The sequence below is a fragment of the Panthera tigris genome, chromosome C1 (assembly GCF_018350195.1).
Source record: "Panthera tigris isolate Pti1 chromosome C1, P.tigris_Pti1_mat1.1, whole genome shotgun sequence".
NCBI classification, from domain to species: domain Eukaryota; kingdom Metazoa; phylum Chordata; class Mammalia; order Carnivora; family Felidae; genus Panthera; species Panthera tigris.
In genome coordinates this window covers 18,696,991-18,825,605 of record NC_056667.1, presented here as the reverse complement: position 1 = coordinate 18,825,605, position 128,615 = coordinate 18,696,991, and the positions used below count along the sequence as shown (strand labels likewise).

The window sequence follows — 128,615 nt, the reverse complement described above, 5'->3', positions numbered from 1 at the left end:
TTTGCGGCATGTGCCGTTTCTGCGCTGACATGTGCTCCAGTCAGTCGCGTCATTATGTAAGGGGCTCGCAGCATCCTCCCCCTCGAGGAGCCTCCGGGGTCAGCGCCAGGGGCCCTTTCTGCGGATCCTGGAGCGTTCGGCCAGGCCCGCCGCGTCAGCGCGCGACAGGGGTACGAATGACAAAGCAAACCCCACACACACGGACACACACACACACACCCTGCCAGCTCCCCGCGACGTGGTGACAGCGCGGCGGCCAATCGGAGGAGGCGTGGGGCGGGGCCGCTGCGGTCCCGCCCCCTGGGCGCGCGTCACAGGGGGCGGGGCCGTGGGTGCGCGCGACGTCGCGCTGGGCTGCCGGGGGTGTGTGAGGCGGTGCGACCCCCTCTCCACGTCCACAGGGTTGGCTGGGCGGCTGGCCCCGTGGTCACCGCGCCTGCTGGACTGGGGGAGCGTCGGCGACATGTCTGTCGGGGACTTGTCTGCCCGGGCGAGGGGCCGGGGCCGCGGGGACTGAGGGCCAGGCGAGAGGCTGCTCAGAGGTTGGGACGCCGGGCCAGTGACCCGTCTCACCCAACCCTCCTAGAACCCCGATGTTGTGCCAGGCACAAAATTTGTGCCGAGTGCTTTGCGTCGATTTGTTCATATACTCATTACTCCCTTGCAACGTAGGTAGGGCAAAATCACTATGAGAAATGACAGCAGAGATTCTTTTGAAAAAGAATGTCACTAAAGAAAACTGGGAAGCTGTCGAAAAGTAGCTGGAGGGAGAAGAAATACGCATGGATCTCATCACCTTCACACGATCACTGTTAGCATTCTAAATTTTTTCGCCCTATTTCCCCCCATGGCTGATATTATTATTACTATTACTGTTACTATTATTGAACAGAGTAATGATCATACTAGATAATTCAGCTTTGTATTCTGTTTTCCCATGTTATTATGCATCCTTCCTAAGTATTTTTGATGGCTGCCAAAGCTCCTATCAAGGGGCTGTACCAGCTTAACCACACAGTAACAGTGGGACTGTGAGGTGGTCTTCAGCACATTTCAAAAACTTCCAGGAAGTAGATGGCCTCTGGTTTTGTCCTGAGTTGGGTGGACCTCTTCCTGCTCTATATAATCACCCCCTTAATCAACACCCACCCCAAGGAGGAACTTCAATTTATATCAAATTCATCATGCTTATCTGCTCTGTGTTACTTTATCCTGCGCACAAATCTTTAAAAGATCCTCTGATGCCTGAAAAAGAAAACTCATTCTCTTTATTATGGCATCCAGAGCCGTCACACCAGGGACCCAGTCTCCTCTTCCAAGCCTGCCCAGGCCAGCAAGCCTCGACCCACTGCAACCTCCTCTTCCCTCCTTCCTGCCTTTGCTCCCTCACAGAGCATCTCGAGCAGTGCTGCTCCTAATTTCACGGTTTCTTGGGTGAGGCTTGTTCACCCACCAAGGATGAAAGCTTCTTCAGAAAGCTGCTTTTTTTTTTTTTTTTTAAGAAAAATGGCAGGAGTACCTGCTTTTTCAGAGTGGGATTGAAATTCCAGCTTGGCCACTTACTAGCTTGGGCAAGTTACAGAGCCTCTGTTTCCACTCAGGTATGTTTTAAGGCTTACAGGATAATGAACTTTCAGGGCCAGGCATGCAGCAGGTAGCAGCAAGCAATTACTGTTAATAGTATACTTGTTTTTCATCCCTTACCTCTCTCCAGCATGTTGATAAAGCGGCACTGGTGGCCAAGGATAACACACTTCTGTGAGCTCAAACTTTCACCACGGCTGCCCATCATTGTGAAAGGGTCTGAATGGAATGCTCTGTTTGGAGCGGCAGAAGAAGGCCTCGGCTGCCAAGGTGAATTGTTTCACGGAAGTGGATACGAGCAGGCCTAAATCAATACACTGGAGGCTTGAATGCATTAGGAAGGACAGTTACTTGGTGAGATCCTGGTTCCAGGATCCACGAGTTCAAGGTTCCAGATTACCTGGGCCAGAGACAAACAACCCACTTGGAAGGTGATAACAGGGCCATATCCGTGGTCTTTTCCACTCCTCCTTATGTCCCTGTTATCCAGGACAGTGCCAAGGCACACCGTGGAACCAATAGGTGAGTAATCCAGGGAAAAGATGACAGAGGCACTAGGAGAGTCGTGCCATTGTTCTGAAACTCATTGCCTAGCCTACCATCCCGACAAGGGCATTCCATGCTGTGGCAAACGTGTGGAGTGCCTGGAAGTTACTGTTGGGCATAGGGCTACGTGGGAGAAAGAAAAAGGACAGAGATCTCAGGGAGATGGTCTGAGAAGAAGCAATCTGGAGGTCTGGGTTCCAGTCTCAACTCGCTGGTGTTGAGTTCCTGCACGTCCTGTGCCAAGATCCCCTCCGGAGACTCTTCAAGCCCTATGTTTAAAGGCAGGTCATGTTAGCTCCATTTTACAGATGAGAAAACTGAGGCTCAGAGAAAATAAAGTTATGCAATTGGCTTGGTAGAACAGTTTAGCTCAAGGAACAGCCGAATGAGAGCAAGCTTTGATGCTAGAGGCACGTACTCTGGTGCTTGTAGATAGTTATTGATGATGAGGGTTGTTGATCTGGCGATTACCTGCAGAGGGATGATGGGAATGGTCCTCTTGCCAAGAGCCCAAGCACAGGCCATCAGAAGACTGTCCTTCTCCATTCTCTTCTCTTTTACTCCTCCTGCCTCAGCCAGACGATCTCTTTTTCTGGCCCACCTTAGCCCAAGCCCCTTTGGGCTTTAGTCAAGTGCCAGCCTTTCCCCTCCGAGCCATCAAATGGCTCTTTGGGACCCTAAGGGCACAGACCTGGGCAGAGATGAGGCAGGCCGTCTGCCTACCACAGAGCCCCCAGCTCCCCATGCCTCCACCACCAGTCAGGAACCAGGGGACATCAGCAGTGGCCATTTTACAGATGAGTAAGACAGGGAAGGGAAATCATTTGCTCTCATTAAAAGTTTGTTTATTGAGAGTGAGAGAGAGAGAGAGAGAGAGAGAGAGAGAATCCCAAGCAGGCTTCTCACTGTCAGCACAGAGCCAGATGTGGGGCTTGAACTCACAAGCCATAAGATCATGACCTGAGCCGAAACCGAGAGACGGACGCTTAACTGACTGAGCCACCCAGGCACCTCACATTTGGTCTCATTCAAAAGACCAAGGCCCAAACAAGAATTCAGGTCTGTCCCTCCTCTTCTCCTGGGACTCTTGATGGGCAAGGGATTGGGATTTGCACTTGAGCTTCACCTGAGCTCAGAGTAGCTCAGAATAGCCTGGAGAGTAACCATCACACCCTGATTCACAAATAAGAAAATGACATTCCCACCTCTTTCAATAGCATTGATCTTCTCAAGTCCACCGGGCAGGCCTGGCCCAGCTGCCTTTAATGTTTTTCCTGTCCCACAGGAGTCACAGAAAAGTCCAGACGTTGGTATGGCCACCTCTTTTTTTTTTTTTTTGAAGTTTATTCGTTTCTTAGAGAGAGAGGGAGAGAGAGAGAGAGCACAAGCAGGGGAGGGGCAGAGAGAGGGAGACAGAGAATCCAAAGCAGGCTCCAGGCTCTGAGCCGTCAGCACAAAGTCCGATGCAGGGCTCGAACCCACAAACCTTGAGCTATGACCTGAGCTGAAGTCAGTAGCTCAACTGACTGAGCCACCCAGGCGCCCCGGGATGGTCACCTCTTATACATGTATCTGTGTCCCCCAGAGAACCCTGTTAATGGAGGATATTCATTGTGGTGTTTAGAATAACCCAGAAAATCCCACAAATGGGACTGGCCAAACAAATGATCACACATCCTTACCATGGAAGTCAGTGTGGCCTGGAGAATGGTGACACACAGCACTTACCATGTACATATGCACTGGGTACCATATGCACTCTGATCTAATCCTTGCAGCAACCCTATGAAGTAGAGATTATTACTGGAGTCATATTACAAATGAGAAAACTGTGGCACAGAGCAATTCAGTTCTTTGCCTAAGGTCACACAGTAAGTGATAGAGCCCGGATTCAAACTCAGAAATTCTGGTATCAGAGCCTGAGTTCTTAGCCACTGTGATTTAGTGTTATAGAAAGATGTTCCTGGCTTGGAAATTACTTATGATACACTCTTTGTGAAAAGAGCGAGTTAGCACACAGTATGTGCTATATAATCCCACTTTTGTAGGGGAAAAAAAACAAGGCATACGTTCACATGAATAGAAAAAAAAATCAGACAATTATACAAAAAGAAGGAGAGCTGGTTTTAGGAGATATTAAAAATCGCGGGTGCTTTATGTAAACTTTGTGCATGTCTGCATTTTCAAAGTTTTCTATGATAAATCTGCCCACCCCATGCAATAATAATAATTACTAACATTTATGGAGCATTTTCTATGCTTCTGACACTTACATGAACTTCACTCACTCACTTACATGTCACTTACATGACACTTACACTCACTCAATCCTCACAACCGCCCTGTGAGGTTGACACTGATTCTCCCTGCTTTACCGATGAGGAAACAGACTCAGAGATACCCATCATCCTACCCAAGTTCGCACAGCCGATCATTTGCAGAGCCAGGATTTGAACCCAGCTTGGCCGACTCCGGAGCTCACGTTTGTGGAATGAATGAATGATGGACTTAGCCACCCTTTAAACGGGCATGGCCAGAGCAGGATCACACCCTTGGCGTGGACAAACTTCCAGAGAGGGAACGGAGGACCCACCTACTTCCTCGGTCACTGCCGGTGACTGAGCTTTACAATGCTTCACTCAGATGAGGACGGCATGGTGAGTCTTCCCACGGAGTCCTGTTTTTCAGAAAACGCATGATTACGTGGGAACTCTGCAGTCTCTCTGCCTTGATTCATTGCACCTAGAGGGAGGCTGGTCGCTCGGATCAGATTGCCGCAGGCATGGCCTCCCTTGCCCACCTTCATTTCAATAACCCGGTTGCCGCTCATGCTTACGTAGCTTCACATTTGTAATCACCCCGTGAGGAAAGCAGAGCAGCTCGTCTTCTTTGACTCATAAGGAAATTGAGACTGTGAGTGGGTTACTAAATGGAAAGCAGAATTGCAAAGGAGTCACCAGCATAAGCCGTGGCGTCACACGGCCGTGGGTTGAGTCCCAACCCTACCATTTATTGGCTGTGTGACTTTGAGCACTCCCAAGCCTTTTCTGAGCAACAGTTCCTTCATCCATAAGAGACGGTGCCTGTACTCAGAGGCTTGAGGGGAAAAGAAAACGAGATGACGTATGCGGAATGCTGGGTCCAGTGCTTGGCATTCTGGAAATGGCAGCTGTTATTTATTCAACAAATATTTATGGATCACCTACTACGGACCGGACACTAGGTGCTGAGCTGCAATAGTCAAAAGTCCCTGTTCTCACGTTGCTCAGATCTGAGCTGCTGAGAGCGGGAGGGGTTATCTGGCAGGAAGAGGGTTTCAGGCAGGAGGAGCAGCAGGTGCGCACCGTGCTTTTTCCCCAACATTTTCTTAGGGAAAATTTCTAACGTACGCCAAAAAGGTTTGAAAGAATTCTACGACGGAAAGCCATTTACAACCCGCCTAGATTTGGCAAGTAACATTGAACTGTGTTGGGGTTTTTAAATTTTGTTTTATTATTTACTTATTTTTGAGAGTGCGTGTGCCTGCATGAGCAAGTGGGGGAGGGGCAGAGGGCGAGGGAGAGAGAGAATCTTAACCAGGCTCCACACCCAGGATCGTGAGATCATGACCTGAGCCAAAATCAAGAGTCGGACACTTAGCCGACTGAGCCACCCACTGTATTTGTTTTAGGACATAGCTGCCCTCGAATCCCTGTGCTTTCTTGTACCAGGTGAACTGCCTTGGTGATTTGGAGACAGAGTGTCTGGAACAGTAGTCAGAAAACAGGGACCTTTTGCAAGCGTTAGAGGGGCAGAAAGAAAGAAAATGGTGCTTTTGACAAATCTGCTGGGAGAGGTCCAGGGTGGGGGACACCTCCCTTCATTAAAGAAAGCCTGTTTGGCAAGGAGCTTGGTCCTCTCGTGGAGCAGCCAGTCCCTCACTGGGGCAGGGGCAGGACCCACAGGGGTTTCAGGTGCTGTGGAACCGGCTTCTGCCCACATTGAGTCTGCCAGCCCGTAAACAACCATCAGGGGGGCTCCAGGCACAGGGGCTGGCAGTGACTGAAAATCTTTAGTGTTCATCTGGCTGACATTTGGTGCCCCTGGGCAGGTGGGTCCAGCTGCCTGGTTTACAAGCTGCTGGTACAGGACCCAGGCCAGCCAGGGCCTTATTTATCCCCCACACGGGGGAGTTCCTCCTTAAGGAAGGCCAGAAATCAGAACCAGGGGGTGATCATGAGGGAATGCAGACTTCTGTCCCTGATCTCTAGGGGTCAGGGCACCTTCTCTCTGTTGCTACTGTTCAGGTGGCAGGGGGCTGGGAAGCCTCCTTTCCTAGACTTCTAGAATTGGAAGAGGGCTTAGCTAAAGCAAAAGAAACCAGTGTCCGTGGTTTACAGGCTGAATTCATTAATATATTGTTGGTTTTTTTTTTAACAAAAATGAGAACATACCTTACATACTGTATTATTACTTGCTTTTTCTACCAAATAGTGTATCCTCTGTGTCACTTTTGATACACCTTAAAAGCAATTCTTCTCGACGTTTCCACATATGTTCAGAACCACGGCTTTAGTGGCAAGATGTGTGGCCCGTAGTTTATTTACCTGTCCCTTACTATTAGACATTCGGCTTATTTTTGATTTTTTTCTTCTACAAATAAGCCGCACTGAGCAAGAATGAACTGATTTCCACTGCCTGTACGACCTTGGGTATGGCCTTCTGGGTGTGAGTCTATGCATCGAAAAACAAAATGACAAGATTCTACTGGGTGATTCAAATCCCCTGCAAATCACATATGAGTCACTTCTGAGACCTCACTGCCAAATAACCGTCAGCTTCTGTTTACATTCCTCTAGTGACAGGGTGTTTACTACCTCATGAGCAGCCTGTTTCACTGGACAGCTGTAATGGTCAATACAGGATCCATTCATGTTGGGCCCAAATGTGCCTCCCTGCAACTCCTAGTCTAGTTTTATTATCTGAGGCTTCACAAATTCAGTCTATACTCAGTGGCCAGTGGCTGGGGCCAGTGTCCAAAGCAAGAAAACTTCAATCCCTCCCTCCCTCCCTGCCTCCCTCCCTCTCTTTCTTTATGCTTGTTATACGTCCGACCTTCTGCTAGCCACAGGGATGTGAGCCTACCAAATTAGCTGCAGGGTCAGAACTGGATCCCAGGCGCTCTAAATCCCATTTCAAGGGACTGTCGAAGGCTGTGGGACAGGGGTGCTGAGGCTGGTGGCCTGCCTCCAATGAGCTACAACCACTCATGCCCCAGGCAGGATCCTGGGTTGCTCTGTGAGGAGGTGAGTAGGACTGGAGACAACCACAGCCTAGGGCTGGGGCAGGACCCTGCCAGGTTTTTACTAGAGCTGGACCCAAGTCTCCTTTTTATTCCCCCATCTACCCCTTAAAAGATTTACAAACAAGTAGATTTAAATACAGATTCAAATATAAATAATTTCAACTGTGTAACTCTGAGAAGTTAGTTCCCCTTGGGCCCTGTCTGTATCGTCCTCAGGGCTTAGTATTGTGCTTTGCTTCCATTCATTCATTCATTCATTCATTCCTTCTTGTTCAATATGTCCTTGTGAAGCACTCACTGGGTGCCCTTTCTGAGGTGGTAAGGTATTAAAGAGAAATTTTGTGAATCCAAATCCCCCTCTGAGCCTTAGTTTCCCCATCTATAAAAGAGGAGTGTTGACCTGTTCTCTACCTGTCTGGTGAGGGAAACTGAAGTAACGAGCAAAGGAGGGTTCTTATGTTTGGGTGCTGAGTGAATGAATGCCCTCTCTCTCTCTCTTTTTTTTTTTTTAACATTTATTTATTTGTGAGAGACAGTGAGAGACGGGGCACAAGCAGAGGAGGGGGGGCAGAGAGAGGGGGAGACACAGAATCCGACGCAGGCTCCCGGCTCTGAGCTGTCAGCACAGAACCCGACGCGGGGCTCGAACTCACGGACCGCGAGATCATGACCTGAGCCGAAGTCAGACGCCCAACCGACTGAGCCACCCAGGCGCCCCATGAATGGCGTCTTCTAAACTGAGCACAGTGCCTGCCGTAGAGTAGGAGCGCAGCAACTACTTGTGGAATGAATAAATAAATAGCGAATGAATGAGTTCATGTTGGAATAAGTGCATTTCTTCCCCCTCCCTGTCCTAGTCCCTCTGCTCCTGTGTTAACTCCATAGACAGGCCAGCAGAGCCAGGCTTGCAGCCTGAGATAAGGCTGTTGGCGGGTGTCTCCCCTATGACTCCCTTGAGGGGGGGACGAGGGCAGACGGCTGATGCCTGGAGCTGGTGTAAGTGCCGGACCCAGAATGGGCTCTAAGTACCCACCATCCATGCAGTGTTTCCTGCCCCTGTGGACCCTCGTGCTGGAGGTGGCTCTCATTGTCATCTTCTTCTTTTTCACCTCCTATGACACTTCCTCACAGGATCCGAAGAAGCTCATGGAGACCTATCGAGGTGAGTGTCCAGAGGGGAGGTGGTCACAGAGGCAAGTAGCAGGGACAAGGGAAGAGGAGGTCCGTGATCCTCCGGGGGCCTAGAGGTTCCTTTCCACAAAGTCGTTGAGTAAATAGGTTCCCACACCTTCTTCCGTGGGTTGTGCAAAGACCCAGCCAACAACGTAGGCTCTCCTTTAGGACCAGCGTGGACACCCCCTCTTGATGAAGCCTTCCTGGATGTGTCAGGGCAGTCCGGGGCCTCCTAGTCTGTATTTACAGAATTCCCTTTGCCAAATGGTCTTCGTAAGTCTCTGCTTCTCTGTCCCCTCCTCCCCTGTCTCCTTAACAGCAAGGAATTTCACGCTGTTCGGCTTTTAGTTTTTGTTTCCTGTTTGGGGGTCTCTCTTGTTCATTTCTGTGCCACCCGCCTTTCCGGGGCTTTGGTCTGTTGCCCCTCCTCCACCCCCAGCCTTCTCCTCACTTATTGGCCGGAAGTCTACATTCTGTCTGCAAACCCAGAGCCATAAGGTATGGCTGAAGAGGAGTGTAGAATGGTCGTTATTCTACATGCAGCTAAAAATAGTCACAGACTGTGACGAGGACAACTGTCAACGAGACGGGGGTGTCGCTTTTGCTTTTTTAATTTTTTAAAAATTATTATTATTTTTTAAATGTTGTTATTTTTGAGAGAGAGAGCATGAGCAGGGGAGGGGCAGAGAGCGAGGGGGCAGAAGATCCTAAGCGGCTCCGCACTGACAGCAGCGAGCCCGATGCGGGGCTGGAACTCACAAACTGTGAGATCATGACCTGACCCGAAGTCAGACACTCAACTGACTGAGTCAGCCAGGTGCCCCCTGGCTTTTTGCTTTTTTTAAAAAAAAATTGAGATGAGTTTCAAGTGATCTCAGGGGGACGATATCTTATCTATGATAATGGATGGGCCTCCTTGAGTGACCTCCCTGAGACAAAGCTGAACCTGGAGACTGGTTGAGTGCCTGCTTCTTCCTAAGAGATGTGAACTGGCTAGTTAGTTAAAGCAAAGGTAAGGCATCCCGGGGCCTCAGCAGCAGGAGTGGGACAAAGAGATGGGGGGGCGGGCGGGAGGGGGCAGGCAGGGAGGTAGGTGGGGGGAGGGAAGCATCTACACTTCAGGGGCTACCTAGGGAGGGGCCCTAGGCTTGTTGTACCTAACAAGCAAGGCCTAGGCACAATTTAAATTCATTTCAGTTTACCTTAATTCTTTTCAATCCAATACAGTGTAATTCAATGCATGCATGCATTCATTCATTCAACCCTGTTATCATATCCCTAAATGTGGGATTTAGACACATGCCAATCAGAGCTTATATTTCTTGAACTCCCACTATGTACCAGGCACTATTTAAATGCTTTATGTTGAACCCTCACAACAACCCCATGAGGTAGGTATGATTATGATCTGTTTTTCATACAAGGAAATTAGGCACATAGATGTTGAAGAGAGGTCACTCAGTAGCGACAGCATAGCAAATTTAAATTTACACAGCCTGGTTTTAGTTTCCACGCACTTAACCATTAGGCTTCACTGCCCCATTTTACAACGAGGTTGAGTCACTTGTCGTATAACCATTGGGTATAGGAGCCAGTATTTAAACTCTCTAGAGTGGCTCCAGGGTCCATGTTCAGCCTCGTGCTGTGCTGCTAGCATAAAGTGTCCTCAGACACTCACTTTCCATAGGAGCACAGAGAAGAGCCCATAACCTGGGCAAGGGAGTGGACAGTGTCAGGGAAGGCTTCTGGAAGGAAGTGACTGCCCAGCCAGGTCTTGGAGGCTCAGTAGGAGCCAACCATGTGAAAATGGATCATCATCCAGAGTGAGAGGACAGCAAGAGCCATTGTGTGTGTACTCATTGGAGTGGACCAGGTGAAGGCTTAACATTGCAACACTGGAGCACCAAGATGGGGGTAGGACATGGTAGACCGACTGGATTGAGTCTAGAGTTTGACCCTCATGCTGCTGACCTAATAGGACGAGTTTGGGTTCAGGTTATGGCGACATGCACCATATTTACATGTTACAGGCCAAGTACTGCTACATTAATATCTTTTATACATGATAATAACACACACACACAAATTAGAAAATCTGAAAGAGGTCAAATGAAATACATAATATTTTCAAATTACGGGTTGTGAGGGTACCAGGACCAGTCAATCTCGAGGCAAGGCCCATTGTTCCCATTACCGAGAAAGAATGTAAATCCATTCCTAGAGTCTTCTTGATAATTTCAAATTCTCTTGGTTGACTTCCTGTCAGATCTAATTAGACTGACTTCTTTTCAACTTTGTGACCAGTAAAGAGTTTGCACAACTCTTTGCCCTTTTTTTTTTTTTCATACACTTGGCTGCCATTACGGTTTTGCCTCATTCGGTGGTTTCAGGCAGGTGTCCGTTCCGTGAAGGTTAGTTGAACTAGAACTGGGTAACCTAATCTGTCAACTCACTTAATCTAATCCAGTCCAGGGGAACAACAATGTTATTCAAACCTGCCAATTCCAAAAAGACATTTTTGAGACAATCAGCAAGAATCCTGTACAATACCGAGGAATTGTTGTTAGTTTTGTTAAGTCTGAGAGCAGCACGCTGGGTTTTTTTTTAAAGGCCCTATCTGCTAGAGAGATATACTGAAATGAGGCAATGTCTGGGGCTTGCTTTATGCCAAAAAAAAAAAAAAAAAAGAAAGAAAAAGAAAAAAAAGAAAAAGAAAAGAAAGAAAGAAAAAGAAAACAGTGGAAAAGGATAATAAAATAAGATTGGCCCCGTGTGACAGTCATCAAAACTGGGAATGGGCACAGGACATTCATCAAGTGACTCTCTGCTCTTGCATATGCTTAAACTTTTCCATAATCCATAATCAAATTTAAAACAAAAACAAAACGAAATCCTGCCATCCGTTGCAACGATGAATACAGAGAAACAGATGTCCCCTCTTCCCTGTGGCCCAATACTCCCCTCAGGCCACCTTCCAAAGCTAGGAGACTAGAAGCTGTCTGACATCCCGAACAGGCAGAGGAGGCTCCTGGGGTAACGTGGATCTTAAATACTCTCAGAAATGCAAACTTCACCCAGGGCCTTTGGAGGAAGAGGCGCCTGGATCAGTGGTTCTCAAAGTGTGGTCCCCAGAGCAGCCACCTCAGCCACGGGCACCTCAGGAATTTGTTAGAAATGCAGATTCCCAAGCCCAGTCCATACCTATCCATCAGAAATGTTCAGGGTAGGGCCCAGCAACCTGAATTTTCCCAAGCAAGCCCTCAAAGTGACTCTTATGCATGTGAAAAGTTTGACAAACGTCGGAGCCAGACAGATTCAAACCCCGCCTCTGCCTCTCCTTAGCTGTGAGACCTTGGGCAAATTATTCACCGTCTCTCTGCTTCATTGCTATCACAAGACAATAGCACTTTCTCCATACGTTGTTGAAAGGATTGGAAGAACAAACACATATAAAGACTGATTAAACGTATTTGCTTTTATTATTAATAGACTTTAATTTCTTTTATTTTTTAAATACCATTTTTTAATGTTTACTTATTTTTGAGAGAGAGAGAGAGAGAGAGAGAGAGAGAGATTGACCAAGCATGAGTGGGGGAGGGACAGAGAGAGAGGGGGACACAGAGTCCGAAGCAGGCTCCAGGCTCTGGCTGTCAGCACAGAGCCCGACATGGGGCTCGAACTCATGAACTGTGAGATCATGACCTGAGCCGAAGTCAGACGCTTAACCGACTGAGCCACCCAGGCGCCCCAGTTCCTTATACTTTTATAAAAACAAACAAAACTGGAAGGGCTAATATGTTCCTCCGGGAGCCCCTGTGGATCTTCTGGAGCATCTTCTGAGGTGTGCGTTCCCTACGTTGGCGACCACCGTCCACACGGCCAGCGATGAGACCAAATGGGCAGGGACCATGAGGGAGAAGCAAAGAGTCCCAACATTCAAGCGATAGCTAGGAGATCAAATGAGCTGTACCCGGTGAAAGTGAAAGGAGCTCAGGATGGCTTTAGACGTGTGGTTGGGTATATGGACGTGCCAATTCCTGAGGTGAGAAGCAGGTTCGTGAAATGAACAATGATATATTCACTCTAGGATTGGGGATGAGGTGCCTCTGAGATGCTTAGGGGAAGCAGAGTGTATCAGCTATCCATTGCTGCATAACAGACCGCCCCCAAACGTAGTGACTTCAAATGGCCATTTTGATTTGTTAATGGCCATTCGATTTGTTCCCGATTGTGATTAAGTGGTTCAGCGATACGGGTGGGGCCCAGCCAGGTGGTTCTTCTGTCGGTTTCCTAGGCTCCCTCGTGCATGTGCAGCCTGGAGGTTTGACTGGGGTGGGACGGCCTCATTCACATGTTTGGCGGGTGATGCTGGCTGGTAGTGAATGTGATGTGGCTCCATCACCCTAGCCCAGACTTCTTCACATGGTAGCGGAATAGTTACTGCTGCAAAAGAGGGTAAGCCCCAATGGGTGGGTGCTTTTCAAACCTCTGCTCCTATCGTGTTTACTCATGTCTCATTGGCCAAAGCAAATCACAAGGCCCAACCCCAGGGGGGAGGGGCCTATACTGGAAGGCATGATTCCTTCATTGGAACCCATTACCGTAATGATCTATACACAGAGCCTCTTCCAGGACTGCCAGACTGGGGGAACATCCTGGGCTCTGCACTGTGGATACTACCCAACTCCCCTTACTCCCCAAAGGGAGGAGAGCTACTAAAATACATGAAGGGCTTTCCCACTGACCTATAAATATGGTACCCCCAAATCCTAGAACGTCCCATATCTTAGCCTTGGCTGTCCCCTTTGATTGGGAAATCTCTTTTTCTATTCCCAGAATGCTGTAGGGGTGAAGGTAGGGTGGGAGTAGAGGCTATTGGGGAGCAGAAATCAGCATGGGGCACTATGGGTGGTCCCAGTCTGGGGCTGCCGAGATCTTCCCAGTCAGCAGTGGGGAGAATAGTGCGGAAGTCGAGCCTCCTAAGGGACAGAAGCTGGGTCTGGCTTCAGAGCTCTTGGTGCTGGCGTGCCTGCAGGCCAGAGGAAGGAGCAAAGGCGGGTGGGAACACAGAGCTAGGATCACAGGGGCAGCCAGGCCAGAGGAGGGGGGGGAAGAGTCTTGCCCAAAGTCACACAGCTAATGAGTGGTAGGCACAGGATACGTGATTTGCGCGAACCGGCGAAAATGTTCGTGACAATCCTCTGAGCAGGCACCATTGTTTCACACCCATTTTACAGATTAGGCAGCTGGGACACAGAGGTAGAGGCAGCCTCTGGACCCTGACAACCTGACTCAGTCCATACTCTTCACCATTATACTATGTGTGCTATACGGAGAGGCACGATGTGTGGTGGTTAAACCCAGATGGTCCAGATTCAGATTGCTCACCGTTTGCTAGCTGTGTGACCTGGGCTAGTTACAGCACCTCTCTGTGCCTCCCTTTCCCTATATGTAAAATGTGGGTAGCAAATAGGACGTACTGCGCGAAGTTGCTGTCGGTTAAAGCTGTCAGGCACTTAGAAGGGGGCCTGGGGGAGGGGGGCGCACCACATACGTGGTTGCTGTTACAATGCTGGTAACAAGGGCCTTGTCTCAACACTGGCCTCTCAGGCTAGACCCTTTCTGCAAGCCATGGGGCTTTCATAAAATTCTCCGGAGGCCTGTCTTAGACTGTAAAATTCCCCTCTGGGGCCCAGTCACAGGGGCCCCTGTCGCACATCCACTCCTTATCACCCCTGAACACCTTAGAGGCCATTAGCCTATCAGCCCAGCAGCCGACGTGGGGTGCAGCGCAGGCTCTGAGAGGTGGAGGCTGGCACCACTGGGGATGCTCTGAGCTGGGACCTGGCCCTGAAGTGGGGGTCCGGATAATGAGACCTAGGAAGAATCAGAGAGGGGCCTGGGAGACCAGGAGAAGAAGCAGGAGAGTGCAGGGAGCGGAAAGGCCTGAATTCTAACGTCATGGACTGATTCATTTAGGGTGAATGGGCTCTGTCGACAGCTCCCAGAAACTGCCACCCTAACTTTATCCCGCTGGGTGGAGTACAGCTCCTCCCTTAGGGACAGTGTGGGGCCTTGGGGAGGAAGGCCCCGAGCTCCTACACCGGGCAGCGGTGGGGATGGTAGCTGTGCCTGATAAAGCCCCCCCACCCGAGATCCTCTGACTTCCTCCTCCTTAGGGCCCCCGCCTCTGCCCTATCCCGGTCACCCTCCTCTCCCCACCCATTGATCCTCTCCTCAGAATATGCCAGAGTTGGGGCGCCTGGGTGGCTCAGTCGGTTAAGCGTCCGACTTCGGCTCAGGTCGTGATCTCACGGCTCGTGGGTTCGAGCCCCTCGTCGGGCTCTGTGTTGACAGCTCAGAGCCTGGAGCTTGCTTCGGGTTCTTGTGTCCCTCTCTCGCTCTGCCCCTCCCCCACTCATGCTCTCTCTCTCTCTCTCTCTCTCTCTCTCTCTCTGTCTCTCAAAAATAAATAAACATTAAATATTAAAAAAAAAAAAAGAATATGCCAGAGTTATAAGGGCCTTAGAGAGTACCAAGTCCAACACCTACATGTTTACAGAGAGAGAAATTGAGGCCCAAAAGAGGACAAGGACCTTGCCTGAGGTCCCTTAGTGAGGTGGGGGCGGACAAGAGCAAGAAACAGCCCAGCCCGGTTAAAGAGCACCATACCTGGGGGTCAGAGTTCGGTTCTGCTGCCAGCATGCTCTGTGGCCTTGAGGAGGTCACAGGCTCTCTCTGGTCTGCTTCTATACAACGGGAGGAAAATGAAAGGGTCTCCCGACTCATGGAATCTTCAGTAAGTCTGGACCCTATGCATTTAGAGTTGCTGCTAAATGGCACACGGGTTGGGCTTAACAGCAGTCTTTAAGACAAGATTGAATTTGAATGCTGAAAGCGGGGTGTCTGATCTCTAGTTGGCCACAGGCCCTTTCATCCATACGGTTTCCTGCTTGGGTCCTGAAGGCATTTGAGCGCTCCCAAGAGGAATGCCCTGTACAACATGTGCCCTGTCACCTCCATTCCCAAGAGGGTGTCAACAGGAGACTGAAATGTTGCCTGCACCTTTCTCTCCCCCCATGTCAGGGGAGAAGGGGCAAAAAGTTGAATCAATGCCCTTTCTCACCTACTCCCCAAGTTCCCAGACCCTTTGGGGTCCCCAGGGGTCTCCAACATCCTGGTGTGATCAGATTGTTTGGGGACACGTTAACACCCACCCAAGTTTGATGTGTACGACCCTAGGTCTATGCATTTCTCAATGAAAGTGGGTTTAAATGTAACTTGAAGGGGCTTTCTGAGACTTTGGAGAGTTCTGGAAACGAGTGCTTCCTCGTTGTCATCAGGGCCAAGGCTCGAGGCCCGCGGAGAGCAGGCGGGTTCTGGTAACCGTGACGGTGAAGAGAATGACGGCGGTGCTGGTGAATCGTCACCACTTACGGAGTGCCAAGCACTTGAACAAAATATCACTTCCTTCAGCTCTCCAGTCCCCTCGGGGGTGGGTATAATTGCCCTTATTTAGCTGACGAGGAAGGTACGGCACCTCCGAGGGCACACAGCTATGAGGTTGAAGCATATATAAAATGCCATTTTTGGGGGCTCCTGGGTGGCTCAGTCGGTTAAGCGGCCGACTTCGGCTCAGGTCACGATCTTGCGGTCCATGAGTTCGAGCCCTGCATTGGGCTCTGTGCTGACCGCTCAGAGCCTGGAGCCTGTTTCAGATTCTGTGTCTCCCTCTCTCTGACCCTCCCCCGTTCATGCTCTGTCTCTCTCTGTCTCAAAAATAAATAAACGTTAAAAAAAATTAAAAAAAATAAATAAATAAAATGCCATTTTTATAGGTCAAAAATGGCCAAATGTTGGCAATTTTAATACGGTTTAACCTAATGGGGAATGACAGAACTGGGACCAAACAGAAGTGTCTAAACTTGAAGGCTGTGCTTTCTTTGGTGCGTGTGTGTGTGTGCGTGTTCTTTTGTTTGTTTTTGTTCACTGTCTAAGTGCTGGTTGTAGAAAATTTAAACACAGAAAAAGAAAAGGAGAAAAAAAAGTAAAACTCTCCCCAAACCAGAGGATAATATTCATCGGGGGAAAAATTCTTGCAAGTTCTCTCCCTGGGTATTTATACATGTGAAATAGTCGGTGTTTGTTGATCAGTCTTTCTGTCCTGAGTGATGGTGGGCTATTATAGCATCAGACTCTGGGGACCCGACAAAGGGTGTGATCGTTTTTCCCATTGAGCGGGTGAGAAAACTGAGAGCAGATAGTGTGGTGGGTGAAGGCACAGGCTTCGGGGCAGACCATCTAGGTTTAAATCTGGCTGTATGAGCTGGGGTGAGTTACTTCACTCCTCTGTGGCTCAGCCTTCACATCTGTGACATGGTGATAAGAACAGCACCCGCCTTGGAAGGTGGCTGTACGAAATAAGTGAGATGGTCTGTGTGAGGTGATTAAAATCCTGGCTGGCTCAGTCCGGAGAGCGTGGGATTCTTGATCTCAGGGTCATGAGTTCGAGCCCCGCGTTGGGCAGAGAGATTACTTCGAAAAAGTAAATAAAAGAGTGTTGCCGTATGGGAAACACTTAATACATGTAGGCTGCTACTAAAGTTCAGAGATATCACACAACTACCTTAAGCCGCACAGCTGGAAACTGCTAGAGCCCTGATTTGAACCCACGTTTGTCAAGCTGCGAACCATTTTTCAAGCTTGGAAGTAAATACAAGGGTCCACCCTTTTCCTTTTGCTGGACCTCTCCCTGCCATTAGGCAAGTCTCTGGCGCTCACCTGCCACAGCAGCCCTTGAGCAGGGTCCAAGGCTGGAAAAAGGTGAGGGTCACTCAGAAGGCCCTGGTGCTTTCTGCCTGAACCCTGGGTCCCTCCCAGCAAGGGACAAAGGGAGAGAGCTGTTTTCTGCAAGGATAATCTGGTTCTTATCAACAGAACTTCGGGACCTGCTTCTGCCCCTCTTTTCTGGGCCAAGTCACTGGCTTCTGTGGCCTTATTTTCTTTCTTTTTAAAAAAAATTTTTTTAATGTTTATTTATTTTTGAGAGAGAGAGAAAGAGACACAGAGCACAACTGGGGGAGCGGCAGAGAGAGAAGGGGAAACACAGAATCCGAAGCAGATTCCAGGCTCTGAGCTGTCAGCGGATGAGCTGTCAGAGCCCAATGCAGGGCTGGAACCCATGAACCGTGAGATCATGACCTGAGCCAAAGTCAGATGCTTAACCAACTGAGCCACCCAGGTGCCCCATGTGGCCTTATTTTCTCACGTACATGATCAGGAGGTTGAATCTGATCCTCCACAGCAGCGGTAATTACCTTCATTGAATGTCACCTGTGTGCCAAGCATCGATCCAGATGTTTTACACATGTTCATTCCATCGAGTTTAGTAATAATAATTGCTACATTTACTGAGCACTTACTATGGGCCAGGCCCTGCCTTTGTGCCTACCCAGCATTAGCTCATCGAATCTTTGCCTCAGCCCTGCCTGCTATGTATTTTCCCCATGATTCAGATGAGAAGACTGAGGCTCAAAGAGGCAAAGCAACTTGCCCAATGATCCTTAATGATCCCTTCCAGCTGCCACCCCACAAATTCACGCGGAATGTAGGTACATTCTAATTCTGTAAGTTCTATAAATTCCAATTTCATACAACTTTCCATCTCGTCTGCCTCCCTTTCCCCTTCTCCATATCTGCTCCTGGGCAGTCCTGCAGGATGTTACCATCATGGTGGCCCTTGGCTTTGGCTTCATCAACTCGTCTTTGCGGAGATACGGCTGGAGCAGCGTGGCCTTCAACCTCTTCTTGCTGGCCCTGGTGGTGCAGTGGGCAGTCCTACTGGATGGGTTCCTAGAGCAGCTCTCCCCTAAGAAGGTGGTCATCAAACTGTCCAGGTAACCAGACAGTGGCTGGATCGTTTTGTGGATCCTTGAGGTATGGGGCCCAAGAGGGCTGGTTCTAGAATAGCTGGGATGTCCCCTTGAAGCCATGCGATATTGGGATATACCCTCACAAATTATCCACTCTTTATCTAAAATTCAAATTGGGGGCGCCCGGGTGGCTCAGTCGGTTGAGCGTCCGACTTCGGCTCAGGTCACGATCTCACGGTCCGTGAGTTCGAGCCCCACGTCGGGCTCTGGGCTGATGGCTCAGAGCCTGGAGCCTGCTTCCGATTCTGTGTCTCCCTCTCTCTCTGCCCCTCCCCCGTTCATGCTCTGTCTCTCTCTGTCTCAAAAATAAATAAACGTTAAAAAAAAATTTAAAAAAAAATTCAAATTGAACTGGGAATCCTGTATTTTCTCTGACAACCCCGGGCTCAGATCTACAGCCCTCCCCAAGTCCTTTCTTTATTATTGACTGTGATTTTGTAAAGTTACACGAGCAGCATGGGTTCAAAGAAAAATGAATAGAGATTGCAGAAAAAAAAAAAAAAAGAACTATCACAGTCTCTTGAAAATAAAAAAGTATTGCTAGTCCTCAAATGTTGGTGAGCAAGAAATAGCCACGCCTTTCAATTCAGGTTGATCCATTTGGCTGTGTTTATATGAAACTCTTAGAAGTAGCAAAATGACCCATGTTGCTAGGAGTCAGAATAATGGTTACATGGGGAATGTGATGATTACTGAATAGGAAGGAGCAGTCCATAGAGCATGCAAACCTTCATCTCGGCGGCATGAGTTCAAGGTCCACGTTGGGCATGGGGCCGAGCCCCCCGCCAAAAAAAAAGACAAAAAATTTTTTAAAATTAAAAAAGCCGTTAGCCCATGACAGGAGAAACTAGGTAGAATTTACCTTGAAAATTGGTTTTTGGTTTTCTCCACCTCTGAATCTCTGTCCTGCCCGGATGATGATGGTAAATCCCATCTTGGGGGACCTGTCAGCTCTCCAGGCCACTCCATCCTCCCCTCTGAAGCCCTGCATCTCTGAGCACCGCTGTTGAACATCTCCCTGTGAGCCAAACACTGTACCAGGCAGTGCACAAACATGGCTTCGTTTAACCCTTCCAGCAGCGGGCTAACTGGTGTCCAGGCTCCGAGAGCATAAGGCACTTACCAAGGGGCACACGGTTAAGGGGTGGAAAATGGCTTTAGCCTTTAACTATCCGTATGCAGCCCTTCCCACACACTCCAGGGTGGTCAGAACACGAAACATACAGAGCCCGGTCGGTTCTCTACTGACCCTGATGAAAACCTCCACATTTTTTTCTTCTAACAAGTTTTAGGCTAATCCCCACGGGGATTCAATCTGTCCCCGCCCCATCCCCCCAAGAAACACCTGGGAAGAGGCAAAGGGCACTCTCCGGAGGAGCTCTGACAGCGGTGGCCCTGGTCTGGCATTGCTGCTGCCTTGGCTTAAGGTCACACAAACTTTCAGCCTCCTGCACCTACTGTCCAGGCATCTCTGGGCTGCTCCTTCTAAGGTCCCCCGCCCACAGGGACCAACTTGTTCTTGACTCAATCCAGGAAGACAAGAAGAGGCCCTTTGCAGCCTGAGTGAACTCCCCTGCCCCGCCTCTGACTGCTTGGATCCTCCCAGCTGTGACGCCCCCCCCCCGCCCCCCCCAGACTGGCTTCCCAGATTGGAACAGAGAGCTTCTTCCCGACCTTTCCAGGGGCTGGGCTGGTGCAGGGGACGGGGCCAGGCTTGCCTCCGGTACAGCGCCCTCCCCTTCCCCCTCGGCCTCCCCTGAGCTGTGCAGCCTGACTTGGCACTGAGTTGCTTTGAGTCACCGATGACCAGTCCCTTCAGGGCAGGGGCCTGTCCCACTCAGCTTTGTCCTTTGTTTTCCTCCCGTAGTGAAGACTTAGTAAATGGTTACTGGAACAAAATGAAAATCAAAAGAACCCTGAAAGTTGTGATATTTTTAATGCTGTATTTTGAAAGGTTCAGGAGGCCTCCCCAGAAGATAGTGGCGATAACCAACCATTGTGCTTGAAATATATCAACTCAGTTTACCCTTAGCATAGCCTCATAGGCCTTGCCTCCACCTTATAGGCGAGGACACAGAAGCACAGAGTGGTTCAGTGATTTGCCCAAGGTCACACAGCCAGGATTCCAACCTAAGCTGGCTGGACTGGAGACAGCACTCCTAAACACTACACTTCCCAGTCTCGACACCTCCCCAGTGCCAACTGGCTCCTGGGGTCTGGAATCCCACTACTGGCACATGTCCTCTTGAATCAGGCCCTTGCCAGTTAAATGAGTGCTCACCCAAAAGACATAACACGGCCAGTCGTGGTGAAACTTTGAGTAACTCCGGTTCTAAATAATTCCTGATCCCTGTGAGACTCCTTCCCAGGCCCTTGGTCCTCTCCTGATCTTCCCTCTGAAGTCCTTGAGCCTTAAGCAAGACACTATGTTGGCAGCAAATGCCGAGGAGGCTGCGTCCAGACTTCAGAGCACAGGCTTTGGATCCAGGCCAGCTGGGTTTGAGCCTCAACTTTTGTTGTTAACTAGCTTTGTGGCCCAAAGAGTCACCTCTTTTAGTCTCAGTGTCCTGTTCTGTAATGTGAAGGTACTGACTGGTACCCTAGCATTGTTTACTGAAGGCCACTTAGAAGATTAAAACTTATTTACTTATTTATTTTAAAGGTTTATTTGAGAGCGAGTGAGTAGGGGAGGGGCAGAGAGAGGGAGAGAGAGAATCCCAAGTAGGCTCCGCACTGCCAGCACAGATCATGACCTGAGTTGAAATAAAAAATTGGACGCTTACCTGACTGAGCCATCAGGTGCGCCAGAAGATTAAAATTTAAACGAGGGGGTGTAGTCGCAAGGCTGTTATACATAATGCTTGACAAATTATGTTCTTTTGTACTGACGGTGGTTGGTGGTAGCATTAGGGAGGGGAGGGAGTCTCTGAGCAAGGTGCCCAGAGGAGGGTGGGTTGGTTTAACCACCATGGATTGTTTTGCTTAGTGCCGCCTCCCCCCGGAAGCCCTCCCTGATGAACCCAGTCCACACTGCTCCCTCCAGTGAGCCACCCCCCTCGCCACATGATATCATGGATAGTCTTAGTGGACAGACTCACAGTGTCAGCCCCATCTCCTCAGCTGGATCATAAGTACCTTGAAAACAAGTTGTTTTCTCCTCTTGAATCCCCACACTGAGCTTGCTCATTTGTCAAGGCAAGGAAGGAATCAGCAATAGTGCTAACAATGCAGGCTTCTACTCCCGAGTTAGTCCTTTGTGCCAATCGCGGTGCTAGACACACATGCACAAATTTTCCTTCTAATCCCCACAGCACTACCATGAGATAAATATCATCATCGGTCGTATTTTACAGAGGAAGGAACAGGCTCAGTGAGATTAAAGAGCTGCTCAAGTGGAAAAGCTGGGACTGGAAGCCAGGCTTGTCCTACTTCTAAACCCAGGCTCCACTACCAAGGAGAGGGTGGCAGGTGCTTGAATGACAGGCAGGCCAACAGGTGAAGAGCGCCCTCTATTGAGCATCTTTGCGAGATGAAGGCAGAAGAGAAGCTGGGGGAGCAGCGCCCCAGTTGTCAGACCCCAGAAGGGGGCCCTGAGGGAACAGTCAGCCTCTGTAACTCCCGATGACATTCCTGCAAGAAATTCCTACACCGTGAATCGGAGTGTCCTCAGCAGGGATGAGTATGTGTGGATCAATTTCCCAGATATTGATGCCCCCCTGATGGGGGAAGGAGCCCAAGGAGACCCTAGATGGGGCATCATCAGTCCCCGTGTGGGTGGAATCTTGTCTTCTTGTTCTCCTATTGCGTCCTCAGCTTCTTAAACAGCACCAGGCTGGTTGAACGAGGGAATAAGTGAATGCATGAATGAGAGCATTCTTTTCAGTCATCTCTCTCTCTCTCGCCCCCAGTATTAAGCTGGCCACCATGAGCGCCATGTCCGTGCTCATTTCAGCGGGTGCCGTTCTAGGCAAGACCAACCTGGTGCAGCTGGTGCTGATGGCACTGGTGGAGGTGACAGCCTTTGATGTCATGAGGATGATCCAAAGGAAGTACTTCCTTGTGAGTAACAGCGCTGCAAGGAGGGGACTTCGGGGAGGAGGGGTCAGGAGGTGTGGGGGGTGCGGAACACCACCTCCATTTGGTGGGTTTTCTGGGATTAAAAAAATGTACAAGCCCAGACGGGGGTCCAAAGCGTGGTCTATGCTAAACGTTTAAACATAGCAACCTAATGGCTTTAACCAGAGGTGGTACAGTTGCTGGTGATGACAGGTCTAAGGTTTGACAGGGGATGTGGGTGACGGAAGTGTAATGCAGGAGAAAGATATTAGAAGAAAAAGGATCAAGGAAGATAGAGGGAGTTGGATGGACCAAGATGATGACCTGGGGGAGTGATGGAGAGAAAGACTGTAAGGCAGGTGCTGAAATCCTCAGCGACCAAGAGGCAGGTAGATAATCAGCAAGGAGCATAGTGTCCGCTGGCAGGTCTTTTCAAGGGAGCTGGAGACATTTGGGGAGGGAAAAGGAACAGTTTAGATTGGAAATTTAGATAGGAAGTTCTTACCATTTATTAATTTTTGGTTCTCCCCATCTGTCTATAGGACTTCATTTTAACCCCTACTTCAGTGTATATTTCCTATAAATAAGGGCATTCTATTACATAACGTTTGTTCAATTAACAACCTTTGGAAATTTACATTAACACAATATTATCTTATTCAAATTTCACCAATTTTCCCAATAACATCCTGTTACAGCAAAGTTTTAAAAAATATATATATATATATAAAGTTTACATATATATAAAGTTTACATATATATAAAGTTTAAAGTTTATATAAATATAAATATATAGTTTACATATATAAAGTTTAATATATATATAAAATATATATAAAGTTTAGTTTATATAAATATAAATATATAAATATATATATATTATATATAAAGTTTGAAAAGTTTATATACATGAAGTTAAAAATATATAAATATAAATATTATATTTTTTTCTTTTTGGTCCATGATCACACTTTCCATTCATTTCTCATGTCTCCTTAAACTTCTTTGATCTGAAACAGCTTCTCAGTCTTTATCTCTCATGAACTGGACATATTTCGAGGTTATAAGCCATTTATTTTGGAAGGCAGCTATGTTCACCACTATATCACCAATACTGCACCTAAGCCAGTTATTTTGTCGAATGTGGCTTTGTGTAGTGTTTCCTCATGATTAGTTGAAGAATATGCATTTTTGGCAGAAATTACACGGAAGTGATGTTATGTCCTACTCAGTGCAAAGAATCAAGAGACACATGCTGTCAATTTGTCCCATTACTGAGGATGTTAACTCTGATCACCTGTTAAGATGATGTCTGCCGGGCTCTTCCACTGCAAAGTTACTGTTTTCCCCTTTATAATTAATAAACATCTTGTGGGAAGATAATATCCTGTTTCTTATCATGTTTTTCACACACTGATGTTAGCATGTTGATTTTTTTTTTTTTTTTGCCTGAAACAGTACTACGATGATTGCCAGTATTTTTTTTCTTTTTTTAAAAGACTTTATTTTTAAGTAATCTGTTTACTTAAATTATGTATTACTTAAATAATCTCTATTTAGAGATCTCTAATCTCTAAACCCCAAGGTGGGGCTCATACTTATAACCCCAAGATCAAGAATCACATACTCTACCAACTGAGCCAGCCAGGCGTCCCCCCCCCCATATTGTTTTTTCTGATTCCATCTTCCCTTCCACATTCATTAGTTACCGTTCTGCTGTAAGAAAGAACTTTCTCTTCTTCCCCATTCATGCTTTTATTTATTTGCTTGTTTATTTATTTAGATCACTATGGGCTCAGGGATTCACCCAGGCATACTTCCATTTTCTGCCGCTTCTCTCTGCTTACTACAAGGATTAATTCCCACCCCTTACTTTCAAGGAAGAAAATTGCACTGGAGCTTTTTTACACAAAACGAAGGGAATTTAACATAAGGACCACCAAGGGCAAGGGGTGGCAGCCAATCTCAGGACTGGAACTGGATCTGAGGAGTCTTTAAGACCCCAGGCAGTTCACGCTCTCCATCTCTGGGTTCTGTTCCTCCCTGTACATCCAACTTCTGTGCACATCAGCTTTCTCTTTGGTGGAGACCACGTACCTCTCCTACCGCTCTTGTTCATGCGCCTCTAAGGCCCAGATCCTACAGGAAACAGCTCTCTTTGCTCTCAGCTAGTCCCAGGTCTATGGTCCAGTAAGATAGAATCTGATTGGCTCCCGCGGCCACATGTCTACTCTGGGCCAATCAGCTGCAGCCAGCGTAGGCGGTCACAGAGTAAACACGTGGCTAGTCAAGAGAAGGGGTAAATTCCCAGAGCTGCAACGCGCCGTTGTGTGCCGTTCTTTGTAAACCTGTGCCTGCTTTGCCAGGGTCCTCGTAATGATTGTTTTAAAAGGCCGCAGTTATTCAAAGCCATCTCCTCTCCTCTCTTCTCTGCGGCTTTGAATCGCTAGTTGCGATGGTGCACAGGGGGATTTAGTACTGATTTTGAGAGGTGGCCGCTTCACCTCGGAACTTCAGTTCAGCCTGGGTTCTTGAGTGGAAAGACTCAGGAGGAAACCAGAGGCAGCAACCAGAGCTGTTTCAGTGCAGGCAACTCGAGAAATGGGTACAGTATTCCACGCCAACAATCCCCACTTGTGGTTCCTGGATTCCTGGGGGACCTCACACAGTTTTTACAAGGGACTATCACAGACTTTCGTTTTCTTGTGTAAGTGAAATGTGTGAAGGTATCCTTCCCGTTCACTCGTTCGTTTCACATGTCTATTCCATGTCTATTATGTACCGGGCGTCTTTTAGGCAATGCAACTGTTGGGGACCTTCCATTCCAGAGGGAAAGGCTGCCAATAAACCATCAAATAGGCAAACGGTATCGCGTGTTAGCGTTAAGTACTACAGAGAAAAAATAAAATGGGAAAGGAGATACGAAGAGTTGAAAGAGGGATAAAATGTTAACAAGGTGGCCAGGGAAAGCCTCCCTGAGTAAAAAAAAAAAAAAAAAAAAATTGAGTAGAGACGTGAAGGCAGCAAGTGTACAAGCCACGTGGGTGTCTGCCTATAAGGGCAGGTCAAGGGCAGGGCGGTGGGAGTGGCCTGCCTCTTCCAGGAGTATTTTATTGCCCACGCTGTTTAGAATTGTTGGCACGTGGTGATAATAAAAAGACAGGCTTTTAATTGCTTTTATTATTGTTTTAAATTGTCTGCGGACAATGCACCCCCATGGCGGCTCACTCCTTTCACCTGCCATTCCAGGCATTGGAAAAGCCAGTGTGAAGTGGGACTGACACGGGAGCATATCTGTGGGTTTGAGAAAGAGTGAGAGTGTGTCAGGAGTGGAGAGGGAGGTGAAGCCGGGGAGGTTAGGGAGTGAGCAAGTCACAGAGGGTTCTATAGGTCAGAGCAAGAACGTGGACGTGGACATGGAGCGAGACAGGAACCGTTGGAAGATTCTGAACAGAGATGGCCATGCGCTGACTGAGATGTTCACAGGGTCGCTCTGGCTGCCATGTGGAGAGGAGTCAGTAGGGGGACGGTGATTATTGCAATAGTTTGGGGTAGCGGTGATGGTGGGGCTTAAATCAAGGTGGGGCCAGTGAGGCATGGTGGTAAAAACTCTGCCAGTTCTGGATATTTCTTTGAAGGCACAGTTGACAGGACTTACGAGTGGTGCACTAAGTGAGTTATTCAGGATGACTAACTTGGATGTTCATAAAGCAAACTTAGCATATGTCTAGCATTTACTAAAGACTTTTAGTTCAGCATTATAAAGTCTGGCCGCTTTATGCTGCAAAATTTATATTGCTCACCTCTCCATCAATTCTGCCAAAAGTAGGAAGCAGTGGGGGCGCATGTCCATGTGGCTTTTTGCCTCACCTAAGTGGCTCCCAGCCCAAAGCATGTAAGAGCTACTGATGAGGCCAACCAGCAATTTCCCTGGAATAAGTACATGGTTACTCCCAGGTCTCCTCTGAGAGGGGAACTGCTGGCCTGGCTAAGCACCAAACGCTGGTCTCATGACTCCCAAGTCACACCTCTAAGGTGAAGCTCAGAACCGTCTCCCGGGGATGGGCCCATGGGCGGAGGCTGTGGGCATTCACTGCCTTTGTTGCAGAAGGACAACCACGTCAACATGATGCACATCCACGTGTTTGCAGCCTATTTTGGGCTGATGGTGGCCTGGAGGTTCCGGAGGCCTCTGCATGAGAGAGTGATGGAGAAAGATCAGACAGCAAAGAGCTCCAGTTTGTTTGGCATGCTGGGTGAGGACAAGGTGGGGTGGGGTGGGGTGTGGGTGGGTGGGTGGGGGTCTCACCCCTGGAGTGAGCCAGAGGTTCCCAGATGGCTCTGGGGAAAAATCTCTCTCTCCTTTACCAACCCACTCAGGGTCCTTGGAGCCCCTCCATGATGACTCATTTTCCTGAGTGGTGTTGAATGGGTTCACAATCCCTTCTAGGGCAACGCCCTTCATTAATATCCAGAGGAGAGGGAAGACTCATGTACTTGAGTTTAAATCAGTTTGCCCAATCCTTTTGTCCTCAAGTTAAGGGAGGGAGGTGGATTAGTGGAGAAAGTGGAGGCCAGCAGTGGAGAGAGGGACAGGGAGGGGAAGAGGATGGTCATACTGGTGTATCCTGCAAAGCTGCAGCGGAAATGCTGAACCCTGACTCCCAGGAGAGGCTGGGAGGAAATCAGGCAGTGAGCTGGGCAGCAGGTGACCCAACAGCCAGCTATGAGGCCAAATGAAATTGGCACATTACGTTCTCAAAATAAGCATTGGGCCATCACAGGTCACACTCAGGAGGCCTGGGGGTTGGTGATCTCAACTCTCTGGGCCTTAGGTTTTTTGCCTGTAAAGTGTGTTAGTTGAGCCCTATCAACCTGAGAATTCAGAGGAGACATGACTTGCCCAAAGTCACATAGCTAGAAAGTGACCAGGCTGAGACTTGCCCACTCCAGGAAGCGCCTGCAGGCTCAGGCTTTGGAGTAGGAGTGCTGGTTCTGGGAAGTGACCCTTTCTGGCCCCCAGGAACCCTCTTCTTATGGATATTCTGGCCGAGTTTCAACTCTGCTCTGCTGCTGGACTCTCCAAACGAAAGGAAGAATGCCATGTTCAACACCTACTATGCTCTTGCGGTCAGCGCGGTGACAGCCATCTCGGTGTCGTCCTTGGCTCACCCCCAAGGGAAGATCAACATGGTGAGGAGGGGGCTGTCCCTTGGGGAGCACTTGGGTCTTGCAGGCTGGAGACATCTTCACGCTTCCTGTCCCAGAGCTAGCCCCACTGGGTGACAGAGTCTTATCTGCAGTGTCACGGAGCATCGGAGCATCGGGGAAGGGCACTGGCTTATCAAAATGGGAACTACAGTGTAGAGACCATGAAATGATCAAAGGCTGTCTTCAGGGAGTGATTAAATCTGTCAGTGTTGACATCAAACAGACATAAGTTTGAAACCTGTTTCTGCTAGTTACTAAAGCCAGCCACCATGAGGAAGAGTCAGCAAAGAAGAGCTAGAATAGAATCAGTCAGTCTCTCCCCTTCCCCTAAGAAATTTCTAGAATGGAATGAATAGAATCAGAGGTAAAGGAGTATGTTACTTTAGCCATGTGATCTTGGCTAAGCCACTTAAACCTTTGGAGCTACACTGGCTCATATGTGAAGAGGGACTTACAAGAACATGCTCATAAAGTGCTCCATGGCAAACATCACTGGCTATTACCAATGCGGCCAGGGAGTCTGTGTGTGTGAGTTTGGGGGGTGGGGGGAAGAGACGTGTGAAAAGGTAGAGCTAAAGACAAAACGGTTTCCCATGAAGATCGGGTATGTCCCCAACCAGCCAGGGGACATGGGAAAAAGTCTAGAGAGACAGCAAGGCCTGGAGTGGACAGAATGTGGCCATCCATGACAGGTTAAACACTAAGAGGCATGAGTGTCCTTCTGGGGGAGCCCCATGGTGACAGGGAGTCTAGGCTCAGACAAGGGGGGGACATCTAGGGAGGCAAGTGTGGCCAGAAGGTCAGAGAAGCCAGAAGCTGGTCCCAGGGCCCAGATCTCCCAAGACCTGGTTTGAGTGGAGGGGAGCAGAGGGAAGTAGCAAGAACCGCCCCCCTGTTCTAGAGGAACAAAGGACATAGCCGAAATGTGACCCAGGAACAAGGGCTAGCTTATTTTATTTATTTATTTTATTTTATTTATTTATTTTATTTATTTATTTATTTTATTTATTTATTTATTTATTTATTTATTTATTTATTTATTTATTTATTTATTTTGAGAGAGAGAGTGCGTGCGTGGGGGACAGAGAGGGAAAGAGAGAATCCCTAGCAGGCTCCACACCAGCAGCGTGGAGCCCAACATGGGATTCGTACTCGTGAACCGTAAGGTCATGACCTGAGCCAAAATCGAGAGTCGGAATTTTAACTGAGCCACCCAGGCGCCCCACAAGGGCGAGCTTACTGACGTAGGTCCAGTGGTACAGAGTGGCAGAATCACTAAATAGCCAATAATAATGATAAAAATAGTAAAAGCAATAATGATGGGGTATGTTTCTTGAGCCTTTACTCACGATCCCTGCTAGCTAGGCCCTGGGCTCAGAGTTGTACATGTGGTAACTCATTTAATCTTACCGTAACCGTATTAAGTAGGTACTGCTAAAACTCCATTCTTCTGGCGGAAAAGCTGAAGCACGAGTGCTCAGGTGGCCAGAGACACATCACTAACAAGCGCAAGGGTGACTGGGATGCACTTTGAAGTTCAGTGCCTCCCAGTCGGGTTGCCTGCCCCCTGAGCCTGAGAAGTGGAGTAAGATTAAGACAATTGCTGAAGGTCATGGACTCTCAATGGAGAGGAGGGGGTGTGGAGCAGGGAAGATATTACGGTGTTGCTTGCTACCAGCTTACCAAGCAACCCTGGGCGAGATGTTGTCCTCTCTGTGCCTCGCTTCACTCGCCCACGAGCTGTTTCTTTGCAGAATCATATCCACAATGCGGTACTGGCCGGAGGTGTGGCTGTGGGTGCCTCGTGTTATCTGATCAGCTCTCCTTGGCTTGCCATGGTGCTGGGCCTGACGGCTGGACTGATCTCCACCGGAGGAGCCCTGTGCCTGCCGGTAAGAACTGGGCAACCAACACCCTGATGTGCCTTAGGCCAGCAGGGCCCCGGGAGCATGGTGGGGCCATGCAGTGCCATGGGCTGCATTAGGCAGGCACTGGCACCTTCTCAGGCTGGCTTCAAAGCTTGGGTGCGATACCCACCCGGGTGGGATGGTACATTTGTTAGGATCTGGGGAGCAACTAACAGAATGCACTCAAGTTTGCTCAGGCATGGGGGGGAATATTAGAATATGCTGCTGGGAACCCAAGAATGGCTGACACCAGGGACAGGAGTGTTGTAAGGAGCCCAAGAAGTCCCAGCTCTTCTTCTTTCTTTGCTTCTCCTGAATATCCGCTCTAACCTCACTCTGTAGACTTCCTTCCCCCTCTTCTTCTTCTACCCACATAGTGGAATGTAGTCTTGCTCTTCAGGAAAGCAGCCAGGTAGAATCTCTCGGCCCTATACCCAAGTGTTCTGGAGAAGGGACTCCTTGGTTTAGCTTGGACAGCGTGCTTATCTCGGGCTGGGGTGTAGGAGGGCCTGGAGCATAACATACATACGTGGCCGCTGCCCATGAGCCACGTGAATGAGGGGGGGAGGGCAGCAGCCAGAAGAGGGACGCTGGGCCAATCCAGGCCATGTCCACTTCTGATTGTTTAGTTCTTCTAAGCAGATGGACTTTTCTTCCTTCCATACTCAGCAGTTACTAATAATGCCCGGATACCCCATAATAGCCACTTTGTTCTAATACGCTTCTAAGAGAAATATTTAGGAGCAACAACCCTTCATGGGTTTGAAGGCTTGGGAGGAGAAAAAGGAGTAGATTTTTAAGAAGCTGAACTTGGATGAACAGTGGATATTCCGGGAGGCAGTTTCAATCCAAGATAGGGGAAAATGTACCGACAATTTGATCTGACCAGCCGTGAGTAGTCTGCTCTTCACCTTTGGAACTGGAATAAATGTCTTGTAGCTCTTCTGCTCTGAGGCCCGATTCTGAGAGGAGGAGCATACAGCCAAAAACTGCGTAACGAGTTCTCATCAGGCTGGGTGTCCATTGCTTCCTCTGTGCCTGTTTCCTTGACTCTGTCACTGGGGGAATGATTCAGAGATGATTCACTCCTTCGTTCGTTCGTTTGTTTGTTCATTCATTCATTCAGCATGTATGTTTTCACATTGATCCTGCTTCCCGGGCTGTAGGGTAGTGAGGGAAATGGACAAATGAACACACAACCACGTGGCAGCTGCTGCGAAGCCCATCTAAGCCAGTCTGGGACGGATCAGGAAATGCCTCCTGGAGCAGAGGGTGTCTCAGCCACATGTTGACAGATGACTGATATTAGCCAGGCAAAGCGAGGGGCAACGTATTCCAGACAGAAGGCACAGTGTGTTTAAAGGCTCAATGGTGAGAAGAGACACCAAAGCATTGAGCTCACCTGGGAGTGTGGTGGCACCACAGTCTTGAGAGGCGAGAGATACTCAGGTATATCCCCTGGGCAGGTTGAGGAGTCTGGGTTTTTATTCTGACGGCAAAGGGGATCCTCAGGAGGGAACTGGCCTGTCTAATTTGCATTTGTATCCACGTATGTTGGCTCATGGCCCCCTGGAAGGCTTCAGCGGCAGAGGGGAAGGAGCGGTGAGGATAAGTCTGGAGGGGTGGTCACATTCTTTTCTTCTCATTAGCCATGCTGTCTTTGGGGTGGCAGTTAAGTTTGGACTAGACCAGTGGGTCTCAGTCACCCACCATCGTCCCCTCCAGGGACGCTTGACAGTATGTGCGGACATTTTTTGGTTGACACACTGTGCGGGGATGCTCCTGGCATCTAGAGGGAGAGCCCAGGGATGCTGCTAAACGTGCTACGACACGCAGGACGGACTTTTCACAACACAGGGTCATCAGGCCTGCGCTAGACCCTTGCTTCCCAGAGGCTGGTCAGTGGGCCCGTAGCCTTGGCATCACCCGCAACTTTGTTAGAAATGCAGAATCTCGGGCCCCAGCCTCACCGTATCTACCTCTGCGGTCTAACAAGCTCCCCGCGTGATGCCCGGGCACGTGCAGGTCCGAGACGTGCTTCCGTAGGGGAGCCCCAATGCCTACCCCCTTTGGGTGGCCCTGGAGGCCAAGGATCTGCGGAAAACCCCGGGTGGAGAGTCCCAGTCCTGCACGTACATCTGCTTATGTGACGCTTGTTCTAGATGTATTTTAACCACGTGCTGGGGATCCACGACACCGGTGGCGTGTACTACACCTTCGGCCTGCCGGGGCTCCTCGGAGAGATCGCCCACATCGTGCTGATCACGTATCAAGTCGACCAGACCAAGACTGCCATGTGAGTCACTTGGCTCGTCCCCTTCACGCCCCCATTCAGCTCGGGGTGAAAGGGCCCCGCCAGCGCCCTTTGCTGAGGCACACGTGTTCAGAGCCGGGCACTCAGCAGGCCTTAGCAAATATTTGTCGGCAGATGGATTAGTAAACCCTGCAGAGCCCCTACCTCTCCAGGCCGCGGCTGCTTTCCAGGAAGGACAGCTTAGGGGCGGGGCAAAGGCAGACGGGTGTGAGGCTCCCCCAGATGACCTGACAGAGCAGGTCAATCAGGCCAAGCCAGCCGAGTCTGTTTCACAGCCGCTGGTGGTTTGGGTCTCGGGGAAGAGTGTTGTGCAGTCGGACTTGTTCTGACCTTGTAGCAGCAGGCACGCTACCTGATCTCTCTAAGCCCGATTATGAATGCAGACACTGATGGCGCATTCCCTCCTAGGGTTGTTGGAGGCGACTTGAGGCCAGGCACCTTGTGGTTAAAAGGATTTAATACTTTTTTTCTTAAACATTTTTTTAATGTTGATTATTTTTGAGAGAGAGAGAGACGCGCACGAGCGGGGGTGGGGCAGAGAGAGGGGTAGATACAGAATCCAAAGCAGACTCCAGGCTCTGAGCTGTGAGCACAGAGCCCGACGCGGGGCTCAAACCCATGAACCGCGAGATCATGAGCTGAAGTCGGCCGCTCGACCGACTGAGCCACCCAGGCGCCCCAGGATGTAATACTTTCATGTAAGAAAACACTAAGCACAACCCTCCCTGAGGCCTGGGGAGAGGAGGAGCTTGGCCAAAGTCTCACTGTGAGGCAGGAACGTGGGCCTCCGGACTCGGCTCAGATCCTATGTCCTCCAGACAACGGATGGCGGCGACTGGTTTCACGTACCCGAGCCCTGGCCATCACCTCCCGGGGCTTGCGTGAGTAGCTTCCAGGCGTGGCGCACATAAAATGAAAAAGTGACTTGGGCATGATACGGGGATAGGTTTTTCCGGATGAACTGATACAGTGATCGCAGTAATAGTACTGATAACAATCGCCGCTGTTGATTGACAGCTTTCTAGATGCCAGGCACTCACTACGCGAAAATCATCGTATGCATCATCTCACGGAATCCTCACGACCACCCTGTGAGGTATTAATCATATTCCAAGAAATGATACGTGTGGGGTAGTGATCTGCCCTAAGTCACTTGGCTGGAGCCCATCTCCAGGTGGGGAGACACCTCAGTGGGGCTCCGATGGTGTGTCTGCCACTGTTTTAACAGCTGTGCAACTCAGCAAATCCTTTCCCCTCTCTGGGCCCCTGAGTCCCCTCTGTAAAGCTCAGGTGCCTGCTGGGGCCGGGCCGGTAAGGTCAAAAAATGGGAGCAGCGAGGGGAGGCTGGAAAACAGTGGGAAGTTGCTCCTCAGCACCAGGCGACCATAACTGCGCGGGGACCAAGGCTCAGTGTCCCCAGATGTGACTTTTCAAGAGAAGCCAAAACTCCAGAGCTATGCACCTACACTCCCAAGCATCGGCAAAAGATTCAAAATCGTCAAGACATCGTGTGGGCCAAATTCTGCTCCGGGGCGGCCAATCTGTGACTTCAGAGCCACCGGCCCTTCTAGCTTCCTAAGTCTGTGATTCTGTGGCTCTCTTAGAGCAGTAAATCCTACCCTACCCCAGATCTGCATGGTTAGAAATTTGGTGATGAGGTAGGCGCCTGGGTGGCTGTTGCTTTTAAGTGCTCAACTCCTGATTTCGGCTCAGGTCATGATCCCGGGGTCATGGGATCCAGCCCGGCGTGGGGCTCCCCGCTCAGCACAGAGCCGGCTTCAGATTCTCTCCCCCGCCCCCCTCTCTCTTCACCCCGCAAAATTTAAAGAGATCTGGCGATGGGAGCCCAGCAATCTGTCTTCCACCTAGCCCTCTAGGTGATTCTCCCATAAACCAGTTGGAGACCGCTGGCCTATAGCAAAGAACAGGAAAACAAAGGCCAGTTGACCAATGGGGTGCTGCTAAAGGATTAACAAACAAAGCCCTGACTGCAGTGGTGCAAATACTCCCTTCTGTGGCCAATTGCAAGCCATCAAGGGGCTGTCACTGAGCGGGTACACTTAGGAAGGGTTGAGAACACGGCCCGTGCACCCACCCTGTGAGCGGGCTCTAGCACATCTCTGTGAGTCAACTCTGACTGCAAAACCTTATCACACGCAGGGACCGGGCAGCAGAGAGAGAGAGAGAGGGAGAGAGGGTCTGGAACTGAGACTATGTCTTTGGGTTTGTAGTGGTGGGGTAATGAGTGGGGGGAGGTCTCCGGCTGGGCAGGAAGAGAAAGCATATATTAGAGTTTGTGCCTGGGCGCGTTATAATATGAATTTTGCACTCCCGTGAAAGCTGACTGGTGGAGAGAGAGGAGTAAACAATTTCGGCTGTTAGTTGGGCCCAGTGATAAATGAGTGCCAAGTAGACAAATACTGAATCCCAGAAACACAGTTAAAATCAGTGTTCTATTGTATGAACGCAGCACAATTTATGTATCCACTACTGATGAGCATTTGGGTTCTTTCCAGTTTGGAGCTATTATGAATATTCTAGTGTTGCGGCCATGAACATTCTAGCACTTTTTTTTTTTTTTTTTAGAACATACAAATGCACTTCTGTTGAGCAAATGCCTAGAAGCAGAATTGTTGGATCACAGTATTCCCATGATCCCTTTTAGAGGAAACTTCCAGTTTTCCACCATAGTCTGTGCCGGTTTCTTCACCTGTGGCACCCGAGAGTTCCCCTTACCGTATATATTCTCTAACACCTCATGTTTTTCTTCTTTTTAATTTTCTCCATTTAGGCATCAAACTTATCTCTTTTTCTTTTAAAGTAGGCTCCACACATGGTGTGGAGCCCGACGTAGGGCTTGAGCTCACAACCCTGAGATCAAGACCTGAGCTGACATCAAGAGTCAAACGTTTAACCAGCTGAGCCACCCAGGTGTTCCTAGGCATCAAACTTTCTCATTTTATTATTATTATTTTAAAAATGTTTTTAATTTTTAAATGTTTATTTATTTTTGAGAGAGAGAGAGAGAGAGACAGAGCACACATGGGGGAAGGGCAGAGATAAAGGGAGACACAGAATCCAAAGCAGGTTCCAGGCTCTGAGCTGTCAGCACAGAGCCTGATGTGGGGCTTGAACCCATGAACGAAGAGATCATGACATGAGCCAAAGTCGGGCACTCAACAGACTGAGCCACCCAGGCACCCCATTTATTATTATTACTTTTTTTTTTAATGTTTATTTTTGAGAGAGAGACAGAGAACGTGAGCAGGGGAGGGGCAGAGAGAGAGGGAGACACAGGATCCGAAGCAGGCTCCAGGCTCCGAGCTGTCAGCACAGAGCCCGACGCGGGGCTCGAACCCATGAAGTGTGAGATCATGACCTGGGCCGAAGTCAGATGCTCAACCGACAGCCACCCAGGCGCCCCTATTATTATTACTTTTTAATGTTTATTTATTTTTGAGAGAAGGAGACAGAGTGTGAGTGGGGGAGGGGCAGAGAGAGGGAGACACAGAATCGGAAGCAGGCTCCAGGCTCCGAGCTGTCAGCACAGAGCCCAACACGGGGCCTGAACCCATGAACTGTGAGATCATGACCTGAGCCGAAGTCAGCTGCTCAGCCGACTGAGCCCCCTGGGTGCTCCTAGGCATCAAATTTATCATTTTCTTATTATTTTCTTAACGTTTATTTTTCAGAAAGAGAGATCACACGTGTGTGAGCACTAGTGGGTGAGGGACAGAGAGAGGAGACAGAGGATCCAAAGCAGGCTCTGTGCTGACAACAGACAACCCTATGTTGGGCTCGAACTCAAGAGCCGTGAGATTGTGACCTGAGCTGAAGTTGGATGCTTAATTGAGCCACCCACGCAAACTTATCATTTTAATTTTAATTTCCCTGATAACTGATTAAACAGAGCACGTTTCATATGCTTTTTGGACATTTGATTATCTTTTTTTGTGAAATGTCTCTCCAAGTTCTTTAGTTCTTTTGCCCATTTTTTTTGTTGTGTTGTTCTTTTTCTTATAGATTTGTAGGAATTCTGGTTATAGAAGCCTTTGTCACATACATGTGTCATGAATATCTTCTCGCATTTTGTAGGTTATCTTTTGCCTTCTTCTTTTTTTTTTTTTTTAATTTTTTTTTTTAACGTTTATTTATTTTTGAGACAGAGAGAGACAGAGTATGAACAGGGGAGGAGCAGAGAGAGAGGGAATCACAGAATCCGAAACAGGCTCCAGGCTCCGAGCTGTCAGCACAGAGCCCGACACGGGGCTGGAACTCACAGACCGTGAGATCATGACCTGAGCCGAAGTCGGACGCTCAACCGACCAAGCCAGCCAGGCGCCCCTCTTTTGCCTTCTTACTGGTGTCTTTTGATGAACAGAAGTTCTCCATTTTAATACAATTCAATTTATTGTTCCCTTTACATTTGCATGTTCTGTTTAAGAAATGTTTCTCTACAGGAAACCATCAAAACCTTAGAGGAGAAAGCAGGAAAAGACCTCTCTGACCTCAGCCGTAGCAATCTCTTACTCGGCACATCCCCAAAGGCAAGGGAATTAAAAGCGAAAGTGAATTACTGGGACCTTATGAAGATAAAAAGCTTCTGCACAGCAAAGGAAACAACCAACAAAACTAAAACTAAAAGGCAACCAACGGAATGGGAAAAGATATTTGCAAATGACATATCGGACAAAGGGCTAGTATCCAAAATCTATAAAGAGCTCATCAAACTCCACACCCGAAAAACAAATAACCCAGTGAAGAAATGGGCAGAAAACATGAATAGACACTTCTCTAAAGAAGACATCCGGATGGCCCACAGGCACATGAAAAGATGCTCAACGTCGCTCCTTATCAGGGAAATACAAATCAAAACCACACTCAGATATCACCTCACGCCAGTCAGAGTGGCCAAAATGAACAAATCAGGAGACTATAGATGCTGGAGAGGATGTGGAGAAACCGGAACCCTCTTGCACTGTTGGTGGGAATGCAAATTGGTGCAGCCGCTCTGGAAAGCAGTGTGGAGGTTCCTCAGAAAATTAAAAATAGACCTACCCTATGACCCAGCAATAGCACTGCTAGGAATTTATCCAAGGGATACAGGAGTACTGATGCATAGGGGCACTTGTACCCCAATGTTTATAGCAGCACTCTCAACAATAGCCAAATTATGGAAAGAGCCTAAATGTCCATCAACTGATGAATGGATAAAGAAATTGTGGTTTATATACACAATGGAATACTACGTGGCAATGAGAAAAAATGAAATATGGCCTTTTGTAGCAACGTGGATGGAACTGGAGAGTGTGATGCTAAGTGAAGTAAGCCATACAGAGAAAGACAGATACCATATGGTTTCACTCTTATGTGGATCCTGAGAAACGTAACAGAAACCCATGGAGGAGGGGAAGGAAAAAAAAAAAAGAGGTTAGAGTGGGAAAAGAGCCAAAGCATAAGAGACTGTTAAAAACTGAGAACAAACTGAGGGTTGATGGGGGGTGGGAGGGAGGGCAGGGTGGGTGATGGGTATTGAGGAGGGCACCTTTTGGGATGAGCACTGGGTGTTTTATGGAAACCAATTTGACAGTAAATTTCATATATTAAAAAACAAAAAACAAAAAACAAAAAAACTCTTAACACAGAAAAAAAAAAAAAAAGAAATGTTTCTCTATTGTAAGGTCATATGGATGTCCTGCTAGGCCACTTAGTAGTTTAAAGTGAAGTCTCGGGGTTGTCTTGAAGGAGGGAGGACAGGGAAGTATGTTCAACAGGGGTGGGCAGGGGAGATGAGCCTTATAGCCAAGCTATGCTCCGCGTTGCCCTGATGGAGAGAGAACTCATCTTTAATTGCCTATGAGGAAACTTGGGGCTCAGAAAGGTTAAGTGACTTGCTTAGGATTATGCAGCTAGTGACAGTCCTTGAACATGAACCTGGGCTTTCTGCCTCCTGATCAAGTTCATCACCCATGGGTTCTGAGAATTGAAGTAAGCCAATTGATCTTAGACTCCCCCCTTCCCTTCTTACATGTCTGTGTGGCTTTGCGGGAATGTGACAAGGGAATGTGTTGCCAGGGGAGAGGACGTTTGTTCTTCTGGTAGCCCTTCCTGACAGCATCATTACTGATGCAGACAGTCCTTTTTGATCTCTGCAGTCAGATGCCTGAATGTGACTATATTCTGCTTTGTCATTTCTAGGATTAACCACCAGTTGCTCTTGGACATTGGGGCACTGAGCTTGGCCATGGCTATGGGTCTGATAATTGGTCTTCTGACAGGTAAGTATGAGACCACCCTGCTTCCCCATGGTGCAGGGCACAGGCCTCAGGGCCAGAGTGCACCTGCCCCATGGCTGGATGCGTATACCCATCCCCTTCTCTGTGAACCCCCTCAGCTCCGGCCAAATGAGGCAAAGCACTCAGACCTTGATTAACAACAACAAGAGAATCACATCATTTCAGCATGGGAAAGGCCCTCAGAGGCCGCTTGCTGTAGGTGTGGACTCTGAGGGCCAGAGAAAGTTAAGAGACTTTCCTGAGGTTGTAAGTAGGGGTGAGTGGCGACACTGCAACCTTGTGAACCCAGGGCTGGTGGCTTCACCCAATTTTGTGCATAAAGCCAAGGAAACCCTTAGGCCAAAAAGCTTACCTTTATTCCCTGAGAATACTCAAAGTATTATTTCGTTCAGCAAATATTTATTCAGTATCTACTATGAGCCAGACACTATTCTTAGGCACTAGGGACACAACAGTGAACAAAACAAGTTCCCTCATCCCATGGGGTTGATATTCTAGTGGAGGGGGTGGCAATAAATAAACGAAGACGTAGAGTATTTGCTATGTTGGAGACTCAGGGTAGAGGAGCACAGAGTCAGTGTGAGGGTGGGGTACTCTTTTAGAAGGGGAGGAAGGGTGAGGCCCCTGGGTGGCTCAGTGGGTTAAGTGTCTGACTCTTGATATCTGCTCAGGTCCTGATTTCATGGTTGTAGGATCCAGCCCTGGGTCAGGCTCTGTGCTAAACGTGGAGCCCGCTTGGGGATTCCCTCTTTTCCCCTTTCTCTCTCTGCCCCTCTCCTGCTCGCACTCTCTCTCTTTCTCAAAATAAATAAACATAAAAAAAAAAAAAAAGCATGGGAAGGAAAGGTCTATCTAATAAGTTGACCTTTAAGCAGAAACCTGAACAGAGAGAGGGAACAAGACCTACCGCCCACGTGTTTATTTGGCAGAAGAGCATTCCATGAAAAGGGATAGCAAGTGCAAAGGCCCTGAGGCAGGAGCAAAGAATGCTCGGGGTGGCTGATATGGATATAGTGAAAGGGAGAGTGGCAGGGGTTGAGAACAGAGTGGTAATAAGGAGCGAGATAATTCTGAGATGGGAAGCCATTAGAAATCTTTAAACAGAGGATTGAAGTATGCTTTTGCTCCTGCAATATGACAGAATAGCGAAGAACCTCAGGGAGTTACTAATTTGCCAGTCTTGTTTATATGCTAGGTGAAAAGATGCTTTCTGTCCAGAACTGCTCACCTTTATTCAACAAGCAAACAGCTTTATTGGTTGGACATTCATATATTGTTTCCCTAAGCAGGGAATGAATGCCAAATAAGAGAGAAAATAGCATTAACAGACGTAAAAGAGTTGTATGGCCTTGGGCATATCGGTTTACTCTCTCTGAGCCTGGGCCTTGGGAGGCTTTTCTGTAAAATGAAAGGACCGTGGTAGCTAATCATTGGGCTTCTTTTATGCTCCAAAACAAATATGAAGGTACTTTTTGGAATTGCCTGGGTGATTTTAGACAGCAAGACTGACTAGAATCACTTTAATATACCAACTGGCCTCAACTTTCATCAGAGTCGAGGAGATTAAATACAGATGAGAAAAATGCCTCCCTCTGTAAGTCTGCGTTCCATCTGTGGTGGCAGTCCAATCCTGAGTAGGGTTACCAGATTTAGCGAGTGAAAATACAAGGCACCTGTTTTTTAAATTCAAAATTAACTGAGCATCCTAGATTACTTTATCTGGCAACCTTCACCCAGACTATGACACCATTCACCATCGTCACTAGTATTCACAAAATGACACTGATGTGCACTGTCTTGTAAAACCCCTGGGAGGGCCTTTTTTTAATGCTTCACTGGAGTCAAAAAAGAAAATGGAGGAAAAGACACAGTGTTCCTTTAGGAGTCAAGACCAATGAGCGTCCCTCTTTTCATGCAGCTTTGAACATAAGAAAGCTGGTGAATAAGAAAAATGTGAACAATGGAAGGGAAAGAGGCCACTAAGCAGCCAAGATAGCACCTGACTCCCTAAAGCCAAGCATTTTACTTGTCAAGAGGCCCCTGATTTGGGGCCTGTCTACATTTACTTAAGAAACAATCCTATGGGGGCACCTGGGTGGCTCAGTTGGTTAAGTGTCCAACTTCGGCTCAGGCCATGATCTCACCATTCATGAGTTCAAGCCCCGCATTGGTCTCTGTGCTGACAGCTCAGAGCCTGGAGCCTGCTTTGGATTCTGTGTCTCCCTCTCTCTCTGCCTCTTCCCTGCTTATACTCTCTCTCTCTCGCTCTCAAAAATAAATAAACAGTAAAAATTTTTTTTAATAATAATAAAAAAAAGAAACGATCCTATCAAGCATGGTTATTGGGTTTCTGAATTCAGGCAGATTAGAAATGGCAGGTTAGAGGTGGGATAGTTTTCTCGAACTAAGGCACACTGGTAGAAGTTAGAGGTCAAAGTAGACAGCCTAACAGAAGAAAAATTCTTTAAGCCAGACACTAGAACATGTAAAGCTTGGGCTGCTGAGAGAAGAAGCCAACAACCCCAACAGCTATATACTTTCTCTGCATTATATAGTGCATTTCATAAATGGATGTTCCTAGCAATATTTCCGATTAAAAAAAAAAGCCTAAATGTGTTTAGTGTTGTCTCATAAGACACGAAAATATAGCATATTTTGAATGGATTTTCATCAGCTATCTGGAAAGTTCATGTAGGTGTTAGAGATCGTTTCTGAGTAATTCTAGCTAAATGAAGGGTGCTGGTTGCCTCCTACATGCCAATATCAGTTAAAGGTGTGCCCTACAAAAGGAAAATGTGACTAAGTACATGCCTACTCTTGTTAATCTTAATATTTAATGCATGAGGGCCGATCATCATTAAAAATACACAGATAAGGGGCGCCTGGGTGGCTCAGACAGTTAAGCATCTGACTTCGGCTCAGGTCATGATCTCACAGTTCGTGAGTTTGAGCCCTGTGTCAGGCTCTGTGCTGACAGCCTGGAGCCTGCTTCAGGTTCTGTGTCTCCCTCTCTCTCTCTGCCCCTCCCCCGCTCATATTCTGTCTGTCTCTCAAAAATAAATAAACATTAAAAAAAAAGAAAAAAGGTGAGCAGTCACTTCATGTATCCTGGGAAATTCGGCCAACTTTGTGCAGCTGGAGGAAGGCACAGGGCCAAGCTCTCTGGGCAGGGGCGGGATGGGCGGAGAGACGAGCAGGCACAAAAGCAAGTTGGTATAAACTACTTTCCTCACTAACAAGTGGAATCTTGAGCTGAGGTCATGGAGAGTTTATTGGAGCTGGTGACGCAGGACCTACAGGGCCACCTAATTGGAGTTGCTGTCCATGGTAGTTCCTGTGTTCTAAATGGATCCACTTTTAGGTAGGGGCACCATGTTCTATTCCATCTTGGGAAGCATGTCAGATCCGTGGCTATTGCATACCTCTCACTGTCATCTTAATCCTTTGGAGATATAATTGCACTTGCCAGTTTCCTTTAAAAGGTGTTTATAGAATTAACTAAGCTGGTCCAGGAAGGACAGCACTCCAATTTGTCTGTCTCCTGGTTGTAGAAGAAAAAGGGATTTTTGTGGAGATAACCATACCTGGCATAGGATATTTTTATTAATTTTGAGATAACAAATGCTGTGCCCTAAAGGTTTAACATGTAATTTTGAATTTTAACAGGTTTGGTCTTAAACCTCAAAATATGGAGAGGACCTCATGTATCTAAATATTTTGATGACCAAGCTTTCTGGGAGGTAAGATTTTTAACCTAATGTCATAGATTTTGAGTGAATGAACTCAAAAAGATACCTGGTATATCTGTTTATAGGTTGACTCGGTGTTTGGAGAACAAAATAAAAACCAAATGTGCGTGCGTGTGTGTATACATGTGCTGGGGAGGTGGTAAAGGTTACCATTTCCCTGATGCCTCAAGGTCACCGAAGGTCAGAGATGTGAGAATGGCCGCTGGCCACCCTTCTCCCATCTGGAGTCATCAAAGTGGGCAAGTAGTTTGACAGGAAGGTGATAGGATCCTGCAAGGCAAGGGCCAGAAGGCCTGCAGGGGCCAACAAATCTATTCCCCTCGTTTGACAGACACACTGAGTGGAACCATGGCTGTTCAGGTTCTCGAGTGAGTGTGTGGCACAGCTTGATCTAGAACACAACTCTTGATGAATTATAGCCAGTGGACACAAGAAAACATACTATAGGAGTCTGAGATCATTCAGCCAAAGAACAGAGAGCTCAAACAATGCAGCCGCTGCTGTGGGTCTCTGTGTTCCGTGTCGCATCTGTTCTCATGACTAGGCTAGAAAGAGGGTCAGGGCTCATTTCCCGTCATCCTTCCTTTGACCTACACTCTCACATTTCACTAAGAACTCTGATATGTGTAGGACGCCTGGGTGGCTCGGTTGGTTAAGAACTCTGATATGTGTCACCTTAGGTAACTTCCATTTGATGCTGAGGTTGAGTGGGCAAACTTGCAAAACTATAAATGGGAGGTTGGGGCCGACAGAGGTCAGGCTAACGCCCAACATCATACCATTGTGAGTGGCAGAGACAGGAACCAGGCTTCCTGAGTCCCAGGCCGATCCTTTCTCCACCTGGCATGCCAAGATACTGATCACGAAAGGGACAGAGAACCAGCCTTATTATGGATGGGCCTTGGCATTAGCATTTGTAGAGGCAAAAAGGAGAACCGGCCTCTTGTCCTTTTCCTCCCTTCTTCATCGCTTCTCTTTCCTTCTCTTCCTCTTCAAACAGCTTTATGGAGGTGTAACTGACAGCAAACACATATTTAAAGTAATATAATTTGATACATTTAAACATATTTATATGCCCATAAAACCGTCACCACCATGTTTCCTCATGCCTCTTTGAAACTACTCCCTCCCCACTCCACCCCATTCCGTCCCCAGGCAAACACCTAACTGCCTTCTGTCCAATAGATTGGTTTACATTTTCTACAGTTTTATAAAAACGAATCACACGGAACATTCTTTGGCATCTTTTCGCCAGCGTAATTATTCTGAGAGTCACCCATTACGTGGGTGCTTGTAAAGCGTCTCATCTCGTACCAGCTTTTCCCTCCAGCTGGTCTCTCCCAGTCCCTGCAAGGGTTCCTGCCCCTCTGGCGGCAGCAGGGTGATCTAGTGAAAGAGTTACTCAGAAAACTGGTTTAATCCAGCCATTCATTGGGCAAGTATTTATTGAGCAACTACTATACGCCAAGCATTCTGCTGATTAACCAGATATGCCGCAAACAGGACAAATGTCCAGCTCAATTATTTGAGTTGCAATCAACATTTGCTAACTAAATGGAGGAAATCTGAGGAACCCCGCCTCACACTGGCCACTGCGGCAGTGGGCGAGATGGAACAATGAATGGAGACCAGTTCTGCAGGGTGTCACATAGGCCAGTTTCTCAACTTCTCTTATTGGTAAAATAAGGATGGTAATCTTTGTTCTACCTCACCGGGTTGTTTGGGAGACCAAACGAGAGGTCATAATGTCCGTAACTACATTCTGTAAAATGCAAAGCAGCACATGAATGTGAAACGGGGGGTTAACCAACCACAAAGGAATGCGTAAGCCTAATACTTATCGTTTATTGTAAGCCTCCGGTGTCCGATTTTGCGCTAGATGCTTTTCAACATTATCTGACTTTTATCCTCGCAATAACCGTGCCCAAGAGTAAGGATCCCAGTCTCGAAGATGGGGAGTAACTTGTCCAAAATGATAGAGCTAGTAAGTAAATGGAAAAGGAGGAACTGAACTGGTGTCTGGCTCCGAAGACACAGCACGTGTGTGTGTGTGTGTGTGTGTGTGTGTGTGTGTGTGTGTGTTGTGGACAGTTGCTGGAGGACAGTCACTTCTCGCCCCGCTATTCTGATTTAGTTTCTTACAGCTGAGTAGAGCCATTTACTCAGCGGTATAACACAGCTTTCATTTGAAAAGCCTCCATTAAAGAGGCAAGAATTCAAACTTCCAAAGCTGATAAATCCAGGGGTGATTTTTTTTTTTTTTTTTTTTTTTTGTAAACCATCCAAAAAGGATTTTAAACATTATTGAATCTCCTAATGCACTTCAGGGAACCAGACTCCTGGGGGTTGGAAGGGACATTCCTCTGCTGGTTGCCCAGACCATGCCTGGAGGTTTGGGGGTTGGGGTACTCGCTATTCCCCAGAGGTCCCCCATCTCATCCTCGGATGGTTCTATTACTAATTGATCATTTATTCACTAATTAATTCCATTTAAAGTATTACCTGATCTATGACAGAGCTCTTGGGTGGAGAGCCAGGGAGACGAATCTAAACAAAATACAGTTCTAGGTCTCAAGAAACTGCATATACTAATCCCCTGTCTTCCTGTAGATGACAATAATCCTAACTCAGATGCTGATTTACAAAAATTCAGTTCATAACACAAGATTTCATTGGCTTGTGCCTTCACTAAGAGAGTAAATTCCTTCCTTCAACTTTTAATTTCAATAACCCATGGATTTTATTTTGTGCTTTCCAAAGCACAAGGACTCACTGACATCCACTTATTCAAATTAATCCCACAGTTAACCTTTCTGCAGAAAATAGCTTTGTTGTGAGTCTGCCGCAGGCAAGCCCCTGTTCTGGGTACTGTGGGGGAGGAGGGCATCTCAGAGAAACTAGGGCTTTCAGCCCTTGGAGGGACTGGATCTTTCTAGGTGCACAGCTCTGTTCAGAACGGAGTTCGTGATCCTGGCAGTAGCTGCTGGAAGAAGGAGAGGAGGGTAGGATCCTGAGTCTGGGGAGGTCAGGGAAAATGGAGCTTGGAGTTGTGTTGGATTTGGGTAAGTGACAGGAAGTGAAAGACATTGCAAGCAAGGGGAACAGGAGAAGCATGAGGCCATCTGGCTCGGCAGAGAGTCGGTGAAGGGAAGGATGAAAGGTAGGCTAGAGCCACTTGACTTACCCTTCAGGCAGCTGGAAGCTCCCAGAAGTTTCAGTGGGGAAATGGTACAGATAATGTTTGAGAGTCGAGTAAAGTCAAGTTTAAGCTTGTAGAATGGATTCTGAAACGAGTGCAAGTATGCCGAAGATCATCCACTGGCTTCTGAACAAGTATTTGCAGCTTATTTTTAACATGATTTCATTGCCAAGAAATACAAACACCACCACTGATTTAGCATGAAAATACCTCAGAATGTGTTACGAGTTCCTCCTGCTGTTTTGTAAAATTCTCGAAACCTAGCCTTGTCGCACGGGTATCACCCCAGCTTCCGATTAAAATAAATGTTCTAGACACACAGTAAGGATCCAACAAATGCTTGTTCAACAAAAATGAGGAGAGGCGGTTTTTAGAGCAAAGTAGGAAAACAGATTAGGAGCCTGCCAACTGACTTCTCTCCTGGAGAGGCCCCTGAAAAAGAGCATTGTTCTGGAACGTGGATCTGAATTCAAGTCCTAGCTCCCTCAGTGGCAGGCTAGTGCCTTCAGGCAAGTCACTTTCCTTTTCTGGGGCGGTTTCTTCGTTTGTAAAATGGGCTCAAATTCCACATTCTGGAGGCAGATCTGGGTTCCACCACCTCTTGTCCTGGGGTCTCTCCGAGCTTCAGTGCCCCCATCTCTGAAATGGAGAGAGTGATAGCAGTATCTCACTAGATTGTTGTAGGATTTAAAGGAGATACCGTGTGGGAAACGACGGCACACGGATCCATAAAAAAAACGCCCCATAAATGTTAGCTCCTCGGATTTCCAGTTCTAGAATTCTGTGATCCAGGTTACTCAACACGCAGTGATGTCTGGTGGGTGTGACACGGCACAACCAAACAACTTGGTATTTTCAGCTTGCAGAAGAGAACACCCAAAGGGGACCTAAAGACAATCTTCAAATACTTCAAAGACTGTCATGTCATGGAGAAAAAGAAAACGATGTTTTTCTATGCTTCTCCAAAGAATTTAAGTAGGCCCAGTGGGCAATGCTGTGTAAATGCCGAACAAGTTGAACTTGTCTGCAAAACGGAATGAATTGCTTTGTACGGTAGTGTGTCCTCCGTCACTGGAGACATTCAAACAAAAGCCGATCACCGTGTATCCACGACTTGTGCAAAGAGCTCTGAGAATGAAGGTCTGTCGAAGAGCTCTTCCAATTCAGATTTTATGAAAGACCTTCTAAGATCTTTGTGATGAGACAGCATTTTGGTCCAAATAGAAGTTTCCAAAGACCAGACTCAATATGTGTCCACATTTCAAAAGTCTAAGGGCTCATCTGTTTGCTTTGCTTTTACAGTTTCCTCATTTGGCTGTTGGATTTTAAGCAAAAGCATCCAAGAAGCAGAAGTCCTGTCTGAAATCGAGACCACCTCCTTTCATTGTTATTCACCCTTTTTGTGTGTACAACAGACACTCTTTACAGTGAAGTCTCCCTAATTACATACAATGAGACAAGGTCAGAGATAAATGCGATATTTAAAAAAAGATTAAACATTTGTTTAAATGGTCATTTCATAATAGCTTAAAATAAATGTTTGGTTTCCTTTTTTTTTTTAATTTAACGTTTATTTATTTTTGAGAGAGAGAGTGAGAGTGGGGGGAGGGCCAGAGAGAGGGAGACACAGAATCGGAAGCAGGCTCCAGGCTCCGAGCTGTCCGCACAGAGCCCGACGCGGGGCTCGAACTCATGGACCACAAGATCACGACCTGAGCTGAAGTCGGACGCCCAACCGACTGAGCCACCCAGGCGCCCCTAAATGTTTGGTTTCCTTAAAGATGATGCTATCAATATTTTCTTGGGTGCAGACACATAATTAAGATATTGGTTCAACTTCTTGTTTTAAACATACACATTTAACTTTATTTCATTGGTTGAATTTTTTAATGTTTATTTATTTTGAAAAAGAGAGCGTGTGCACATGTGTGAGCTGGGGAGGGGCAGAGGGAGAGGGAAAGAGAATCCCAAGCAAGCAGGCTCTGCGCTGTCAGCATAGAGCCTGACACAGGGCTTTATCTCATGAGCTATGAGCTCATGACCCAAGTCAAAAATCAAGAGTCGGACGCTCAACTGACTGAAGCAACCAGGCGTCCCAGTATTGGGTTCAATTTTATTGACAATTCTTAAGATTCTTTCTCATGCTCCACGAAGTGTGTTGTGCTACCCAGTGAACTCTTGTCTACATCGGCAGAGCAGATGATATAAAACAGGGAAAAATTAAGAATTCACTTATATTTAGCCCTATAATGTGGACACTGTGTTTCTAGTCCAGCAGTTTCACAAAGTAGTTCTTATTCCCCGAGCACAGGGGAAGATGTTGTGGTCCATTGTGGAGGTACACCGACTCAAGATTTCAAAACCAGTTCTATGTACGACCTTGAGAAATTTAAGTTTCCACCGTCTGGCTCCTCCATCTGTAAAAAGAGAAGGTGGACCTTCAACCTCTAAGGTGCCCTCCAGTTCTCTAAAAACCCACCGTGAATGATTGGCTGTGGGATGGCAACAACACGGCCATTTCTTTGAGTGTGTGTGGATGCCCAGGCAATATTCCAGACCATATGTGCTAGAAGACCACGTGGCTGGTAGGGAGAAGAGTACCACAAATTTAAATCATCTAAGAGGTATTTTGTGTTTCACGAAGGACTAACTGTAGCAAGTTTTATGAAAGAAAACATTTCGAGCTGTAGTTCTGAAGAGCACGGATCCCATAGTTATCTTTAGATGTATCCCATAGTAAATCTTTAAAAAAAGATTCCCATTTTGCCAAGATTCAGGAAGAGCCTGACAGATAATAGGGTTCCAAAGAGAAACAGACTACGAGAATTCGCGGTAGTTAATGTTTGTAATCATAATTGACCTTGCTGGGTCTATCTTGAGGTTGGTGGTTCAGTACAGAGATACGATGAAACTTGGAATCCAAATGACTGTCAAACCAACAACATAAAATCCTGTCACCAGAGTAAAGCCTAGTGTCAAGTCTCTATCCTCTTCCTCTTTCCTTCAATTTCCTTCAAATGCGAACTGTCGGCGTCCCGCCAGGACCATGTGTCATCGCTGAGTGACTGACTGCCAACCCCTGCCTCCCCCATCAGTGGTACTGAAGGGACACTTCTGAGCAGCCTCGTGGCTGAAATCAGGAGCTTCTCTTCCGACAGGTTCACTCCCCCTTGGGAGACCCTCAGTGGCTACTGACGCTGAAATGTTTGCAGAATTTTTGGCAAAACTGTAGAAACCAAACACAAAGCATAGCAAGAAAGAATTCTGGCCACCGTGTAGATTTAAAAACATGAAAATGTTTATATCTTATTTAACATCTGACACAGAAGAAGCCACATTTACACAGACACATTAAATCTTCAGAGCACTTGAATCACAGTTTTGGACCTTAGATATGACAAATGCTCATACGAGATGTATCCGTAATTTCTTCCGTAATTGATTTTTACAAGTTATACCATGATAAGACTTAATTAAAGTTACTCATGTGGCATATTTTCGACATTTTATAAGTAAATCCGATGCTTACCACAATCGATTTTTGTTGCTTACACAGGAAGTTCTCGTGATTTTAGTATTACACAAATCGAAGCTGAGACCACACTCAAAAATGAGCTTAGAAAATGGCATTACAAAAAACTGGGAGTGAGAAGTAAAAAACCCATGCAGGGCTGCTGCGCAGAAGTAAATCGGAGGTTTTCACTGCCATAAGTCTTCAGTGCGGCCAAACTTAAAAACCAGTCCCCTGCAAATGAAATCAGAAACATCACACCTAGTTGAGTTTGGGGCTAAAATGAGTATGTGAGATTTGGAAAATGGTGGGAAACTGGCAACAAAGAACTGCCGAGTCGTATGAAAAAAGCCATGGAACGTATCAGAATAGACGCTGATCATGTGCGGTTACCCACCAACTCCACCACTGCCTTAGCTTCCAGGGGCTGAAGACGTAGGTCACCCTTAAAAAGTTAACCAGAGTTTAGTAGGTAACCATACTATCATATTCAATCCACAAAGCTTTCTTGGGTGTAGATGTGTTAGACGCTAGGGCTACAAAGATGAGCAAGATGCAGGGTCCCTGCCCCCAAGTTGTTCACGTTCTTGATGACACAGCGTGGTAATGGCGAGAGAGGTGAGGAAGGGGGAGGAGGTATTTATACCACGTGTCGAGGGAGCACAGAAGCCTATAGAATTTATTCAGCCTGAATGTGTTAGAAAAGGAGTCACAAGGGCAGTAGGTAATATTTGAGATGGGCTTTGAGGGGCAAGCAGGAGTCTGAATGGGAGATTTGCAGGGACAGAAGCTAGTTTGATGAAGGAAGAGGTTTCAGGAGAGGAAACAGTAGATCAAAAGGCAAAGAGGAAGAAAAGCCCACGGGGCCTCGGGAAGAGCCCAGGAGGAAAAGCCCAGGAGACCATGGCGTCAGGAACACGCACACACAGAACGTACAATCCAGGGTTGGGGGGGGAGCGATCTACAGCTCTCTTCAAGGTTTCAACTTCAGAGGGGCAAGAGGGCAATTACACACATAAGAAGATACCTGTCTAGGTCTAGATCTGTAGATACACATAAAGGTGTCCGAGGTGCAGAACAGGAAGAGTCCAGTACAGCTAGATTAGAGCTTAAGGGGTAAGAAAGAGAGGGAATGGAGGTGGCCAGGATTTGGTAAGCCAATTGACCAGGGTGGCAAACTGCCCACAGGGGCTTTCCGACTCTTAAGTGAGTCAAGAGGGCAGCGCCAGCCTGTGCGCTCTACTCCAGGGGGCAACTGACCCCCCTCTCGGCCGATTTCTGAAATGGGGTTATGCTGAGCTGCGTCCCCTACTTGAAAGGAACAACTATTCGCCTCCAGCTGATGGTTGCCATGCGAGGCTCAGGATCGTCAGATCTTCCAGTTTTTGAAGAAAAGCCAAAAATTCAGATTTTGATGTAAAAATCTCTTGATTCTGAACCGTCGGCTCAATAAAACAGAAAATACCGCACAGGATAAACAAGACACAACTGTGGACAGAATCTTGCGGGATGGCCGCTAGTGTGGAGTTCTTCTGGAGACAGCTCCAAGTTTTGAAAAATGTTAACAAGGGAAATGACAGGATTGGAGCCATGTTTTTAGAAGGAAAAGTGACACAGGAAAACTGGATTCAAGGGAGGAACCAAGCAGGGATGTGAACTGCTCAGGACGGGATGGTGGTGACCGAACAGGAGAAACGGACAACAAGGGAACAAGTTGAAGACAATTCAGAGGCAGGTTCACTGGGCCTTGGATGTGGGGGGCCAGCGTGAGGGCGAAACTGAAGACGGAAGCAGACGCCAGTGGCATATGGAGGTTTTCATTTTGTTTTCTCATCTGTTTCCCAGTTACCAGTGTATACTTAAGGTTAAGCCTACAATCCTAATGATCAGTTTACCCTTAGAAAAATAAACACTCGAGCGTCTTTTGATGAAAACAAAAATGCAACCAGGAAACGGTCTATACACTCTCGCAAGTATGTTAATTTCTCTTTATAAAGGATTTCCTAAATGCTCCAAAAAGCGATCTGGTCTCTATCTTCTGGTTAGGATGAGGGAGGCCTCCACCCTCCAGAGAGCCTGAATGCGACACACTTCAGAATACTACCCAGCAGATGTAAATTGTAATCTGAAGAGTTTCTTGGGCAAAAGCCAGTCCCTCCTACACTGTCAGATGGTCACCTTTGGTACTGACATCTGTGTCTGATTTCTGAAACCGTAACTTCTCAGCTGTTGCTGAGTATTGTTCTGTTACGAATCAGAATGGTAGGCAATCAGCTACAACTATCCTAGTAGCAGTGCCTATTTGCTGAATTTGATTTCACTTTGCTTACAGTATTTTCAAAAACCCGAATTCCTTTTCAGACTTCATAGGGACAACAGGACCAAATGAGAAACTAACCAAACTTGTTGCATATAAAAGGAATTTATCGTAATTTGGGACGAGTCGATGACGGGTTTCCGAGGTTTTGTGACATATGAAAACTGCCGTATGAACGTAGTGTTTCTTCTCTCATTGGAAGAGATACACATTTCCCGAAAATCTTCCCCCTCAATCCTCTGTTCCTCCGTGCTGTGACAGAGTGACTTCTCTGCCACCAGCAGCATCTCAGCGTGGAACCTGTTTCATCCTTTATCACTGCCAGAGTAAATAATGATAAAGAAGGCTGCTGTTTGCCCCTCCCTGGCTGGTTCTCAGTAAATCCCCTCCCTAGGAAGCTTTTCTTACGCACCCTTACGCTACCTTCCTTTGGCTGAAGTTGTGGGGTACTTAGTTCTCGGGGCACCTCTACCCCTGGGGACATACGGGAGTAGCGAGCTCAGGGTGCTTGGTCCTTCCTTACAGATGCCCAAGCCTCAGCACCGCAGCTTGAAATGACAAGAAATCCTATCAACCCTGTCTTTCTCATAAGCATGCTACACTACCCTACAAAATAACAAACGTCCTCAAATTTTATTTCATACGTTGAGGAATGAGGTTTACTCATGCTGCGTTTTTGAAGTCTAGTGTTACACTCTAAAAAAAGGACGGGGGAGGAGGGAAACAGAACTAACACTAAACAACCCGTTGCGGACAGCAAAAGGAGAAAACGCCAACTGAATTCACCCCAGATTTCAAATGTCATCATCCCAGTAGAGCTGGAGCCTGAACTCGAGTCAGCCTCAGTTCTAGCCGGACGATCTCAGACAAGGAGCCTACCTTCTCTGTGCTTGTTCTCACATATAACATGGGGATGACGGGGTGTCCTCCAGAGCTGTGCCGGGGATTGGCTGAGAGCATACAGGTAAAACACTAAGAAAGGTGCCTCATGGGGCACCTGGGTGGCTCAGTCGGTTGAGCGACCAACTTCGCCTCAGGTCATGATCTCACAGTCTGGGAGTTTGAGCCCCGCGTCGGGCTCTGTGCTGACAGCTCAGAGCCGGGAGCCTACTTTGGATTCTGTGTGTGTCTCTCTCTCTCTTTCTTCCTCCCCCGCTCATGCTCTGTCTCTGTCTCAGAAATAAACATTAAAAAAAAAAAGAAAGGTGCCTCGTGCATAATAATTGCTCAATGAACTTTGGTCATTATTATTTTCCACATAAAATCAGTGGCTTAACTTTTTGTTATTGTTGTTTAAATTCTTTGGGTTTTCTCCACTAGTTTTATAAGAATGACCCAAAGATGTTGTGCCTCTTGCCACTCCTAAGTTCACACTTTTTTTTTTTTTAAGGTTAATTTATTGAGGGGGGGGGAAGGAGGGAGAACCAGCAGGGGAGGGACAGGGAGAGGGGGACAGAGGATCCGAAGTGGGCTCTATGATGACAGCAGAGAGGGACTCCAATCATGAACTGCGAGATCATGACCTGAGCTGAAGTCTGATTCTCAATGAACTGAGCCATTCAGGCGTCCCTAAGTTCACATTTGTCTTATTTCCAAACTGATTTTATAAAATTCCAAGAATTCCTGGTGAAGGAAGAAGTCTGAATATCACTGCTGAATGTTACTGAATGGCAACAATTAGCATTTCACAAGTGGTTCAAGTAGATACGGGGCTTCGATTTCCCCTTTTGGGGGGGTGGGTAGGAAGGAGCAGAGAAGGAAAGTCTGACCATGGACTGTCCTACAACATACAGTAGTGTTTGAACCTTTTTTGGATTAGGGACTTCTTTGAATATCTGGTGAAAGCCATAGATCTCTTCCCAGAAACAAGCTGAAACACCAGTGTCTTGCATATACAAATGTCTGGTGGTTCCCCATCTTCAGATCCCTACTCATGGTATGATGGTTAAGAATCCCTGATGCAGAAGATAAAGAGAAGCTGTGGTGGGGCTGGGGTTGGGGAGGCTAAGGGCAGGGAAAAGGGCAGACCCTTAGTTTCCCTAAAGAGTGAACACTGAAGAAGATTATTGATAAACATATTAAGGTTTTTAGGGGATTTTTAAAAATTTTTTTAAATGTTTATTTATTTTTGAGAGAGACAGAGACAGAATGCGAGTGGGTTAGGGGCAGAGAGAGAGGGAGACACAGAATCCGAAGCAGGCTCCAGACTCTGAGCGGTCAGCACAGAACCCGACACAGGGCTCGAGCTCACGAGCTGTGAGATCATGACCTGAGCCGAAGTCAGTCACTCAACCGACTGAGCCACCCAGGTGTCCCTTTTTAGGGGATTTTTTAATCTTTTAATTTGTCATTGCATCAGAAGGATAAAGAATGTTAGGACTTCTCCACACCTCAAATCTCATGCATAAGTTCTAGTAACACCAAGGATAGAAAGAACTATAAAATGCACTCAGAAACAAAATTGTAAGGAGAAAGGGTTTTAAGCAGGCTTTCACTGAAAGCAACTGTTAGAGATACAGATTTAACATGAACATTGTCCTGATGAATGGATAAAGAAGATGTGGTATATATACAGATACAATGGAGTATTACTCGGCAATCAAAAAGAATGAAATTTTGCCATTGGCAGCTACGCGGATGGAACTGGAGGGTTTTATGCTAAGCGAAATGAGTCAGAGAAAGACAAATATCATGACTTCACTCACATGAGGACTTTAAGATACAAAACAGATAAACATAAGGTAAGGGAAGCAAAAACAATGTTAAGAACAGAGAGGGAGACAAACCATAAGAGACTCTTAAATACAGAGAACAAACTGAGGGTTGCTGGAGGGGTGTTGGGTGGGGGGATGGGCTAAATGGGTGATGGGTTATTAAGGAGGGCACCTGTCAGGATGAGCACTGGGTGTTATATGGAAGTGATGAATCACTAAATTCTATTCTAAATTCTATTCTAAATTTTATTCTAAATTCTATTATAGATATGTATTTTTTTTATTGGAAAAAAAAGAATGTAAACACTCTTTTTAAAGAAAAGAAACATAGGCAAATAATAAAGAATAAAATAAAATGAACATAGTCAGTGTTATGTAACTAAATCTACACAAATCATAGTTCTTCATTAAAGGGGACATGGTTGCAGTTTAAAAAACCAGTGTATGTTCCCAAGGTTGGCAACGAACCAACTCACGTATTAAAATATCTTTCTCAGCCTCATTCTTTACATGTTATGACATAGCATGGGGGAGGGGCACTGGACAGGGTAAATTTAAGCAACTAAATATAGTAAGTGACTTAAAAGAAACAATTATAAAAAAAGAATTAAGGAAATAGGATGAAGAATGCAAAAGAAACTTACCCAAAAAAGATGAAGGCATTTTGGAAAAATACAGCAATTCCAGGATATACGATGGCTTTTTCTGTAAAAATAGTTGCAAACATTTAGTTTCTGATATACTGGTGAACAGCGGTTTTCCTGCCTTACATAATTAAATTTTCTAGTAACCATGGTTGGTTTGAATATTTATTAAATGATGTAATACGTGTGACAGAGTCTAGCACTGGTTTAGTAAGTGATTCCTTCAATTAACAAATATTTAGCAAATGCATATTATGTTCAGCACCGTTATGTGCTGAGAATGTGGCAGTAAATAAAATAGGCAAAATATTTTTCATCTTCATGAAGCTAAACAATGTAGAAAATAAGGAGAAACAAATGAAGTGCGAAAAGGTAAGAGAAGTGTAGTGAATGATGACATTTAAAAAAAATGTTTATTTTTTTTATTTTGAGAGGGAGAGAGCACATGAGTGGGGGAGGGGCAGAGTGAGAGGGAGAGAGAGAATCCCAAGCAGGCTCCCTGCTGTCCACACAGAGCCCGATGTGGGGCTTGATCCCACAAACTGTGAGATCAGGAGTAGAGCTGAAATCAAGAGTTGGACACTTAACCAACTGAGCCACCCAGGTGCCCCCAGCTGCCCCTTGAATGATGGTATTTTATACAGGTGGCCAGGAAGAGCTCACAAGAAGGTGACACTGGCATAAGGTCAGGGGGGATGTGAGGGTAGGGACCATGCAGAAGCAGCAGAATAGAGGGCACAAACACCTGGAGGTGGGAACATACGGGCACATGAGAGGAATGGTCATGTGTGCAAAAGAGAGAAAAGCAGGAGACAGATCAGAAAAGTACGAGGGGCGAACTGGGTGTGCGTGCGTGTGCGTGTGTGTGTGTGAAGATCCTATAGGGCTCTGCAGTCATGGTGAGGGCTCTGGTTTTCATTCTGAGGGAGATGAGAAGCCAATGGAGGGTCTGAGCAGAAAAGTAACATGAGCTGACATATTTTAAGAGGATTCCTCTGGCTGCTGTGCTGAGGGGATGGGAGAGTAAAAGGGTAAGGGGAGAAACAGAGACCAAAGCGGAAGCTATTTCAGGAAGTCGGACAAGAGACTACAAGGGATTGAATGAGGGTGGCAGTAATGGAGATGGCAAAAAGTGGTGGGATTCAGGGGGCGCCTGGCCGGCTCAGTCAGTAGAGCGTGCAACTCTTCTTCTCGGGGTGGTGGGTTCAAGCCCTACACTGGGTGTAGAGATTACTTAAAAATAAAATCCATAAAAATAAAGTGGTGGGATTCAGGATATATTTTAACAGCAGAATCAATAGGATTTGCTGATGGACTGATGTGGGGTGAGAGAGAACAAGAGGTATCATCTTTGACAGGCCTTAATCACCCAGTTTTTGGCCTAAACATTTGGAGGGACAGAGTAGCCACTAGTGACTGCCAGGGGAACATTTGTTCCAATTTATCCCAGACTGAAGCTGAAATTCTCCTAAGTTTCTACTACTGGAGCCAAGGTGTGATGAATAGATAAATTATCAACTTTTTCTCAGAATAGTTTTAACTTAATCTGATTACCGTAACAGCTGGTTTGCATAGGCCTTCACTACTACAAGGCCACATTAAATATTCCATATTAGTGGTAACAATGGCTCATAAAGATCCTACAGAAAGGCAACTTATAAAATTACACATCTCCTGATAATAATTCTCAAAGCATAACTTGACTCCAGAAGCCTTTAGGAAAAAAAAATCACTAAAAACTCTAGGAGATAAACACTTTCCTACAAAAAGGGGCTCTGTATTAATAACAGCTATATCCAGGAAAGAAGAATTACAAATAATATTATTTACTTCTTTGAGCTCTTTTATGTTTTCAGTATTCTACAATAAACAAGTATTATGGAATTCAGATAAAAAAGTAACATTTTTGTTTTTAAAATATGGTGATAAAAGATTTTGTAGCAGCAAGAGAACTACTTAAGTTATCACGTAAAATGCAGAAACCTGTGTTCGAAACGTTATTTATAGTATGATTATAACTACACAAAAACACAAAAGAAGAGACCAAAGGAAATACACCAAAACATTTCAGAGCAGTACGTTATTATAGTCTGCTATACTTGTTTTTTTTCTTTTCTACATTTTTGGTAACATGGTTTGAGTAATAACTTACATGACCAACAAAAAACATACATATTTAAAAAAGACTATCATTCCTGTCTATAAGACTTAAAAGATCTTCCTAAAAATTCAGGAAACCCACGATTTTCATCCAAGAATTACATTTGGTTCAAAGAAATAAAGGGTTAAAATATGGGCTAGTTTAGATCTCTGCTGGTCCAGTTTTTGCAAATCATTAATACCATATTTTTACTGTGAGAAGCATAGTCAATTTTACCTGGAACATTAAGGGATTTTCGTATTTTTCCGGGGTCCCTCAAGGTGAAATTTCAACCAGGGATCTAAGAGCAGGCCTTTTCCTGTAGGCCTTGCTTTAAAGTGGCCTGATACTTGCACATTAAGTGCTCGTTTACTTTCTATCTAGAAGGAGATGATGTCATAGTACCAGGGAGGCTAACCTCAATAAATTTTAATTATAGGATGTTAGAGCTTTGCATAGGTATCATTCATCAAGTCAAAACTTGCCAAATAGCTTGAGAACATATATATTCTGCTTTTGAGGTTTTTGGAAGCCAACGAGAAGCAAGGTTTGGAGCTGTGTCCCATTACTTCTAGGCTCTATTCGAAGGAAAAAAAAAAAAAACAGAAGAAAGGAATACCAAAAACATACCAAACGAACAAAATACTGGTAGGGTGAAGGGAGTTCCCAGGCATAAATGCTAGTAGCTGACCCATCTAGATAAAAAAAAAATAAAGCTTTATTCTAAAATAACCTGGAGTGCCTGGGTGGCTCAGTCGGTTAAGCCTCCAACTTCGGCCAGGTCATGATCTTCTGGTTCATGAGTTCGAGCCCCACATTGGGCTCTCTGTTGTCAGGACAGAGCCCGCTTTGGATCCTCTGTATTTCTCTCTCTCTGCCCCTCCCCAGCTTGTTCTGTGTCTCTCTGTCTCTCTCTCTCTCTCTCTCGGAATAAATAAACTTACAAAAAATAAATAAATAAAAATAAAAAAACCAACTTTTGAGGCGCCTAGGTGGCTCAGTCGGTTAAGCGTCCAACTCTTGGTTTCGACTCAGGTCATGATCTTACATCTCATGGCCTGTGAGACTGAGCCCTGGGTCCGGCTCCAAGCTGACAACACAGAGCCTGCTTGGGATTCTCTCTCCCTTGCTCTCTGCCCCTCCCCCGTGCACGCTCACTCTCTCTCAAAATAAACAAATAAAATAACCAACTTTAATGCACAACTTCAGTAATCCACTGAAGTAAAATGTAAACTATTTTCTCTTACCTTTAGCAACATAACCTCCAAAGAGAATCCACATAGATGCAATCAGAGATCCAAAGGCCAGCATGAAACCAATGAACAGCCAGATGCGAGCACCTTAAAAGAAATAACATTTTACCAGAATTGTTTCTCATGTGGCAGCAGTCAGTTCAATCAACTTTTCAAAAGGAAAGCAAAAACCAAAACAGAAAAAATGTATCATTGCCATTTAAAATCTAAAATAAGAATGAAAGATGTGCTGAGTATCTTGCATCAGTGCAGACGTTGGCCTTCTTCCTTTTGGCTGGTCTGTATTCTAAGTGCCTATAATTAATCTCCTTAAATATGAATACTGAGAAAAACTCCTCAACCATCCTATAAAAATCTCACAAAATATGTTTCATATTTACAGGCTCATTCTCCATATATTTTTAGAAATTGTACTCCAAAATTTAGACTCCTCCAAGAGAACTTTGAGGCAATAACATGTGTATACTGAGCAAAAAATTCATATTCAGTGATAGATGAATAGGTAAGTCAGGCAGCAAAATAAATTCAAACTTACTGTGACTGGTGCTTAGGAAAGCTACATTAAAATTATGTTAATAAAGGAGGACAAACAAGGTTTAAATCACATTTATATAATATTTATGAAGATTTGCTATAAAATAAACAGCCCTTAGATGAACTGACATGACTTTAATTGGCACGAATACATTTTAATAAAAACACTGCCCTCTTCCATACAGCAAAGCAAATAGAATGCTGTATTTACTTTCTGATTTCATCTCCAAAACATAAGAGAATTATGAAAATAATAAGCTGACAGTTTTAGATATGGTATTAAATACAACGGACCCTGGCCCCCCGAGCTGTGCTAGCTAACCAACGTTAGTCAGAGATGCGAGGGCCACATTCTAGTCCTGGCGCTAGCTATCACTGGCTTAGCAGTATCAGTGCTGGCCGCTAACATCTGTCTGTTCGTTTACAGTTCACGGTTATGGCAGGTCAGGGCTCCTGTATCTCTGTTACTTAAGTTCATCTGCAGAGACAGTGAACCAGAGAGTCTGAGAGTGTAGATCGGAGCTGACTCCTGCAGCTTCTCCTGTTTCATTAAAAAAAGAAAAAGAAAAAAAGTCACCTGAATTTTGCCTAAATGTATTTATTTGTAGGTTTCCTTTTTGTATGGATGTAATATTTTGTTTACCATTTAAAGTGCTTACTAAATGTGCCCCCCATGTCTTTGCGTATACTGGACTCTCGAGGAAGCCGACCCACACACATGCTGAATTTGGCCTCCCTTGGGTGCGCGGCCCAGGAGTCTCAGTGGGGAGGGAAGGGAGTGGGTGAACCTAAGCACCAAAATTCTATTACTCTACTCCGTTCTGCAAGATGCAAAGAGTTCTGGACGTTGGTTACACAATGATGTGAATGCGTTCACGACTACTGAACTGTACACTTAAAAATGGTCAAGATGGTACATTTTATGTTGTGTATTTCGAAACACACCCCAAATACTATGATTCTAAACTATTTCAAAAATGCCAATCCAATCAAGTGAGGCTGGGAAAAAAGAGAAGAAAATAATTTATATGGTATAGCTTAAAGTACCAGAAGTTCTATCTTGCACATGGATTCTTTTATTAGCTATTGTCTTTTACCGTCCATGGTACGTATTATTGCATGGGGTTATATACTCAAGACTGTGCACACTATACTATACAGCCGACTTCGATTAAATGTGACTTGTACCTTATGCCTTGAAACCTATAGCCTCTGTTCTAGACAGGCCTCCATCCTATTTCTGAGGTGAAGGGGTTAGACGAGTGGTCCTTCCAGGTAGAATTCTCACTTTTAAGGATGTATACAGTAAGATGTCGTTTACACCTATTTACCTGTTTGACCCAGGCAACCTTCACTGTAACTATCACCTCGGACTTGTCCATTTGATACTGCATTAATCCTGTGTGAATAAAATAAAGCCAAGATATCACGGTCTTTGACTCCAAGAGGAAACTACCCACGACATCAAATCACCAGAGCCGATAAGCTAGAGTGCCTCAAATGCAAGGTGAGGCCTCATGAGTCTTGAGCAATGGGCTCATGTAAACATAAGCAAGTCCCTTGAAGCAGATACCGTCTAAGCAGTGGTGACAGCCGCCAGACCAGCAGAATTAACATCACCCGGGAACTGATTACAGAGAAAATTCCCCAGCCCCACCCTAGACTTACTGAGGCAGAAACTCTGGGCAAGGGGCCCAGCAATTTGAGTTTTCACAAGTCCTTCAGGTGATTCTGACGCTTACTAACATTTGAGAGCGACATTTTCAAAATTATGTCTCATTTGTTAAAGTTTGAGAGTGAAATCCTCAAAACGATCTTGCTAACATGGAACCATCTTTAGCTTTGGTTCTATCTAGCTTTCCATTTGTGCAAACGCCACCTGTAACATGCATGCTGACAAAACAGAGAGGGCATGGTCCCTAGACAACCCCAAAGTACTTAAAATTGGCTTAGGAATGAGGGGTTTTTTTGGTGATAATTCTGTACTAAGGTCCAATGTTTGGAGAAATAATTCTACTTCAAGCAAAACAACAGCTTTTTGCTCGGAAGACATTATCAAAGGGATTCAAGTTGTAAAATGTTGGGGTTTTTTTTAGCCCCTGATACACGGTCCAAACAGGAAATCTTTCGTTAACTTTCACAGAGAACCACTCTAAATCGAGATAACCTGGCTTTCTTTAGAAGTAGTTGTTCAAAAATTTAAACATCACAGGACAATGTTAACAATATAGCAAGTTAAGAAGTTATAAAATTTTATACACACTATTATCTGTGTGTATATCTATATATCTCTCCACTCGTGCGTGCGTGTGTGTATGTGTGTGTATGTGTGTGTCTACCACTAGAATGTAAGCTTCATGAGGGCAAGGACTGTGTCTACCTTGTTTCCCATTTTTATTCTCAGTGCCTGGCACAGGGCTTGGCACATAGCAGGTGCCCAATAAATGTGTTGACTATGTGCACCCTAATTTTTTAAATAATAATATGAAGTCATAATTATTCTTTCAAATCTAAGTTTTAGAATGATCAAAATACTCATAATTATGTTCAGTGATCTCTATTATCAACCACATTATCTGGTACACAAAATAAATACATTTTAAAACAAGCATAGGATTTTTTTAATAAAAATTTTTAAAAATGTTTTACTTATTTTTTAGAGAGGAAAAGAGAGAGAGAGAGAGATAGCGCACAAGCAGGTGAGGGACAGAAAAAGAGAGGGAGAATCTGAAGCAGGCTCCAGGCTTTGAGCTGTCAGCACAGAGCCCAACGGGGGGCTCGAACCTACCAACCATGAGATCGTGACCTGAGCCAAAGTTGGACGCTTAACCTACTGAGACACCCAGGCGCCCCAAACAAGCTTAGTGTTTTTTAAAAATGCAGATGTTCTTGGGTTAGTGGTACTTTGCTCTTGTTTTTCTCCTTGCTGAGCCATCTCAATAAACTTTCTAGCCCTCTGTCAAACAGTCACGCCCCTGCCATGTCAGTCTCCACTATCAGGCACATTCTGAAATGAACAATCTCCATTTGCGCTCTGGCATTACTAATTTCACATATAATCTCAAACTTACACAAAAGATGTCAAGTACAGTTCAAGTAAATTTTGAAAGTTGCCAACCTGATGCTCCATCACCCTAGAAATGTGCATGTGTTTCCTACAAACAAGACAGTTTCAGAGAACAATACAAGCCTCGAAACTGGGATACTAACAATGATGCATGACCACCATCTCCTCTTCAGACGTCATTCAAGTTCCCCAGTTGGCCCAATAATGCTCTTAACAGCAAAAGAGCAGAATCATGAAACACATCTTGTTCTCATGCCTCTTTAGTCTCCTCAGTTTTCTCTGGCTTTTATGACCTTGACCCTTTACTCCAGCCATCCTGGTCTCCTTGCCATGGAGCCTCTGTCCTTGCTATTCCATAGGACTGGAATGATTCTCTCTCATATAGCCCCACAATCACCTCCTTCATTTCTTCAAGTCTTTCCTATGAAAGCACCTTCTTCATAAGGCCTTCCTTGACTCTACTGAAAATTTCTGTACCCTTGCTGACATCTATCTGCCTTCTCTGTAGCACTTCCTGGTATCTCACAGGCTATATATACAATTTATTTCTCCTTGGTTAGTCTCTGCTTCGCTCATTTGAGTATAAATTCCATAAGTGCATGGATTTCCTCCTGTTTTATTCACTGCTGTATTTCCTATACCTAGAGCAGAGGCTGGAACGTAAAAGCTTAAAGAATATTTGTTGGCTGAGTGAATAAACAAATGCTTAGACAAAGGACACAGTTTCTGACCTAAACGTAAAGTCACAAACATCAGCAGTATAGAAGGAAGAGGAGAGAGGAGAGAAGCTGGGGGTGGGAGTAGAAGAGGAGAGGTGGAAGGGAGAAGAGGAAAGAGAATGGTTGCTTTTCTTTGTAAGTCCTCCTCTGCGAGTTGACTTTTAATCCATGTCCAATACGTTGATGACATTTAAAAATATGAACTCTACTCGACTACATGTAAGACATTTTTATTTTGTGGCGATCTACGTAAGTAGTGTGGACAGTGACACTTACATGAGGAAGGCTATGGTTGCTATGACACCACAGGCGTGGTACGAGTGGTTGAATTCTTCCATGGTGGGGTAAATGACAGCTGCATCTATGATAATCCACCAGCCTGTAAAAAACTAAAGCAGACACACACAAAAAATGTGACACTAGTGAGAAATTACAGTAACTTCCTATCTTACTAGCTAAAAAGAAAGCAAAGTATCTAAGAGACCCCTTCGGATGAATTTCAAGATTTTCTTAAATGTTCCAGCAGTTTCTCGCATATAATGTGCACGTGGCTTAACCCCTGAGGAAATATTTGATACCCTTAAGTTGGCCAGCAATTACCATGTAACACGAACTTCTTTTCTAAGCCCACTTTGGTCATTATTTTATATTGTTGTAATAAAGTCTGTCATCTTATTGTGTGAACTGGAAATAAGTTGTAATAATCTCATGGCGGGAGAAAGGAAAAAAGTGATTCACATGCCAATCGACAGAAGGAGTAGCTTGTTGCTGATGTTATAAGCTTCCAGAAAGATGTTATCACTGAAGACAAAAAAAAATTATTCAAAACAATATGGGGAATAGTGATTGTTGGCAGCATTTGAGCTGTCCTCTTGGTGTCGTGAGATAGGTAAGGGCCAGCAGTTCGCTTTTCCTTTTGATAAATTATAGTGTGGTGTATGGATGCTTTTACGTGTGAGGTTAAATTCAATTTAAACACGAAGTTATCATTTATCTTAATTGAATTTGGTTCTGGATATTATCAAGGGCCAATACATAAGGAAAAACTACACAAATATTAGCTAACCACAAACTTAAGAGTAAAATATTAACCAAATTCTGGTAAGTAACTGAGAAGGTTTTGAAAATAACACCGTACCCTACCCCCATTCCCAATCATGACCCAGTTAGCTCTGGGAACTGCCATCTTCTGGCAAGTCTTTAAAAATAACTAATTTAGGCTGATCAAATTATTTTTATCAGGTTACAGACAGCTCCATACTCTATTAATGACATTTTTACCGGCTAGCCCGAGTACCTCTCATTTTTTTATCCTCATCTCAATGCTTTTATTCAAGATATTTTCTTCATAAACTAAAATGTAAAGTTTTTTTTTTTTTTTTTGGATGTTTGTAAGAGCAGAATTTCTACAGTTTTTTTGTTTTTTTTTTTTTAAGATTTTATTTTTAAGTAATCTCTATGCCCAATGTGGGGCTTGAACTCACAACCCCGAGATCAAGAATCCCATGCTCTACGGACTAAGCCAGCCAGGTGCCCCTCTACAGTAGTTTTATACTTTACTGTTACTTTGGAAAAATATAGGGTAATCATTTTTCATAAATTATAAATGTCAGAGACTAGGCAAAGAGGAGATATTTGAACTCGGATTTTCTTTTTTCAAGATTTATTTTTAAGTAATCTTAACACCCAGTGTGGGGCCTGAACTTAAACCCTGAGACCAACAGTCACATGCTCCACTGACTGAGCCAGCCAGGAGTCCCTAAACTTAGATTTTTGTTTGTTTATTTAAAATCCATTATTTAGAGCACATGACCACATAAGAGCATAAAACACAAATATCAGATGCCTTGAGGGATTTGCAATGTAAATAAAAATTTTACCCTATAGATTACTTCTCGGCAATACACTTTAATGAGTTTCCTGTTTGGTTTTTGTTTTTCAATGAGATTGAGAAGAAAGTTAACTCTGGATTATGAAAAAGTGCAACCATCTCTCTCCACTGGTTTTGACCTGTTTCTTTCTTAAACACTTTCTGGTTACTTAATGTACTGACAAAAAGGAGGCATTACTCGTATAATGAATAAATGTAGAAACCATTACTGTCTTATATACCATGCATTTAAAGAAAACCAACCATTCTACTAATCAATATCAAACCATAAGGTCAACTCTTAAAATGGAATAACTCAACCCCCGCATAAACAAAACATCAACATTTGTTAAAACAAATTTAGTGGTCAAAGATAAAATCAATAGTACATATTTAAAAACCTCCTACAGAATTCAAAACACACAAAAACAAACAAAATAACGAATGGCCAAATTACCAATGACACTTACTAGAACACCAGCAGCAATGGAAGCAATAGTATTGCGCTTTTCCCCCCAGTCAATGCATTCTGAGCATCTCAAGCCTTCTAGAAATCCAGACATTTTTTTCAAGTCACTTAAAAAAACAAACAGAAAAATCAATTAAATAAAGTACTTCTATTTACTTGCTTCAAACATGACTTCTGTTCCTAGAAGATAATTAACGGTTCAGGGATAACTGAATCAAAGTGAAAGACTTTATTTTGGCTACATATGCTTCTTCAGAATATTTAATTTTTGATGAATTTCCACATCAAAACTTTGGAAAACAAAATTTAGATTCATTTAGCTTATTATTTTTTTTAATTTAAAAGATGGTTTTGGTATATTTAAGAACTAGGAACAAAGGTGGGTATCCAAATATTGAAAAATTTTATAACGATGATTAATTTTAATTCCAAACTAAGTTATTATGTGATTTTAACATTTACAATCCAGGGGCACTAACATAATGGAGAGACAATGATAGACTTTGGCTGAGGTAAAGCATGCAGTTAGATGAAAAAATACTTGTATTATTTCAAATAATACTTGTAAATTATTATTTCAAAAATACTTGTAAAATTTTCACATTTTATCATAGGACATGTGTTTCTACTCAGATTAAGAAGTTAAACACTGCCCTACAGGTCTTCTACTCACATCCCGTCCTTTCACTTCATTATTTTTTCCTTCTCCAACCTTTTGTTTTAGTGTCACTTCCAGTAAAGAACACCAATTTCATGTTAATATCTGTTTCTGATTCTAACAGATGTTTTCCAGCCAAAAGAAAGCACAAAATTGAAGTTAATACTAATTCAGACACGAAAACATCCGCTGTGATGAATCCCGACCTAACAAATTACATAAAACCATTCCTGCGAGCAGACCTAGGCAGACCTGGCCTAAAACCCATCCGGATTATCTCTATTTCAGAGCATGAAAAAGCCTGAATTACGTATAACTTGCTAATTATCAAGACACACCCAAACTCCTACAGCGACTCTGAACCCGTCTGTTCAACTACTCTTGTAGCCAGCAATCCTGATTGTCCAAAAACATGACATTCTAAAAAAGAGCCATGAGTCCAATCGTAACATCCCTTTTAAGCATTAAATATTAAAAACTGAGATTGTAACCAATACTAATATGTTTTTAAGACAAGCCCAGTTTTGACCATTCACCTTTGTTTTTCCCTGGGAGGAAGAGCAATCCAGTTTGTGTTAGTTTCGGTTCGTCTCAATGTCCCCGCCCCGAGCCCGTCCGAGTCCACTTTTCTCAAGTTTATTACCATCACACTGCCGCACAAACCCCGCCCCCAGGCTCGGGATTCTCGGTCCGCAGCGGACACGGGCTGGAAGGATGTGGGAACTCGTTCTAGCTCGGCCACCCCCTGCCGCGTGAACCCGCCGGTGACACTCCCTTTCGGGGGCTGTTTCTCCAACCCTAAAGGAGGGGACCACGGAGACGCCGCAGGGACCCCGCGACGTCCCGGGGAGGGGCGCGGTCCGGCAGCCGGACGGAGGAAGCGTCCGGGAAGGGTCCAGGGAGGCACAACCCGAGCCCGCAGCCTCCCAGAGGGTGGAGGCGATGACTCGGTCGGCACCGGCCGGGCAGACGGCCCCGGGCCCGAGCCCTCTCCGGCCTGTGGCGGCGACCCCCTCCCCCACTCCCGCCCGGCACTTACGGCCAGCCCCGCCAGTGCAGTGAGTCCCGAGCCAGGTGTCACGCCGCGCGCGGCCGCCTCACTTTCCCCTAGTTTGCAGCCAAGAAAACAAAACAGCCACCCGCCGCCGGGTACCCGGATGAAGCAGCACCGCCCCCCGGGGCTCGGTCGCGCATGCGGAGACTGGGGCGGAGGGGGCGGCGCGGAGGGGGAGGGGAAAGGGCAGACGGAGGCCGGCGGGAACCAGTGCCCTGCGCCGAAGGGGGCTGGTGTTCCGGACGCTCGTGGCGTTTCGAAGATGGGTGGACTAGCCTGAGTACGCCTTCCCGGCAGAGGTGTGAAAAGTCGCCCTTGGTCTTCAGCTTTCCGAAAAGGGAGGCGTCTGTTGGGCCCTGTATCTGTCCTGTGTGAGGTGGTAAATTTTCGAGGGCTGCGGAGGGCCCTGCAGTTATCTCAGGCCTGCGGTGGCGGGAAAAAGTGCCGGTCCGCGTGGGGCAAAGAGTGGCTCTGGGTTTGCAGCCCCCGCCCCAGCTTTAAGTTGTTGAGGGTGTTTGTTTCTTTCTTTTTATTTGGTTATTTTAGAGAGAGAGTGGGGGAAGGGGCAAACAGAGAGAGAGAGAGAGGGAGAGAGAATCCCAAGCAGGTGTCATGCTCAGCACTGAGCCGGATGGGGGACTTGAACCCACAACCCAAGAATCAAGACCTGAGACGAAATCAAGAAGAGGCTCAACCCAGTGAGCTACCCAGGAATGCCCGAGTTCTAGGTTTTTGAGTCTTATTTTCTCAGTGCCTGACCCGGCCCTCATTGTAGCTCCGCCTCCAGAAGGGGCGGGGTCAGTCCCAGGAGGCAGGGACTACCCAGGTGAGGGCGTGGTGTACTGTGCAGTCCAAATCCGCGTGCTGACCCTCGTCTGGGGCTTGGCCTCCACCCCCCCTCCCCGCCCCCACCCTTTGCTTTAAGGCCGGGTTTCTCAGCCAAGCCACTGCTGACATTTGGGGCCTGATAATTTTGTATATGGGGGCTTGTCCTGTGTACTGTAGGGTGTTTATCTGCATCCCTGACCTCTGCCCACAGGATGCCGGGGTTATTCCTGCTGTTGTGACAGCCAAAAATGTCTCAAGACTGCCAAATATCCCGTTGGGGGGAGGGGAGTCATCTAGGTTAGAGCCGCTGTTAATACCGGTTTGGGGGAAGTGACCCTTTTCAAAAGCAGGAAGCAATGAAGTCTTGATTACAAGAACCACTTGTGGCCTGGCTCGCCTGCTCTTCTCCCAAGAAGTTCTTGGTCTTGCTCCATCGGCTCTAGCCAGAGGTTCTCCCGGAGTCGGAGCCGCCCCAGAGGAGGAGCAGGTCCAGGTCCAGAAGGCGCCACCAGAAAAAGCACGGGCGCCACTCGTGGTCTTACTCGCTGAGCGGGTGGAGTTCTCGCAGCAGGTCCGGTCCTGCGGGAGGGTTGTATTACTACGGGATCACTCGGGGGCAACAGTACTATGGCTTAGGGTATAATACGATAGCCCAGGGTGTACCCGAAAGAACGCAGTGGTTGGAGGAAGAAATCCAGCAAGAGGTCGCGGAGCAGAACCCCGTTTTGCTTAAGTTAAAGGTTGCGCGTGTCATTTGTCGTCAAGAGGGGCGCAAAGTTCACCTTTTTTACATGTGGGGCTACAGTGTATGAGGAAGCTGGGAACCAAGGTTGTTGTGTCCTTTAATTTCTTTGATTTCCTTTGATGCATACAATGTAGCTTTGTGTTTTGCGGGGGGTGGGGGTGGGGGCATTAGCTGATTAGTAGGCAAAACTGTACAATACAATCCATAGCGTATTTTTAAAGGACATTGCTCTTACCCCTTAGGACTAAAGATTAATTGTGACTGTTAAATGGCTCCGAGTGGAGGATTCTACTGCAGGCAGTTCTTAAGAGAAACTTTTTTGGTAATGTTTATTTATTTTTGAGAGAGACAGAGCATGAGCAGGCGAGGGGCAGAGGGAGAGGGAGAGGCAGAATCTGAAGCAGGCTCCAGGCTCTGAGCTGTCAGTGCAGAGACCCATGTGGGGCTGGAACTCACAGACCTCAAGATCACAACCTGGGCCGAAGTCGGAAGCTTAACCAACTGAGCCACCTTGGCACCCCCATAGGAGCTTTTTAATCAACTTTTCCTTTCTCGATGTTTTCTCTCTCCACCCTTTTTTACATTTACTGGGGTTAACATGATTGTCAAATATTTTATAAACATAAGTAAGCATCTTTATATGGCTTTTATAATAAAGCACATGCTTAATTTGTCATTCTTAGCCTTTTTTGGATACGTTGTAGAATGAGTGCTTGTTTTTGTCCTTTGTAGGTACAATGGAGCTATTAGAAATAGGAAAATCCAGTGCAGCTGGATGTTGGGGAATGGCCAACATGGCCTTGCCAACCAGTCTCAGAACTGGTCCTGTAGTTAAAGAAAGAAACTTAGGAGCAACTGTAACAAATAATGCAAAGTTCAAGACAAACCCGATTAACCTACACAAAACTTTCCAAAAAACTATTGCCTGAAAGACCTGGTTAACCATTTTTATTTGATTTGCCTTAGACTACACTTCCAGAAACTCTAGCTGAATATAATTTGCTAATGTCAAAATAGCAGATCTGAAAATACTAGACAAGCCCTCACTCATGAAAATGGGAGAGTAATCAACTTTATATTTGGTGACCAACCATACCAGATTGGGACTGTCCTTGAAAATCCCACGTTCCAAGAAACCCTTCCTGGATGTAACAAGCCCGGGTTTTCAGCAAAGAGTGCCAGAGATTGGGGGATAGGAAGAGATACAAAACCCATATTATGTTCCCTCCCCCCAAAAAGGAAGACAACATCATTTTTAGTGACAAATGAATAGGGTGATTATCTGCCTTATGTTGACCACTGACACTGGCAGCCATGATTTGTGGTTGACCATAATGTATCTATTGTGGCATTTTCTCAGAGCAACTTACATTCTAATCATGCGCCTTCATAGTCCACGAAACCGTTGCGCTTTGGGTGGAGTTAATGCTAGTTTAATTTTTAACTTTGTGAATATTGTGACCATGTTTTCTAAGCGTTGAGATGATGAAAATGCAAGAGTACGATACCAATGCCAGCAGGAGCCAACCAATACCGAAAAAGAAGACTAAACGTCTGTGTCGTTTTAATGACAGGCGGAAGGACACAGGCAACTGGCTTTGGATAAATGAGCCAAACAGAGCGTACTGCACAACTTGCAGAAAAGAATTTGGGGTTGGGTATGGTGGAGGGGGGGGTGTGAAAAAACATACGGAGACTGAGTACCACAAGTGTGGGATGAGACCAGCAGTACTTTTGAATCAATTACAAGCGTCTTCCTCTCCTAAAAAAGACACCAGTGCTTGATGGAAGATAGCAGTCGCTGAATTAGCGTGGGCATACCCCCCAAATGAACATGTGTTACGTTATTGCTTCCTTGATTGCTCTATGAAGCTGAGTGAAGTTACATTTCCGGATTCAGAGGTTGCAACTAAAATGTCCTGTGGACGAACAAAAGGGGAACTTTTGATTATGGATGTATTGGTCCCTTCCAGCATGGAGCCCATTCTGTCAGATCTCACCAATAATCGTGCCTTCTGCAGTATGTCAAGTGATGTGTTGTATCAAGGCAATAAAAAAGAGTTCCCCCTACCTCTTTGGTCCTTTGATTTGAAAAGTGGGGTTTCAAATAGGCTGCGTGGTTTCTGTGAAGATTTTAATGACACCTCAGGAAACATTAAACAAAAGAGCATTGATAATCCTGTCCAAATACAATCTAGACGTGGCTCACTTATTTGCATATTCAGCAGATAGTACGGATGTAAATGTCAGCAACTTCCATTCAGTCTAAAAAATGGAAACCTCTTACCTGTTAAATGTCCTGCACACCTTGTACACAGACTGCTAAACAGGGATGTGATTTACTTTCTTGTGACATTGACTCTTACGTAATGAAAGTTTTTGGTGACACTTCAGTTTCAGAGGAGCAGTTAATGAGACTTCTGACTTTGTAGAAATGGAAAGAGATAGACTCCTTAGACATATGCCTACGAGATGGTTGTCATTGTTGCCAGGCTTAGAAAAGATGTTAAAATGTTGGCCTACCATAAAATCCTATTTTCAAAGTGTGGGAAAAGACGAATGCCCTTCTCTAGTTGGGAAACACACTGAAGATGAAAATGGAGAAAAGGATTGCAATACAACAGAAATTTATATGCTGTTACTCCACAACTGCTTGGTGGTCTTTGAAAACAAACCGGTTCATGGGATGGAGCCCCACATTGGGCTCGCGCTCGCTCTCTCTCTCTCTCTCTCTCTCTCTCTCTCTGCCCCTCCCCTGCTCTCTCTCTCTCTCTCTCTCAAAAATGAATAAGTTAACATTTTTAAAAAATGACAGACATTTTAGACATGGATAACCTCTATGATGAATTTATGGATGCAAAGAACCTGATTGACGAATAGCTGGTCTACCAAAAGAAGCCTATAGATAAATATGGAAGGACATTTTGGGAGAGCTGGAAACAAACTCCTACAAGCCTAAAAACCTGCTGTTGCTAGTAAGTAAGATCCTAAGTGTACCATGCTCAAATATGTTTGTTGAGAAGCTGTTTCAGTTGATGCAATCACATTGGACTGACACCAGGAATCAGTGTAATGTGGGTTTGATAAGAGCACAGTTGCAAGTCAAGATGATTTTACATTTCATTGTATTCAGTTTTACCACTACATAAAAGAAAAGGAGGACGTTCTAAAGGCTGCAGGCAGTTTAAGAAGTATTATTGGAAAAGGAAACTGAAAGAATAAAAATATCCTGAATTACGAGATAAAAAGAAATATGCCATTGCATATTTTATTTTTTAATAAAAATAGCAACGTCTGGTGCACCCAGGTGGCTCAGTTGGTTAAGCGTCTGACTCTCGATTTCACCCCAGGTCATGATCTCATTATTCATGAGATCGAGCCCCACATTGAGCTCTGCGCTAACAGCGTAGAGCCTGCTTAGGATTCTTTCTCTTGACCTCTCTCTCTTTCCCTTCCCTGCTCATGCTTGCTCTCTCTCTCTCTCTCTCTCTCAAAATAAATAAACAAACATTAAAAAATGAAAAGAATAGCAATGTCTGTTTAGTTAATCCTATTGTATTTAGTTTCTCCTTTTAAAAAGTCACATATTTTTGCATCCTAAGAATAAAGATTAGGGGCATCTGGGTGGCTTTGTTAGTTAAGTATCCCAACTCTTGATTTTGGCTCAGGTCATGATCTGAAGGTTCATGAGTTCAAACCCTGTATAGGGCTCTGCACTGACCGTGTGGAGCCTGCTTGGGATTCTCTCTCTCTAAAAATAAATAAATAGGGGCGCCTGGGTGGCTCAGTCGGTTGAGCGTCCGACTTCAGCTCAGGTCACGATCTCACGGTTCGTGAGTTTGAGCCCCGCGTCAGGCTCTGGGCTGATGGCTCAGAGCCTGGAGCCTGCTTCCGATTCTGTGTCTCCCTCTCTCTCTGCCCCTCCCCCATTCATGCTCTGTCTCTCTCTGTCTCAAAAATAAATAAACATTAAAAAAATTTTTTTAAATAAATAAACTTAAAAAAATGTTTAAAAAAAGAATAAAGATCAATATAACCTTCAAATTTTAAATATTCAAATTGTTTTTAAAAAGTTAATTAACTATTGTATTAGAGGAGACAATAAAAATATTGTTATATGTTTTTCATATGTTGTTTGTTTAATTAGTCCTATTATTACTAATTGTCTCTGTTAACTATTCCTATTTAAATAATAGCATTTATGTAACTGAAAGATAAAGAATGGAACATATATTTTCAAGTCTTTCATATTTTTATGTTAAAGTTGTAATACTTGTGTATAATTATTTTCTATTATGGTGTGTGTGTGTGTGTGTGTGTGTGTGTGTGTGTCTGTTTTGGTTTGTTTTAGTTTTGCCCAACATTGGCTGACCCTAAATCAGTCCTTTTATCCTTCTTAATTATGGAATTTTGGTCCTTGTTTTAAGTGGATTCTCTTTGGGATTTTACCCCCTCAGTACCAATTATCTTTTGCTAAAGAGAACCACCAAATAATTACTTTTGGTTGAGGAGATAAGGAAGGGCCTTGTAGCTAAATTGGTCTGTTGAAATAAAATGGATACTAGGCTCGTGAATTTTAATTTAGGCTATGTCTTGTAAATGCCTCTGATAATCATAAAAAAAACTTAAATTGTTCTTTTAAAATGGTGTAAGATAATCACTCTTAACCAATCCCCTGCTGTCAGGAAACCCCCATTGTAATAATCCATCATTGCAAAGTTAAATAACTTCCCCAGTCTCATATTATAAGCATCCTGTAATAACATACCTTTGAAGTTCTTGCCATTTTTTGTTTGAAGTCTCCCACTTTGTGAACTTTTTTCTTGTATGTATGATAAACTCAACATTTTAATTTGATCTGACTTTATTTTTGACAGTTTCTGGTGTCAGAAGTGGGATCTGAACTAGTCCCCTGAAGAGCCCCAAGGGTGGTAAGTAACCAGGTGCCAGTACCTACCGAGCCCATTGTTCTCACTGCTTTCTCACCAACCACGGGGTTCCAGGTAAGTCTCTCCTGGATCAGAACTCCATTCTCTTTGTGTTTTCAGCTCTCTGACTTTATTGTGCATATCTATGTTTTATTCCAGTTTCTTGGTTACCCTTCTGTCTGTAAGGGGGGAAAACCCATGATTCCTTGAGTTTCTAGACAGGAGTAAAATTCTTGAGATCCCTATAGATACAGCCATTTTAGAGACTCTATGGCAAAGATTCATTCCAATTGGCCTAAAACTCTTTCCCTGCTTCTTTCAAAAACTCCTACTTCCTATATGTATATTCACTTAATAACCAGGATCTTGTCCCTTTTGGAAAAATGGGTGCGTTCTATATAGGAAAACTTGGAGTTACAGTGGCCACTTTGGGGGACCTTTAACTTAAGTAAGATAGTCAATAAGATAGTCCGCCTATCTTAAGGATAGGGATACTTAGTAGGGATACTCCTGAAAGAGATGATCCTGAACCTTGCAACAACAATAGAATGTATTCCTTGTTTGGTATGGAGGCCTCCAAAAGACAAAATGACTCTAAAATAGACTCCCTAGGGGGGCCTGGCTTACTTAGTGCATAGAGCATATGACTCTTGATCTTGGAGTTGTGCACTCAAACCCCATGTTGGGCATAGAGCTTACTTAAAAAAGAATAGAGGGGTGCCTGGGTAGCTCAGTTGGTTGATTGTCTGACTTTGGCTCAGGTCATGATCTCACAGTTTGTGAATCTGAGCCCCACACTGGGCTCTGTGCTGAGAGCTCGGAGCCTAGAGCCTGCTTCAGATTCTGTGTCTACCTCTCTCTCTCTCTACCCCTCCCCTGAGCGTGCTCTGTCTCTCTATGTCTTTCAAAAATAAATAAACACTAAAAAATGTTTAAATAATAAAAAATAATAGAATAGAATAGAATTAAATTTAAAAATATAAACTCTAGAGGAATCATTACAACAAGCCAATGAAAACCTTAAGGGCAAACTTCAGACATGAGAGACTTGAGCAACCTCCAGCTAATCCCTCTGCTCCTCTTCATCCTCCTTTACCTGATTATTCTGAACCCACTAACCACTTTGATCTTTTACCCTTTCCCTCCAAGCCCCTTAAATATCAGACGTCTTAAGATAAGACCTTCTAATGAACCAGGGATCTTTAGCCTCAGCAGAAGTTAAACTGTGTTCTCAAACCAAACTTTGAGCCATTGTAAATGATTTCCCAGAATCTAAAAAGGACCAAACTAAAAAGACAGAAGAATTGAAACATTTTCTTGGTGCTTGTGATCCTAGACTACCTGATTTTTACTAGTTCGTTAGCATGATAGTGAGTCCAAAAGATGCTTAAAAATGGCTTCAAGAACTGTATTGGAAAGTCCCTACCTAAGAGTTTGAGGATCCCACCAAACATGCTTCCAGAGATAAATAAAAAGAGGAAAAAAATGAGTCAACTGCTTCAAGAAGCAGTTCTCAAAGTTTTTCCTATGAGAACATACTGGGCCGTATACAACCCTGTAAACAGAAAAAGGATGAGCCAGTGGCAGACTTCTGAATTTAGTTAGAGTTAGTATTTAGACAACACCCTGGCCACAAAAGACTCTGGGGCTAGTTTTGGCCTGTGTGCCATTTTGTTAATGGGCTTCACGCAGACCTCAATGATTTGCTAAAGGAACGTGATTTTGAATGGGACATCACTCCTCTCCCAGAGCTTCAACCTCTTGTGGAATGTTTTGATAGAATAATAGAACAGAAAAAAGGTTATCAAACAAATAAAGTCATGGTCCTACAGCTGCAACAATTATGAGGACCCTGACCTAACTTCAAGGGATCTTGCCTCAAGTTGACAGAGATTCCTGTCAATACTGTAATCAAAAGAGACATTGGAAAAAGAATTGCCCACTTTTAAATAGAGCGCCTGTGAAACAACAATCCAGTTGCCCTGTAAGAGAGTGCCCTCAGCTCCCAGATTCTGGTGATAACTGTCAACACTGATAGAGCTCTGAGAAGTTGCCTGGTAAGCTACTTCAATAATTCCTTAAATCATCAGGGAAAATTAACCTAAACTTAAATGGAGAAATTTCTACCTTGTTGATAGATACCGGAGCAACTCTATTTCCTTTAAACCCTACCATTATGCATGAAGAACTACCTTGGAGTAATAAAAATATCTTTGTGGTGGGAGTTTCTAGCCAAGTTCGAAGAATTCCCTTACTGGAACCCATAGCTGTTACCCTTGGCCCTCTCTCCGAGTCATACCTTTCTATTATGTGATACTGCCCTTGTGAATTTCCTAGGTAGAGACCTGCTTTCTATATTAGGAGGCCACATAAAATTTTCCTCAGGAGAGATAGAGTTTCCAGACTCATCAGACACTGAAGCATGATGTGTTCTCCAAGTCCAAATTGATTGTCCTGAGGAGACTATTGAATTTGATGGAAGTGTAGATGCTATAGATCTCTCTGAAATCCCTGATACTCTGTGGGCCTTTTTCAAAGATGTGGGGGACAAAATCAGAAGTGTCAAACCCATTAAAATTCAGATTGATCCTTCTAAACCGCTCCCACAGTACCCCTGAAAACCCGAGGCCATAAAAGTCCCACCCTTATAAAAGAAGATTGAATAAGTCAGAGGCTTCTTATTGCCTTAGTCCCTGCAAACCAGTTCTTGCCTATGAAGAAACCTCATAGTTGGGGATGGAGATGTGTATAAGACCTTAGAGCCAGAAGTGAGGTTGTGATATTGAAGCTTCCAGGGGTAGTGTCGTGTAGTTGAGCTATGTCCGCATATGCTGCCCCACAAGGAGATGGTGTAGAAAAAAGAACAATCTACCAGCTGTACCACCTGCCCTTCCCTTCATTACTTTATTGCTAGCTAGATCCTATTACTCACCAGGCTTGTCTTTTATAATGTAAATAATAATTATATATTTTTTAAACTTTTGATAACGGAAAACTCCAGACATACACAGAAGTGCATATTGCAGGATAATAGACCCTCATCTGCTCATCATGTAGCTTCAACAACTATCAACGCTTGGCCAATCTTGTTTCATCTATACACGTATCCAACCCTCCTCACTGGATTCTTTTGAAGCAAATCTTAGATGTTACATTATTTTATAGGCAACAGAGAACTCCCGAAGAAAACCGCATGCACAAAGACTTAGCCAAATACTGCCAGTTAGCACCAGCGCCTACGGGACAGCAGAACCCACAAAACCCTGCACCTCTATCCAGAAACGTCTAATAACTTGCTAAAGTTTAAGTGTCCAACTTTGCAGTTAAACTTATACTATGGGTTATCACCCATGCCCGTGAGATACCAAAGCCAACTTCTACAGTGATGCTGTCTGGAAAATTCTCAATATCTTACTGAAGTTCAAGTTTACAATGTTTTAAAGTTCAATCCATATGGATAATGGAATGAGAATTGAAATGGAAGTAGATGTGGGTTAGCCCCAGTTCTCCTAGTAACTTTAGCCTGTCCGAAAGCGAATCACGAAAAACTTGGAGACTGTTCCCTGGGAGGATGACTGCGATAGCTCAGTTTTCTTCAATCTCTGTGTCTCTATGTCTTTAACAGATTGACTTTGAGTAGCACTACCTCTTGTTGGGGTTAGAAGAGGAAGCTAAAGTGCTCTTCACAGAGTTACTGTAGTTGAAAATGCCCTAAGAAGAAGGTTAATATGTAGTAGCTGTGACAGCTTCTCAGACTTCCCTTGTTTTTGATGGACAGGTTTGAGGAGTACCGGTCATGAATATTGTAGGTGTTGATGATTTCTTATGTGTAACATTTTGTGATTAAAAAATACCAATCAGGGGGCGCCTGGGTGGCTCAGTTGGCTAAGCGTCCAACTTGGCCTCAGGTCATGATCTCGCAGTCTGTGAGTTCGAGCCCCGCGTCAGGCTCTGTGCTGACACTTCAGAGCCTGGAGCCTGCTTTGGAATTTGTGACTCCCTTTCTCTCTGCCCATCCCCGCTCATGCTCTGTCTCTCAAAAAATAAATAAACGTTAAAAAAAATTACCAGTTATAGTAACACCTGCTGTGATTACCTTAAACGCGCATGCGCACACGCACACACACGCATACCACCTCCATGCTATCATTTTAGTGCAAGCCACCATCATTTCTCACTCTAATCACTCAGTGGTCTCCCTGCTTTATCTTAGGCCTCCACTCCCCCATCTTTTCTCCATAGAGCAGGCAGAGAGGCTTTAAAATAGAAGTCAGATTCTATGACTTCTGTTCTCCAATGCTTCAATGGCTTCTCGTCTTGGAGAATAAAATCCTACAAGAGCATTCATGCGCTAGCTCCTGGCCACCTCAGCAGTACCATTACTTAATTACTTTACCCCCTGGCTCAGTTGCACTGGCTGCAGACCCTGAAATACCCCCTGCTCCTGCCCTAGAGTCTTTGCACTTGGCCTCTCTACTGGGAACGTTCATCCCCCACGCACAGTGAGCTCCTTCACTCCTTTCAAGTCTCTGCTCGGATGTTTCCTGTTGAAAGAGGCAGTCCTCACACCCTATCTTGCAGAGCAGTCTCCCCCACAAGTCATCTTTTCACCTTCGCTTTGTTTCAAAATACTTATCACTACCTGACATCATATTCTTTATTTGCTTATTGCCTGTCTCTTCCATGAAAATACAAGTTTCATCACACCAGATACTTTATCCAATTTGTTTATTGCTATACCTTAGGCTCAAAGTTAACACTCAATAAACATTGGCTGAATAAGTTAATTAATGAATAAAATACTTTTTTTTTTTTAAACAAGCAAGTTGAGTTGTTAAATAAGGTAGCTCAGAGGTGCCTGGGTGGCTCAGTCGGGTAAGCGTCCAGCTTTGGCTAAGGTCATGATCTTGCTGTTTGTAAGTACGAGCCCCATGTCACGCTCTGTGCTGACAGCTCAGAGCCTGGAGCCTGCTTTGGATTCTGTGTCTCCCTCTCTCTTTGTCCCCACCGCCCCCCCCCCCCCCCCCCCCGCCAAATAAACATTAAAAAATTAATTTAAAAAGTTCACAATCTGGGACTCCTGAACTGCTAGATGTCTTTGAAGGTAGCAATTTTCTGAATTTCTAAAGGTCTGGTCACATTATGAGCTAAGAACAGGGGCATTGGTTCTTTCATGGATATGTCCCAGAATCTGGGGCAGTTCCTGGAATACACTGAGCACTGAATAGACCTTTATTATAATAAACTGGGATGGAATGGCAATGTGGGAAATAAGGAATCACATTTTCTCAGTCTTTATGATAGCGTATTTGAAAGGCAGAGAAATACTGAGAAAGTTTATATACAAAGACAATAACCACAAATTAAAATTATCTTTCTACCAAATCCGTTATGGACTAAATTGTGTCCCCCTCTCCCAATTCATATGTTGGAGCCCCAACCTGAATATTTGAAGATAAGGCCTTTAAAGGAGTCATTAAGGTTCAATGAGGTCACATGTGTGGGGCCCCCATCCAATAGGACTTGGTGTCCTTATAAGAAGAGGAAGAGACACCCGGGGCACACATGCTCACAGAAAAAGCCACGTGAGCACGCAGTGACAAGCTAACCATCTGCAAGCTAGGAAAGAGAGGCCTCACCAGAAACTAGCCCTGCCAGCACCTTGCACTTGAACTTCCAGCCTCCAAAGCTGTGGAAGAAAATAAATTTCTGTTGTTTACACTACCTAGTCTGAAATCAATCACCATGAGTGAAGATATTAATCACTTTAGAATGTGAAGGATAATAAGGAAGGTACACCCCCCCCCATGTTTTGGGGAGTGGCATCAAATTCATTATTTAATGTACTATATGAGGAAAAAAATCTATAAAATAAAACCGTATTTCAGTTTTAAACAATAGAGGGGCGACTGGGTGGCTCAGTCAGTTGAGCATCTGACTCTTGATCTCAGCATCTCAGTTCAGGTCTTGATCTCAGGGTCCTGAGTTCAACCCCTCATTGGACTCTGCACTGGGCGTGAAGACAAAAAAAAAAAAAAAAAAAAAAATCAATAAATTGGTTCTCTTTCATTCAAATAATGCTCATAATTTAAAAGTCCCAGAAAAATAAATTCACAAATTTTTTAATCTATAATTATTAGTTATAAAAGTGAAACCTTGATAATTTGATAGCGTGTTCATTTTTATTTTTATTTTTTAAGGATTATTGGAAAAAAGAATCTTGATCTTTCAGAATTTTCAATGAAAATAATACTTGGGTACTAATACCAGGGTTCCCCCACAGTAACAACCTATATACAGGCATGTTCAGGGACTAAATTGTGTTTATGCTTTTCTTAAGCAATGGAGTTCATTTTGACCGTTTATTAAGAATTGTGCAAGAAAACTGCCTATTCATTTTCCATGTCCTGTTTGGCAAACACACTGTGACAGAGCAAGAGAAAAATATCGTGGGATGCATTTGCAGTGTGGCACTGTGGCATCAGCATTTAAACACTGCCACACACCGTCCATCTGTGTGTCCTGCGGCCAAATGATGATGGGCTTCTGCCCTTGGACTCCATGAAAGTCTGAAACACAGACACTACTAGGTTCACAAAACTGTTGATTCTTTGAAAGTCTCTTCAAAAAGGAAAGTATAAAAATCTTAAGACTGTAATAGTATAGTCTCATTAAGATTCCATGAAGCACATGATTGTGGTTGTGACAAAGCAGTCTTTAGGAGTACACTGTTGACAGTTAAACAAGTAGAGATCCTCCCAGAAAGATTTAAAATATAAAGGAAGTAAACTTATTGATGTCTTTGAAATTTTTACTTTATAAATTTCATGACATTCTTTATCAGTGCTAATTTTCTGTGATGCTACATAGAACCGAGTTCTCTAAAAGAATTGGTTGAAATAAAAGTGTATCTGCCTGGGGCACCTGGGTGGCTCAGTCGGTTGAGTGGCCGACTTCGGCTCAGGTCACGATCTCGCGGTCCGTGAGTTTGAGCCCCGCGTCGGGCTCTGTGCTGACAGCCTGGAGCCTGTTTCGGATTCTGTGTCTCCCTCTCTCTGACCCTCCCCCATTCATGCTCTGTCTCTCTCTGTCTCAAAAATAAATAATAAAACGTTAAAAAAAAATTAAAAAAAAAAAGTGTATCTGCCTTTTCTAAAAACAGTGTAATATCCAGATGCCTGTGATGTACTTCACGGCAGGAATCATATTTAATTTAGTTTCATTTTTGGGGTGCCTGGGTGGCTCAGTTGGTCAAGCATCCGACTTCACCTCAGGTAATGATCTCACGGTTCATGGGTTCAAACCCCCTGTCAGCTGTGCTGACAGCTCAGAGCCTGGAGCCTGCTTTGAATTCTGTGTCTCCCTCTCTCTACCCTTCCTTCCCTCTCAAAAATAAACATTAAAAAAATTAGTTAATTTAGTTTCATTTTTCTTGTAACTGGTAAAAGAGGAAATACTGAGAAATGCCTTTTGACTGAATAAATGAATGGATGATGAAGCATAATTCAGAATGCTAGGAATTTCTAGAGAATCCCAGATCCTTAAAGAAGCTACCATTTACTTCTCTTCTCCTTTTCTGAAAAAAATATGTAGATGGAAAGATCCAAAACTAGTCAGTTTCACATTCTTATTTTTTTTTTATTCAGCAACATTACCCTCAAGAGAAATAACAGCATGAAAATAAGATCCTTGCTTATTCTAATTACCTTGAACAGAAAAACTGAACCAGGGTGTGCTACTCTTTGCTATTATCTTAAGTCATTAATTTTAATAAAATCTAGCAGGAACCAGTTCCAATTAACAGAGAAGTAGCAAATTAAAAAGTGTATTTTGTGCATGTAATATAAACTCAATATTAACTCTATTCATTCATTTAAATACTGAAAACTTCTAATATGGTAAGAGAAGATCAGATGCTGGGGAAAATACTGACTGGTCTCATTTTAAACTCATGATCACAAATTCAAGTGGGTTTGAATGATGCCTCACTGTCCTATTATGTCTAGTCAGTGTCATCCTAGATGACTGCTGGTCCTTCTCCTTTCTCTTCAGACCCTAGTATCTCCTGCCTCTCTTCAATCTCAGCTACGGGGGTATATTCTCAAGGGGATTTCCACAAGTGTTCACCACCGAGCTATCCTACCTCCAGCTGTAGTCACGCTCTGCCTTCCCACCTGTCCTAGGTCATACAGACTGGGTGGCTTACAATAACAAAAATTTTCTTCCCATTGTTCTGACGGCTGGAAGTCCAAGATCATGTGCCCATATGGTCAGGGTCTGGTGAAGACCTATGGGCTATAGACTGCTGACTTCTCACTGTGTCCTCACTTGATGGAGGGGTGAGGGATCTCTCTGGGGTCTCTGTTAGAAGGGCACTAATCCCAATCATGAGGGCTCTACTCTCATGACCTAATAGCCTCCCAAAGGCCCCACCTCCTAATTCAATCACTTTGGGGGGTAGATTTCAACACATGAATGGAGAGGGCACAAACATTTAGACCATAGCACTACCTTTTATGTTGGATAAACTGTCTGTGTTCCCATGTAAGGCCAGATCCTCCACTTGTTCACTAGACCTATCCTCACTCCTACTCAACGCTGTGGTCCCCACAACTGTCCAGTCTCTCTCCCACATCATCCATTTTCTCCTTTCTACTAGATTATTTCCATCAGTATACGAATACACTGTAATATGGTCCCTCTTAAAACAAACAAACAAAAGCTTGATTCAACCACCTTCCCTAGCCACCACCCCAATTCTGTTTTTCTCTTTACAGTAAAACTCCTCTAAATTCATACCCCCTGTAATTAAAAAAGAGAGAAAATATAAGGTGTTGGTAAGGATGTAGAGAAGTTGGAACCCTCATACAATACTGGTGGGAAGGTAAAATGGAGCAGCCATTGTAGAAAACAGTCTGACAATCCCACAAAAAGGTAAACATAGCATTCTCAAGTGACTCAGCAATTCCACTCCTAGGTATTTACCCAAGAGAACTGTAGACATATGTTCATACAAAAATTTGTACATGGATGCTCAGAGCAGCTTTATTCATAATAGCCCCAAAGTAGAAGCAACCCAATGTCCATCAACTGATGAATGGATAAACCAAATGTGAAAAAAATATAATAAAAACCTTCCACCAAATGTGGTATATCCCTACAATGGAATATTAGTCAGCCATAATAGGGAATGGAGTATGGACACATGCTACAACGTGCTAAACTGAAAGAAGCCAGACACAAAAGACCACGTCACGTGATTCCTTTTATATGAAATGTCCGTAATAGGTAAATCCATACAAAAAGAAAGTAAATTAGTGGTTGCAGGGGACTGGGGAAGGAGGGGGATGAGGTACAATTACCAATGGGTAGGGGATTTCTTTTGGGGGTGACAAAAAAGTTCTTGAATTAGTGGTGATGATTGCACAACATTGTAGATACACTAAAAGGATGAGTGTTCTGGTAAGTACATTGCGTTTCAATTTCAAGAGTTGTCTAATGTATCTAAACCTATCTTGACGCCTCTTTTCCCACATTTTTTATTGAGCCTACTGGTTTTCATTACCACTATGCCATAGAAATTACTATCGTCAGTGTCCTCTATGCCCTGTTGTTTCCTGTAGTGTGTGTGTGTGTGTGTGTGTGTGTGTTTAAAGTAGGCTCCACACCCAGCGTGGAGCCCAATGCAGGGCTCGAACTCATGACCCCGAGATCAAGACCTGAGTCGACATCAAGAGTTGGACACCTAACCTACTGAGCCATGCAGGCGCCCCTCATGTAGTTTTAATCAAGAGCTTTTCAGAATGTCAAGGAAAAATAAAGAGTTTAACATTCCTCTAGTAAATTAATTTGTCATGACAGAGGATTCTGGAAATTGTAGAAAGGAAGCTAAATGTGTTCATTAAAGACAGTATTTTATCGTTGTATTCTATAGTGCATAATAAGATGTGGGATTATGCTTTTTGTAGTATAGCTGACTGTTTTAAGTATTTGTTTAAGGGGAGCATATGTAACTAAAAGCCTTTTGATTTTTATTCCTCAAATCCTGCAAGTATTTCTTCTTTCCAATCCAATTAAGTAAAGCTATTTACCTATTTACTCTTCAGTTTTATCTTCTCAAAACTCCCCACCACAAACTCTGTGCTCTAGCCAAGGTCACTTACTTTGTCCCCAAATAATAAAATGGGCATTTCCATTTCCGAGATTTTGCTAAGACCTTTGTTCTTCTCCAGAATAGTCCCTTTCTTTCCCTCTGCATATCCTTCAAGACTTACTTGAGATTCTGTTTCATTTGTGTATTCAGTAAACACTGAGTGCCTACTATATGCAGTGCACCGTCTGGAATGCTGGAGTTCAATAAAAACAAGCCTGTCCTTATGTAATTTATGTTCTAGCAGGAAAATGATGCAAAATGAATTAAAACTAATTATTACAATTGTGATAAATCCTAATAACAACGAGGCACAGGAAAATAGGATAACCTCTAATGGGGAAAATGAACTTGGTCTGGGGTGTCAGAATGGCTTTCTCTCCTACGTTGTTGTGACAACCTCTTGGGAAATTATATGGCAATATATTAAATCACATAGACCCTTTAACCCCAAAATTCATTCTTTTTGCTTGTTCGAGTATAATTAACATACAGTGTGATATTCGTTTCAGGTGTACAATATAATGACCCAGCAATTCTATACATTGAAGGGTCAGCAATTCCACTTGTGGCATTTTATCATATAACGGTAAAAGTGCCAGTATTTAAAGTGGCATGTGACTTTGGTTTAAAATCCTACCCAGCCAAGCTGTCCATGAGGTCAATTTCCCAAGCCAGGCTTGTGGACAGAGGAAAGGAAATTAAGGGAATCTAATGTGCCAAAAAGTACTATTGAAGTGGGTGCACTGATCATGAGATGCATGGAATATTCCAGAGAAATCGGCTTTAGGTCCAATTGCATAATACAATGGATCCAGCACATGAGACCTTACCATAAGATCCTGATGGATGTCTCCCAGTAAAAACTTACCCATTAATGTGCTTTGATGAAATGGTTGTTGAAAACGGGGGCAATGGCTGGGGTGACTACCCCAAGAACATGTGTTTTATTGGCCAGACTGCTTGATATGTGTCATCCTTTGTCTCTGGAAGGCAAAGCGCTGTAAAAGATCCTGTTCCACTGGTAAAGCATCATGGCTTCACTGCACTGTACCTTGAAGAAAAGGTCAGTTGTTGTTGGGTTGAAGACAGAATAGTTCATCTTTACACAGGGCCAGACAAGTGCTGAGTCTCCTGAGACAGTAGCTGGGATTGGTTGTTGAGCCAAGGTCGCAAAAATCGAGCACGGTCACGTAAAGGCTGTGAAAGGACTTGGGGGAGCAGGCATACAGTAGATTGCGTGATATGTAACCTTTGCAAAGGAAGTCTTTTACAGCATGGATAGGGTAGCCTTGTGCAGTACTTTGCCTCTTTCCATTCTGGACCAGTTGACATTCTCTAGTTAATTTGCCTCCCATGATGTACCATTGTTGAAGTCAAATTCCTTGTGAAGGTCATGTAACATAATCCACATATGGTTAATTATGGTTCCTCTGCCATTCAGGGGAGAATGGCTGAGACAGCTTGTCTGATTAAGTAGCAGCACCCTGGTGAGCAAGGTGTGCACTGAAGAGTTATATTGCTGTGTGGAATGGAGTAACTCTCAAACGAGTGATATAGGCGGCCATTAGGCAGGGACACAAATGTTACATCCTTAGCTAGGCAGAGGCACCCATCAGTCCTTATAGTGTAATAACACCACCAGTAATTGCACCTTTGTGGGTTATTGGGAATGATATTGGCAGATACACATCTGGATCTGTGTGCTGTTCACTTGCTTTCCTGGCTTCTTCAAAGCCAAATGACAGTACAGAATCCCTCACACCTCTCTAGGGCGGCTGCCATGGGGACAGAGGCAGAAGCTTCCGTGGTGATGTCACAGATAACATCCTCACGTGGTAAGTCTTCATGGCAGGAAACAGATATAAGCTGGATATATCGAGGGGTGCCTCTTACATAGCATTATAAGTGTGATATTTCCAGGCCAGAGCTACCAACCTGAGACACGTCATCAGGAGGAGCTGTAGGAGTAACAGCTCAGCCATAGCGCGGCTCAGTAATTGTAGGCAGTGGAGGCATGAGCCCCCATGGGTGATGGCTGAACCAATGGCAGGAGTTCCTTGGGACATACTAGAAGACAGGAATGTCACATCAGACTGGAGTTTATTGATCTTCATGTTACTTACCTTGAATGCTGCACTGGTGACTATTCGCAACCATTCTACAGCAGCTCTAGCAACAGAGATGTCTGATGTCAACTCGTCTGTGATGTAAGGTCAATGGATAGGTCTTCTTCTGTGTCACAATCACTCTGCACTTTTTCCTCTTTGCCGCTCACTCTTTAGATGAGCCTCCTTGGTTGAAAGCTCCTCTGATCCTCTTGGTCGGAGAGAGCTGAGTTTACACCTGAGCTACGATGTCATGTGTCTTGGAAGTGACTCCTCGGATAGGGCTGGGGTCTTCATTGCAATCAGCTGCTCCAGGCTGTATCCTGAACATAGCTCTGTTGACCTTAAAAGCATGGAGTAGGAGCATTCAGAGGAGCTCTGCTACCACCGCTGTTTTCAGAATCCAACATTGGTTCCAAGGCGTAGTTTTCAGTGGTGGAAAAACTGGACACCACATGACTGTCCGTGAATAAGCGATAAGGGATAGAATATTAATTTCTGGTATTTCCAGACTCTGGAATATTATACAGCTGATAAATAGAAAAAAATTAGACCTATATGATTTATCTTAAAGACTATTGGTTATAAAAGCAAGTTTTAAATAAATTTGTTTAGAATGAGCCCAGACCCCTAAAAATCCACAAGGGTGCTTGCTGTTAACATTGGTTACCTCTAATTTATGGGCAAAATAATGGGGACCTCTTTTGGAGGATTCCATATCTCCAAGGAATGGATTATTAGCTTTTATTTTGTATATCTTTGGATTTTCTCATTTGTTACAAAATTAGCCGTCATGAAAATTAATGAAAGGGGCACCTGGGTGGCTCACTTGGTCAAGCGTCCGACTGGGGCTCAGGTCATGATCTCACGTTGTGACTTCAAGCCCCGTGTCGTGTCTGTGCTGACAGCTGAGAGCCTGGAGCCTGCTTCAGATTCTGTGTCTCCTTCTCTCTCTGCCCCTCCCAGCTGGTAATCTCTCTCTCACAAAAGTAAATACACATTAAAAACAAAATTTTTTTAAATAATGAAACAAATTTAATTTTAGTAGGAGAAAGAGCCACTAAATTTTTCTTAACCTAACAGCATCTAATATAATAAACATTCTATAAATATTTGTGGAAGGAGACAGGAGGGGAGGAGGAACAGGTTTAAATATTTGGTAGAGATTGAAAAAAAAAAAGGTAGCCAGGAAACCAGTAATGGCATGGTAAAGCATTGCAGAACCTCTAAATGAATAGTGGGAGGGAGGAAAAAGAAGAACTTTGATCAGGCTGGCAAAATAAAATGGGAAAAAGTGAGAAAAAAAAAAAAAGCAAAGTAAAATAAATAAGATACACTACTGAAGTGGTAAGGTCATATTGCAGCTACTCTAATAAGTGTAAATGAGTTGAATTTACCTATCAAGTGAAAAAAAATCTTTCATATTGGGTGTAAAAATTTGGTTAGGGGTTATGTACATGAAACAAAATGAACCTGTAAAAAAGGGATCCTATTCACAATCTGCAATACCATTAAAATATTTCAGAATACACCTAGCAAGACAAGAGCAAGACGTGGATGAAAAAAGCTATAAAATTTCAGTGGAAGTATTAGTTTTCTATTGTTTCAGTAACAAATAACCACAGGCTCAGTGGCTTAGATCAAACCAAGTTTATTATTTTACAGTTCTGGAGGTGAGAAGTCTCACCGGGCAAAAGTCAAGATGTCAGCAGGGCTATGTTCCTTTTGGAGACCAGGGGACAATCTCCAACACCCTGCTCATTCAGGTGTTGGCAGAATTCAATTCCATGAGGTTGTGGGACTGAGACCTCTGTTACCTTGGTGACAGTCAGCTAGGAGCCGACCTTAGCTCCTAGAGGCTTCTCAGGACCTTGCAGATAGCGCTCAACATTTCAGATGCAGCAAAAGGGTGTGGCATCCTCAGGCTTTGAATCTTTCCTGTGATTGGATTGGGCTGACTTCGCCCAGCCCTGTATGTAATTCAGGATAATGTCATCACCAGGTCCTTAGTTTTAATCACATCTGCAAAAATCCTTTTGTAAGGTAACCAATTCACAAGTTCTGGGAATCAGGGTGTGGACATCTTTGGAGGCTATTCATCTGCCTACCACAGTGAAGGACCTAAAAATTTTTAAATACATGTATTAAAGTGTCACATTCTTGGATGGCAAGATGTGCTATTGTCAAGAGATGTCATTTCTGCCTGCATTAGTCTACATAGCCTACAAAGTCTCTGCAAGATGCTTTACTGATAACCAAAACTGGATTTTGAATCAAGTGAGGGGATAGATGATCAGAAAAGACTATATTGCTTAGAAAAATAAAGAAACACTGACATTCTTTGCAGACTTTAACTCAGGTAGACTACACATATTCTAGATACCAATATACCAATATTATGCTCAAGGGCAAGGTAATGCTTTCCATTGTGTTTCCAATATTCTTACTGTTAACATCTAGGATTTTTCTGGTCCCCTTATTTTGGGCACACATTTGACTGATATGTTGAATCGTTTACAGAGACTCCTACACCCCTGTCCTTTTCAATAACCAAAAGCTTAAGATGCCATCATCTTATATGTAAGGTTTCACATTATTTCCTGGAACACATCCTTTTTACACTTGTCAAATCTGAAACTCATTTAATTTTTCCATCCACTCACACAGCCTCATGACAACTTTCAGCAAAAGTTCCTGGCAGATGGGCAGTGTCTTCTCAGTTTACTTGTGATGCCATTTAGAAAAATGTTTCTAAACATTTCCTTAAGAATGATTTCCATCGTGATGCTGCCTTGGAGAGGTTTATGATACTGTGGACAGTGCCAAGGCAGATCGCGTGGGTGGGTGCAGATTCTGTAATAAGGTTTTTATTCTCTCCATTTCTTTGCCTGTTTGGGAATGCGGGGTGAAGATGAACAAGGGAAAAGTGAATTTGTATCTCCCTCCAAAGAAAGTAACTTTTGTAAAACTGCCACTCTTTTGACTTGCAAAGAAGCTCATAGAATGACTCTATTTACAGATGTGATTAGTTTATTCAATGAAAAGTTATTTTAAGGCAATTGTCATGCTTTATTAACCGTAAGTATGTTTGGATGTATCCTATTTACAAATCCTGGAAATAAATGTCACAGTTGTTTAATCCCGAACACCAAGCCTCGGAACTGACTTCTCGGACGTCATTCTGACTTCTCAGATTTTAGGTCAACTGTGGGTGTCTCCCATTGTCTGTCTCCATCTTTCTTAAACTCTAGTAGGGAAAACGTGGGCGCGAGCAACCTTTTCTAAGTTAATACTGCATTGACAGAGATGACGCGACGTCCGCTGAAGAGCGCTGTCCCGAAGGCTGGCGGAACCCCACGCGGTCGCCCTCTCCAGCCTCTGGACACAGGTCAGGAAGGAGTCGCGAAGGGTCCAGGAAGGTTCAGCCCGAGTCTACAACTTCCCAGGGGGTGGAGGCAATGACCCTGACCCTGCCTGCACCGGCCCGGCATGAGGCCCGAGCCAGTTGCCCCGCCGCGAGAAGATGCCTCACCTTACTGCTTTCAATGAAGAGAACATAGGCCTCCTCACCACGCAGCGTAGGCTCCCGAGTACCCGGATGCAGCAGTTCCGCCTCCCTGGCCACGGTAACGCATGCGCGTCTAAGACTTTGCGCTAGTGGGCGGGGCGCGGGAAGAGAGGAGGAAGGGCGGCGGTTGGGCCAGAGGGGAGCCACACCCACCGCGCCAACGTCTTTGCGCATGCTCAGCGCGTCGGCTTCTGGTACTTCTGTTGCGTCTGCCGACACCTACCTCAGTTCGCGTCCGGAGGTCAGAGGTGGAGGTCTTGGGTCCGGCTTTCCAGCGTGCTTTGGAAAAACCTCCTTTCGTGTTCAGCTTCGAAAGGAAGGCTTCCGCTGGTCCTTTCCTTTCGTCTTCGGTGAGGCGTCGACTTCCTGTGGTGGTAAGTTTCCTATTGGCGGGGGTCGGTCTCAGATGCCTGGGGCGCGGGGGCGCAGAGTGGGGGCCGCTGGTGGGGCGGGCAAGCCAGACTTTGGGGTCGCCACCGCCTGGAATCGGAGTTTTTTGCTTTGCGGCCCGGCCGCCCGCGCGACTCACTTCCGTCCCCCTCCCCTCCCCCCCAGTTTCCAGGAGCCGAGTTTCCGGGCGGGGAAACTTGTAGTTTTGGGTCGTCACGTCCCACTACGTGAACGCCATGTGGCCCGGCTCGCAGCAGGACGAGTCCCCCTCGACGTCCCGGTCGGGGCAGTCCAGCCGCCTGTCTTCGGCGTCCAGGAGCCGATCTTCTTCCCGAAGCTCTCAGTCCCGCTCCAGCGTCTCGAGCCGGGCGTCGTCGCGGAGTCGGCCCCGGCCCCGGCCCCGGCGGAGGAGCAGGTCCCGGTCCCGGAGGCGCCACCAGAGGAAGTACAGGCGCTACTCGCGCTCCTACTCGCGCAGCCGGTCGCGCTCTCGCGGCCGCCGCTACCGGGACAGGCGCTACGGAGCGCCCGGGAGGTCCCGCCGCTCGCCGTCGCGGCCCCGCTCCCGCAGCCGGTCCCGCTCGCGGGGACGCTCGTATTACCGACGGGCCTACGCGCTGGCGCCGGGGCGGCGCTACTACGGCTTCGGCCGCACCTTGTACCCGGAGGATCGCCGCAGTCGGAGGGGCTGGTCCAGGTCCAGGTCCAGGTCCAGGTCCAGGTCGCGGAGCCCCACCCCTTTTCGCCTGAGCGAGAAAGGTGAGTCATCTGCCGGGAACTTGGCCTTCGCACGCGTCTACGTGGCTGGCGACCGCTCGCGCCCGGAGCCGCGGTGGCTGTGGACTTTGGGTACTTTTATTGCTTTCGGTGGCTGTAATCCTAGTTGCTTTGGGAGGAAAGAGTGAGCTTAGCAGGTTAGTGGTTAAAACCGCTCTATTTGGCACCCAGTTTGATTTTATTTTTAATTTTTAATGTTTATTTTTGAGAGGGACCGAGCGTGAGCGGTGGAGGGGTCGAGAGAGAGAGAGAGAGAGAGACAGACACACAGAATCCGAAGCAGGCTCCAGGCTCCAGGCTCCGAGCTGTCAGCACAGAGCCGGCCGCGGGGCTCGAACTCAGGATCCAGCGAGATCCTGATCTGGACCTGAGCCACCTAGCCCGCCCCAGTCTCCCCCTTTTGAAGTGAACGCTCTTTGCTTCTTGAGATTAGAAGTCAGCTGTGGGGTCCAGTGGGTCGGGGTGGAGGAAATCCTTTTTCCCAGGGGCTGGCCCTTAGTGAGGCCTTTTAAATGTTAAGGGTGACTCAGTAATTTATCCGTTTTAAGCTTTTGTTACCTACTGAGCGGGAAGAAGAGTTCAAAACTTTTTTTTTAAACAAAACCGGATTTTGAAACAAAACCAGATTTTGTCCCGGTATTTTAAAACAAATGATTTGTTTTGCTGTTAGATAGGATCACAGAAAAAGACACAGAAACAAAAACTTATAGATAGGAGTCTGAAAATGGATTTAAGCAATGTATCTGTATCGACTCATTAGCTGTCACAATTGTGGTATCTGTAAAATGTACAAAGGAACTTGTTCAGGATACACAGTTGAAGAGAAAGCAAAAACAACCATGAAATAAAGGCCTTTAGTAGTTGTTGAAATTATTTAGGACTTTTTTGCTTTTCTCAGCAAAAAATGAGGTAGAGAATTTTGTTTTAGTGCTCAGAGCTGTATTTTATGCTCTAAAATAAAAGATTGAAACCTCTTTCTATTCATCTAAATAAAACACAACTTTATTTTGCGATTCGGAGTTCTTCAGGGAAATGTACTACAGATTAATGAATGTCTTGTTTTGTTTTTGTAGATCGCATGGAGCTGTTAGAAATAGCAAAAGCCAATGCAGCAAAAGCTTTAGGAACAGTCAACTTTGACTTACCGGCCAGTCTCAGAACTGTCCTTGCACCTAAAGAAACAAACCGCAGAACAGCCGTACCAAACAATGGTGCAAAGTCTGAGGTAAGTATTCTAGGCTTAGCCAAACAAGATCTTCGGAAAGCTGCTGCTAGAAAGATCTAATGAGCCATTTTTACTTTTTACTTCACAAAGCCTAAATACAATTTGTTAGCATAATAGCAGCTCTAGAGAGGGTTTCTACCCCCATGAAAATGGGAGATTAGTGAACTTTATTTTCATGTGACACAGCAGTAATTACTTTCATAGTTGTAGGTGGTATTTTTGGCAGTTTTTATGCAGCTATCAAATTTTTCTACCCAGCTTTTGCAGAGTATTTTATCTGTAGCTTTCTTTCATTTGCAGCGCTGTGTTCCCGCAAATTCTATATTCAACATACAGTATAGTTTATCTGCTTTATTTCTGTCTTATAGAAATCATGAATGTGGTCTCCAGACATTGATGAAGAAAATCTGTTGGTAATTGATACATGGGCAAAAGCATCAGAGGTTTAACTAATTTGAAGTTTATGTTCACAGACTGAAAGTTTAGTTTTTTGTTGGTAGATCCATTATGCATGCTAGAATTTGGGACAGGTAACTGTTTTGATAAGATACTGAAGACAATTTTTTAAAAGTAAACACTTTGTCATGGTGGGGCATCTGTCCCTTTCATAATATATGCAATATATTCCAGATGTTTTGAGAGATTACAGAAGAAGAGGCCTGCTTCACTTGCAGATAAGTTTATTATAATTCTCCAGAAATGTGCAGGATGTGCCTTGGCAAATTGCACTGTGGTCTTAAGTTAATGATATGAAATCCAAAGTAGAAAACTCATAGCCTTTGAGGTTTAAGGTAGTTAGGAGTTTGATAGAATCATTTAACACAGGAAAGATGTTCTCTAGGGGAACCTATCATTCAGACCCAGATGTGGGTTTGCTTAAGTGTTTAGTAGTGAGCAAGATCTTAGGTGAGCTGCTTTTTCAAATGATTAGGTAACCAATGGCAAATGCCTTAGTTCTTTGAAACTAGGTATTTTCTGGTATGACTTTACTTGCGGAGTTAACTTGAATTTGCACTAGGGGAAATATAATCCTGGTTTATGGGGAAGAGTATCTTAAGCTGATTATTAATTGATTTTGTTATGGGGAAAGCTGGAGTACTATGTCGTTTCTGCTGTTAACTGTATGATTAGATCCAGCTCCATTTGTGTCTCTATAACTAAATTTATATACAGTTGGGCTGCATTTTATGTGGTATCATAAACCAAGGGTATGGTTTTTTAAAAATAACACTTTCTCTTACATGTCAAGCTGTCGGAAAAGCTAACAGAAGATGGAACTAAAAATCTCAATGAAAAGTATTGCCAGCAAAAGAGCATAGCTTTTAGCTCTAATGTAAGTATATCTAAGCACTGACCCCTCAAAAATTGGATTTAGAATATAATTATATGGGCTTTTATTTTTGTTGGAAGGCTCATTGTTTTTGTCCACATGGTAATAATTTGGGATCTACTAAGCCACTTTCGATAGAACTTTTCATAATTTTTTGTACCATTACAAATGGCTAATATCATGGCTGCTTCTGTATCTGATATTCACATTTTTTTTGAGAGCGTGTGCGCTTATGTGCAGGCAGGGAGCGGCAGAGACGGGGAGAGAGAGAATCCCAAGCAGGCCCTTTGCATTGTCAATGCAGAGCCCAATGCAGGGCTCAGTCCCACACACTGAGATCACGACCTGAGCTGAAATTAAGAGTTGGATGCTTAACCAACTGAGCCACCCAGGTGCCCCAGTATTCACGTTTCTGATATCAGTATTTACTTTTCAAATACTCCTCTTACACTTGTTGAACGATTTAAAAAGTAAATCTCAGAAAACTCTGTAATCAGAATATTTTAAAAATCAGCTAAGAGCTTAAAAAAACTAAGAACTATTTTAACATTATTTTGTAATATACTTTGTATCAACGTCTGATTTTCCCCAGTAGTTTTCTTGGCTTTACCATTTGAATTGAGTGATGAATATGGGGTCTTTGCTGTGCGTTTTAATTTTTAATGAAATTATTTAGTGTGTTTTGTAAAATGCAAGTCTTTTGAATACAATGTATGTGTTTGTATAACTGACTTAAGAATTTGTTTTCTTCCAGAATTCTGTAGCAAAGCCAATGCTTCAGAAATCAGCTAAAGCTACTGAAGAGACCTCTACAGGATCTCCCAAAATAAATGAGAAAAAAAGTCCATATGGACTGTGGGTACCTGTCTAAGAAAAGAAAACTGATTTATAAGGTTGGCTGAAATGCACTTTGTTGCAAGTTTTTTTCCAAGCATTATTCCATCTCTGAGAGTCATTTATGGTTGTTGCAATTACAGTGATACAGTAATATGTAAATCCTTAATATTTAAATATTAACATTTGAGATTTCTCTTGTAGATAAGAGATAACACACATGGACCAGAGGATTCGTACAGGTGGGAATTTTGTACATAATACTTGTAAACGTTTTGTATAATACCAATGTAATGTCAAAGTGAAATTTATAAGAGAAACAGTAATTGAACTGTTTATATTTGTTAATAAATTTTTTGTTTTTTTAATTATTTGTGTCACTTTGTTTTGTATATATATATTACATAATGAGTGTTTATTTAAAGAAGCGTAACGCGTCTTTTGTTTAAAGCCTTGCTAATCCCAAATCCAAATCCATGTACTGACAGCATAGGGTTCACTGACCCTTACCTGGTGTTTGTGAGAAATGTTGAATCTGTCTCCACCCTAGACCTGAATTTGAACCTGAATCTTAATACTACCAGTTGATATGGGTCTTCATTAAAATTTGAGAAGTTAGGCCTAATATTTATGGAATTTTGGCACAGTGTTGTGCTGGACAAGTTAAAATGCAGTCTTTAGGGCAGGAAACTCAGCAGGAGAGGGAGAAGTGGAAATGCCTCATTGAGCTCTAAAATCTGAGGTTTTGTTTATTATGCTTTTCTAGTTAAAAAATAAAGTTTTTTAGTATTCGTTTATTTTGAGAGCAAGGGGGAGGGGCAAAGAGAGAGAATCCCAAGTAGGCTCTGTGCTGACAGCTCATCTAGTTTCTTTTTTCTTTTTTTTTTTTTTTAATGTCTTATTTATTTTTGAGAGAGAGTACAAATGGAGGAGGGCAGAGGGAGAGAGGGAGACACAGAATCCAAAGCAGGCTTCTAGGCTCTGGGCTGTCTGCACAGAGCCTGACGTGGGGTTCAAACCCATGAACCATGAGATCATGACCCGACCCGAAGTCGGACGCTTAACGGACTGAGCCACCCGATTGCCCCTAGTTTCTCAGTCATACTAACCACTTCTGAAGTTAAGGCTAGTAGCTGTATTATTGGAGAGAACAGATAGAATGCTTCTATCATAGAACATTATATAGGAAAGAGCTGCTCTAAAATTTTTTAAGTGTGTTTATTTTGAGAGAATAACTCAGCAGGGGAGGTAGAGGGAGAGATCAGATCTCAGGCAGGCTCCCTGTGCTGTCAGTGTGGAGCCTGACTAGGGCTCAATCCATCAAACCGAGAGCTCATGACAAGCTGAAATCCAGAGTTGGATATGAGCCACCCAGGCACACCCCTGACCTTACGAAAAATTTAAACAGTGACCTAGATACATTCCTAGACATGTAATTCCTATTTATGATGGCTTGGTTACATTCTCATCCTTAAAGCCAGCAGCACTCCTGTGTGTGTGAACACGTCCAGTTTATATCTAAGTTAACCATAGTTATTGGGAGGGTGACCTGTGTTCATAAAGGAGTAAGTTTGTGGTGGGTTTGTTATTCTAAGGAAACTCGAGAGAATATCGGTAGACTGGCCTGGTTATAGCAAAGTCCAGTAAAACATTAGGATTTGAGTTGTAACTGAAAATGTTAACATGATCACCTGGTTAGTGTATTTAGTTGGTATCCTTAGCCCAGTTGCAGAACTCAAAAGGATTTCTTTGCGAAGGAGACTTTGGGAAAGAATGATGTGGTAATGACATTTTTTACCTTCATTTCACTGGTAGCAACACTTACCGTGATTATGACCTGTATTCAAATATACTAGCCCTTATGAGCTAAGTCACTGGACATGTCCTATAATTCTTCAGCCAAACCCCTTCACATATAAGAAAGGTCTGCATCTACACCTTCTGACATCTGCTTCTACAGTGATCCTTCCTCTTTAACCATTAGCTTTTCCTTCAACCTTGTTAGCATGCTTGAATGGCTTTGCTATTTCCTCTTTGATTTCTTAGTCTGTTGGCTCATTTTCTCTTTATTTCTAATGCCCTGAAGAGAGTATAGTTTATATCCTTTTTTCTTTTTCTTTTTCTTTTTTCTAATTGTCCTGTCAGGTGTACTATTACTGTTGTCTAAATTGACCTTGTCTGTTGGGCATGGTCAGGTCTATGGTGGTGTCAGTTTTTGGGCTTTGTAACACAGAAGATAACTTACAATGTGTGTGTGTGTGTGTGTGTGTGTGTGTGTGTGTGTGTGTGTGTGTGTGTGTAAACCCAGACTGGCCATCATTAGTGGGATGCAGTTGCCCAGGTGTGATAGATAACCTATCACTGTATAACTGGTGGGCAGCATAGATGGTCCTGATGGTGAAAAATTGTACCAAGAGACAAAATCAGTGCTATCCAGGGGAAATAAGAACCACATTGCAAAAAGTAAAACAGGGGGGCTTGGGTGGCTCAACTGGTTAAATGTCCAACTTCAGCTCAGGTTCATGGGTTTGAGTCCTGCATCAGGTTCTGTGTTGACAGCTCAGAGCCCGGAGCCTGCTTCAGATTCTGTGTCTCCCTCTCTCTCTGCCCCTCCCCTGCTCACACTCTGTCTCTAAAGGTAAAAAAAGTAGTGTAATTTTTTTACCCCAGTGTATCTAAGATAGCGTTTCAATGTTACAATAAATAGTGCTCTTTTGCTTTTTTTTGTACCAAGTATTGGGATCCAGCATGTACTTTAGACTTAAAGCATACCTGAATTTGTCCTGGCCACTTTTTCAGGGGATCAGTAGATGATCATATGGTAGGTGACCACCATTTTGGAAAGCACAGCCCTATGTATAGGTTCAGGTGTTAACGCTTTGTTTTTTTCTTAAGGCGTAAACTAGAGAAATCGTGTTAACTCACAGTAGCATGCTGTTCTTTCGCCTTGTTTGCCGTAAGCCTCTATTAAGTTTAGTAAAATGTCATCTTTAAGAGTGCTTGCTTTTAATGCTTTCTTTATAAAAGTCCTCAAAATTTCCTTCAGGGATTTACACGCATTTGTTATTTTGACCTCTTCCATTTTCTACACTGGCCCTTTGTCCTTCGCCCTGCCCGTTGTTAGGATTTATCCTTGGCCTGCTTCTCCCTCTACAGGCTCTCTTGGCAACTTCCTCCACTGTCTGCCTTTAACTACCATCTACTAACCAAAGATCAATTTCCTGAGCTCTTCTCCAGTGCCTACCCCATCAGCTCTTCAAGATGAACTTTTCTTACTCTGAACTGTGTGTATTAATTATTATGATTGCTATTGCCTGTTAGAATGGGTGACTTTGAACATCCAGTCACCTTCAGAGTAGTCCTCAAATCACACATCTCTTGCTTGAAGCAGCAGTGGCTGTTGGGAGTGCTTTTCTCCTTTAGAGAAATCTATTTTTCCTTTAAATCCAGGTTATTAGGACTTCTCTGAAACCTATCCCGACTAGTCTTTCCTTCCTCTTTTCCCCTTAGTACTATGGTATATGTTTTCTTTGAAAATACTGGAGAACCTCATACAACTGGCAGATTATTACCTTTTTGAGAAGATTGGGCAGCATGAGTATTTGTCTTGAATTGTTTTGAAAAGGAAGTCAAAGTTACTGTTTCTGTTTGCAGTCTGCAGAGGCAAGTGTAAATAGTATGTACATGCTGGATTTTTTCTCTGCCTTCTACAAGCCTCTCTAGATGGGAGCATCTTTTCATGTTCATAAATACTGGTTCACTAAATACTGGTGTGCCCAACTTACCGATCCCAGTCCTAGTCTTTTTAGTCACGTAAACTGACACGATCTCTACTTTTATGGGATACTCCAGACGTTCAGGTTTTCTGTCCCATATTTCCCATAATTACTACTGAAACTACATGTCCTAATTAACAGTTGAAATAAGGTTAACATTTCAACTAGGCTTTAAAAAAAGATTGTATTATGTAAGTTTTACTAATACTTTGACCAACAAATGTTTTAATTTACCTTCTTCCAAGGAAATTTGCTTTTTGAAAAAGGTGTATTTACAAAATGTCATTAGAGAATCAGGTTCCTACCTTCTGTGCTTGCCCCATAAATGTACGTGGGCCATGGGGTAGAGCATGGGATAGGCAAGCACCTGTTAATTGTGACTGCTGCTGGGTAGGGGGGCTGAAGGTGAATTTCCAGGAGCCACTGTCCCCTTCCTTTCACCACCTACCATAGCTTACAAGAAGAATTAGTACCAATGTAACATTCTATCTCTGAAGCTCCCAAGTTCAACTGTAGGTCAAGTCCAACAGGACGAATCTAAGGAGGATGATGATTCTATTCACGTTTGTAACTAGGAATAAAGCCCAGCAGGATGCACACACGAAGCACACACTTCGAATACAGAAAACACAAGACATATTTTTTTCTGAAACAATAAATATATATATATATAAGAGTGAAAATGAATAGTCATAGCACACATCTTTACAAATTATAAAAAGAGAGCTAATAGAGCCCTGATTTACTGTTACAATTTGACAGTCAAAACAGTTCCTGAAGGAGATTAGACTGCTGTTCCTCTTTCCAAATTCTGTTTAATTTCAGCTGTATATTTCCCATAGAATCTTTCTGCTTTCTTGTTGAATTTAGCATTCCTTTCATTAATGTAGTCGATGTCTGCATCATCATTATAAGGACGTCTCCGGCTATATTTGTCTCGTTTTTCAATTCTAGAGGAAGAAAAATTTATAACATTCAAAATTACTTTCTTTTTTGATATTAATAAAACCTGCTCAAATAGTTAAGAATATAAAATTCAGTAATGGAGACAAATATACAAAATTCCAAGCTGCTTTTTTTGTTCTCATAGTTAAGATGGAAGGCAGTATCGTTAGAAAATTCTACATAAAGAAATGGGTTCAGTGAGCTTTCCTGAATTTATAAGTCAATAGTACTTTACTTCAGATCTAGTCTTCAGATTGGGAAATAACCCAGGGTCATGTTGAAATACAAGGGCAGTGATATATTACACTACTTTCAGAGTTTATAGTATACTGCTGGTTCTGCCTAATTATCCTATTCAAAACACAAATACACAAGTGATGGTCAATGGGACCACTCTTCAAACTAGTAATTCAAGTCCTCCTTACTCTCTACCCCATTGCTACACTTGAAGACCATGAAGTTACTTTTGTCACGAGGCATGAAATCAGTACAAAGCTGAAGGCTGCATTATAGTACTTACTGCTTTTCCAAGTCTATGACCATCCTATCAATTTCTTCTGTGGAAGGCACATGTGTTCCGTGAAGAAGACTGTTGGATGTTGGGTAGAACTCCTCTCCACTGAGAAAGAGCGGGGTGTAAGTAACACCATAGAGATTCTATGCCATCAGAACTGGACAATGTTTAGTGGGCAAAAATGGAAATCTTTGTGATCAGAGTTGATTTCAAAGAAATAGAAATCAGACCTAAAAGAAGATATTTAAGAAATTATATACTCCAGTACCCAAATGAGGTGCCAGCTGAGGACCAGAGGCTAATGGACACAAAGGGAGGCCGAGTTCATACAAATGAAAGAGCTTGAATGAAAACATGGTGTCCTCTGCCCAACTCAGTGCTCTCTCCACACTGAGACAGTCTTGACCTTAAGCACACTACCTGTCTTAGGGAAAGAAAGTGTAGCTTAGCAATGCTTACTGCCCAAGTGCACGGGTAAGGGACACAGAATAGCAACAATAATAATCATGAGGATGATGACACAGTACTATGTGTCAAACATTAAGTACGCCGTATGAATACATTTCATCTTCACAATAATCCTAGGAGATAAACACTACTATTATTTCCTGTATACAGATGAGGAAACAGGGAGAAAAACGGTATGACAGGTCTAGTAAGTGGTGGAACCAGAACTCAAGGCCAGGAAGCAAAGCTCCAGAATCAGCACTCTTAAATTCAAGCCCTTCCAGTAACATATAAAGAATGCGCTATTGGGGTGCTTGGGTGACTCAGTCGGTTGAGCGTCCAACTCTTGATTTTGGCTCAGGTCATGATCTCAGGGTCGTGGGGATCCCAGGGTGATGGGATTGAGCCCCATGTTGGGCTCCGTGCTGGGCATGGAGACTACTTAAGAGAATTTCTCTCTCTCTGCCCTGCTCACACTCTTTCTAAAAAAAAAAACCCAAAAAAACACTATTAAGTCACACTGACTTACTGTTTTTCTCTCAGTCTTTCATATGTCTCCATGTCAGGTTTGATCTGCTTGGTCAGCCGATGATACTGGCGTAACTGGGCAGCAGCATAATCTAAAATGAGAGCCCAGACTGTTTTAGATGGGGCATTAGTAGCCCTGTTATTAAGAGGCACATTCAATGAAATAAAAGCCAGCTTTACCTGAGAATCCCAGGTCAGGGTTTTTCCTCTTCTTCTTCCTCTCCCATCTTTCCGCGTCTTCCGCACTGATCTCCAGCAGCTTCACTTTCTCATAGTCTTCCCCTCTGGCGGCACATTCCTAAAAAGGGGCAAAAACATGACTGCTATCAAGACTGTAAGTCGATTAGCCTGAAAAGAAAACTGTGGAATTTGCTACGATCTCTAAGAAGTAATACATCTGTAACGACACCAAAAACAGCTGTGGTGGACACAGTAGGTGTCTACTGAAATGCTTTCTCCCCTCCTTCCTGGGCTCAGGGCTGCCCATTTCCCAACCTCCCCTGCAGCTGGATCAGGCCAGGTCACTTGAGCTGCTCAACCAGGAACTGACACAGGGGAGACTCATGAGCTTTACGGTTTCCTAAAAAAAATTTTTTTTCTTAACGTTTATTTATTATTGAGAGACAGAGAGAGACAGAGCATGAGCATGGGAGGGGCAGAGAGAGGGGGAGACACAGAATCCGAAACAGACTCCAGGTTCCGAGCTGTCAGCACAGAGCCCGACGCGGGGCTCGAATTCACACACCTCGAGATCATGACCTGAGCCGAAGTCGGACGCTCAACCGACTGAGCCACCCAGGCGCCCCTACAGTTTCTTATTGTTGGAGCTTTTGTTACTGTAGCTCACAGACACGTTAAGTGTTCCACGTATTTTATTCTCACAGCTCTCTAAGGGGCAGCTGAGGAGACCGGAGCCAGAATGCTTACCTCCCATGCCCTACGCTGTCGTGACAAAACACAACACGCCCTGGAATCCACAGCTTGTGGAGGATCGGACTGTACTTACTTTTTTCTTTTCTTCTTCCTGTAACTCCCATTCGAGACGAGCTTTTTTAGCTTCCCAGTTTGCAGGCAATTTAAGTCTTTTGTCTTCCTCCACAACTTCTTGGTGGTTTAACTTTCGAGCTTCATTCTACCACCAGGACACAAAATTTGTCAGCCCAGGTATGGAAACAAATCTAAATAGACATGACCTGTCTCCTAGTATGGCAGGCGTCCAAAGCAAACATTTTGGATTTTATCCTGAAAGGAAGAGAGTCACTAGAGAATTTTACGCGGGGATCCGTGGTGGGGAATTTTAGGGAGCGGGAGATTAGGAGGTAAACACCTGTATCTATAGCTTTACCAAGAGTCAGATGTTTAACCAACTGAGCCACCCAGGTGCCCCATGAAGACACCTTTCTTAACACCTTTTAAAAACAAGCAGGGCACGAGACACCATCAGAATGCAACCACAAAATCTTGACTGGAAAACTACAAAAAAACCAATCTTTTTACCAACCAAATTAAACAGAATGACTTCCCAGAACTCAAAACAAACAAAACACAAAACTCCAAGACAAAACAAAACCTAGAAACAGAAAAGATGAAAAGCAAACCTACAGATTAAAAAGACATAAAAAATTTTAAATTACCATTGAAATAGCAATATTAAATTTAAATAGCAATTTAAAGAAAAACACTGGACAAGCAGGCAGGTGGTCACATGTATAAACCATGAAGGTGATATGAGGACTCCAACCTAATTCCCCTATTGTTTATGAAGATGAGAAAGTGTTTAGCTCAGAGTTAGTGGCAGAGTTAGGCCAAGACTCAAATTTTTTGATTTCTGACGCTTTCCCCTCCCCCCCACCTATAAGTATTTTAACACCTCTTTAACAACAATACCATCATCACGTTCCCCAAATCATTAATACCTTAATATCAAACATCCTGTGATGTTCATATTTCCCTGATGGGCTCAAGGCTTCATTATTCTGACAGTTTGAATTCAGACAAGTTCCACATATTGGGATTAGTCAATACATCTCCTAACGTTTATTTAATCTATACTTTCCTTCTCCATTCTTTTTTTGACCCCTGCTTTTTTGGGGACTGCGAAAATGATCAGGTTGACCGTCCTCTGTTTCTCAAAGTGCTAGTTGCCTTCCTATGATGTCCTTTCGCATACTCCGTTGACCCCTGTATTTACTGTAAATTTTAGGTCTCGTGGTTTCATTCAATTCAGGTTATTTTTAACAACTCTATTATATGGAACTAGTGTTCTATACTTCCATCAAGACACAAGCAATCTCTGATTTGCTCCCTTTTTGTGATGTTTGCAGTTACTAATTACCTAGATCCAGGGATTCGTGAAAGACTGCAAAAGGGTGAGGTTCAAATTATATTATTCTTCACGCGTCATCCACCCTATTCCCTACAGAGGGTTTCAAATGAAGTATGTGTGTTTGACTAGTTTTCAGATGGAGTTCTTCTGGACAAACACAGGTAACTACATTCCTCACACATACCCTGTCTCCAGCGGCCTGCAGGCCCCCCCCCACCCCCGACCCTAATGAGGACTCTGCGTTTCCACTAGTTCCTACGATACCTCTCCCTCCCAACTCCTTGTCTGATAATATCCTACTCATCTTTCAAGCAGCTTAGTTGTCCCATCAGTCTTTAGTTGTTTTTTTTTTTTTCCCTTCTCTGTATTTGAGACACTTTGTTCCTCCCTCTAAAATGGCATTTACAAGTCGTGGAGTCATTATTGGTTATGGACCTGCCTCCATAACCAGGCAGAAGACTTCTCCTATTTGCCAAAGTACCCGCACTATCTAACTGGCTATGGCACATTAGAAGCTGGGGGGACGGTGTGGGTGGTGGGCACTTTTTGTACAAATGAATGACTAGCCAACTTGCTGTGTGACAACAAACTCCTTTCCATTTCTGGTCCGCGGTATCCCCCCTCCATAAAAAGAAGGGTTTGACAGAAACGGGCTGAGAGGAGGGTCCAGGGAGAGGTCGATTAAAAAGAAGAATACCAGGGGCACCTGGGTGGCTCAGTCAGTTGAGCATCTGACTTCGGCTCAGGTCATGATCTCATGGTTTGTGAGTTCGAGCCCCGCGTCGAGCTCTGTGCTGACCGCTCAGAGCCTGAAGCCTGTTTCAGATTCTGTCTCCCTCTCTCTCTGCCCCTCCCCCGCTCACGCTCTGTCTCTCTCTCTCTCTCTCTGTCAAAAGTAAATAAACATTAAAAAAAAATTAAAAAGAAGAATACCAATGTCTGGGTCGAGAAACTGATTAAATAGGACACTGGAAGTGAGGCCTAAGCATGAACATTTTTTAAAAGTTCTCCAAGTGATTCCAGTGTGCTCCCGGGGTTGCGGTCCGCCGGGAAAGATCTCCCTCTGCCCTGCGGGTCTGTCAGGCGCGCCGGTGCGGCCTCCCCGTCCCTCCGCAAACGCGCACAGGCCTGCCTGGGTGACGGGTCTCGGATGCCTCCGGGGCCACTCACCCGCTTCAGGTGCAGCTCCCGGAATTTGCGCAGCCTCTGTTCGCGCTTCTGGGCGGCCAGCTCCGTGGCCGCAGCTGGGGGCAGCTCCCCTTCTTCCGCGCAGTCCACCGGCACCTGCGGCGAGGAGGACCCGCTGGAGACGGGGCGGCCCAGGCCGATTCCCCCCGCCGGCCCCACGGTGTGTGCGCCTCCCTCTCTGGCATCGCCTCGACGTCTAGGCCAAACCTCCACCCGCAGACGCTCCTATCCCAGACCCCTGGACAAAGCCTGCCACCCACCTTATCCTCAGCCTCCGCAGCCATCACCCGACAGCGCCTTATCCTCCACACTTCCGGCGACAACAAACAACTTTTCTGACTCTCTTGCTCACTTCCGGCGGCCAGGCGCCACAGGTTTCCGGAGAAACCCCGCCCCTTTCTGCTTCTTTGGGACATGAGGAACCAATCCCCGCCCGCCGCAGCCCTGGGTGGTGTCCGATTGGGCCAGGCCTGTGCGCAGGCGCCTTGAGTGGAGCCACCAGGTCGACGTGGGTAAAACCGGAGACTGGGCGTCAACGGCGCTGGGGAGGTAAAGAGGAGGAAGAGGGAAAAAAGGGAATAAGCCACCAAATGTATGAGAAAGCGACCCAGAGCACAGGTTGTGCCCGTCAACTGACCAGCCTTGTAGTTCAGATTTCTGAGTAACGAATCGAAAAGAAGGAACAAATTGATTGGGGGTTGTTAGTTGGGATCTCGAGCATCTTCATGATGCGGTAAGATTTCTTGGATTAATTTGAGGCTTTGACTTTCTTCGGAAAATTCTGCACAGAACAGCATTCTTTGTACATCTGTCCATCCACTCAATAATGAACTGTATAATCGCTCTTATTTATTGACAAATTAGTCTATTCTTTGGTTCATCATCTATGAAAAATAATACAGCAATACCCATGTCAACATAGCAGCTTGAGGACAAATTAGATAATATGGATCAAGTATCTGTGATTAGTCACCTGACCCGCAGCAAATGATGAGAACTGCTGATTTTTAATCAGTTGGCATTAGATGTGTCTCCTCCTGTCTGAGATTTTCTTAAGTGTCTTTCTTCGGGAAAGCCCTAACCACCACCCCCTGAAGGGTCAGTGTCCCCTCTTATAGCTCTTCATACTTTCTGCTTTGTTGCGTTTACTTACGTGTAATTAAACAAGTGTGGAATTACTTGTTTGATGGTGTTAATTTAAATGAGACAGGTTTCTTAACCAGTTTTAAAGCAGCAAATGTAGGCCTTTGTTTTTTCTGTATCATGAATGAATTGAAAGAGGAGTCTTACAAGTATTTCTATTCTTTAGGCTTGAAATGTCAGTGGCAAAATTATTTTCAGTAAGATCACATCAGAATTAACAGGTTTTGCAAAATATTATGTCAGAGCCCTAGAAACCAAAACCAAGTACTTAAGGAGAGTTTAATGAAAGGGCTGTTTACAAAGCTGTAGACTGGGTTAAGAGAAACCAGCAAAAGAAAGTGAAGCATTCCAGGGCTAGAAGCAGGGGGAAGCCATTCCTACCCCTAATCCTAAAGAGGCAAGGGAAGGACAGGATGGGGGAGGGTCTTCAGACAGAGGCTGTGAGTAAAGAAATGCAACCATAATCCAGGCAGGGAATAAGTATCCTGACCTCATTTCTCCCAGACTTCTCTTCTGTAGATGCCACTCATTGGCAGGACCCAATGAGAAGAGAGCAATAAACAAGAGGGCTTATTGATGTAGTCCATACGGGCCAGCATTTGTGGGTGCAGAACACCCACAAATGGGTGGGTGGACACTGGAGGAGGGTGGTTGTAAAGGAGCAAACAAAATACCCAGTACAGTTCTTTTCATGGGCCATGGTAACAATTTCATTGTGTTTTGAAGTCTTTAAAAAAAATTTTTTTTTTTAACATTTACTTATTTTTGAGAGACAGAGCATGAGCGGGGGAGGGGCAGAGAGAGATGGAGACACAGAATCCAAAGCAGGCTCTGGGCTCTGACCTGTCAGCCCAGAGTTGATGTGGGGCTCGAACCCACAAACTGTGAGATCATGACCTGAACTGAAGTCAGATGCTCAACTGACTGAGCCACCTAGGTGCCCCTATAGTGTTTTGAAGTCTTAAAGAATTCTTTGTTCAAGTTGTATTTACATGGATTTACTAAAAAGAACAGAAAGAGTTGTGTGGGCAATTGAAAATTTCCAGGATGATAGAAGATCTTCCACTCTATGTGCTATTCTTACAATGTGACATTGACACGCCTCAAGGAAAGGTATGATCTATGTCCCTATCCTTGAATATGTGACTATGGAGGAAATGACACTATGTGACTTCTGAGGCAAAGTCATAAAAGGTGAAACAGATTCCACCTGGTTCTCTTGGGATCCATTTTTCCCCCCTGAGTTTCTATTTATTTATTTAGTGATCTCTACACCCAACGTGGGGCTCAAACTCACAACCCTGAGATCAAGAATTGCATGCCCTTCCAACTGAGCTAGCCAAGTGCCCTGAGATGCTTGTTTCTTTGAACCCAGCCACCATTCTTTGAGGAAGCCCAGGCCAAATGGAGAGATCATGTAGGACTGGGGTAGCTCTTAGGGAGTGAAATTTGGCAATATCTATACAAATTACAATGGCATTTACTCTTTGGCCCAGCTATTACACTACTGCAGTTGTCGTATAGACCCGTGTTGGTCTTCGTGACTCTATGTCAAAATTCCTAAAGTGTTACCTTCACATTTGTGAACAAAGAGAAGAAGGACAGTTGATCATTGGGGTGCCCCAGAGCAGGGATGGAGTGAGCTGTTTCACCTCCTCAAAAGCCTGTGGTTGGTTTTTGAGGAAACCAGTGGAAGGGCTCTAGGTTGGAGTGCCTTAAGTAAGACATTTAAAGATTGAGCAATAGCAGAGAAATTAGGAATCCCACTTTAGCAATATCCAGCTGGTCCCAGGAATCCCCACAACTGTCGTTTGGTTTGAGGAAGGGGAAAGGAGCCAATGCTTCTTATTTCAGGATTGAAGAGAAAATCCTTGTCTGCTAATGACATATCCCAAATATTTAACTTGGGGCATTTTATTTATTTATTTTTACATTTCCCCCCCAATGTTTATTCTTTTTTGAGAGAGAGAGAGAGAGAGAGTGAGCAGGGGAGGGGCAGAGAGAGAAGGAGACCCAGCATCCAAAGCAGACTCCAGGCTCAAAGCTGTCAGTCCAGAGCCTGATGTGGGGCTCGAGCTCACGAACCATGAGATCATGACCTGAGCTGAAGTCAGATGCTTAACCGGCTGAGCCACCCAGGTGCCCCTATTTTTTTTTTTAATTTATTTTTTTCTCCACCTCCACCCCCATCCGCCGGCTTGGGGCATTTAAAATTTTTATTTTTGAAAGAGAGAGAGACAGAGTGCAAGCTGGGGAGGGAATTTAGGGCATTTTAACTTGTAATTTTTTCTTTTGGTATCTTCGTCCTTTTTTAGCTATTTTAACAGGTGGATACTGTCAGTTGGACCCACTCTTTATGGAGGGGAGCAAAGAAGAGGTGCACATCTTAGAATAAGTAGAATTTTGCGGGAAGGTTACATCAGCGACATCTGCTTTTAAGGTTTGGGGAAAATAAGTAGGGCTCTCAGTGTCACCTCGAGATCCGACTGTCCAGGTATATATTTTTTTTCCTTCCCAGCTGATGGCAAACAAAAATTGGCTCTCTGCGTGCATAGGCGTACTGAAGAGGGCAGTACACCAATCCACTACTGTGATTTGCTGTCTGGGGGGATAGCGGAGAGTAAAGTGTGAGGGCGAGGCACGAGTGCGTGGTGTGAACAATGTTATTTAGTGCTCCGAGGTCCTGTACAAATCTCCATCCTCCACCACGAGGTTTTGATATGGGAAGAATTGGCATTTTATAAGGACTCGTGCACGGAATAATCAAACCTATATATATATTCCTCAATTATAGGCTTAATCCCTTCAAAGGCTTCAGACTGTGTAATGTCAGGGAGTGGTTTGGAATGATCAATCTGATCATCCGGATGGAAGGGGCAGAGTGTATATGCGTCTGATGTCAGCAGGACTTGGACCAAAGGGTGTCAGGGACAGTGTCCGGGGCGGTGGCGGGGGCGGGGGGGGGGGTGCTATAGGTTTTGAATTACAGAAAAGCAAGGTATTGATGGAGGCTCCTTTTGTGTAGAATTTTTTGTGTGCTGTTTTGCTATTTCCAAAAACACCCTCTGTCCCCCTCTCCCCAACTTTTAAGAAATCTCTACACCCAACATGGGGCTTGAACCCATGACGCTGAGATCAAGAGTTGGGTGCTCCGCTGACTAAGCCAACCAGGCACCCACTTTTGATTTATTTATTTATTTATTTATTTATTTCACTTTAAAAAAGTATTTATTTATTTTGAGAGAGAGAGAGAAAGAGAGAAAGAGAATCCCAAGCAGGCTCTGCCCTGATGCAAGGCTCCTTCTCACAAATGGTGAGGTCATGACCTGAGCTGAAATCGAGAGTCAGGAGCTCAACATACTGGGCCACCCAGGCTCCCCAAACTTTTTTTTTAAAAGAAGGATTTACCCTTTTTGAGAGAAGGAAATGTGTGCCTGATAAGTCTCAAGAAAATTGTGTCCTAACAGGTGAATTCCTATTCAGGGACCAGAAGGAATCCATGAGTGCCTTGTAAAGGCCCCAGCTGAAAAAGGGATAGGTTAGGATTTAAAAACTGTCCTGGGGTATTAGCCACTCCCACCATTTGTAGTGTTTCTGTACTCCGAGGAAGCAGGACAGAGAGGCTGGTGGGTTGGAAAACTGATGGTGTTGCTCTCATGACCATAAGAGCTCCTTTCACCTCATTCCCGATAATAAGATGTATTTCCCCTAAGGTGTGAGTTTGAAGTCATGGGAAGACCCCCCTCCTGTCTTCAGAGCCACCCTGTTCTGCCATATGAGCATTCTTCCCCGCTGCTAGTATCCTTAGAGGGGAAAGTGCTCTGAGGCTCTTGCCACTGACTTTGTCTTGACGTTTTGCAGCAAGCCTCTTCCAACGGCCAGGTTCTTCTGCAGTAATCGCAAACACCTTTGACATGAGAAAGACCCTGAAGATTTTGGCAATTTCTGGGGATTGTTAATTGTCATTGGAGACGCATGATCTGAGAAGCTTGGACTTGTGTGTCCTTTCTTTTTCGCTGCTCATTCTGTGGTGCGAGATAACTGGTCAACCAAATTAACCAGATCATGAGGCTCCATAGTGGCCTGGCTGAGTTGCTGTCATTTAACTAAAGTACTGAGTTCACCTTCTAACCTGTTAGCAATGATGGAGTTAAATTAAAAGGAGATTTCATGGTTAATCTTGTCAATATCAGAGTATTGTTTAAAAGTTTTTTCCTGTCTATCATAACAATCAAAATCAGGTTCATCTGGCCGTGGAGCACATTGCTGAATTTTTCTCTAATCTGTGGTCTTTGGAAAAACCCAGGAATAGTTTTATGTAATTCTTCAGTTGGCTTAAAAGCTTCTGTTTTTTTTTTTTTCCTGTAGCCTTTTCACTTAGAAAAATCATCCAAATACTATGTGTAGCCTAGTTTTCCCATCCATTCTCTTGCATGGCCACCATTCACAAGCATATAGATAAGTCAATAAAGGTTAGAATAACCAGGTTCACAGATCTAAATAACTAAATTGAATTCCTTAGCAAATCCTAGAGGGTCTTCAAAGGCATTGGCAAGCCCTTGGAAATGGCTTGTAATTCTGCCTTAGTCCAAGGAGAATAACTGATGACGTTTCAGAGCCTCCTTCATTAGGTTTAATTTTAGAAGGAGTTTTGGATGACAGGAGGATCTAGGGGAACCCCTGGGCTGTCATTATAGAATGGGAGTTCAGCTAGGCTGGGATTTCATATGGGTGGAGAGCGGAGGGAGAAGGTTGAAGACGAGCAACAAGGGTTAGCTCAGAAGACTCCATAAGCTTTCCTAGTTTAGATCCTCGTTGGAAGCGGTTACAGTTAGCTTTAGAAAGTTTAGCGTTATTGTAAGGAAGCAAGTTTAGAATTATTTAATTCTTGGACACTCCAAATACCAATTTAAATAATGCTTCCCACCCTAGATGCTTGGTTTTGTTTTCATTTTCCAGTTGTGCATGCAAATACATTAATTTTGGAATCTCCAAAGATGCCCAAAGTGACCATTGTAACAAGTCATTTTCAGTCAGATTGGGCCAACGAGCCAGAAGCCTACAAGAAATGGACCCACAAGACTTGAACAAAAACACAGCTGGGCTTCCAGACAGGGGCTGCTCTCCAGCAGCCATCTTTGAAACCAAACACCCCATTGAGTAATGAATCACCAGAGAAGAGAGCGTATCTCTGTAAATCAAAGAGATAGAAACTGGCATCAGAAAGACACCTCAACCAAAAATGGGAGACTGGGAACCAAGAAGATTTGCCACCAGAACTCAGAGCCGGTTGGGGAGAAGGCAGAGCACAATTTGCTCAGGAGGGTACCCTTCCTGAAATCCAACTGCGGCGGTGGTGCAGGAGTCAGAGTGGTTTGTTACTTCCATCCCACACCATTCTGACACCAGAAATGTTAACTGAGAGGGGCACCTGGGTGGCTCAGTAGGTTAAATGTCTGACTTCAGCTTAGGTCATGATCACGGCTCCTGAGTTCAGACTCTGTGCTGACAGCTCAGGACCTGGATCCTGCTTCAGATTCTGTGTCTTCCTCTCTGCCCTCCCCGGTCCTTACATACAAAAAAAAAAAAAAAAAAAAAAAAAAAAAAGTTAACCGAGGAAAATGAGGCAAAATTAAAAAGTACAAAGGCCTTTATTTGGGGTCTCAGAATTGCAATTCGGGCAGCACAGAAAAATGTGTCCCTTGTGTGGGGAAAGCAAGGGATTTTTATGAGAAAGGGGAAGGGGGACAATCACATGACTTGGATAAAAGAAAAAAAAAGTCAATTGGTACTAACAGGCTGAACGGCTTTTGGTTTACACTTTGATGGACTGATTTATTGTTGTTCATAAACGAAAACTACTCCTAGTATGCATTAATTACTCTGTCTTCGTAAAGTCCACACTGACAGTTTTATGGGGCAGACGCCAGTACCCCTGTTGACTTTAGGAACGACTTGCTCCTAAGACAGTTGCTGTTTCTGGCCCAGTCCAAGGGTCTTTCTGCTCAGTTCCAGAGTTCATTAGCTGTTTGTTTTATAAAGAAAAATGGAGCTTCTCTCAAAATGGAGTCTCTCACGTCCAGAAACATTATACAATTCTACAGTGGGGGAAAAGGAGAAGGCACAGAAGAGAAAAATATCTCACACTACCCAAGAGAATTAAAATGCTGCCACGTGACAGTACCAAGGGCCTACGTGAGCCAAGGTAGTCAGGGGACGCCTGCCTCGCAGGAGGTGACACTGAGGCTAAGCGCCGAATGGGAAACACGTTTCATTCGAGGGAATGGCACGCAATCAGGGCGACCTTCTACCAGGCACCCTTCGCAGCCACTCGCTTCTGAGAGCTTCCGGGCCTCTTCTTCCCGCCTCACTCCCCCCGGCCCTTGCCTCTGCGGCCTTTTGCGGCTGCGCAAGCCCCTACCCAATCGAAAGCTTCCTACTGCTAAAAGGGGCAGGGATTGGTCCCAAGTTCCAGAGACGGCCAGGAAGGGGCGGGGCTCATGGTATGTTTTTAATATGTATCGGCGGGGCGGGACAAAGGCAGACGGAAGTGTCCTGTGTTGTTGCCGGAAGTGGCGAGGGAAAGTTTGTGATGGCGGCTGCAATTTTAGCCGAAAAGGTAAGTTCCGCCGGCTCTGCCCAAGGATTTTTGTGTGGGGAGCCTCTGGGGGACGGCAAAGGCCAGAGGCTGAGGAGATGTCTGCGTGCCGGGCCAGGGAGGCGCAGACACCGAGGTCGGGGTTGGAGTGAGGGCCTGGCCCGGCCGCTCGGGACCGGCGGGGAATCGGCCAGGGTAGTACGGGAAAAGCCGAGCCGACCCCTCCCGCAGCGGGTCTTTCTCGCCGCAGGTGCCGGTGGACAGCGCGGAGGAGGGGGAGCAGCCCCTGGCGACGGCAGCGGAGCTGGCCGCGCAGAAGCGCGAACAGAGGCTTCGCAAATTCCGGGAGCTGCACCTGAAGCGGGTGAGTAGCCCGGGAGGCAACTGAGGCTGGTCACCCCGTGCCCGTTCGTGGAGGTACCGGGAAGCTGCAGAAGCGTGCTTGGCAGATCGTCTGAGTGGAATGAAATATCTATCCCGGTGCTTCTCAACCCTGGCAACAGATTGAAGTCACTTTTGAAAATACACCCAACCCTCCTCCCACCCGCTTCTGATTTAACTAATCTGGGCTGGGTTTGGGAGTCTCTATTAACTAACGGCCTCCCTGCTGTGTAACAAACAATTCGTTTTACCTAGGGGATATGTAGAGCTGGGGACCGGAAGAAAAACTCCTCCAGTGTTAGTAAGAGAGCTGGTTGCCTGTTCCTTCAAAGATAATCAGCAAATCTCTGCAAGCCTGTAATGTCAGTGGCTCATCTAGTTGGTGGGGAACTAGATGATTCAGATACGGCTTTTGCTCTTAAGGAGAGGAGACAGCTTTATAGCCAGGGCATGCTAACGTGAGGAACAGAGTGCCCTGGGAGTGCCTCCCATAGGAGGTGACACCTAAACTACTGTTGGAAAGATGTGTAAGGTATTACCAGACAAAGAAGCTGGAGGAACAAATGCAAATAAAGAGATTCATATCGGAGCTAAGAGTCCAGCAAACAACTGGCTGCAGTGGGAGCTGAGGAAGGAAAAAGCAGCTCCAGCCTATTTCAACTTAGGGAGCCTGACTGCCAGCTTGGCTGTGGTCTCACAAACCTCCCACATCACTCTGGCAGGTGGCCACAGAAATGACCACACATTCCCCTCTTCTGCTCACACCAGTGACTGTTAGGACCAGTGACGGCGTTAGTCACCCCCCCGTTAATCCTGTAGAAGAACGTACGGCACCTGGTGGTCGAATGCCCTGCCTTTCTGACGGTGTCTAATCCAGAGCACAACCACACTCTCCTGAGCCTTATGCCCCTGCCCCAGTCACCTGACACAAATCTAAATCCTGTAGCTAGCCCCTCTTAACACCCCTTCACTGGAATACCCACAGCGCCCGTGGTTTGCCGTCTCCTTCAGTGCAGCGAACACAACTTTGGGTGCAGGGTGTGCTCTTGGTGTCTTCAACCGGAGGGCGTTGCCAGAGCCAAGGGTACGAGGATGTAAGAGGGATAGTAGTTCCGAGCAGTGCCTCTCTTTGTCCAGAGAACATTAATAAAGGATGAAACACACTGAAGTGTTTACTCGGAGGGACTGTGTAAAATATATGTGGTTGGAAATTAGGAGACCTGGCTTCCTGGACTAACTGCCACCAACCTGTGACCTGAGAAACATCTAGCTTACGTTGTCCTTAAGATGATATGCTTATTATGCTTTGTGCAGTTAGGTTCTTTTTTTTTTTTTTTTTAAGTCTGTTTTTAAGAGCGCACACGCATGTGCGAGGTGGGGAGGGGCAGAGAGGGAACGCCAAGCAGGCTCCATACTGTCAGTGCAGAGCCTCACGCGGGGCTCGATCCTACGAACCTTGAGATCGAAACTAAGAGTCAGCTGCTTAACTGACTAAGCTACCCAGGGACCCCAGTTAAGTTCATTTTAAATCATAATCTTCATACAGTAATTAAAATGGAAAATACCTTTCCTTTGCCATAATGGAAACTGTTAAAGTATTTAAAAAAGAGGAGGGGCTTGCAAAAGGTTAGAGATATTAAGATCGGTGCTAAAGCCCTCAGCCCCAAGTTGAGGCTTTTTCCTTGAGTTAATCAGGATTAAAAGAGAATTGAAAGTAGAATATCTTTCTCCTCATATGATGTAATATTATTTCTTGCCATCTAACGTCTCCTTAAGTACGCCTTCTTCACGTTTTGAACCTTGTCCGATCCAACCCTAAGTGCACAGGGGTCACCTGGCTAAACGGAGGCACAGCTGACCTTAAACTCCAGGCCTCTCGAAAAGCAAACCCAGTGCAGCCCAACACATTTCTTGACTGTGCACATACAGACCTAATTAGGCTGTTCCCTCGCTTAAAATCCTTTGGCCGTCTCTTGCTTTTAGGATAACACGGCGTCCCCTTGTTAATGTGACTTACTTGACCTTCTCAAAGTGAGCAAGATTTTGTTTGGATTTATTTTTGTGTCTCAGCTGACGGACTTTTTGTGTCACGGTTTTAGAATGAGGCTCGTAAATTGAACCACCAAGAAGTTGTTGAAGAAGATAAAAGACTCAAGTTACCTGCTAACTGGGAAGCCAGAAAGGCCCGTCTGGAATGGGAACTGCAGGAAGAAGAAAAGAAGAAGGTTAGGATCCACTCTGCTGTCTCCATAAGTTGTTTCTTCAGTTATTCTGTTGAATCAAGACAGTAAGAGCCAGCCTGCTGGAGTCCACGTGGTGGTTCTGCTTTTTACTAGTAGCAACACTTCGGGGAGTTATTGAACCTCTCTGTGCCTCTGTTTTCTGAACTGTAAAATGGGGACTATAATAATTATTTGAGTTAATTATGGATTAAATGAGTCAGTAGGGGCGCCTGGTGGCTCCATCGGTTCAGTGTCCCACTTTGACTCACGTCATGATCTCGGGGTCTGTGAGTTCGAGCCCTGCGTCGGGCTCTGTGCTAACAGCTCAGAGCCTGGAGCCTGATTCGGATTCTGTGTCTCCCTCTCTCTCTGCCCCTCCCCCCGCTCATGTGCGCGCGTGCGCGCGCACGCTCTCTCTCTCTCTCTCTCTCTCTCAAAAATAAATAAAGATTAAAAATAAAAATAAAAAAAATGATTCAGTGCGTGTAAAACATTTAAAAGGGGGTCTGACACCTGAGAAACGTTGACTATGTATTTTAAATGATGCACTCACTTCTTACATTACCATAGTAGATGCCCAGATTTGCTTCAAGTATTAATCATTATTTTTTGCTTGATATCTTTTTTCCACGTTGATTTAAAATTGATCAAATAATTGCTTTTGTCATGACTGCGGGAATTAACGTTTTCTTTCTTTTTAGGAATGTGCCGCCAGAGGGGAAGACTATGAGAAAGTGAAGCTACTGGAGATCAGTGCGGAAGACGCGGAAAGATGGGAGAGGAAGAAGAAGAGGAAAAACCCTGACCTGGGATTCTCAGGTAAAGCTGTTATTTTCTTGAATGGCCCTGTTAGGTAAGCATTACCTTTAGTGTTTCTGGTTTTAAGGAAGGATACGCCCCTTCACGGAATATTCTCCAAGAGGCTCGAACCCGAGAAAAATACAAATAGGTCTCATGAGGGCAGAAGTAAAAAAGGCTGTACTTTAATCACCTGGATTTTTTTTTCTTCTTTGTGGTAAAATAAAAGCTTGTATTATCAGCACCTTCAGGACAGAAGCTCTGCTTAGTGTCTTGTGCAAATATTACTAATAATTTTGATATTCTCTGCATCGTAATGACGAAACAGGGAAGTATATTTCTCTGACTCTCCTTTTATCTTTAGATTATGCTGCTGCCCAGTTACGTCAATATCATCGGCTGACCAAACAGATCAAACCTGACATGGAATCGTATGAGAGACTGAGAGAAAAACAGTAAGTTGACAGGAACGATGCAAGCCCTGTTTTCATTCTGAAGGGACATAGGGGTGTGTGTGTGTGTGTGTGTGTGTGTGTGTGTGTGTGTTGTGTATACATACGCAGACGCATAAAGACAAACACACGTGAATGTTTGAGTACCGGTTATCAGCATCTGCCTCAGAATACTTTCTGGCCTTCACAGTAACATTTATTGCTCACTCCACAGCAGGTAAACTTACCACCTTGTTATTTTTTCAGCCGGGCGTTGAGTTTAACAACCAGATTATCATAGTTACTCAGATATTTTAGGAGGCCGAATGCCCGGCTGGGTGAACTTTTTCTGCAGATACTTTAGGCTTTGTGGACGCTCTGGTCTCTGGCACAACCACTCCGCCCCGCTGGTGTGATGCGAAGGCAGCCGCGGAGGAGTCGTGAACAAATGGGCGTGGCTGGGGCCCAGTGAAATGTGTGCCAGACCAGGTGGTATAGTTTGCTGAGCCCTTCCCATTAGTGGGAAGAGAAATAACCTGAACCGAGAAGCAAGTCCTTTAACCTCTGGCCCTTGGCTCTTTCATCTGTAGAATGAAGGTGTTGGAGGAGGTGGGTGATGTCTTAGGTCCCTTCCAATTCTAAATTTTCTTTAAAAAAAAAAAAAAAAAAGAAGTTGGGATCCCACAGTAAATATATGTATGCATTTTATCGCTCGCCACGAATGGTGGTTCAGTTTGAAATTTGAAAATGTGGAACCGTGTAGTGTCACTCTAAAACTATTCCGTCTTTTCAGTGGAGAAGAGTTTTTCCCAACATCCAACAGTCTTCTTCACGGAACACACGTGCCTTCCACAGAGGAGGTCGATAGGATGGTCACAGATCTGGAAAAGCAGTGAGTACTCAGTACAGCGGCCGGAAGTTTTAAACGTTTAGTGACAAAATGGACAGAGGGTGCAGAGAGAGAATTGAAAGGGCGGGTACCGTGCTTGCTCGTTCTGACTCAGCATCTGTAGTGATTTTGGGGACAGACAGCAAGTGTGAGTTGAGTCCGTGCGATTTGGGATGGAGATGCCAACTGTTGCTGAAATTGAGTTCTTATAATCAAAGCAGGAAAAGGTCCAAAGAAAATTACTCTTCTTTGAGGGCTTTTATCTTCATAACCAGTTCATTATTCGAAGAAGTACAAATGTTCTGGTAAATGTACCTTTGTTATATTTGTGTTTCTTAATACTGATATGGGTGAATATTAGGCAGAGCGGAATGAATTTATATTTTAGGAGTTAATCTATGTAACATATGTTACATATGTGATATATATATTAAAATTCGGGGCACCTGGGTGGCTCAGTTGGTTAAGCATATGGCTTTGGCTCAGGTCGTGATCTCATAGTTAGTGAGTTCGAGCCCCGCATCGAGCTCTGTGCCGACAGCTCGGAGCCTGGAGCCTGCTTCGAATTCTGTGTCTCCCTCTCTCTCTCTGCCTCTCCCCTACTCACACTGTGTCTCTGTCTCTTTCTCGCAAAAATAAACATTAAAAAGAATAGTACATAGTATATATGTATAGTATCTGGTACATTTGTGCTCCATGTTAGCTGTGGTTATTATTAATACAAATATTGTAATTATTATTTTTTTTTTTTAATTTTTTTTTTCAACGTTTTTTATTTATTTTTGGGACAGAGAGAGACAGAGCATGAACGGGGGAGGGGCAGAGAGAGAGTGAGACACAGAATCAGAAACAGGCTCCAGGCTCCGAGCCATCAGCCCAGAGCCTGACGCGGGGCTCGAACTCACGGACCGCGAGATCGTGACCTGGCTGAAGTCGGACGCTTAACTGACTGCGCCACCCAGGCGCCCCTGTAATTATTTTTTAAAGTAGAATTTCATGTGTCCCGTTGCTGACAATGTATCGCCGCTCTTTTAGAAGAATTCCAAAGACGAGTTTGTATTTATTGAATTTCAGGGTTCATACCCAGGGCTGCGCTGTCAACTAGCAGCTTCAGCCTGATGTTGACGAAAACTGCCCCCAACCCCAAGCCCCAAGCGGGCTATTCTAAGTGTACTGATTCTCTTTATAACTATCTGGCCATGTTTTATTAGGATAAAAAAAGAAGGCAATTTTGAATCCTGTAAATTTTCTTCTTCCACCAGAATCGAAAAACGAGACAAATACAGCCGGAGACGTCCTTATAACGACGATGCAGACATCGACTACATTAATGAAAGGAATGCTAAATTCAACAAGAAAGCAGAAAGATTCTATGGGAAATATACGGCTGAAATTAAACAGAATTTGGAAAGAGGAACAGCGGTCTAATCCCTTCAGGAACTGTTAGGAACTGTTTTTAAAAGCTTGACAATGCTGGCAAATTGAAGTTCTCTTCAAAGTTTTATCAGGAAACCAGCAGTCATTCTACGATGCCTTCCTCATCAGCATTTGGAAATAAATGTTTTTCTTAAACATATACTTCCATGTATATTCCCCTATTTCTGTGCTTGGATAGAAGATGCATTTTAAGATGTAGTGTACTTGGTCTGTAAAAATCTACTTTGTATAAATACTAATTATTTTTCTATGTATTTTAAACGTATATGACTAATCTTTGAAGCGTTTGGGCTTCAGATGATCGGCAGCATACGTAAATGCAGTCATTGTTGCTTTGAATATTGTTATGAATTTGACAAAATCTAGAGCTGGACTCGGCAACCTTTTGAGCTCGTAGACTCCGAAGCTAAGTACAGTGAGGAGGAAGGAAGGTGGCCATGGCTACTGGAGGGCTCTGTCTACCCACGGCTGCTTCGGACCAAGTTCAGGAAGCAGCAGAACTGTCTTCTATGAATATTGACATATACAGTTCCTTTTATAAACAAATATCCTATGGAATAGAATCCCTACTAAACACTAAAACATTTAAAACAAGTAAGTGTATATATATATATATATATATATATATGTATATATATACACACACATATACATACTTGTGTGTACGTGTATATATATATATGCTGAAATCTGTGCTTTCACTGTATAAACATTAAAAAATTTTTCCTTTATGGGGAATTCACGACAGTCAATAGAAGACAGAATAATACAATGAATCCCGTATACCCAGTGTCTCTCTTCAGGAATCCTCAACTAGCCAGCCTGTTTCCTCTTCATTTCTATCTACTTTCTCCTCCATGAGTCCCATGTGACTTTGAAGCAAATATTAGATGTATAATTTTGTCTGTAAATATTTTAGTACCTGAAAGGTAAAGACTGTTGTTATCACAACAATAGTTTTAAGAAAAGTCCAGAGAGACAGATAGGTACGGCTTTTTCTATGTGTTGAATAAAATGCTGAATACCTAATGAGGGGCATTCTAAATCTGAAAGAGAAAATTTCATAAATATATCAGCATTTGTTTTTAAAGACAATTTAATACCACTGGTGATTATTCCCTTCTAAAATGTATGTAGCCGTTGGGATCCCTGGGTGGCTCAGTTGGTTAAGCGTTCAACTCTTTTGATTTTGGCTCAGGTCATGATCTCATGGTCATGGGATCAAGTCCTGCATCAGGCCCTGTGCTAAGCCTGCCTAAGATTCTCTGCCCTCCCCTGTGCGTGTGGGGCGCACGTATGCTCTCTTAAAAAAAAAAAAAAATCATGTAGCACATTCTATTTTTGTACTCGTTTCTGCTTCTAGCATTTGTGCAGTTAATCAGGTCTGATCACAGGGCCTTGATACTGCCTCTGAGAATATATTGAACATGTTTCTACTTCCATTTAAACTATCTTGTTTAAGTTTTTGGTCCTGAATATTACAATAGCCAAAAAAAAAAAAAAAAAAGTCAAAACATTGTCAAATGTATTTAAAAGCATAGTTCACTATAAGCCAGCAAAGTTTATTCTAAGAATGCAAGAATAGCTTTGTAGACCTATTAGTTGCCTTTCCAATATCAATTACCTGTTCTTTGTTACGGACCAGAACCCTGATTTTTTTGGTGAATTTGTGGTGAAATTTCTAGCTAACCGTTAGCTTCTCCAGATGGAACTACTGACGGTCAAATGTTAGAGTTCTGGCTAATAAGACGTCATCTAACTTATTCTGAGAAACCTTTTGCTTTCTTGGTAAGGGAATTGCCACTCCCTGCTTCCTCCTCCTTTCTTCCTGCTTGGAACGGAGACAGGAGGCCTGGAGTTGTAGCAGCCATCTTGTGCCATGAGGTAACCCGCAGGAGCACAAAAGTGCTGGAGTGTGGAGCAGAGCTTGAGTCCCTGGTGGCATTGCCGAGTAGCCCTAGGTGCCTACATCTCGTCTTCCTGTTTCTCACCACTGAATAAATTGATGACCGATGCGTGGTTCAATTTCCGGACACCTGTTGATGGATATTACATACACAAAAGTCAATATGCATATATAAACATTTAAGTACCTAGGGATGGAGATGAGAGGCGATAGAATAACCATAAAAATTAGATATTCAGACAGGAACTTAATGAGAAGGAACACGACCTACTGAAGAAAATAAAATCCAATTGAAGGAGTGAACAGGAGACTTCTACTTGCAACCCAGATGGAATGACAAGAAACGGATTTACCTTGCCACTTGAAACAAATAAAAGGATAGTGGGTATGAAACAAGTTTTCAAAGTAGTGGGAATCAGGCAAGGAAGGCCAGTGGTCCCTAAGGAAATAAGGATAGCCTTATGATCACCCCAGCCCTACTGTCTTTAGATACTTCCAGGCTGTGGTGTGGGAAGGGAGAACCCTGGGGGAGCCCAGAGACTCCCTTGGTTGAGGAGATTGAGCTGGAAGTCTGGGGAGACCTCAGTGGCGAGAGCTCACAGTACCGAGTACGGGAGAGGAGGGAGCCACACACAGAACTCTGCCCCCTCAAGTGTGAGGCTGAGTATGATCCGCATGTGTGTGAGCTGATGATGGGGGAGAAAAAAGACCACCTGAAAGGAGTGGTGGGAATGGTAACTGGCACTCACGTGTGGCCAGGAACAGCGTTTACTCACCAGCTGGAACGGAAAATTTCATAATTCGGGGAGTAGGAGACTAAGGAGGTCTTGTGTCCATAGCGGAGAATAATTAGCTGTAGACTAAATGCTGCTTGGGTCTTGTCTACAAAACAACCTTAAAAATCAAGACATGAAGGAATCAAATGGTTTCCAAATAATTTAAATGCGTTCAGAACAAGGATCAAGAACAACCAGTTATAGGGGTGCCTGGGTGGCTCAGTTGTTTGAGTGTCTGACTCTTGATTTTAGCTCAGGATTGAGCCCCCCATGGGCTCCATGCTGAGTGTGGAGGCTGCTTAAGATTCTCTCTCTCCCTCTGCCTCTCTCCTGCTTGTGCTCTCTCTCTCTAAAATAAATAAAAAATGAAAAAATATTAAAAAAGAATAACTTGTTATAAAAAACATAGAAACTCCCAGTACCCAAAAATATCAAATTCACAATGTTTAGCATCTAATCAGAGAAACTAGAAAATTGGACTCAATGGGGGCGCCTGGGTGGCTCAGTCGGTTAAGCGTCCGACTTCAGCTCAGGTCACGATCTCGCGGTTCGCGAGTTCGAGCCCTGTGTCGGGCTCTGGGATGATGGCTCAGAGCCTGGAGCCTGCTTTCAATTCTGTGTCTCCCTCTCTCTCTGCCCCTCCCCCGTTCATGCTGTGTCTCTCTCTGTCTCAAAAATAAATAAACGTTAAAAAAAAAATTAAAAAGAAAATTGGACTCAATGAATGAGGTGATATAGACGTTTGGATTAGGACACAGATCAAAGCGGTTATTATAACTACTACCGCACATGATAAAAAAAATTAAGTAGAGACATGAATAAAGATGAAAAGTCCATGTCCAAGGTGAAAAATACACTGCGGGTTTTACCGCAGATCAGACATCGCAGAAGAGATTTGTGAACTTGAAGACAAAGCAGCAGGAACCGTCAAAAATGCGACGTAGAGAGTGAAAAGGTATTAAAAAGCATGAACAGGGGGCGCCTGCGTGGCTCAGATGGTTGAGCATCTGACTTCGGCTCAGACCATGATCTCGTGGTTCAAGAGTTCGAGCCCCACATCGGGCTCACTGCCATCGACCTGTCAGCGCAGAGCCCGCTTCAGATCCTCTGTCCCCCTCTCTCTGCCTCTCCCCTATTGTGTTCTCCCAGAAGAAAAAAAAAAACCAAACATTAAAAAGCGTGAACAGGGCATCAGTGAATTGTGTGCCCTGTACATGGAATTTGGAGTTTCCAAAAGGTGGAAACACTGCCGCCCATGATGATTCTGGATCTGAAGTTTCAGTCTCTCTTTGTTCAAATCTGAGTGTACATGAAAGGCGTTCTAAAAGACATGTTAGCACCGTGCTGACGCTTTCCCCTCGACATGGTCACCAGGTTGCAAAAAGATTGAAAAGGGCCCGTGTCACCCGTGCTCACCTGTGGGACACATCTCCCCCTTTGGGGAATGCTCTGCCAGCAGACAGAGCCATGAGAAACTGGGAGATACTGGCAACATCTCACCTGGCTGAAACCTGTGTGTACACGTGTGTGTGTATGTGTGTGTGATAGGTTGGGAGGGGCAGGTGTGTGTTTCTTCAGCTGGAAGTGGCCCCTCGGGGAGAGATGCGTCAAATACCCAACAGTCTCAGAAATACAGTCTGGAATGTATGGAATCTTTCATACATCATTTATCACATACGTGTAATGGTTAAATGTAAAACCTGTAATCTATACCGGAAGTTTTACAAAATCCTGTCTTGACATTTCTCATTCTTTTAATACGACAGAGGCCCTGGAATAAGGGCTGGTCTAGACCTCTCTGGTTGCTTAGAGGCCGGTGTGCACAGGGACAGCCTGAAAGTCTAAAGGGGGTGGCGACGGAAAGCAGGGACAGTTAAACAGAGCCTCTGAGATCACAGCAGCTGTTTAGTGCGCCCCCTTGTGAGGTTTGAGGAGCATAGCTTCGAGTCAGTTGTGTATTAAAAAAAACTTTTTTAAAAGTTTATTTATTTATTTTGACCTGCTTCAGATTCTGTGTCTCCCTCTCTCTCTGATCCTCCCCCGTTCATGCTTTGTTTCTGTCTCAAAAATAAATAAACGTTAAAAAAAAATTAAAAAAAAAAAAGGGGCGTCTGGGTGGCTCAGTCGGTTAAGTGTCCGACTTTGGCTCAGGTCATGATCTCGCGGTTTGTGAGTTCAAGCCCCGCGTCCGGCTCTGTGCTGACAGCTCAGAGCCTGGAGCCTGTTTCAGATTCTGTGTCTCCCTCTCTCTCTGACCCTCCCCCATTCATGCTTTGTCTCTCTCTGTCTCAAAAATAAATAAACGTTTAAAAAAATAAAGAAAATAAAATAAAAAGTTTATTTATTTATTTTGTGCAAGTAGGGGAGGGGCAGAGAGAGAGAGGGAGAGAAAGAGAGTCCCAAGCAGGCTCCGAACTGCCAGTGCAGAGGCCGATGCCAGGCTTGCACCCACAAAGCTGGGAGATCATGACCTGAGCTGAAACCAAGAGTTGGACGCTTAACCGACAGCCACCCGGGCACCCCCAGTTGTGTGTTTTTTTAAACCCAAGAAGCAAGCATTCTGTTTCTTCCTAGTTACGTCAATCCATAGTCACTGTAGAAAATTACTTCTGATTGAGGGGTGTGTGTGTGTGTGTGTGATTTGATTGGTTTATTAAATCCCTAAGTATGAGAACCAGAGGACAATCTTCAACTTCTTTTTAAAAAACTGATGTATAATTTACATACAGCAAAGTGCACAGTCTTAAGTGCATATATATAGACGAGGCTTTTTATATTTACAAACGTTGTGCAGCCACCAACCATGTCGAGCCATAGAGGGGTCCCTCATTCATCATACATCCCCCAAGGGTAACAATTATTCTGACTCTCTCATTTGAGATTAGTTTGCCAGCTTTGGATCTTCCTATAAATGGCATCATACAGCAACTACTCTTTTAGGTCTGATTTTCCTCAGCCAACATCGTGTCTAGAGCAAGATCTCTCCGGATTGTGTGCGGGGCCTAGCTTAAACTTTACCTTGCTTTCCAACTTCAACATCGTCTAATGCTATGAGGGAGGGGATGAGGGGAGAATAAGTTCGAAAGAGATCCTCTGCCGTAATAAAGTAGACACACCGAGGGGCTTAGACAACACTTACCGTCTCACTGTTCTGGAGGCTGGATGTCTGCGATCAAAGGGCCGGCCGGGTTGGCTCCTGCCGAAGGCTCTGAAGGAGAATCTGTTCCAGGCCTCTTCTCTAGCTTTGGGCGCCTTCCTGGAAATCTTTGGCATTTCTTGGCATGTAGAAGCATCACCCTGATCTCTGCCTTCCTAGTCACGTGGTGTTTTCCTGGTTAACATTTCTGTCTCCAAATTTCCCCATTTTATGAGGATATGACCTCATTTTAACTTGATTAGCTCTGTAAACGCCCTGTTTCCAAATGAGGTCCCCGTCCGAGGTGTAGAGGTGAGGACTTCAACACATGAACACGTATTAGAGAAAAGGAACAAACATACAAGCTTTATGTATGTATGTATGTATGTATGTATGTGTGTGTATATAATCTACATATATATGTGCGTGTATGTGATCTACATATAAATCTTTTGCTTGCAAGCTGGAGACACAGGACAGCCAGTGGTGTAATTCAGTCTGAGTCCGTAGGCCTAAGAACTAGGGGAGCCGTGGTGTAAATCCCAGTTCAAGGGCGGAGAAGACTAATGTGCAGGTTCAACAGGCAGGGAGGAAGAGGATGAATCCTCCCTTCCTGTACTTTGGGTTCTATTCAGGCCCTCAGTGGATTGCAAGATGCCTCCCACAATGGGGCGGGCAATGTACTTCACTGAGCCCACTGATCCAAACGCTAATCTCATCTAGAAACACCCTCACAGACACGCCCAGAGATAATGTTTGATCTGGGCCTCCTGTGGCCCAGTCAAATTCACCATACAATTAACCGTCCCAGTGCATGATGCAATCCATGGCAGGGAGGGCCCATGTTTTCTTTCCTTGAACTTGGGTGGGCCTCTGTAACTGTGACAAAAGTGATGCTGGCTCTTCCTTAGATGTTTGGTATGGAATCCAGCCGCCATGTTGTGAAGAACATGAAATAGGCCGTATGAAGGTCTCAGTCACTAGCCAGAATCAACTGCCAGATATTTGAGTGATATTTGATATTTCAGTCCTCACCTTTGAGTCTTGCCATGGAGGCACCAAATTTGTGTAGCAGAGTCAAACCATCCCTCCTGTGTCTTACCCAAATTTTTCACCCACAGAAGCTATGTGGGGTAATGAATTACGGTTATTGTTTTAAGCCACTAAATTTTGGGACGATTTGTTACACAGCATAGATAACTAATATATGCTGCATACCTCACAGGGTTCTTGTGAAGTTTAAATGAATTCATAGTTGGAATTAACCTAGTATAATGCTTGGCACATAGCAACTCAAGAGAACTAACATTAGTAGATACATAAAAAAGTTGTAATTTTTTTTTTTAAGTAATCTCTACACCCAGTGTGGGGCTTGAACTCACAACCCTGAGATCAAAAGTCACATGCTCCATTGACTGAGCCAGTCAGATGCTCTGAAGAGTTGTAATTTTTAAGTATGCAGTAAGCTGTTCTACGTACTATGTGTAATTAGATGAAAAAGGGATCCCTTTTTTTAACATTTTTTAAAATCTTTATTTATTTTTGAGAGAGAAAGAGACAGAGCGTGAGCAGGGGAGAAACAGAGAGAGAAGGAGACACAGAATCCGAAACAGGCTCCAGGCTCTGAGCTGTCAGTCAGCACAGAGCCCGACGCGGGGCTCGAACCCACGAACTGCGAGATCATGACCTGAGCTGAAGTTGGACGCTCAACCGACTGAGCCACCCAGGCGCCCCGAAAAAGGGATTCTAAAAGCCATTTAGAATTTAAACTTTTCATTAATTGTATTTGCACTTTTGCTCAAGTAGACCTATTTTTTTTTTTTTTTCCTGCCAGACATATGTAGTGATGGGACCTTAGTGGCTGAGAAAACAGAATCATCTTTTCACTTATCATGGATACAGGCAATCAGTAGCATGTGAGTTAATCTGGTTTTAATTATCCTTTGTAAAAAGAATTTCGGTTTCATAATGTAGCCTCACAAAAGTTTTCAGAAAAATTAGCCTATATAAATATGGTTAAATTTATGACTCTCTCTCTGTGTATAAATATATATGCATATATATATGTGTGTATATATATATGCGTATATATATGTGTGTGTGTATATACATATATATATATATGTATATATATATATATATATATGTTTATTTATTTATTTTTAGAGAGAGTGTGAGCAAGGGAGGGGCAGAGAGAGAGGAAGAGAGAATTTTCAAGCAGGTTCCACATTGCCAGCACAGAGCTCAGTGCGGGGCTCGAACTCACGAACCGCAAGACCATGACCTGAGCTGAAATTAAGAGCTGGATGCTTAACCGACTGAGCCACCCTGACACCCCTATGTCTCTCTCTATTTTTTAATTTTTTTTTCAACGTTTTTTATTTATTTTTGGGACAGAGAGAGACAGAGCATGAACGGGGGAGGGGCAGAGAGAGAGGGAGACACAGAATCGGAAACAGGCTCCAGGCTCCGAGCCATCAGCCCAGAGCCCGACGCGGGGCTCGAACTCACGGACCGCGAGATCGTGACCTGGCTGAAGTCGGACGCTTAACCGACTGCGCCACCCAGGCGCCCCTCTCTCTATTTTTTAAAGAAGATATACAAAGAGCCAAAAAGCACATGAAAAGATGCTTAAGACCATTAGCCCTCAGGGAAACGCAAAGTAAAAGGATAATGAGATATCACTTCACACCCACTAGGATAGCTCTAACCAGAGAGACAGATAATAACAAGCGTAGGCGAGGATGGGGAGAAATTGTAACCCCTCACACTCTGCTGGTGAGAATATGAAATGATGCCGTCGGTGGCGTTGGGAACCAGTCTGGCAGTTCCTCAAAACGTTAGAAAAAAAAGCTACCGTATGACCCAGCAATTCCACTGGTGGGTATATACCCAGGAGAAATGAAGGCATATCGCCACACAAAAACTTTAAGAAAATGTTCATAGCAGCGTTCTTTGTAAGAGCCAGAGAGTGGGAGCAAATCACACTTTGTGTGTACAAAGCAATGAACACACATTGTGTTCATCAACACAATGAATGGATAAATAAAATGTGGTATATCCATATAACAGAATATTACTCAGCAGTGAAAAAGGGATAGGGGATACACGAATGCCACAATATGGATGAACCTTGACAACACTTTGTTGAGTGACAGAAGTTAGATGCGGAAGACCACAACATTGTATGATTCCATTTAGATGATATGTCCAGAGGAGGCGAATCCATAGTGACAGAAAGTGGATTAGTGGTTGTCAGGGCTGAGTGGGATGGGGGAGGGAGTGATGGAGAATGACTCTTAATGGGTATGAGGTTTCCTTTTGGGGAGATGAAAATGTTCTAAAGTTATATTGTGGTGATGGCTGCCCAACCCTGTGAATACGTGAAAAACCACTGAACTGTGCAGTGTAAAAAGCGAATTTTGTGGTATGAGAATTATATCTCAATAAAGCTCTTACGGTTTCTGTTTGTAACCATCTCATGAGAAGGCTGCCATACCTGTTTGAGAGGCAGGCTTCACAAACTTCACTTGGGTGCGACTTCCAGGAGTCCCCATTGAGAAGACAAACAGCCAAAACAGATTCCCATGAGGCATGTGTGATTATCCATTGAGAGAAATATCAATCACACTGTCCACTAGGCAAGGTATATCGAGCACCTATTATATGCTAGGAAATGTTCTGGAAATGTGATCACATCAATGAACAAAAAGCAAGGGTTGATTTTAGTTAAGCTAAAGTTTGTTTCTCAAATCGATAGCTAAACTAATAGCTCCAGGGTGAGTAGAAACAGGTATTGGTTGACTGATATTAGCAAGGATTTGTGGCTTCCCCTCCTACTATTCCAGAAAGACCAGCCAACTTAAAGAAAAAAAGAAGAGGGAGATGTGAAGATACAGCATTTTTTTTCTTTTCTAGAATGAGAGAAAAGGAGAGAGAGAGATTGAGAATGAGTGGGGGAGAGGAGCAGGGGGTGGGGAGAGAGAATCTCAAGCAGGCTCCATGATTAGCATGGAGCCTGATGTGGGGCTCGATCCCACAACCCTGGCATCATGACCTGAGCCAAAATCAAGAATCAGATACTCCACTGACTGAGCCACCAGGTACCCTAGATGATAGAGCTTTTTTGGCCATACTTTAGAAAATCAGTAGACTTAGGAGTGGCTTTGGCTGTGAATAATAGAAATCCCAACTAATACTGGCTTGAACAAAGAGGAGATTGCTTTTCTCACAAAAATGTGGAGGTGGGCGATTGCTCAATGGCATGATATGCTCATCAAGGACCTAGGATTAATCCTTCTTTCTGCTTAGGCCTCCTCAGCATATTGGCCTTTTGTCTTTGTGCTTGTTGCCTGTGGTCCCCAGACGGTCCCCAGCACAATGTCCCCATTCCAGTGTCCAGGGAGGGGGAGGGAGGCAAGGTCAAAGAATGTTTCTTTTCTGGAGGCTTCATTTATTCTGGAAAGCTTTCCCGGTGTATCGTTGACTAGGGCACGATCATGATCTGTATCGGCACCCTGGGTTGGCAGGAGCTTGCTGATTAAGGCTGGATTCAGTTTTGTCTGGCTTTGGGCTGGCTCCATGAACCTCATTCTGGGGCCCATTAGGACAAGGGACTATGCCAACGGCACAAGCACATCACAAGCCCCTGCTTGAATCACACGGCGAAACGTCCCATTGGTCAAAGCGAGTCACATGGCCAAGCCCAAAGAGTGCAGGGAAATCCACTCAGTCCACTATGGAATCGTGGTGAAGGTTGAGGTGTAATTCTACCACAGGGGAGGGAAGGCCACACGTGTTTTTCCCCAGACCACTCAGTAGGGTGTGGATGGCCACGGGTGACTTCGAGCAAGCCCGATGCACGAAGTCTTCTGGGGTAGTGGTGAAGAGCATGATCTTTGGAGAAGAACTTCTAGGATCAAATGCCAGCTTGTCTCCCTCCTGTTTGACCCCGGGGCAATCAGTTTCCTGTCTCAGATTCCTGGTCCCCACAATAAGGGTCCTAATCGCACTTGCCTCATTGGGTTGTTGTGTTGATTACAGGTCCTTCTAAGGCTGCCTAGCACCCAGGAGGACCCCATTAGCGTTGGCTCTGGTCCTCTGGGGCCAGAGGAGAGGAGGGACTCGATGCCCCTGCTGTCCCCGGCAGCTGCGACCTTCGAGTTTGGTCCCAAAGAAGGCAGGGACTGCGTCCGTGTGTTACCTCTGTGTCAGCCGGGGCGTCCGTCTCGCTCGGTGCCTTTCGCATTCTTCCCGAACAGCTCACCCGCGCAAGTACCACAATCGCTTTTTCATTAGTAGCCACAGAATTCACATCAGTAGCTCTTGACCACGGAGCCTTGCAGTTAACGGTGGCCTCGTTCACAGGAACACGAGGCCGGGCAATTTGCTCCAGCTTGTGAGGCTGCAACCAGCCACTCGAGTAAAGAATGCCACCGCATTACCTGCTGTCCGGCCAGGCGGGAGGGAAAAAGCCTGTCTCGCCAGATGCTCCACGTGCGGGGCTCCAGCGTTCTCAGGGGTTCCAAGTGTGTACATTCCAGAGAATTCTCAATCAAAGCGCAACCCCAGGCAGACACATTTTCACACTCGCATGCCCACAGCATGTGTGGAAAGAGAAGGGGAGATCCGTGTAGATCTAAGTCAGACTAATTAGCTGTCAGCTGCATCACATCTGGAGATCAAATATAAACTGTTGGCACCAAAAACCGTTCCGGTCCCTGTCATTTCCGTACTCCTGGTGCCACGCCATGCTTTGTAGCACAGCCCTAATATGTTTCTCCACGCTGACAAGACCCCAGCAGCTCGCCAAGCTTGGAATCCCAAGTCATCTGCCGTTGGCGACCGCAGTTCCCTTTATTTTGTGCCAGGTGGAGTTAGAGACGCAGGTCTTTTGCTCGGATGGCTGGGTGGGAGCGGGTCATTGCCTTTTGGGTATGTTGGCGTGCAAATATCTACACAGTTGTCCATTACCAGGGCCCTTTACCATCGCTACTGTTCTGTGCGTGCGAAGATCACAAAGTCCAGGGTCTGAAACAGGCTCATTTTGGCCCGTCTCCTGCTGAAATGTATCACTTGCACCGGGTCGAG

The 128,615-nt window shown here is 44.7% G+C and overlaps 5 protein-coding genes across 15 annotated transcripts; 3 read left to right on the top strand and 2 right to left on the bottom strand.

Moving 5' to 3' along the window:
- The first annotated feature begins 8,315 nt into the window (after nt 1–8,315).
- On the top strand, nt 8,316–46,759 carry RHCE (Rh blood group CcEe antigens). Of its 4 annotated transcripts, XM_007083661.3 has the most exons (10): nt 8,325–8,576; nt 18,297–18,483; nt 22,428–22,578; nt 26,684–26,831; nt 27,599–27,768; nt 29,541–29,678; nt 31,856–31,989; nt 38,206–38,285; nt 41,970–42,043; nt 46,554–46,759. In XM_007083661.3, exons 1-10 carry the CDS (start codon nt 8,396–8,398, stop codon nt 46,578–46,580), a joined length of 1,290 nt encoding a protein of 429 aa, XP_007083723.2. In that variant the 5' UTR covers nt 8,325–8,395; the 3' UTR covers nt 46,581–46,759. The 4 variants fall into 4 exon arrangements, 3 of the variants coding, with proteins under 3 accessions (XP_042851207.1, XP_042851206.1, XP_007083723.2); XM_042995272.1 differs by lacking the exon at nt 29,541–29,678 and having other exon boundaries at nt 8,322–8,576; XR_006220922.1 differs by lacking the exons at nt 31,856–31,989; nt 38,206–38,285; nt 41,970–42,043; nt 46,554–46,759 and adding exons at nt 30,860–31,142; nt 31,551–31,755 and having other exon boundaries at nt 8,316–8,576.
- On the bottom strand, nt 43,701–66,332 carry TMEM50A (transmembrane protein 50A). Of its 6 annotated transcripts, XR_006220923.1 has the most exons (9): nt 65,684–66,131; nt 64,491–64,596; nt 62,427–62,539; nt 59,696–59,763; nt 57,825–57,917; nt 54,438–54,498; nt 48,781–48,996; nt 45,237–45,336; nt 43,701–44,033 (listed from the first exon to the last, which is right to left on the bottom strand). XR_006220923.1 is itself a non-coding variant. In XM_042995274.1 (7 exons), exons 2-7 carry the CDS (start codon nt 64,581–64,583, stop codon nt 48,951–48,953), a joined length of 474 nt encoding a protein of 157 aa, XP_042851208.1. In that variant the 5' UTR covers nt 64,584–64,596; nt 66,187–66,332; the 3' UTR covers nt 48,528–48,950. The 6 variants fall into 6 exon arrangements, 2 of the variants coding, with proteins under 2 accessions (XP_042851208.1, XP_007083724.2); XR_006220925.1 differs by lacking the exon at nt 43,701–44,033 and having other exon boundaries at nt 44,408–45,336; XR_006220924.1 differs by lacking the exons at nt 43,701–44,033; nt 45,237–45,336 and adding an exon at nt 47,347–47,668.
- A 22,416-nt stretch (nt 66,333–88,748) lies between these two features.
- RSRP1 (arginine and serine rich protein 1) lies at nt 88,749–93,452 on the top strand. The gene is made up of 5 exons (XM_042996259.1): nt 88,749–88,902; nt 89,084–89,677; nt 90,769–90,920; nt 92,170–92,253; nt 93,005–93,452. The coding sequence occupies exons 2-5, from the start codon at nt 89,155–89,157 to the stop codon at nt 93,119–93,121; spliced, it is 876 nt and encodes a 291-aa protein (XP_042852193.1). The 5' UTR covers nt 88,749–88,902; nt 89,084–89,154; the 3' UTR covers nt 93,122–93,452.
- Nucleotides 93,453–97,535: 4,083 nt separating this feature from the next.
- Nucleotides 97,536–103,177, bottom strand: LOC102958462 (pre-mRNA-splicing factor SYF2). 3 transcript variants are annotated; one of them, XM_007083664.3, is made up of 7 exons: nt 103,069–103,176; nt 102,791–102,904; nt 100,301–100,426; nt 99,475–99,592; nt 99,296–99,386; nt 98,326–98,424; nt 97,538–97,810 (listed from the first exon to the last, which is right to left on the bottom strand). In XM_007083664.3, the coding sequence occupies exons 1-7, from the start codon at nt 103,090–103,092 to the stop codon at nt 97,645–97,647; spliced, it is 738 nt and encodes a 245-aa protein (XP_007083726.3). In that variant the 5' UTR covers nt 103,093–103,176; the 3' UTR covers nt 97,538–97,644. The 3 variants fall into 3 exon arrangements, with proteins under 3 accessions (XP_042852807.1, XP_007083726.3, XP_042852808.1); XM_042996874.1 differs by having other exon boundaries at nt 97,722–97,810; nt 98,326–98,476; XM_042996873.1 differs by lacking the exon at nt 100,301–100,426 and having other exon boundaries at nt 97,536–97,810; nt 103,069–103,177.
- Nucleotides 103,178–110,462: 7,285 nt separating this feature from the next.
- Nucleotides 110,463–116,961, top strand: SYF2 (SYF2 pre-mRNA splicing factor). The gene is made up of 7 exons (XM_007083666.3): nt 110,463–110,570; nt 110,800–110,913; nt 113,030–113,155; nt 113,854–113,971; nt 114,315–114,405; nt 115,175–115,273; nt 116,533–116,961. Exons 1-7 carry the CDS (start codon nt 110,544–110,546, stop codon nt 116,696–116,698), a joined length of 741 nt encoding a protein of 246 aa, XP_007083728.2. The 5' UTR covers nt 110,463–110,543; the 3' UTR covers nt 116,699–116,961.
- The last annotated feature ends 11,654 nt before the right edge of the window (nt 116,962–128,615 follow it).

Bases quoted from the DNA above. Each gene is read 5' to 3' on its own strand.
- RHCE (XM_007083661.3), top strand. From the start codon at position 8,396: ATGCCTGGAGCTGGTGTAAGTGCCGGACCCAGAATGGGCTCTAAGTAC. The intron at 29,679-31,855 runs GTAAGAACTGGG...CGCTTGTTCTAG, and splicing joins GAGGAGCCCTGTGCCTGCCG to ATGTATTTTAACCACGTGCT. The intron at 31,990-38,205 runs GTGAGTCACTTG...TGTCATTTCTAG, and splicing joins GACCAGACCAAGACTGCCAT to GATTAACCACCAGTTGCTCT.
- TMEM50A (XM_007083662.3), bottom strand. From the start codon at position 65,793: ATGGTAATAAACTTGAGAAAAGTGGACTCGGACGGGCTCGGGGCGGGG. The intron at 57,918-59,695 runs GTAAATAGGTGT...ATTTCTTTTAAG, and splicing joins AGGTTGCCTGGGTCAAACAG to GTGCTCGCATCTGGCTGTTC. The intron at 54,499-57,824 runs GTAAGAGAAAAT...CTATTTTTACAG, and splicing joins TGGAGGTTATGTTGCTAAAG to AAAAAGCCATCGTATATCCT.
- RSRP1 (XM_042996259.1), top strand. From the start codon at position 89,155: ATGTGGCCCGGCTCGCAGCAGGACGAGTCCCCCTCGACGTCCCGGTCG. The intron at 89,678-90,768 runs GTGAGTCATCTG...TTGTTTTTGTAG, and splicing joins TTTTCGCCTGAGCGAGAAAG to ATCGCATGGAGCTGTTAGAA. The intron at 90,921-92,169 runs GTAAGTATTCTA...TTACATGTCAAG, and splicing joins ACAATGGTGCAAAGTCTGAG to CTGTCGGAAAAGCTAACAGA.
- LOC102958462 (XM_007083664.3), bottom strand. From the start codon at position 103,092: ATGGCTGCGGAGGCTGAGGATAAG. The intron at 99,387-99,474 runs GTAAAGCTGGCT...CTCTCATTTTAG, and splicing joins CCCTGACCTGGGATTCTCAG to ATTATGCTGCTGCCCAGTTA. The intron at 98,425-99,295 runs GTAAGTCAGTGT...GCTCTTTCTCAG, and splicing joins GAAAGACTGAGAGAAAAACA to TGGAGAGGAGTTCTACCCAA.
- SYF2 (XM_007083666.3), top strand. From the start codon at position 110,544: ATGGCGGCTGCAATTTTAGCCGAAAAG. The intron at 113,156-113,853 runs GTTAGGATCCAC...CTTTCTTTTTAG, and splicing joins AGGAAGAAGAAAAGAAGAAG to GAATGTGCCGCCAGAGGGGA. The intron at 114,406-115,174 runs GTAAGTTGACAG...CCGTCTTTTCAG, and splicing joins GAGAGACTGAGAGAAAAACA to TGGAGAAGAGTTTTTCCCAA.